Source organism: Tachypleus tridentatus, chromosome 2, assembly GCF_004210375.1.
Source record: "Tachypleus tridentatus isolate NWPU-2018 chromosome 2, ASM421037v1, whole genome shotgun sequence".
In the NCBI taxonomy this organism is placed as follows: Eukaryota; Metazoa; Arthropoda; class Merostomata; order Xiphosura; family Limulidae; genus Tachypleus; species Tachypleus tridentatus.
The window spans coordinates 124,327,781-124,471,959 of NC_134826.1; the positions used below are offsets into that span (position 1 = coordinate 124,327,781).

General features: G+C 33.3%; 2 protein-coding genes across 7 annotated transcripts; both read right to left on the bottom strand.

Moving 5' to 3' along the window:
• Nucleotides 1-9,123: 9,123 nt before the first annotated feature.
• Nucleotides 9,124-114,780, bottom strand: LOC143245014 (LIM domain transcription factor LMO4-like). 6 transcript variants are annotated; one of them, XM_076490759.1, is made up of 4 exons: nucleotides 114,440-114,780; nucleotides 82,862-83,048; nucleotides 70,750-71,082; nucleotides 9,124-11,764 (listed from the first exon to the last, which is right to left on the bottom strand). In XM_076490759.1, exons 3-4 carry the CDS (start codon nucleotides 71,064-71,066, stop codon nucleotides 11,488-11,490), a joined length of 594 nt encoding a protein of 197 aa, XP_076346874.1. In that variant the 5' UTR covers nucleotides 71,067-71,082; nucleotides 82,862-83,048; nucleotides 114,440-114,780; the 3' UTR covers nucleotides 9,124-11,487. The 6 variants fall into 6 exon arrangements, with proteins under 6 accessions (XP_076346874.1, XP_076346870.1, XP_076346868.1 ...); XM_076490755.1 differs by having other exon boundaries at nucleotides 70,750-71,126; XM_076490753.1 differs by having other exon boundaries at nucleotides 70,750-71,326.
• Nucleotides 20,128-21,364, bottom strand: LOC143236932 (uncharacterized). Its single transcript, XM_076475633.1, has 2 exons — nucleotides 20,758-21,364; nucleotides 20,128-20,537 (listed from the first exon to the last, which is right to left on the bottom strand). Exons 1-2 carry the CDS (start codon nucleotides 20,858-20,860, stop codon nucleotides 20,128-20,130), a joined length of 513 nt encoding a protein of 170 aa, XP_076331748.1. The 5' UTR covers nucleotides 20,861-21,364.
• Nucleotides 114,781-144,179: the final 29,399 nt, after the last annotated feature.

Sequence of the window (144,179 nt, forward strand, 5' to 3'; positions counted from 1 at the left end):
AGTGTAAGCCTAGAGGAAAGGCAGCTAGTCATCACTACCAACTTTCAACTCTTGAGCTACTTTTTCACCAACGAATGGTGAAATTGACCGTCACATTATAACGCCTCCACGGCTAAAAGAGGAGCATATTTGGTGTGACAGGGATTCGAATCCGCGACCCTAAGATTACGAGTCGAGTGCCTGCTCTCATGATAAGAACAAAAAGAATGTAATTTGCTAGAATAAGAAAGTTCATAAAAGATTAAACATACAGAAACAAACAAAAAACAATTTTCTTAAATGTCTATGAAACCAGATATATATAAATCATAACTAGTGTAAGATATTTATTATCATATATTTATTTTATTATCGATCTTTTGTTTTAGTTAAATACATTTAGAAATGCATGCGACTTATACTGTTAAGTGTGTATTGCGAAATTCCCGCCTATTTACTAATATTTTGAAGATTCTCAAGCGTAAGAACCAGCAGAGTATACATGTATTTAAATACCGATGATTGCTAGTATTATTGCCAACTAAATTTTCTAGAGCCTCGCAGTGGCGTAGCTAAAAGATGGGGGGTGCAAGGGGATGCATCTGTCCCAGGGCGTAGCATCGGGTGGAGGCGCCAAATTGATGTTACATAATTAGGAATTATGGCTTATATTTTGTCACGAGAGGGCGCGAAAACTGACTTTGTCCCCGGGCGCTGAAAACCCTATCTACGCCACTGGAGCCTCGCTTAAAGCTTATAAATTGACACGCCAAGAGACAGTTTTATATATTATTAGTTTGCTACAGTTAGTATACTATAAAACTCGGAAGCTATAACTGTGATGAACGCTTATTATTTGACAAGGAATATTTATAGATTTTGAGCATTACAAACCGCTTAAATTCGATGAATTAGCTCTTGGCATCAGTATTTCTACGAAGACATTGTACAATTTCAGCGGAAAAAGATCGCGTGTGAAGAAACTACGTAGCTTTCCCGTTAAGCGAACTGATATAAACTTGAAATTCGTTCGCTCGTCGTAAATCGTCAATGTTCAGTACCAGTCCAGATAGAAGATTTAGTATTGTTTGTAAGTTATATGATGTTTGCATATAAATAATTATTTGTAATAATCATTATTATAAACTGTATTATTGTTTGTGTATTAAAATATCTTTGTGATAAGAAATAAAATCATGTGTATCAATCTTGTTGGCAAATATAAATTTTATAAATATCGACATTCAATTAACTTCTAATTAAAATTACAGGCTATTTGAAATCGTAATACGCAATTTGATAAATCGGGATAGATTATGATACGTAACAGTAGTTATTGAAGTTACGTCATGTGGCGTGTGAAGCTCTAAGTTTGGTTTTTGGAATTTCGCACAAAGCTACTCGAGGGCTATCTGTGCTAGCCGACCCTAATTTAGCAGTGTAAGACTAGAGGGAATGCAGCTAGTCATCACCACCCACCGCCAACTCTTGGGCTACTCTTTTACCAACGAATAGTGGGATTGACCGTTACATTATAACGCCCCCATGGCTGGGAGGGCGAGCATGTTTGGCGCGGCTCGGGCGCGAACCCGCGACCCTCAGATTACGAAGCGCACGCCTTAACGCGCCAGGCCATGCCAGGCCCTGTGAAGCTCTAAGAGTAATTTTTTCATCTGTGCTCTTAGTATCAAATAAATTACAAATTTTCCTTTCTCCGTTAGGCCTGGCATGGCCAGGTGGCTAAGGTACTCGACTGATAATCCGAAGGTTGTAGGTTCGAGTCCCCGTCACACCAAACATGCTCGCCCTTTAAGCCATGGAGACGTTATATAGTGACGGTCAATTCCACTATTCGTTGGTAAAAGAGTAGCCCACGAGTTTGGCGGTGGGTGATGATGACTAGCTGCCTTTCCTCTAGTCTCACAGTGCTAAATTAGGGACGGCTAGCGCAGATAGCCCTCGTGTAGCTTTGCGCGAAATTCAAAACAAACCAAACCTTTCCCCATTCGTTTCATCGAAAATCTTTCAGGATGAAAAAAAAAAGTATATTTGACATTTCTGAAATTCTGATTTTGTTTTATGTTCAATATATATCCACCTGTGCAACACAAGTTGTATCGGAAGTTTCATTCAATTGCATGTTATTTTCATTTGATGATTATGCCACATCGAAATAACATTGTTGTACTTTTGTTTTTATCAGTTAGACCCTTTAGTTTCATTATTTCTTTCACCAAATAAATAAGATGTGAGACGGAGAAAAACAAACAAACGATACTGACCGTCACAGTTAACTGTCTGCATACAATAAATAATTTTCTATATATGCCCCCCAGCGGCACAGTGGTATATCTGTGGACAGAGAACTGATAGCCTTTTGTGTAGCTTTGTGCTTAATAACAAACAACAATCTATGTATAATAAAATATCACATAATGTATATATGTAGCTTATACAATTGTTTGATAGGTGGTTGATTATTTGTTTATATAGTCGAAACGCGAAACTATAAATAAAGTTTTTTATTTTATTTTAAAACATTGAAAAATACCAGTAATTTTGACACCTGCTATTTTAATAGACTTTGTGTGAAATACGTGTAATAGGCCAATATTTAATCAAATTTAACAAATTCTCAAGTTAGTTTGAAAGCGTCATACCAGTTGGGTGTAAGTAGTAAGCCTCACAATAGGGATGCCACTTCACGCTGATTACTTTTCTTGAGGGGGAGGGGTTGATGTCATTAAAAATGGCCAGGTAACAGTTCCAAAGTTGTATAATAAACATTTTATTGACATTGTAAATTATATAAAATTTTAATTATTGTCTGATATTGCTCTTTTTAGGGTGATTTAAGTCTACAGTCATGTATTGTATGCGTGGTAAAAAGTATATAATAGTGTTATATTAAATACTGTTTTTGATATAATAAAATGTCAAAAACAGTATTTAATATAACACTATTAATCACTTTTACGAGTAACATACAGCCATTTTATGACAGGAAATGTAATTAACTGATGAATTAGAGTAAAGTGTCCTTGTTATGCTGAATTAATTATAATTGACTTAATTATAAATGCATTAAGCGTCTCTTTAAGAACGAATTAATTAGCTAATGAATTAACTTTCACAGTCCTTTATATGACGATTTAATCATAAATAAATTAATGAGTAGTTATTGACATGTTGTGACATGCATTGTATGAGCCATGGCGGACAAGAAACAAGTTTTCTTGCTCGTGATTGGATTACTGGGTTATTAATTAACTAATGAATTAGAATTCACTGTCCTTTTTAGGGTGATTTCATTATAGACGAATAAACGATAAGCACCCTTTAAAGGATGAATTAATGAGTAAATTATCGATATGATGAGACATGTGTCGTATGAGTCATGGCGGCCTAGAAACATTTCTCTATTTCGTAGTAGAATGATCTAATTATTAATCAACTAATGAATTAGCATTTACTGTTCTTTTATAGGGTGATTTAATTATAAACGATTTAATTAACTAATGAATTAATGTTAAGTATCCCTTTTAGGCGATTTATTTAATTAATTATCTACTTGATGAGTCATAACCGCCAATCATGGCAACCTAGCAACATGCTCCTAACGACTAGCTCACTGGTGACAACTTTTGGAATTATGAATTTGTCATCTTTGGTTACATTAGCCCCTCCACCTCCTTTCTCTGAGGCAGTCAGTCAGCGTGCGGCAGCATTATTTGGACAGTAAAGTGCGGGAATTAGTACTGGTGTATGTATAATGAAGAAATATAAAAACATTTTTGAACACTACAAGCGAAATTATTTGAAACTTGGCTTTGAATTTCGCGCAAAGCTACACGAGGGCTATCTGCGCTAGACGTCCCTAATTTTGCTGTGTAAGACTAGAGGGAAGGCAGCTAGTCACCACCATCTACCTCTATTTCTTGGACTACTCTTATACCAAAAAATAGTGAGATTGGCCGTAACTTATACCCCCACGGGTGAAAGGGCGAGTATGCTTGGTGTGACGGTTATTTCAAGCTAATAAACATTAACATTAAGGTAGATCGTATAATAAAAAACACACATCATATGTAAAACTTTTATGTGAAAAAAGCAAAAGTTTGTACAATTATTTGGAATTTAAATCCTGAACGATATATGCAACGCATAAATTGAAAGGCCACATCATAGACCTCAAAGTTCAGGCATATCCATCATTAACTGGGAATTGTTGACCAGAAGGAGAGCAAACAATCAGAGGCATCCACCGCATATAGGGCTACTTTTAACAATACTATTATAACACCTCCACAAAAAAAAAAAAAAAAAAAAAAAATGTGGTGAGTGTTAAGCAGCATATAATGATTCAAACCTTGGACTTTAAGATTCTTAGCCCGGGCACTGATCACAAGGCCACCCCCAGTCTTTTCACAGCTAGATTTTTGTGAACAGTTTGACGTCTTAAGAAACTCCTGACAAACTTCTAATTTTAGTCGGTAACGCCTAAACAATATAAAATTGTAACATTTAGTAACATGCGATAGTTTTTCAAGAATATTCTGTTTTGTTTTAATGAGAATATGATATGGATTTTATCAGTATTCATGAAAACATTTACTTCTTCAAAAACAATAATACTGCAATTAGACTAGGAGCAAAAGTGTATTTCTTAAACTTAGATTTTTTCTGCAATTTTTTGTAACTCAAATCAGTAAAGCACGCCATCTGCAAACAAATAATGCATACTTTACAATTATCTCATAGAAAATTGATCTAAAATAATTATGTATCCTTTAGTTGTAAAAGTTGATTGTGTTTAGCATACTTGTAATCCAGATCCGACAGTTCATGGTTTGTGCCAAATACAGTGCACTCGCTACAATAATTGCGCTCAAATCCACTATTTTGTCAGACAGAAGTAGCTCAAGAGTTGGTGATATGTGTAGTTAACTAGATGTCTTTCTTTTCTCTCTCTGATATGTCAGTTCAAGATTGTGAAAGGCTATGTATGCTTTTCGCAAAATTATTAAACAATCATACAACATAATTCAAATTCATTTTCGACGGTGCCTCACAGATGGCGCTACAATATAGAGAACAAAAGAAATAATATTTTTTGGTGGTTCCATGACACAAGTTAATTTTAACAAAAATATTTTCCATGGGTATATTAACTTTGTTGAACGACTGATTTAATAGACAAACATAGTATACATTCATTATAACCTATCCACCTCACACACTTTAGCTCAGCGGTAAGTCTATACCCGAGAATGACAAAAACTCGTCGAAACTTCCGACATCTATTTATAAATTAAAGTTTTAGCATTACACAATTAAGCTGTCTCAAAACGTTTAGAGAAATGTGTGTCGTTAGTTACGCATACATGTGTGTGTGCCATTAGTCACAAAGGAGAATAATTTGTATCATTGTTGCAAGATAAAAAGAGGAAAAAAAAGACGAGAACGTTGGTTACTGCGGGAAAAGTTTCTCCCATTTAGAAAGGGTTAAAGGAATTTGTGTCATTACCTAACAGGTTAAGTAGTTTGCACCATTCTTAAAGGATTAAAAATTACGTCATTATTACAGGTTACAATAAAGAGGTTTTGCCAGTGGTTACGGGGAAAATTGCCATTATTATGAAGAAGTCTTTATTATTATTATTACAGGGTAAAAAGACATTTTTTGCTAATAGTTAAATAAACATTTTGTGTCACTATTGCAGGAAAAAGAAGTCGATGTCGTTAGTTATAGGGATTACACATAAACATATTTTAATGAACAATTCGACACTTTATTTATTAGCACGGTCCTTCATGAACAGATAATACAACATGACGTGAACTTGTTAAAAAGAGGCGTTATAAAATAGAACAATGATATTTTTTTAACCAAAGCTCCTTCTAATTGTTGATGTTGGTCATCGAAAACTGCTTCGAAGTTTGATTTCGAAGATTCATCAATGTTTTAATCTAGTGATGCCTCGTCTTCTTTGAATAAATGTTGAACTGTTTCATTAGTATATATTTGTGCTTTGTCATCATGAAACAGGTCAGCTGTATTTGGAAAAAAATGTTCATCATAAACTAAGCCTGGTCAGAAATAAAGTTTAAGTAACACTGTAAAACAAAGTTTTTGCTTCTGGAACACTGTTGGGTGTTCCTTATAGATTTTTGGCTGCTGATAACGAAAATCGCATCTAAATTTACCCATCACGTACCGTTTCACCGAAATCTTTTTCACCAGGACATTGCAACAATGGAAAAACGATATCAGGGCAACTGGAATCCGTCAATGCTTGCTGACTACTGCAACGTGATGCACCGGACATTGAATACAAACGAAAATCAGGAGCAAAACACTTTTGATTATGTTGAACTTAATAGCGTATTAGAAACATAAACACAATTAAATACGTCATTGCCATTAAACAGTTAACTATTTCTCAGAGTTGAAGCAAAACCAAAACTATATTTGTGCATACCCACCAGGTACCTGTCACAATCAGCAAAACTTTTCAGAAGCAAAACTTTTCTAAAAAATTGTTGTACAGTGTAATCCTTTGTTGTCACTTTACGTAAGATCCTTGCATCAGAAGTTGCTCATACCATCAGAAAGTCTCTACTATGCTTAACACGAGACATTTATAGTTATAAACGTTTTTCACTTTCTCTGCTCATAAACACCTCGATTTCACGAGAAAAGTATAAAAGGTCCATGTGATCAAACGACATTCTTACATGATCTCTGTTCGATTTTTTTACGTCTTCACATCGTTTTATTCTGGCTCTTGCATGTTTTGTTCGGTTTCTGAATGGCAGATCTACTATGGTAACCATCTCGTGCAAGTTTCTTTCTAGTTGTTTTGACAGAGAGAGGCTAACCTTAAACTTCTTCACATATTTGTGATGTATAGTCTTTTGTTTACCTCTCTCTATCCGTTTTAATTCTTATGTCACAATTAATAAACTTAACTTCTACGAAAACTGTTGTTTTTGATATTCTTTTACTCTTATATATCCCTCCCTGTTAAATTGGTTTTTACACGTTACAGAATACGATCATTATTTTAGGTTTCGTATCACCAAGAATCAGCTGTACGTTTACCTACAATCATGCTCCTTTGGAAATGATAGACAATTCTAGCTTAATATGTTTAGACTTTTTTCTAAGAAAAGTAGTGACATACTATTCGTACATAGATAAATCTAATGACATAGAAACGTTTAATGCACAGTTACATTATCGTATGCCATATTTTCCTCTCTTAAAAGTACAAAAACTTAAAAGGTGAAAAGGCTAGGTGTTTCCATTATTTTGTTCAACAGATTTGAATCGTCATCAGAAAATAAAAATATGTTTGTGTTGTCATTACAGGTTAAATATGTTGTGTCATTAGTTTCATATAAAATATATTTCTGAGTAATAAGTTACAAAACAAATTTATGTTATCATTATATGTGCAAGATGAAATTCTTGACATCGGTTACTGCGTAAAAAGAAAATTAAAAGATCGTTATTGGTAAAAGAGTAAAGCCACTTTGTGTGATTATTTATCGAGGTAAATAGCGTTTACCATTACTTTTTTAGTAAAGTAGTTTGTGTAAGTCAGTTATTGTTATCACCAGGTGAAGAAGTTTACCATTTTTTAGCGTCTAGAAACGTTTCTAAGTAGTTATTTGTGTGTGTGTGTGTTGTTTTTTTCTTACAGCAAAGCCACCTTGGGCTATTTACCGAGGTGACCGAACTCCTGATCTTAGAGTTGTAAATCCGTAGACTTGCTTCTGTACAAGCGGGGAACTAACCGTTTGGGTAATTTATTAAAATTGCATACCTGTACTCTTTTAATATTCTTTATATGACTTTGTTCTAGTAGTTCAACTTAATACATAACTGTTTTTTATTGTATATTTATGGTTTTACACGTTAAGTTTGATAATTATCTTCTAATTAATTCTATTCTGTTCGTTTTAATAATTCCATTCTGATTAGTTTTATCCTATTTTAGTTTTAATAATTCTTTTACTATTTTTTTTATCCTTAATAGTTTATTTTACTGGATACTAACATTATATAGTTTGTACAAAGTGGTGAAGTTATTTCTATATATCTCGTGATCGAAATCATTAGTTCTTGCACGCTAAATGATCATTCTGTTATCCGAATTGAAGAATTAGCCACTTAGCCAGTACTTGTAAGGTAGTTTTTCAATAACCCAAACTACCTTGTTACATCAGTTAACCGTTTTATTCTACTGGTTAATCTTTATGTTCTTTGTTTTAAAACTTTACTTTTATTGGCTGCTCTTTAGAATCCCTCATATGCTTTGTCTTAGTTTCTTTCATCTTATTGGTTACTCTTGAGAAAAAATTTCATTATTTTGGTTAGTCTTCACAATCGTTGCCTACAGAAGTGAATTTCAGTCACTACACAACGGCATGATTGTAACAACTAATGCAAGTTCAGGAATATTGTTATTTTGTACCAAATGATAAATATTAAATGTAGCACCAAAGTTTTAACGTTATGGTCCATCCAACTATTCACTGGTAAAGAGTAGCCCAATTAGGGATGCTTAATGCAAACATCCATCGATAATTTTCGTGCGACTTACTAACTTACTACATATAGGCTGTTGAACTATAAAAAAATTATAAAAATCACAGGAAGAAGGTGCTTATTCGTATATTTGGCTTACAACTATATCGAAATTCATTACTGTCTCAATTATCATCGTCACTATATTCATTGTAACGCTTGTTTTCCTTTTTCTTTTATATTCCTAGCATTTCGTGATTGCTGTTTCTATAGGCTTGTCCTGAATAATTATAGTTTATTTCTGTTCACTTAATATGTTGCTACATCTCTCATCGTTATAGCAACTTCTTGCAGTTACTTTGATGCCACGTCTTCAATTCTTACTTCCCTTTTCTCTTTTATTTTTCAAGTTTAAATTAAAATAAAATAAATATTTACTTCTACTTTCGACAACTATAGATAATTGTTCATTCAACTGACAGAAGTATAATTAAAAATGCGTGTCTGGCAGATCAAGAGATAAATATTCTTGGTGGACAGACAGGCTGATAAGACGGACACTCTGACAACTAAACAGAAAAATACATTGAATATAACTCAGATAAAGCTCTGAACAAACAGTTGTAGGTTTTATTTCTCTCTGGAATGTAAAGCTTACGATATGGGTCGCACACCGAAAAAATGTGCGTTATGTAGTCATGGTAACGGTAGAAGTGCACAGACAAGAACATTGCATCCTATTATTGGAAAGATGGCAAATAACATACAGATTATCGATACAGAAAGTAGATAACAATCAGTGGTCAATACTATGCAGCAGAGCTCGCAACATGAAATTCAGGTTTTCAGATTGTTCTAGTTGCTCTGTTTGAAGTTTAATATAATGTGTAGGCCTATTAACAAGTGTTGTCAAAATTGATAAAGACAACAACCACACTCAGGATGTCACAAAAATTCTTTAAGTCTTACATGTGTTGAAATAAAAGGAGAATTTAAAGGCGTTTTCCTTTAGCTAATGATTTAAGAGTGTTATTAATAAAGTATTCTTTGAAGGTTACATTAAATCGTTATATGATTGTTTTTAATGTTTAATTTACACTTATCATGCTTCAGACTTTTTAAGTTATTCAAAATATATCTTTCAAAACGTTATTATACAAGTGACCCTTCTCCTTTCCAAAAGAGAGATCTGAAATAACACTAATGCCCTTGGCTTTAAATACAGATGAGTAGTGAGATTCTACAGTACAAAGAAAATGAAAAAATTAGCTAAACGAACACTACTGTCAAGGGTATGAAAGAGGACGTAACATTGGTTTAGCATTACTGGTCGTCTTATCTTTATGAAATCAGGTTTTCCATATACAGCTCTCTCACCCGAACCTGATTTGATTATTTTGTGGAGCTTACTGAAATACCTGTGTTTTCAGGGGGTCTGTTCTGCTTGTGAAGACGTAAAAGGCAAACACTGAAGCTGTCACAACCTTATTTACCCGCGATACATCAGCAGGTTATCCATCAGCAATGCCATGACACAGGATAATGAATGTGGGTCATGCCATCTAACTGTACAGATTCACTGTCCTTTCAGTCCTGTTTTTTTTATTTGGTTCAATTGTAACATAGTTTATAAAATTATAAATATTCAGCTGTGAACCCTATACTCCACTGTCCTTTCACCTCTGTTTATTAGTTGGTTCGATTGTAATATAGCTTATAACACTATAAATATACGTTCCTCTGTTCAGTTTTCTCTCTTTCTTCCTTCTTCTTGAGGACGCCACTCTGTAGTACAACAAGCTAGATTCCAACACCAAACCATCAGCTATGTGCTTATAAAATGAAAACCCTAACTGAAGGTAATTTTTGCTTATTACTGTAAACTATAGGCTATTAATATATTCTTCACTGTTGTTCTTATTACCAAACTAAAATCGGGAACAAACAACTTTAAATGCAATCATTAAGAACTTAAAACAGTTACGAAATATTTTTGTCATATGAGACACTTTCTAAACACGTTATTTTTCTCATAATTTATCATTATAAATAATGTTTATACTTTACAGTTCTGCCACATTGAAACTGCTAACTTTGAACGATCAATATCTTACTTTCTACATCCAAACCACAAAGAACCAGTTGTCTTTACTTTGTACTTACGTTAATTTAACTGAAACTTTAAAAGAAAAAGTTGTTTAAAATTGATGGCACAGAAGTAAAGTCTTCAAAGTTTCTAACTCTGCAACGGAAAATTGTTCACATTTATTTTTTTATTTAATGAATTTTGCTCGCTGTATTAGTCTCCTCGATACAGTTCCTCGTTATGGAAAATTTACTCTCTGTGCAATACAGTTATTTTAAGAGGAATGTTTTATTAATTTTTAAACATTATTTTGAAAGTAATTGGACTTGAATATTTTTTTTATGTTAGCTTTGAGTTATCATATATAATTTGTACATTAGACGTACAATCTTTCAACTTAATAAGCTTCTATAGTCTGAGCTTTACTTCACTGGGCACTCTGTATATAACACATCAATAGCGATAACAGTCTTTCTATGCTGTAGTTACACTTGAGCGTAATACATGGTTGAATTAGTGTACACAACGCTAAGTCGTTATAACTGGACATAACAAGTTATATAGCAAAACACAGTTCTGTAAAAATACTACAACGGCTTTTGTTTTGGAAAACGAATTTTCAGTTATTTGTTATTCAACATTAATGAGGAGATGCTATTAGTATTAACTCCGTGGAAGTGAGATTAGGTGTAGATATGTGCATGTGATCTGAATACAACTAAGTATGTTGGGTCCTGGTCTAGTAGTCTTGGAGATCCAACTGGGTGAGTAAACAGTTACATTTTCACTTTCTTAAAATAGTAATTATGTAGTTTTTGAGCCAGAAAGATGGAACAGTGTTGAGCCATGTAGGTAACTGAGAAAGGTAAATTAGGTTTAACGTCACTCACACAGCTTTTATGGATGAATTAGCACGCGCCTTTCCCTTCCGTGTGGTTCCTCCTGTACCTGTTGACCCAACTTTCAAAATCTTAAGACAGTCTTGTTCACAAAGCACGTTACCGTTGACCAAATTGTAACGGTCACCCGGGTTTAACTGACTGTGGCACTTGACGCAGGCAAAACACTTCAAATGGTATGCATTTCCTTGCGTTTTCATGACAAACTCATTGGCTGGTATAACCTGACCACAGGCACTGCATGCTCCGCTGTTTCCAAACATTCTGAAATAAAACCGAGTTGTATATAATTAGAAATGAATATAAATAACAATTCCTGGTTTACAAATCAGTTTGAAAAAGAAATAAGTCGTGTTCTTATGTGATTTAGCGAGAAAAAAAATTTTGAGCTAATTATTGTAATTTGTTATCTCTACGTCATGATTATTTTACAGATAATTATTGTAATTTGTTATCTCTACGTCATGATTATTTTACAGATGATTATTGTAATTTGTTAACTCTACGTGATGATTATTTTACAGATGATTATTGTAATTTGTTATCTCTACGTCATGATTATTTTACAGATAATTATTGTAATTTGTTATCTCTACGTCATGATTATTTTACAGATAATTATTGTAATTTGTTATCTCTACGTCATGATTATTTTACAGAAAATAAAGTAATTGATCTTTGCAAACATTTCAGAAAATTCTTTACCAACCGACACAAGAAAGAACTCATAAGCATTTTTAAGATGTCAATTACAAAACTAGATATAAATTATTGAGAACGAATCTCTTTAATATTAAATCAACGATAACAACATTTATACAACAGCCTCTTGTAACTTTAACTGTTGTTTGACTAGGAGTTGCATTCTGAATATATGAAACTTAGCCATTTAATTTCGGCAACTAGTGATAAAGAGAATAGGATAACTATATAAGAAGGAATGTCTTCCTAAATCGATCTACCGATCAAAAACTTGAATATTAAACATCAGTGATGGAGTAGAATCCCACAAACGGAGGTGTGAAACTAATACTTGACAGAGAAGATGGGTTTTTTAAGATGAAGTGCAGACAATTTAAAGAGATCAAAGACATTAAACTAGAACAAAGTTTTGACACACACACTAACAAAACAACTAAACTCCTAGACCTGTACAAGCTGTCTTGTAAGCGAAAGATAGATTTTCCACAGCTTTCAAGAGAAATGAGTGATTGTGGCACTCACGTTTGTTTGGTTTTATTTCGAGGAATTTTTGAGATTTAGTAGAAATCTAATTATTTATTAGGTCTTTAAGGATCAAGTCTTGCATTTGAGAATGGTAACTATTTATACACATACTCGAAAATAATTAAGTCAGCGAGAGTTCATTTCCATAACTTCATAATTACTGCTCTAATAATTATATTATAGTTATTGAAATGGTTGTGAACTCACCCACTACTTTGTACAGCACAATATCGATTTAACATGAACTATAAAATAATAACTTATGATTTCGAAATAAATAATAGTGTTAAAAATCATTACCATAATTCCGATTTACTGCGGGATAAATAAAATTAATGAAAAATTACAGTTCACCGACTTAGTCTAGTTCATACAGCAACAGTTGTCGTCAAACAGTCGTCAAATATCTAATGTACTCGTGGAAATATAAACACCCGAAATTATTTCTCTGAAGTTAAACGGTTTGTAATGTTTGAAATCCTTAAACGTTTCTGGTCAAATATCTGTAGTTTTCCGACTAATAAGCCTTTATCATAATTATATTGTTCGAGGTATGTAGTATACTGACTGTAGCAAACCAACAATAATAAACTGTTTCTCCGCAGGTTGCGATTTATAACATTTACGGCGAAGTTTCAGAAAGTTCAGTTGGCCCAAAAATTCTGGCATTTAGGTTGTTGATTCTTACGCTCAAAAATCTTCTAGAAATTTGGAAAACAAACGGTACTTTCGGATTACACATTTAACAATATACGTTACATGCATTATAAATACATATTAAAATATATATATAAAATGAAATCTTTAACAAGTGTCTCAACCACTGTTGTGTCTGTAATAGCCAAGTCGGCTTAAAAGAACCTGGTGTTAAGTGAAAACCCTCGTCGACTAGCAAATATAGTAACTAAACAATCGGAACTCCTAAGCCTGTCCATTTATTCCATATGAGCATAATAAAAGCTAGTGTTTTAAATCAAATAATGTTATAAACGTCAGGATTAAAGTTCATACTCAATAACTCTGGCATCTCTATTTTTACCCAAGAAGTTTACATTCATGAGAGGTTCTAATTTATAATATCTAATATATACGGCTCTTAATTGTATTCACTTATGCTTATTTACACACAACGTGCTAGTCGTACTATTTAACTGATTTATATTTTTTATATACAATAATTATTACTAGAAATGGTTTACTATAATGATCAACTTATATTTTTTGGGGTGAAAGCAAATTAAGCTGCAGAGAAAAGCTGGTGGATGATCTGAACTCTTCTAATCTTCAATGGTAATGAACTGGGTTTTGGAACTATACTTTGAAAGTTGTGAGAAAATTCTACAATTGCCTTATATTAAATTACCCTATGGTTTTGCTATTTTCCCCCTTATTTATACATGATGGAAAGCAACGAAGATAAATTGAGGATAATGACGAATCATGATTACTGTAATGAGCTCGCTACATTGAAGAGCATAAATGACCTATCACGTTATTGGAAAAAAAAATAGTGCACATCAATATGCTAAGTATTAACATCCTTTTTGAAGATTGTCATTTTGATCCATTACATTTCTGGCCCGTTATTCGACAGGAAATAGTACATAGCAATATGCTAAGTATTAACATCCTTTTTGAAGATTGTCATTTTGATCCATTACATTTCTGGTCCGTTATTCGACAGGAAATAGTACATAGCAATATGCTAAGTATTAACATTCTTTTTGATATTTTTAATTTGATCCATTATACGTATGGACCAATAAGCAATCTTAAGTACGTGAGTTATGAAATGCCTTTCATAACAATCTTACGATAAGAACAACAGTAAACAACTTTATGTTGTGCTACTTATCACAATGAAAATATCAAATACCTCATCAAAAGTATATGTTAAAATGACAGATGTTTATTTTATTCAAGTTTTTTTTTGTTTAAAAACCTCATCACAGGGATGAAGCCTCGAATGTTTACGTTATAAGTTTCCAAGCTTACAGCTGAACCATCAAGCAGATAGATGTTTAACAGAGCAACAAAAGTTAAACTTTTAGTACTTAAAAACACAATTTATCTTTACTGAGTATACGATGTTCTTGTGTTCGTTGTATTTTTTTCTCTTTCAAAACATTAACATCTGATGTTTTGAAGTGATGCCATATACTTCAGTGTCAAAACTTAAATCTAATACACTGGCATCCCTATTTTTGCCCAGAAACTAAAGGTTTCACAGCTCATTTTGACCTTTTGTTCTGGAATCGTTCACTTAATCTCGAAAATTAATTCAAAAATTAGTAAAAGACGCGTTTCACACAGATACAAGTTATAAGTGGCGAGATCAGACATTGATAGTTACGCCGATGTACAATTAACACCTACACCAAAAGAATTATCAATAACAATGAAAATGATAAATCATCATGACTTTGAGTAAATCTCAAAGATCATCAGTTGTACAGAGCATTGAAATAGCTTTGGACATCATAGAAATGCTGCTGATAAATAAAGAGTTTTCGTTCAACTCTAGAACCAGACTGAAATTAAGACCATTTTTACAATTGTAATTAATTTATTTGAAAATTATCGTGGCGAGCAAATCTGAGATAGTATATGAGGAAATATATAAGTTAAAAAACATTTTATTCATTCCTGTCGGTATGATTACAGAATTAAATAAATAATTATTCATCACTTATGTATTCCTTTTCAAGGCAAATGCCGCTCTATTAGAAGAATAATGTGGATTTTAATTTAATCATCTCTAACTGAGGCCGAGAATATGTGTGTGATTTGCAAGTAAAATCATCTAGAAAGCAGATAATGGTTTTGGAGAGATTGACTTGAGAGTGTCTGTTATGGCACAGAACAAGATTACTCGTTAAAACTGCAAGCTGTTATTCACAATAATTTAAAAGTAAAAAAAAAAGAAATCAAAGCCAGTAATGTTTAGTTTAGTTTGTTTCCGACCGATATTAATAACACATATACTACTGAAATATGTTTACATGCAGTGTGAACATAACATCGACCAACTTGCATACTAATATAGGCCATATACACTTGCTTTACAATTCATATAACGTTTACCGTGTAATTACAGTCTGTTCGTTGTTGTTGTTTTTTTTTTATAGAAATTCTGTTAATAAATTGAGACCACTTGTCATGTAGGTTTTTTCCGACATTCGGGAGTGTATAAAAACTTATTTATTATTAATCTGTACAACAAAATATTAGCATATACAGATACATGCACACATACGTATTTATGTCAGTATCCATGCAGTCAAAAGTAAAGCACATACCCTTCTTGATGTAGAAATCAAGGCACAAATTAAATTGCCCATGTAAGATAAATATCGGCCAATGAAGGATCCACACAATAGGGCCCCGGCATTGCCAGGTGGTTAGGACGATCGACTCGTAATCTGAGATTCGCGGATTCGAATCCCTGTCACACCAAACATGCTCGCACTTTTAGCCTTGGGTACGTTATAAGGTTACGGTCAATCCCACGATATGTTGATAAAAGAGTAACTTAAGAGTTGACGGCAGATGGTGATGACAAGCTGCCTTCCATCTAGACTTACACTGCTAAATTAGAGACTGCTAGCGCAAATAGCCCTCGTGTAACTTTGCGCGAAATTGAAAAAAACAAACAAACAAATCCACACAATAATGAAGATACATATTCTATCAGATCTGACAACTTCCATCTTCAGTAGATAATAAATTATTTTTTTTAACAATAAGCAGGTAGGGATGGCTTGTCAACTGCAAAGAATAAGATTTACTGATACCCCAAGTGATCTCATCTTAATAGCCTGTAATATTGCTATCATTTTCTCATTTCTTGTATGAGCAAAGACCTTCCCATATGACTGCAGACAGTAGTGGTGTACGTTTCGGACGTCGTGGGTTTCTTTATTTTAACGCAAACCTACACGGTAGGTTATCTACACCCTATCCATCACTGGAAATCGAAACCCAGATTTTAGTGTTTAGTAAGTCCACAATTTTACCGCTGACCCGCTGGGGAGCATCATGGGTTCAAATTTGAATTTCTTTCCAACACAATGTATAAGTACAAAAATTTAATCTGAGAAACAGAGTATCTCTTCGACTGTGGATTCTACTTCTAAAGGATCCATTCCCGCTAGTACATATGTGTATATATAGTTTGGACGATATTTTAAATAAATATATGAAAAATACCACGTGAATTTTTGATATCAATGTTGGAGCTTTATGCTAAAATAAACGATATCTCACTTTTAAAAACCCGCCATTCACAATCTGGAGCCCGTTTAGGAAAGGTAATTGCAGTTAATGAAATAATAATAAACTTTAAAATAAAAATAAAACAAATTACTATAACTACATTATAAAGGATGTTAACTGACTCTTAGTTCTTGAAGTTGGCCTGCCACCAGCGGGAACAATAGCAACAATAGTATAGAGGCATAACGGTTGTAATTTTTCAACTCGCATCTTATATTTTATTATGTTGTTTATATAACTAACTTCCTATTATATTATAACTTAGGAAATAGTGATTACATATCTCTTTCAATAGTTCCATTATAGTTACATATTCTATTCATTTTATTTCTTTAACTAGTTATTTTGTTTTAAGAGAAGTTTCCCTCCATTACTAGCTACATAAAGCTAATGGTAGTTTTATATGTAAGACATTAGGCTTGTGCGCCCACACGTGTGTATATGCACACATTCACATGTTGGTATTGTTAACAGAAGTCAAACCTCATAGACGGTTTGACCCTACAGGTCTGTGGGTACTCAATATTCTGATGCTCTCTCTTAGTAAGATAAATTTTACCCTTCCCATAGTATAAATTGTAACTTAGTTTTATTTGGTTTTCACTTACGTGAGACTCTTAGTTGTTTGAAAGTTCCTGCACACACATACTCATATTTTAATTATTGTACTAGCTTTCTGCATGAATTCAATCCTTATTCATTTCCCCTATCATTCATCTTTATAGAGAATTATAAATTAATACTTAGCGCCTACTTATGTTCAAGGAAAAGTAATTACCTCTGTAATTACCGAGTTCAGCCTTTCGCCCGTCTCTTTTATAATCTTGGCAAGTCATATTTTATTAGCTTTTAACTCTTTATATTGGCGCGAGCCGAGCACGTGGTAATAAGCACGTTCTGCCTTTTTCGTATTCTGAGTATACCATATTTTAATCACTTCTGCACTTTGTTCTACCGCCTAATTTAGGACTGCTGTGGTAAGTCAGTCATGCGTAGACAATTAAAAGTCTTTTACGAGAGGTTGACTGCCGGTGTAACTGTTCTTTATAATAATACCTAGTGGCTTGTTTTATATCAATTTCAAGAAAATTCAATTCAATGTAAAAGATAGGTGTTAATAAAATTCTAAAATGATTCATGTCAGACTTGGATAATTATTTGCTCAAATATAACGATTAATATGACAAACAGCTTATAAAATGTTAAATAACTGCCATGTAATAGTTCCAAAAATGACTGCTACTAATGTGTAGATCTATGTGATAACCAGAGTACTTGTTTCCTGTTAATTACATCTAAAATACTTGCAGATAATGCATATCACTTTATGTTTCACAATGGAGACTCTATGATTACATGTACAAACAAAAGTATCCTCATGTATCGCTTGCAAAGTATACGATAGCTCCTTGAAACAAACCTTAACTTCATGTAATCTGTCCAACATGTTCATTTGTAAATTTCGTACAACTCTTGTCAGCAGAATCCTAATCTTGATCAGATACATTAAGTACATATGCCGCTCATTTGGTTTTAGAAGATACAGCAAGAATATGTTCGGGTAATGGTTAAATTGTAAGTACCACTAATTTTATGAATCATGAACATAGCATTCCACTATCCTTGTGCCTGCAATGTCAGCCACACCCCATATGAGAAAACGAAAATATGCCATATAATATCTACTGAAAATAAATTTTTGTTGCCACACCCCCTAATCCCTATCCTCGCAATGACATCCCCGCAATTTGTCTGCGGACTTACGGCGCTAGAAATAAGGTTTCGATATCCTTGATGAGCAGAATACAGATAGCCCACTGTATAGTTTTGCGCTTAACTACAAACAAACAGTATTTTAAGATAACTTACAGACCATAAATATTAGTTTCTAAAAATATCGATGAACAGATAATACAAGTCTTTATCTATATTTTTCAATTAAAAACAAACAAACAAGCCATATCCCCATTGTTGTATGTTTATGATGAAAAAAGGGTGAAATCACCAATGTTTGGGAGGTGTTACTTAGTATTCGAATTTTCCTGCTTAAATTTATAAATACCAACATAACATAACATTTGTTACATAACAAAGGTAGTTTTGGCAAATATTGGCAATGTATCAGAATTAATATTAGTCATACAACCTTTCTAAGTGTAAATAATGATAGAAAAAGTACCACATGTTTTCAAATTACAGCCGTCAATGAGAACTTTTATTATTACGTACCTTCCACATGCTTCGTTTTTTCGTACACATTTTACGCCTTCTATGTTTATAGCCCAATTCCACAAATGGTACATGCAGTGAAACATACAAAAACTACCGTTTCCATATGTAATTTCATGGTCAACAAATCCAAACTGTACAATATAATTTGCCTTATACATGTGTGAAAACACTAAGATGGTTCATGATAGAGATCGTGGGGAATTTTACAAAACCTTAATAGGACGTTCGGGCGAGAAGCGCCTTAAACAGTAAAGTTCAACGTTAAAAAACTCAGTTTTTATTAAACAACAGTTTTTGTATACAATTATAAAAATGGATCTGTTCCAAGTCTCAAACTTCCAATAAAATACTAAATAATTTACTGTACAGTATAAAAGGAAAAAACTCCGACGAGACTGGAAACAGTCACATATACTTTACATGTTTCGACGAGCTATGTATATTTGTGTTTGAATTTTGCGCAGAGCTACACAAGGACTATCTGCATCGACGTGTTTTACTGAATCATAATCAGATGCGCATTATTTTGCAAGAATCGCTTATTTATACCCTTACAAAATCACTATAGCACAATTTACATATTAATGAATTTTGCGCCATCTGCTGACAAACGTTTTCTCAGGTCCATTACACAATGCAACACAAATTTTGTTCCTGGATAGTATGTGTTATTTCTTAATTGCTTATGTTGTAAAAGTAGAGAAAATGGCCATTATTCCCTTCAAACTTTGCTTTTGTGACCTGAATAATGAAATTTAGAAATTAACCAATTTTCTGTGTAAAAACGGACAAATCTGCACGTTTTCGTTTACATAAGGTCTGAATAAAAGAACATATGAATCAAGATTTACATGTATTTATACTAAAGTTATACAAAAATGAACAAAAAATGTTTAGAAGTGAGTAGTTTTTCGAGATTTGCGACTGCAATGTAAATCACTTTCACGTATCAGCCCCCATATATTGTCTCTTTGGTTGGGGTAGTATGGGTTCCTCTCACCAGCTGCACCTCTGAAATTGTAATCTGGATCTTCAACGTCGACCTCCTCTTCTGATTTGCTGCTCTCTTCTGAGGATGGCTGCTTTCTCTCTGGCGAAGTGCGTACAGGGTGCTCAAGGCAGTGTGGCACTGAGGCGATGGATGATGGAAGGTCCGGATACATGATAGCAGATGCATTCTTGCCAGCCCGACGTTTGGAAGGGTCCGCCATGCAGAAGTAGCAACTGCTTGAGTGGTCAGTGGATTCACGCCAAATTCTTAGAATAGCGAACTTCATGGCTCTCTTTTCCCCTCTGTACCATTCTGCAAAAGAGCAAAATAAAATTGTTATTATGAAGAATAAGTTTATTTCATCCACAACTAATGTGTAAGAGGTTCATGCAAAATATTTTATTTGTAATATTTTTCTATATCATTGGAAATTTAAAAAAAATAAATAAAAATATATTTAAATTTTAAAAGGTCTAAAATTTGTATCATATAAAATCTTACTATTCAAGCAAGCAAAAATTGTCCATCTTACCTTCTAGAGTTTTTTTGCAGTGCTCACAGGTAAAACGAGGTGCCCAGGGTTTGTCTTGATCCCCGACAGACGTACGGAAATATACCTTGTAGGCTTCACACATTTTAGCAGATGCTGTCACAGAGTACTTTTTCGCTCTTGTCCTAATAAATTGGGCACATACATAGCAGAATGCGCCTGGAGAATGCTTGCAGCTTCTTGATGCTATCTCTGATAAAATAAGATAGGTCTATGTGTTCACTTAGGCAGCTAGAACTAAACTGAAGTGGTGAGTGGTGAGCCCTATATATATATATATATATATTACTATGGAAAGTTCTAGAAAATACTCGTAAGTTCTACAACATTCTAGAAAGTTCTTGAAAATTCTTGTAAGTTGGATAAAATTCTCTATCAGCTTCTCAACACTGTACCTACCTAGAATATTCTGGAAAATGGGTAAATTTGAAAATTTCATTACTCAGGTCACAAAAGCAAAGTTTGAAGAAAAAATTAGGTCTTTTCCATTTACTTGAGGCACAAGCAATTGTGAAATAACACTTTCTGTCCAGGAACAAGAAAAAGTAAAAATTTTGTTACATAGCTTTATCCTTATTCAATAACTTGAATACATATTTTCAAATATTTGATTATCTCAAGAGATTTAAGGATATTCACACAAATAACATTTTCAGAATGCGATGAAATAACATTATTTTCCCGCCGAATTATGTATTTAGTTTCATTTATATGTTTCGGAAAAGATGAAATAGTAATATTATTGTTTGAACATTTCTTTCGTGTTCATTCATTCTGGCCACCTGGCCCTGCCAGGCCTCACTGTCACAGTGGCGGCGCCAGGACATTTTCGTTGGGCTGAGGGGGGAGGGGAGAGGGGGCTGAGATAAACTGTGGAGGGGCTTCCCAAAATACCATCAATATGAAGTAAAGATGGTAAATTATAATAATGTAAATACCAAGGTACATTTCAGAAAGGTGTGCTATTTTGAACTGCGTTTTCAATGCAGTTTTCATTGGAAACTCATACTCTGATTAATAATTCATTATTGCAAATTAGAAATAATGTGTTTATGAAAATATGCATACATGTAAAAGAGGAAGCTCACCTAAATTCTACCCAGTTGATCTTCACAGAAAGGCTGGTTTCTTCATAAGTTCACATTATTCATACAGGCCAAACTGTGATTGTGATATTGCTCTTATTATCATAAGTGTGACAAGCAACTGTTAGAATAATGTAACTACTACATTACATTAAATTAGGCACTTCTAAATAGCCCAATGACAATTTCAAAATTCATTCTAGAATTGTTTAGAAATATTATTTGGTCAGTTAACATGTAAGGTTATTATCTAATGATAAGTATAACATTAATTGGATTGTAAGTCACAATTTTAAGTGTATGCCAATCATCAGTACAATTTTGGATGGCTGATACACAATGCAAAATGATCTCACAGAGGACACAACACCAGCTAAATGCTTCATAGTTTTGACCTATACACAATTCACTTATACATACATGCTATGTTTTACTTTTCAATAAAAGATAAATGAAATTAATGGGTAAATCCCTGTGGAACCTTTGGTTTATCAAGTAAAATCCCTGATGATCTGTTGTAACTTGAAATCAACGTTGTTGTCTAATCTTCGTCAAAACTCAAGATAGAATGGCATTACACAGGGAGCGGCAATGCAGCACATGCGTTTCAGTGCATTCAGTATGTTGCTATGGGACGCATGACACATACTTCCGTTTTAATGAAGACGTTGAGTTCTACAGATCTATGTCTCTTTGATGTTAATTGTTAAGCAACAACGACGATTGTGTTTTTCATATTTTATGAATATATGTAGGTAACAATATTGGGGGACTAAGGGGGACTTGGCTCAAGCCCTCCCTGGCGCCGCCACTGCACTGTCATACTTATTTTAATCATAATGCATTGACAAAACTATGCCACAAGAGTTAACGTCTGAAACTAAACATTCAGTTACTAATTCTTCTACTGGCAAATCGACAGATATACACGCACGTGAATGCATGTGCATTTTTTAAAATGAGGCAATCAAGGAAAAAAAAAGAGATAGAAAACTTGCACCTCATATAACAACTTCTAATATATAGATAAGCTAATGCGTTTTGATAACAATGCATTCTATAACAATCACTTTTATATCATGTTGCCTAGCTATAAAAGTATCAATATATATCAAAGCCAAATGTTGGTTGGTCACGCTCAATTTTTCCGAATTTCGAAGTCTGATTCCATATTTTCTTCTACAATCGTTACTCTTTTGATTGTCTGTTCCCATTTTAATGGAAATCAATCACTAACATGACATAAGTAACTCATACATTTTGGCACTTTTTATACCATCTAAAAACCTGTGAAGTAAAAAGTTCCCATAACACTCATGGTGTTATGTAGATGATATAACATCATCCGTATCGTTACGATGTCAAACTATGTTGGATCTCAGTAAGAAAGCCGGGAATACTCCTGTGATTGAAGACAGAAAAGCACCCCAAAAGAAGGCAAGAAACCATCGCTAAGACATCAAACAAGAATGTAAAGAAATTATTAAACGATTTATCTTCGTACTTCAATTGAGATAACTCTACACTAACTTTATAACGTTACAACATCAGTTTAAACCTTAGTCCATTTTATGTGTTTCTAGGCGGTGTGCGATGCCATCGCTTAATCGTAATAACTAGTAGTGACTAAAGAAAAATCATAATTCTAATATAAGCGATGTTATGATTACTCATTGAAGTTAGTTTTTTTACAGAAGTTCTCTGTTCCTTTCAAAAGCTTAAGAATAAGGCGAAACACAAATCACCAGTCAATAATAGATGAAGATTAGATTATTGTAACATTACAAATCATATGCTAACAAAATTAATATTGAAAAATGATGAAGCCGACAAATCAAATTTTGACAAGCGGGGTGAAGGACTTGTCACTACTGGGTGGGTTGTTCGTTTGATTTGAATTTCGCGCAAAGCTACACAAGGTCTAGCTGCACTAGTCGTCCCTAATTTAGAAGTGTAAGACTAGAGGGAATGCAGTTAGTTATCACCACCCACCACGAACTCTTGGACTTCTTTTCTACATAAGAATAGCGGGACTGACCACCACATTATAAGCCTCCCCCCCGGATGAAAGGGCGAGCATGTTTGGTGTGACAGGAATTCGAACCCGGAATAAGCGACCTTCAGATTACGAATTGAGCGCCCTAACGATCTGACCATGTCGGGCTTATTGGGTGGGTCACGGCTGTGAATTTTGAGTTTTGTTCTTAACGGATTATAGCACTGATGTATAAATGCATTTGAAATCAAGATAAAAAAAATAAAAATTGACCTTTTTGAGAAAAATAAATCTGTCCAAGAACTCTTAAAAATGGAGTAGATAAGTTCTAGGTAGTTTCTGAGTCATGTTTATGAGGAAATACAAAATAAGTTTACAAAAATTAAGTGTGAAATAATTTAGGAGCCATAGAAGACATCATATAGAATTATATGGTTTTGTGTGTATTAGATGAGAGAACTACATACAGAATAACTTAAGAGTTGCAGGACAAATGCAGGTTTATGTATGTTTGCGTATATGTTAGAAGAGTTATTGTTATTTTCGCACAAAACTACACAATCGGCTACTTGTTTTCTATCTATCATATGGAATTGAACCCCATATTTTAGCCTTAAACTTACCGTTGGTCCACAAGGGAACTATTAGAAGAGATAACTATACATGGAATTGCTCAAGAGCCACAGAAAATGATGATATATCTAATCGTTCATGAGAAAATCAATTAGTGGCGTCTCACATATAATAACTAGATATTCATATAACATTTCAGTGTATTCTTTAGTTAGCAATGCTACCAAACAAATAAACTAGAAAACATTTTTTTAGAGGTTTAAATAAAATTGTTTAAAAGTTTTAAGAAGTCGCTATTCTATTTCATTAAACTCCCTAACTGCAGTTACAGTATAGAACACGTTGTCACATTTTGTAGACATATATTTAGAAGTAAAACGAACCTCACTATTAGTGATTTGTGTAAATAAACGTAGTATGAAAATATAGATAGTAAATCCAAATTTTTATATTGGATAAGTTTTAATAAATTAATTTGCTAAGAAAATAGAGAAAAATATTAAACACACCGTACATAATAATAGTGCTGTAAGTTCTCTTTAATAACTTACCTACCATCCCTTTCTTCAATTACAGAATCTAACGTACATTCATAATACTATATTATGGATATACCCACGAGAAATTTAATTTTTTCAAGGCTTGTATCTTCTTCGTCTATTAATTATAAAGTGAGACGCACTTGCTACGCCCACCTATAACATACGCTATTTCAGAATTAAGTAGTTTTATATTTTACCTCATCTAATTTATACCTAATAAAAAAACAAAGTTGTCATATATGAACGGTGTATAATTTCTTTTTTTTTGTTTTTTTTCGATATCGTATAAGAGACATAACTTAATTTCAAAATGCCTGTGAAACAGTTTATATGAAATTCTAATGGATTTTGAGGGACTTATGTAACAGTTATAAAGCCAGTTAAAATCTAATGGTTATAGAATATAGCTGGCTTATTGATTGTTATTACTTTGTGGTTTTAGTTACATTTTTTAACAAATAAAAATATTTACAGTACCATAAAAATGACTGAAAAAGTTTAAACCTTACATTTTAGCGCTGAATGGCATTAAACTCGCGCAAGCCTGTGAATTACGTAATTAAATACGATAGATTGGGCTGAGCACACGTCAAGTTTTAGTTTTTCGTGGTTCAAAAGGGCACAAAACAATAATATTAAGCAGAAAAAATATGAATTGTTAAAAGCTGTAAACTATGCTGGAAAAACAAATGCAGCTTTGAGTAACGATCTGCAGTCACTCTAGAAAAATAGGGTAATTTGGAGTTATTTCTTATTTTTCATAGTGGTTACAAGGTCAATCAAATTCGAAGGGAATATTTTATGAGAAGTCTTTTGAAACTTAAGAAGTGTAACCCTCTCTCATGACTCTCATAACGACATAAAATTTTAAATTGGACAAATATCATAGCTACTTTACAATATAATGATCCGCCCTAATATTCTGTGTTAATATTGGACCAAAAGCAAGTTTTTATAGTTGAGAAGGTACGACGACGTGGGTCAGGCTACTTTACTTGGATCCGAGATGGATAGTGATATGGCAACCAACACATTTAAGGGTTTATTCAAATTAACTCTTCGTTGGGTTACGCACACTAAATTATCAAAAATGTACTGAAAACCTTCAAATTCGGGGACACGACATCGAAGTTACTCACGGTCAGCTTTCGATAATTATATAAGTAAATAACAAGTTTTTTCTCCTTCGGAAAGGATATATGGAGCGAATTAAATGACATAACACTGTAATGACGTAGTGTGGAAGTCATAGTATCTTCTCATACAGGCAGTGCATATTTTAGCTGTTGGCAACGTATGATAACATTCCTGATAACTATATGTGTTACTAAATCAATTACTTTATTATTATTTTAGCCCTCTTCTTTTTCTGGCCCCTTGGAGGACCGTGCTCCATAGATTATAACCCTGTATCCCTGCCTACTTGGTAGGCGTATTGACTATTTATTATTATGCCTATCGATTCCATTAAGGAACATAGGGCCGCAACCACTTGTGGATTCATTAATAATATAATAATAATAATAAATTTATTAAGCAATAAATTAGACACAAAAAATCAAATATCAATATAAACCATCAACAAAGAATTAACTCGTCCTGTGATGGTTAAACACATAATAAAGTAAAATCAAAACTTACAAAATCAATATAAAGTTCCCAGAATATTATCATCAGTATTTAAGATCCATTGTTTTAAGTATTTCTTTTGATTAACACGATTAATAGAAGATCTTATACTATAAGGAATAAAATTATGAATACGAGGTGCCAAATAAAAATATTGATGAAGTGTAACTGTTTTACGTGGTGTGGGTACATTAATTGGAAAAAAAGATTGAAGTCGTGTAAAATATGAAGTGACTTTAAAAGGCCTATTAAAAGAAACATGCATTGTAGATAAAGCTAAAAAATATAAATAAAGTTTATCATATGAAAGAGGGAGTTAAATTTACTGAAATCGGTATCAAGCCTATGAGTAAAAAATAAGAGAGAAAACACTTTTTTTGCAACTTGTGAATAGGAATTAAAAGTCTTATATGTGCCACCCCAAATTGAAATACAATATTGTAAGAAAGATTGAAAGAGAACATAATATACACTTAACAAAATATGATAAGGAGCACAATGACTAAGTTCAAAAATTAGCATAGAACTATATTTTAATTTATTAACTAAAGAATTAATATGAAATTGCCAATTTAATTTTCGATCTAAAATAATTCCTAAATATTTAACTGAGGAAACTTGAGTCAATTTGGGACACTTACAATTAGGGTATGTATAACAATCACTAAAACGATAAAAAATAGAAGTAAAAGCTGGAATGACACCATAAAGGTTAAACTGAAGAAGAAAAGATTTAGATATATTTAAGGATAAGCCATTACAGAAAAGCCAATTTTAATTTTATTAAGATCACTAGAAATAATGGCTTCATTAATTAGATTTGGCTTACTATAAACAACAGCAATATCATCGGCATAGGCTTGGATATCTCCAAAAACTGTTGGTAAAGAATATCATTTATATAAATGAGAAATAATAAAGGGCCCAGAACAGAACCTTGTGGTACTCAACATTAATTGTAAGCCAATCACTATAATTATTATGGATACAAACCGATTGCTTTCTATTGTGAAAGTAAGAAAAAACCAATCAAAAACAATGCCTCTAAAACCATAATAAGATAATTTATTTAACAATATTTTATGATTAACAGAATCAAAAGCTTTGGCTAAGTCAAGAAAAACAGCAATTGGATGAAGATCAGAATCCAAAGCTTCTGTAATACTTCCCACAAGTTTAGCAACAGCAACCTCCGTTCCAAGCCCAGGCCGAAAGCCAAATTGAGAAGGAGACAAAACTGAATGTCTATCAAGAAATGATAAAATTCTAATCTTCATAGATTTTTCAAATAGTTTAGAGAAATGTATTAATAAGGAAATAGGTCTATAATTCGTAAAATCAGAAATATTACCAGATTTATAAATAGGAATGACCAATGATAACTTTAAAGCATTAGGAAACTTCCTTGAGTAAAAGATAAATTAATTAAAAAAAGTCAAAATTGGTGCAAAAGATTAGCATTAGCTTTCAAAATCTTAACCGAAACACCATCTACACCATTAGAAGCTGAATTTGATAAGGAGAAAATATTATTCATAGTTTCAGATACAGTAACAGGATATAGGTAACAAGAAGAAGAAGGAGCAGGAGGCATGCCCTGAGAACAAAATTTAGGACTGGAGCAAGTAGTTTTAGCAACATTAACAAAAAAATAATTCAAATCAGATAAATCAGTAGTACCAAAATTACAAAATTTCTTTTTTTTTTTAACATCAATAATAGAGTTAACAATATTCCAATTCTGTTTAATAGTTTTAGCATTCTTAAACAGGTTATGATAATAAGTCCATTTAGTCTTACGGGTCAAGCTAACAACATAATTCCTTAAACACTTAAATCTAATCTTTAGATAAATATCATCAGGAACTTGATGTACTTTCTTTTTTAACTTATCTCTTTTAATCATTAACAAAACCAATTCACTGGTAATCCATGGCTTAATTTTTCTAAACTTTCGTGACACAGAAACAGTAGTAGTACAACTTTGAATACAATCAGTTAACACTTCAGCAAAATTATCATAAGCAACATTAACATCAGAACAATTCATAACACAGGACCAATCTGAAAAATTCAAACAAGAACTCAAATCATTATACTTAATCTTTTGAACATTTGAAACATGTTCTAGATCCGATAAAATGTCTATACATAAAACAATTGGAAAATGATCGGTCAAAAAAACTCTCAACAATATAAGAATAACAATTTTTAACAGTATTTCCACTAATTAAAAAATGATCAATACAAGAATTAGTAACATTGGTTATCCGTGTAGGAGAAGAAATAAACAGGCTGGTTTTTTAAGTGAGTAGATTGTAAGCCTACCGCACAATCCCCAACTGGGAGGAGAAACCTTAGCCGTCCCTAATTTTGCAGTGTAAGACTAGAGGGAAGGCAGCTAGTCATCACCACCCACCGCCAACTCTTGGGCTACTCTTTTACCAACGAATAGTGGGATTGACCGTAACATTATAACGCTCCCACGGCTGAAAGGGCGAGCATGTTTAGTGCGACTGGGATGCGAACCCGCGACCCTCGAATTACGAGTCGCACGCCTTAACGCGCTCGGCCATGCCGGGCACGTGTTTACTATTACACTTTATGAAGTGATTGCTTTGACGTTGAATCTTTTGCATGTTTCTGCTGTAATTAAAAGGAACGTAAACCTTAGTTAGAATTACGTGGCTCCTCTCAGTTATCTGCAGGCCCGGCATGGCCAGGTGATTAGCGTGCTCGACACGAATCCCCGTCTCACGAAACATGTTCGCCCTTTCAGCCGTGGGGGCCTTATAATATAACATTCAATTCCACTTTTCGTTGGTAAAAGAATAGCCAAAGAGTTGGCGATGAGTGGTGATGACTAGCTGCCTTTCCTCTAGTCTTACACTGCTAAATTAGGTACGGCTAGCGCAGATAGCCCTCATGTAGCTTTGAACGAAATAAAAAAAACAAAGTCATCTGAGCAGTTTCATTTTATTGTAAGAATTATATATAATAATATGTATGTTATGTATATCAAATTTTAATTACAATTTGCAAATCTAACAGTATAAACACAATGTTTGCCTTACGTTAACAGTTATCACTGGTTATATTAATTTCAAGCAGTAATGATTGAAGTTTGATGAAGAAACTTTTACCACAGTAAGGTTTCACTATAGAGAGACAAGGTTGGTTATGTTTGTTTTAAATTTCGAGCAAAGCGACACGAGGGCTATCTGCTCTAGCCGGGTCTAATTTAGTGGTGTAAGATTAGAAGGAAGACAGTCAGTCATCACCACGTACCGCCGACTCTTGGGCTACTCTTTTATCAACGAATAGTGGGATTGACCATCACATTACTAAGCCTCAACGGCTGAAAGGGCGAGCAAGTTTGGTGTGACGGGGATTCAAATCCGCAACCCTCATATTACGAGTCGATTGCCTTAACTACCTAGCCATGCCGGGCCTAAAAAGGTTGGTCAAACCATGTTTGTGAGAATTCTATTGGCCTCTTTAACACCATGATCCTATTATACTACATTTGCTGTACGCTTAAGGTAATTGTATCTGGGAGGGTTAATACTTGTCTGATGAGTCGTGTTGAATATACAAGACTGTTTAGTGTACGCGTTGTTATTCAATGCTTTTTTTTTTGTTAGTTAATATTTCATGACTGTTTGGTTTTCATAAAAAGAGTTTCAAGATAATTATTTTAAAGGCATTAGTTATGACAAGTTTGGTTGTTTAATTGCACAATTCCGTAAAAGTCGTACGTTGTGTTTTCAATTATATTGTTGTCTAGGCTTTATTAATATTACGGCGTCATATTACTCGAATCTTCGGTATTTTTCATGGCTTTAGAGAACAAGGCATAAATATAGGCGATCAAGTGAACGCAAGTTAAGAAGCAGATAAAAGTGAAGTCAAGCACATTTGAGTCAGAAAAAGAAAACGTGAAGTTCGCAGGCATATGACTGATTAGCTGTAACGGGCGATATTTTAAAGCGAGTTTCACAGTTTAATAGGGATAATAAGAATAATTTGTCTTGTCGAAAGGTTTTTTAAAGTAACTGAACTCGTCTGTGTGGACTTTGGCGAAAAATTTGGTTTGTTTTGAATTTCGTGCAAAGCTACACGAGGGTTATCTGTGCTAGTTGTCCCTAATTTAGCAGTTTAAGACTAGAGGGAAGGTAGCTAGTCATCACCACCCACCGCCAACTCTTAGGCTACTCTTTAACCAGCGAATAGTGGGGTTGACCATCACATTATAACGCTCCCACGGTTGAAATAGCGAGCATATTTAGTGTGACAGGGAATCGAACTCGCGACCCTCAGATTACAAGTCGAGTGCTTTAACCACCTTGATGAAAGGGAGATAAGTTTTTAAATTGAAGTTCAGTGTGTGTGTGTGTGTTTCTTATAGCAAAGCCACATCGGGCTATCTGCTGAGTCTACCGAGGGGAATCGAACCCCTATTTTTAGCGTTGTTGATGTTCAGGAAACAATTATTTTAATCCATTGATACTATTGTGACAAGAATAGAGAAAAAATAGTTGGTCTTATCAACTGGATTCTAAAGTAATTGAATCAGCCTCAGTGGGCTTTTGATAATAAAAGAGAATTGTTTTGAATATATTATTTTAAAACAAGTAAATTGTGTGCTGTCCGTTTATTGTCCAAATATATCGTCGACAAGTAGCAGACACCTACATACCTACATATATTCAAAACCTGATATGATGTTTCTGAGAAATCAGCATAACGAATCAAAATCAAAATGTACTAATTACAGTTAGGATCCCATCAATGTATACAAACTGATCTTCAACCACACAAGAAACATTGATTATGATACTGTTCGCTTCTCCGCTTTCTAATAGTGTTGATTGTATTCCGAACAACCCGAATTTAAATTTATCTCTAAAAATCCGGCTCTGTTCACTCTTCCACTGTTTGTGGTGCGATGCCTGTTTAAACACCACTCTACACCAGTTTCATCTTACTGTTCGTCTCTCCGCTTTCTAATAGTGTTGATTGTATTCCGAACAACCCGAATTTAAATTTATCTCTAAAAATCCGGCTCTGTTCACTCTTCCACTGTTTGTGGTGCGATGCCTGTTTAAACACCACTCTACACCAGTTTCATCTTACTGTTCGTCTCTCCGCTTTCTAATAGTGTTGATTGTATTCCGAACAACCCGAATTTAAATTTATCTCTAAAATCCGGCTCTGTTCACTCTTCCACTGTTTGTGGTGCGATGCCTGTTTAAACACCACTCTACACCAGTTTCATCTTACTGTTCGTCTCTCCGCTTTCTAATAGTGTTGATTGTATTCCGAACAATCCGAATTTAAATTTATCTCTAAAAATCCGGCTCTGTTCACTCTTCCACTGTTTGTGGTGCGATGCCTGTTTAAACACCACTCTACACCAGTTTCATCTTACTGTTCGTCTCTCCGCTTTCTAATAGTGTTGATTGTATTCCGAACAATCCGAATTTAAATTTATCTCTAAAAATCCGGCTCTGTTCACTCTTCCACTGTTTGTGGTGCGATGCCTGTTTAAACACCACTCTACACCAGTTTCATCGTACTGTTCTCGGAGTAACAATCAAATATATATTGTTGTCAACAAGCCTTTTGGTAGTATCTGTACTTGACCGTTGTCTACCTCGCAAAGAATGTACTCCAAGACTCAACATTACTTTTGGGTAGTTTTCGTTTTCTACCCCAACAACTTATTAACAGTTTCACGTATTCTCCAAGTAAAACATGAGTATCCTTTAGAAACTAAGGTTCTGATTCCTTTTGTCTTGCGATATTTCAGTTCAGTGAGCCATATATGAATATACATATACTACTGGTACTGCATAGTATGATTGCCTGTACTTTCATAGACTTTGTACTTGTATGGCATTTTCTCATTGATTATATGATAACTAATCACAGTATAAATATCAAGCTGGTAACCGTATTCTAGTGCAATTCATCTCAACACAATAAAAGGCTGGCATTCCCGTATTTTGTCTTTTATACATTTTTTTCACATTTTCATACATATATCATTAATTTACATTAATTTAGGACTCAAAGATCACTGTTATAATCAGTTTGAAAGTATATTTTATTCGTTATGAATAATATGTTTCGTAGTGCAGCTTCATTGGCGTGGCACACTGCTTCTCAACCATTTCTAATATAATTCATCCCTTTATCTTTTTCATGAAAGTTCACTCACTCAAGAGTAAAAAAGACAAAAAGTGCTAAATTAAAATGGAAATGCTTTATTATGGTATAAATATAAAAATACTAAAATTGGAATGAATACATCATATAATAAACAAAAATAAATGTATTTATGAAACTACAACTAGAATATATAATAATAACTAATGAATTATTTTCCCTTGAATTTGTTATATACTTAATAACAGCCATTCACCCTGCATTCACCCCTCTTATTCACCCTGATTCTGATCTCATCAACCCCTAGGTGAACCATTAGTTTAGTTGAGAAGCACTGGTGTAATGGACACTTTTTAGCCATTATCTATTTAAATGATTTGTAATGTATGTGTAATAACTAGGAAACTTAAAGCTATGTCTGTAACAGATAACTTACACGAAAAACTACAGTTTACGATAAAAAGAAGTTTCTTTTTCGCATGAGTGAAACGTCATAAAGTGAGCAGTGAGGAATGTTTCAACAGAAACTGACACCTAGACAAACAAAAAATTTGAAGGACGCTGAACGTAAGAAGTTCTCTTTAAGATTCGACTATGATATAAATTTTGACCTCACTCATATAGCATAGATTTATGTAAATTCTACACACTAAATTAGCCACCACTGAACAGCACTGCAATCAACTGGCAATTTCACGCAGTTCTCGCTTGTTGGATTTATCGCAGACAGGTAACATGACTAATAACAAATTAAATGTTCAGCAGACCGTAATAATATAAGCTTTATTTTATTGACATATTGGAACTAAAACTAAGAAATATTTGCCAATACAGAAACAATATACATGAAACTCCCACCATAAGACAAGTTTGGAAGACATTTTCAAACAACGTATTTGGAATTCCCCTTTCATTTGGTAAGTCTGGAAGCCTCATTTGAATTTAGGTGCAATTCCCCATTCAAGTGGTAAGCCTGGAAACTTTGCTTAAATAATTTATCTGGAATTTTCTGTTCATATTGTAAGTTTTGTAGAAATTTTTCTCAAATTCCTAATATACTTGCTCAAATGATAAGTCTGTAACGCTTCAAACAATGTACTTTAAATTTCTACAATATTTGCTCATAAATTAGTCTTACACAAAAATACGCATATGGTTCGTGTTCCACACGTTAATCGAACTAGGATATTTTTGAAAACTATAAAATATCAACATATACTTAAAAACCTGTCTGTTTCCAGACATAAACCAAGTGATATAGGTAAGCTGTCCAGTTTTTATTTATTTTTTGAATTTCGCACAAAGCTACACAAGGGCTACCTGCGCTAGCTGTCCCTAGTTTAGCAGTGTAAGACTAGAGGGAAGGCAGCTAGTCATCACCACCCACCGCCAACTTTTTGGCTTTTTTGGTATGAAAAGGATTCAAAACCGCGACCCTTAGATTACGAGGTGAGTGCCCTTACCATTTGGTCATGCCGGGCCGAAGCTGTACACTAAAGAAAGATTTGTTCAAAATTATCGTCAATCTTCTTATGAAGCAATATTAAAGAAACAGCCAATCTATAGATCACGCTTTGCCAGCCTAAAATTTGGTGGACCGTAATAACTGATACAGGTAGTTTTACCTAGCGTCTATCTTCCTAACGTCGCAAACGAATTTTACGAGAATCAGCAAACAACCGAAGGAACTCATTCTCCACATTTAAGTTGCAGAAACACAGGAAAGTTCATCCCAACGTTTTGCGAACAGATTGTTCAAAACAAAAGGGTACAGAAAAATATCATGAACTATTTACAGTATGTCGAAAGTACTTTCATCTTTTTTTTTTGTTTACCTAATGCAAAAATACTTTTCGTTCATCATTAAAGTTTATATTGTTCTTTCTAATAATCGTGACAGTACATAAAACATTACAGTTTTTGTAATGAAAGCTATGTTTGACTTTCTTTAGTTTCACTTAAATTGTAAGTTATATTGTTTTATAAATATATCGTTTGAAGATTATTCTGCATTATCGGATTAATATGTAGATTAAGGACTAATCTAAGCAGGCCGAACTCGTGAGATGTTAGAAAGCTTGAGATTGTAGCCCAAAACATTGATAACAAAAGGATTAACCAAACTGATGAATCTGTGCACAAGCCTCTGAAGGTTTTGTTGTCTTGCAATATGTACATCTTCTGCAGTAAATCCTGCACGCTGAATCCAAAGCGATATCCATTTTTTCCTACCACATGCAGATTTTCTTTTACAAAACGTCATATGTACTTTTACATAAGTGAATCATTTTCACTGAAATCAGGTCACATTTTGTTATGCTTACAGTTTTCGTAACCACTGGCTAGAGATTTCTCTAAACCAATAGCGACGTGAGAGTCTTTCTAATCGTTTTAAAACCCATGAGAAATACACAGATAAAATATAAACGATTAGCAGGGGGCATGATGTTTCGTTCCTGGTTTCTATTTGCTTTTGCGTGCACTTTTATATTATTTTTTCTTTTCTATTTGTTTGCTGCTATAGCGATAAGACGTTATGTAAATAACCCAAACATATTTTATTATATTTGTTGTTAATCTATTGTAAATTTCATCTAAGTAAGAGTTTGTTTTATTTTCTCGTTGATTGTAAAGAATCTTTACGTGATGGAAAACAATGAATATTATTTTCGGAACCTGTGTAGCTTAATTATGGAACATTCGTTACTAAAACTACAATAATTTTTATGAAGTTTGAATTTAAAGGCCTACGTAATTACCAGTTATTAAATTCCATATTCCATATTAGGCCAGTGAATAAAATTAGTTACATTATGTCTAATTATTTCTTAATTCTTATCTACATACTTGGTTAGAATGTCTGATTCGCAATTTGAGTGTCGCGGATTCATCAAACCGAAGATGTTTGTCCTTTCAGCAATGGGAGCGATATTTTGTAAAGGCCAATACCATTATTCGTTGACAAGCAAGTAACTCAAGAGTTGGCGGTAAGGAGTGGCGACTACCTGCTCGTCACTGCTAAATTACGGACGGCTAGCACAGATATCCCTCGTGTAGCTTTGCGCGAAATTCAAACCCAACTGAGAATAAAGAAGACCATGCTAATGAAAAAGTTACATGATTTAGTTATTTAACTAAACATTTATATTACGTGGTTATATAACTTTTTTATTTTCCTGAGAAATGTGTTTTTCAGTAACCTGTTTGTTTTTGAATTTTGCACAGAGCTGCACGAGGGCTATCTGCGCTAGCCATCCATAATTTAGCGGTGGAGGGAAGGCAGCTAATCATCACCACCCACCGCCAACTCTAGGGGCTGCTATTTTACCAACGAATAGTGGGATTGACAGTCACATTATAATGCCCCCACGGATGAATGGGCGAGCATATTTGGTGTGACGTGGATTCGAATCCGCGACTCTCATATTACGAGTTCAGGCCCTTAACCACCTGGCCACGCAGGGCTCAGGAAACTGTCGCACTTCAAATTCCATTTTGGTAGTGTTTTATATGAGATAAATAATTAACATTACCATTTGTTGTGAGAATGTTTATTTTTCATAAAACCTACTTTGCGTTCTCTTTCTTCGCAGGTTCTAAGAAGTATATATAATTTCCACCAGCAGATATTTATTTAACTTAATTCTGTGGTTAGAATACAGAAAATAATTTCTTGAAAGGCTGACTGAATTATCACTTCTATAAAAATATTTTTATAACAGCATTTGTCTACATGCAGTGTTTCACTATTTCGTTATAAGCTTTTAAGTAAAGACTACACTAAAGTGATTTGAGTGAATAAGTCACAAAAGACTCATGAAAACAGAACAGTTTTAATTAAGTAACATATTATTGCGGATTCAACTGTTCTTATTATCTGAGTTGTGCATTGTTATCACACTTCACGAAGGTAAACACAGGAAAGTTCATTTTGTTAGTCACGTAATATCTGAATTAAAATATCATGAAAATTAATCAAGATTAAGAAGAGGTAACTAGTGACCTTAGAACTGTAGGGATAAAACTTCGGGTATTAAAGGTTGTAGTAATGCTTTGAAGATCCAAAAACAACTTCAGTCACACAATCAAGAAAGTCTCCTTATAATAACGATTTACAACATATGCTGTTATTTACCTTTTAATTTACAACTGGAGTAACCCCTAACAACCTACTGAAGGAATGACAATAGAGAACGCCATTTACTAAGAAGTTTTTAGTCAGAGCATGACCTAATGTTTACCGTGTCCGGCGAATTCATGGTTCAGATCCGTTGCCAAAGAAGACGTTCTACATTTTGTAGCATTGGTGTAATACGAGATTAACATAAAAAAAATCAATAAAAAAAAGGAGACCGATAATTGGCGATGTGTGCTGGAGACTACCAGTCCTCCCTCTGGTTTATCAGTTCAAAATTAGGGACGGCTAGTGCAGATAGATCTTTTATACCTATGCGTGCGCAAAATTCTGAAACAAATAAAAACGTACTCAAAAGGTAGGTTAAACGAAATTTTATCATACAAAATCGTTGATATGAATAATAAGTTAAAACAGATTAGTATTAAACACTAGACCTTTCTTAAATGCATAAATGTATTCTGGAAGGTTATTTATGTAACAAACAGAATACACATTAGCATGTTCAGTAATCTTAGCATAATCACTTCTTAAACAAGAAAAATGTTTTTTTTATTTCGCACAAAACTACACGAGGGCTATCTGCGCTAACCATCCCTAATTTTGCAGTATAAGACTACAGGGAAAGTAAGTAGTCATTACCACCCACCGCCAACTCTTGGGCTACTGTTGTACCAACGAATAGTGGGATTGACCGTACATTATAACGCCTCTACGGCTATAAGGGGAGCATATTTGTGTAGCGGAGATTCGAACAACCTGGCCATGTTGGGTCTCAATTAAAATGAGAGATATAATTATGAATTATATGCCAGGCATTTTCATTAGTTTAGAGATAAAGTTAAACAGAAATTGTTCAATTTTTTATTGTCATCTTGCTGAACATCACATCTGAGTTAGTACCACACTGGGCCCGGCATGACCAGGTGGGTTAAGGCGTTCGACTCGTCATCTGAGGGTCGCGTGAGGGCGTTATAATGTGACAGTCAATCCCAGTATTCGTTGGTAAAATAGTAGCGGTAGGTGGTGATGACTAGCTGCCTTCCATCTAATCTTACACTGCTAAACTAGGAACGGCTAGCGCAGATAGCCCTTGATTAGCTTTGCGCGAAATTCAAAACAAACAAGCACCACATTGTTCACCACACGTGTGACAATGGTAAAGCCCTGAACTCTTTACTTTTGCAACGTCCAACTAAATTTAATTGTTTTTTGCAATAAATTAATGAATTTAAAAGTTAAAACATGCATATATATATATATATATGCTTGTAGCTAATATTAAAACCTGCTAACGTAAAGCTACTTGTGGATTTCTGTTATGTATTGGTTGTTAAATCGACAGACGCTTTTAAAAAAAGTTATGGCCAGGTGGCAATGCGTATAAAGTACAAACAACTGACAGTTTTACGCAGCTGGAAAACGTTGGTTTTATCAAACCTCCCATACTAGTTCTATACCTTGAGGTGCATAATAAAACAAGTTAAAATAATCTTATTTCTAAACATTTACAAAGATATTTTAACTGGAATTAAGTATAAGAAGTCAATGCACAGTTTACAACACATATCATAGAGTCGGTAGGCTCTATATGCAAGAATGTATAGTTAAATCCACTACATATGAAAATTAAACAATAGACTGAACAATGGCCAAGTGTTTTCATATTTTTATTTAAAGAAGAAAACGTTTGGAGGTAGCATACTTCGTCTTGGCGATTTTTCAACCTATTTCTATATGTAAAGATGGCCAATGTGCAGAATCAGTAGACTATATATATAAGGTTAAGGCACTCAGTGCGCATTTCACAAATATACACAATACAAAATCAACAATGATAAAGAGTTTTACTTTAAAAGATGATTGCCGCACACTTTCGTTTTTTTCTTTACCCAACAAGTCTAAAAACAATGCAAGAAATCATCGCTAAGATACGAAACAAGAAAGTAACCAACTTTAGAGAGCCAACTCCTACACTGTGTATGAAATGGAGCAAAAAAAGCAAACAAAAACAACACAATATTAAATTGTATTACACTATTCATTGTATTAACTTTTAGTCAGGGATATAAATGTCACAAAATAAATAACAAAAAAATGTAAATGTAAAATAATGTGTGGATGGTACTGCCGAAAATAATTCAAACAAAAACAGAAATATTATACAGGTATGCATTGATCATATCTATATGACTTTCAGGGTTAAAATTTAATGTTACACCGTAAAATGCATATTTTACTTTAAAATCACTGCAGCTGAAAGTTATATACGTTTGACTGTTAGTATGCAGTATGTTTATTATAATATCATGATCGTGTCAGGGTAGACGTCAATGTAACGTAACTATGAGTTTCGGACTTACATTACAAATTGAGTAAAACATGTTTTGATTATTACCTCATCTACCGAAAGTTGACGGAGGTTATGTTTTCACCTTTGTGTGTCTCTGTGTGGGTGTGTGTGTGTTTTTCAGCAGTATTTCTCAAAAACGGCTGAATGGTGGATTTAGGCTGTAACTAGAGGGCCACTCAGTAGAGCGCACACCACCGCCATGCAGTGCTCATTATATTTGGTTCTCAACATATATGAAAATTTGTCCGTATGTCCGTTATTACCAAAAGACAAGGACCATTTTTGGTGTGATAACAATGAATGATATTCTACATGTGTCCACCAACTTCCATCATTTTTGACTGAGTAAATAGAACAAAACTAGTTTTATAAATTGTGTCCCCATAATAACAGATTAGAATGTGTTGGATTTTCGTGATCTTACTCTGACCTTGATTCTTGAAATACTAATCACTTCTAAGTTTGGTCATAGTCCATGTGTTTGCCTATTTATTAATTTCGCGGAAATTTACACGAGGGTTATCTGCGCCAGCTGTCCCTAATTAAGCAGTGTTAAAATGAAGGCATCTAGTAATCACCACCCAGTGCCAACTCTTGAGCTACGTTTTACTAACTAATAGTATAATTGACCGTCACTTTATAACGTCACCAAGGCTAAAAGAGCGAGCATGTTTGGTGTGAAGATGGTTCGAACCCGCGACCCTAAGATTATGAGTTTAGCACCCTAAGAATCTGGCCATGTTGGGCCGAGTCCAAATGCATATAACTTTCTTCGAAATCCATTTAGCTGTTTCTATACAAACAGATACAATAAATAACTATACACACAGGGATGAAATCATAAAATTTCTGACACTCTCACTACGAAGTAGGTCAAAGTTACCGACCTCGTAACAATTTTATATGTGTTTATTTTACTGTGTGACATTAAATTTTAATATTGAAATTAATGTAATATCCCCATACTCTTGTTCGAATTGTAGTTGGTACTTCTATCCATAAATCATTTTACACTTACAAAATGTTTTTATTACTTGTATAATTTAAACATGGTGTTGTAAACTTAATGTATGCTTTATCAATTAAATTAAGTTCAGATTATAATTTCTTTGGAAGTATACTTTATAACTTCATTTTGTCTGTTTCTAGAGGTATCGAATAAAGTATCAAATCAGCAAAGTTACCGAAGCTTAACAGACTCATAAGCTGAGGAAGGTCAGACAGCGTTTTAGACAAAATAGAGGGCCTGTCATTAATAGATAGAAAAATTTAAAGATACTACAATCATACCAAATGTAAAGTGTATTTGTTCCCAGAACTTGGCTGACTCACAAAAAGTTGCTGGGACCAATTTTTTCATTCTTTGTTTTTTGCAATGTGTGATTGCTGGAACGTATAGGCTGGGTACATTATATTAAAACTTGTTTGTTTGTTTTTTGGAATTTCGCACAAAGCTACTCGAGGGCTATCTGTGCTAGCCGTCCCTAATTTAGCAGTGTAAGACTAAATTGGGAAGGCAGCTAGTCATCACCACCCACCGCCAACTCTTGGGCTACTCTTTTACCATGGGAGAGCGAGCATGTTTGGCGCGACACAGGCGCGAACCCGCTCCCCTCGGATTACGAGTCGCACGCCTTACGCGCTAGGCCATGCCAGGCCTTATATTAAAACTACTCTGAATATGCAAACAAGGAATTAATGTGACATTCACAGCCGATATACAGCTGTGGTGGAACTAAATATTTATAAGCTACATTTTGACAGTTTGACGTTCTAGGATATTGCTATGCCACCCAAAATTGATCGCTTTTTGGAAGAGTGTGTAACAGCCCATTACGACGCAAAATATTCGTAAATTCAGACCACAAAAGTGTGTTCGTATTACAAATCGAAAATTTCCAAAATAAAAATATACCATGTATTTAATGGAACTAGACACGTGAAGAATAAGAAACAATCCACAACAAGCCGTACCCCAGCCGTGGTAAGCAAAGTGTGACGTCTTTTATAAAATGAACACAAAAATCATTAGCAAAAGCCGTCCACAAGTCCCAGGTAATATTTTAAAAGGCGTTACAAAAGATTCCTGCAACGTATTTGGTAAAACATTGCATATCTGAAAAAGATAAAAAAATGAAACATATATAAAGACACACTAATCAAAGCATCATATTCAGAGGCTATGAACTTATGTGCGTACACACATTTGAAACGAGCATTGGGGAAGCATTGTTCTCGTGTACTAACTGGTTTATGAAAAACAAGCCAAAAATAGTGATATGCTTTTGACATAACATCCTTATGACGGCAGCTTTTACAATGAAAACTATTATACATTGCAAAGCTAATGTTAAGATCTATGATCGTCAGGTGTAGTATGATTGGACATGAACTGTAATAACGTAGCAAACCTCCAAAATAATTTTAATAAACATATTTTTGTACGAAAATACGGAATACTCAGAAATATGCCAATCTCAAAAAAAATTGATAAAATACTGGACGCTCTAATTTCCGAAACTACGTTCGACGTGATAAAAAAATAATGGCTGTTTTTGTGTCATACCAATTAGGCCAGTTAAATTCAGTTATTAGTAAAATAACCTGTCAACAAATGTGAGCTTTTAAAATGTGATGTTCGAAAAAGAAAAACAGGTCATTTATGTGTCAACTAAAATGCTTTTTTAATTTAGCTCAAAGCTACACGAGGGCTATCTGCTCTAGCCGTTCCTAATTTATCAGTGTAAGATTACAGGGAAGGCAGACAGTCATCACCACCTACCGTCAACTCTTGGACTACTCTTCTTATCAACGAATAGTGGGATTGACCATCAAATAAAATTTAAGGTCAATGCATCAAGCCTTTCATCTAGCCAAATGCTGCAATATTATAATTACTAACTAAGCTATTGTTTTTCATTCTTTTGTGCCTATGTATTTCAATACGCATATTTCAATTTCTATGTTATAATCAACCCGTGCTCTACCCACCACACATATTCAAGCCTGGTTTCTAGCAACAGAAGTCCTCAGATATGCCACTGTGCACTGAGGGGAGGGAGCATGATATTAGTCAAGAAATTATTCACTGTTTTTGTGTAGCGATTTTTAACCTCTGTTCATCGTTAAAATGTCTTGTTTAATACATTCACAATAATGTGCATTCAAAAAAAATTAAATGTTACTCTTTCTTGATTCCATTTCCATATCAGATCAATTCACTGGACTAATCACATTTTGTTTAAACAATGTTCGTATGCTAATACAATGGCGCGCCACCTCAGATACAAACCTTGGCTCACGGGTCACATATTGAGAACCTACACGTATGTGCATGTGTGGTATGTGAAACTTATCAGGTACTTATTTTCCCTTCAGTTTAATCAGGTAAACCTAACCAAAATTTCCGACAATGCGTTCTTATAATAAAAATAGGGTGGGTGAAAGATGAATAATTTTATGTTGCTGATCCTTAACTCAAAACTACAGTATTTAAATGACTTAAGTATTATTGATAATAATAACAATTAAATCGCTTGTTCTTCTAGTTCACACCATAAACACTCGTTTTTCAACAAAACTGATGATAGAAGTTGAACCTATGCCACTATTCTGTCGTTTCCTAGTCTGCCTGTTTATATGGCGACCCTCAGATTACGAGTCGAGCACCCTAACCTCTTGGCCATACCGGCCAACAGTATTGGTTAGAATTTTTGATTTATCTAGTTTGATTACCTTTTCCATCTTACTTATTTTTGTTGTTGTTTTTAAATATAAATATTTCTATTGTCCCCCGGTGGGGCAGCAGTAAATCACACCAAACATGATTATATTTTCATTCATGGGGGCGTTATAATAATATGGTCAATCCTACTATTCGTTAGTTAAAAAAAAGTAGCCCAAGATTTGGCAGTGGGTGGGATGACTAATTGCCTGCATTGCTAAATTAGGGACAGCTAGCGCAGATAGTTCTCGTGTAACTAGCTAGCTTTGCGCGATATTCAACACACAAACATACTAGCGATATATGATATTATTATGTATTTCGTCACGTACGCTATCAAATTGTGAGGTTGGACCATTTGTTTGTTTGTTTGTTTTGGAATTTCGCACAAAGCTACTCGAGGGCTATCTGTGCTAGCCGTCCCTAAGACTAGAGGGAAGGCAGCTAGTCATCACCACCCACCGCCAACTCTTGGGCTACTCTTTTACCAACGAAAGTGGGATTGACCGTTACATTATAACGTCCCCACGGCTGGGAAGGCGAGCACGTTTGGCGCGAACCCGCGACCCTCAGATTACGAAGCGCACGCCTTAACGCGCTATGCCATGCCAGGCCATAGAGGTTGGACCAAGCAAACGAGTTTTGATGTTTCATGTTATCTTCTCCAAATCAACTTTACTTCTCGCGACAGAAATAATCAGTTATTACAGTTAAAATGATTTAAACAAAATAAGAAACGCTATTAAAATAGAATTTTTCAGTGAACACACAAACAAAATGGAAATTTATTATTAAAAACACTAGAAGCAGAAATGTCATTTAATAATCTTCATTTTCGACAGGAAATTTTAAGAGCGTGTGAGAAAGTACATAGTACTTTCCCAACACTTGGCTCTGCAGTGGCACAACGGTACGTCTGTTGACATCCAATGTTAGAAACAGGCTTTCGATACCCGTGGTGACCAAAATACAGATAGCCCTTTGTGTAGATTTGTGCTTAATTTTAAGCAAGCAAACAAACCTAACACTTGAAAACAGATGGCGACAGCAGCACTACCGAAATGAAGTAATATAAGTATCTGTACTTAAAAGCGTATATTAACGAGTTCTTTAATAGAGAAAACAACAAATAATTACATAATATTACTGAGATATTACAATGATTACAAAAAGAAACAACACTATTTGGGGTTTTAAGTAAAGCCACTTAGAAAACTTCATGGCCATCGACTTTGTTCATAATCACTGTTCAGTGTGCACATTAAATAAACTAGATTTTTGTTTATAAACAAAAAGAAAAAAACCAAAATCACCTGATGGATTAAGTTATATGAACATATAACGGTGTGAACCAAGAAGGACAGTTTAGAAACATAACAGAGAGAAAAACACGATTCATTTGAAAGAAAAATATTAATACAATTTCAAAATGTACGCGAACATTTTTAGTGAAAATTACAAGAAAAAGCTTTATTGCGTTTTCTTTTCTCTTTTAATAATAAATTTTAACACCTAACTAATTTTGCTTAAAGATCATCATCACGGTTACACATCCTCACATTCATGAAATAAACTGTCAGTGGAGATCTCAACAATTAGGCCTAATTTTAACAAAATAGTTAAACGTAAAATGATAAATAATGTGAATTCGCACATTTCTAAGATAAAAACAGTTAATTCACATATATTTAACACTGTTTATGTGTATATATTAAAAAAACACAACATAAAACAATATAATTAAAACGGGCTATACCTGGTGTCAACACCTATAAGCAGAATATGCGATAAACAACAAAAACTATATTTTTCTAGAAAACTTTACTGTAAAGAATAAAAATGATGGACCCCTTTGGAAATCACTTTTGTAGTTTCCCAATCACTTATCATCGAAACTTAAATAAAGATAGAATATTCTGACAATGTGTTTTAAAATAAATTAGTTTTATTTCACAAAAAATTATATTTTAGCCTGCCCATTGCATAAGTTTACAGTTTCTATCATAAATTAAACCTTCATAGGTACAACACAAAGGAGCCGTACAGAAAATATATTATTGGTGTTTTTCTACGAAAATCAGAAATTTTCTCTCCAGAGCTAAATGCTGACTTCATGCTTTACATCTATATTATGGAACACATTTGGGCATTAAAACAGTTAGTGTTGGAGATAACTTTACTGCTCTTAGACTTTGATTATTAAAAGTGACTACGCTGCTCTTTGAACTCATGTTTACCCGATCAGTACAGTCATTAGTGATAGTTATGCTAATTAAGGAATAAAGAAAAATTGTTTAAGTTTATTTTTTGACTTCCTTTAAGTTTCTGCAATTTATGTGCCTACATCACTAATTCCACTAAAGAAAACTAATATGACAATAGCCTGTAATATCGTGATGGTATGGAGCAAAGCTTAATCAATGAATAAAAAATTTAATCACTTATATGAGCACAAGCAGATGTGGCAACTTGAAAACTCCTAATAATGAGGCCGCTAAAGCGATTGCTGCTTTCTGATAACCTGTAAAATATTTGATGGGAAACATTCTAAGAAAATATGAATAAAAATACCAAATTAAATGTACACGTAATTATTTATTAAAGTAAAATGAACAATCTATCTCGAAGAGAGATGCAAAGCTACACGATTAATAAACAAATTATAATTAACACTCCTACGAAAAGTGCGGCCTAATAGGCCCCAGAGCAACTTGAAAGGTTATTAATATTAGGCTAATAAATTTGTATTTAAATGAATATTTAAATGAATTTCGTAGGAGTGTTAAAGAGTTTGCTTGTTTGAAAGTTAGCAGGCATACATACAGCTGTGCCACTGGGGTACAATTAAATATACAAACATTCTCAAGCGGATGCAACACGTCTTCGCCACGCAATCTCAACATGGTCAAATTTGACACCAAACAAATCGTGAACAATATAGAAAAATTGAAAACTGTCTATGTCATTGCTTGGAGTCTGCAAAAAGATATATTTTCACTAAATTCTACGTAACTTGGTTGAAATACGCATGAATAGTTCACGAAAACCCCAAAATGTACTTTCTTCACTGAGAAATTGAGCAAAGGACAAAAACTTCAGAAAATGTCTATATTCTTTTTTGTGACATATCATATACAAGAAAAAAGTATTTTTGTACCAAATTCCATGTAAGTTCATCTAAACAATAACCTCTAAAAGTATGAGTTTCTTTAACCTTTTCACCTACCTGGAATGGCCAATCATGGTAAAATTTTACAATTCTGTATGAGTATAAATCCTGCAAAAAGTATTTTTGTACTAAATTTAATATAAATTAGTCAAATTATGGCAGAGTAATTGAAAACACACACCCTGAAATTATGATTTTATGTGGCCCCTGTAATTATTAAAAATGAGTCAGTTTATCATATTTATTTGTCAATATGTGGGGCCTGTAAAAAAGTATCTTTGTACCAATTCCCATGTAAAATACGGCATAGTAACTGATCAAAAACACCAAACTCTTCTTTTTGTGAGCTCTGACTTCTCCTGAAAAGAATGAAAATGGGCAAATCCAACTTTTCTATACGTCACTATTTCGAACGCACGAAAAATTATATTTGTATCAATTTTCACATTAATTGCTGTAAATATGACCGCACACAAGCCCAGATCTGCATTTGCGGCTGTTTTGCCTTTGATCCAATAAAATCCTTTAAAATACCCTAAATTAAAAACGAGTTCTGGGAGTATTGGACAAAGGTATAACCCTATCGAGTTTCAAGTCAACCCACGGAGTAATGAAAAAATTGCGGTCGATCGAAATACGTTTGAAAAAAGGAGAAAGAAAAAGAAGAAATAATAGAAAATGTAGAGACATAAGCTCATACTTTATTAAATAAAACAATCAGGCAGATGGAACACGAAAAAACTTAGGCTGTCTGTTCGAAACACGTACTTAGATAAAAAGAGGGCCTGGCATGGCCAAGCGCGTAAGGCGTGCGACTCGTAATCCGCGCCCGCGTCGCGCCAAACATGGTCGCCCTCCCAGCCGTTTTTTCATGCGACTCCCACACAACAAGTATACAAAGTTTCCCCTCAATTTCATGTATATGAGCTTTAAAAATTGAAAATTCCAACGATCCTAAATTGATGGAAAAAAATGCGTTTATTGGAGGTCCCTTTACTTTTATTCTTCCTACTTATTTCTAATTTATCCTTGAAAAGGAAGACCATGAAAGCATATTACTTTATAGATGTTTGGTTTATATTTCGCGTAAGGCTACTCAAGGGCTATCTGCGTTAACCGTCCCTAATTTAGGGGTATAAGACCAGAGGGAAGGCAGTTAGTTTTATCAAAGCTTTATTATCCAAATACCAAGTTCGTGCAGGATTAAGTTTCAGAATGTTTTCAACAACGTGCTTTTACTACATACTTCATATATTACATGTACACGTGTATATATTCAAAACGCTAAGAAAATTATATACGGATATTTCGTATTCATTATGAGAATAAAAGTTCATGATTTTTTAGCTTTCTCTTTCGCTAGGCTCTTATCACTTTTAAAGACTTATACTCTCGGTATACAAAAGTTTGCATGTATATACTGCGCACCCGTATTTTACGAGATATATTCGAGACGGATAACATTCATAACTAAAACGATTGTATATACACTGCTAGGCAAAATCTTAAGGCCAATGAAGATGAAGAAAAAAACACATTTTGCATTGTTAGACTCAACCACTTATTTGAGTAGAGAAAAGATGAAAATAAGAAAGGGGGGTTACTTTTTTAGCATTTAATAGGGAAAATGTGAACATTATGAAATTAGCCTAAATACTAGCTGGTCAGTAAACACGTAACGAAATTAAAAAGGGGAGAGAACTACAATTTAATTTGTTTGAACAAAAGAGAGGTTACGCTATTTTAGTATAGTATAGTATTGTTTGTTTGTTTTGGAATTTCGCACAAAGTTACTCGAGGGCTATCTGTGCTAGCCGTCCCTAATTTAGCAGTGTAAGACTAGAGGGAAGGCAGCTAGTCATCACCACCCACCGCCAACTCTTAGGGCTACTCTTTTACCAACGAATAGTGAAATTGACCGTAACATTATAACACCCCCACGGCTGGGAGGGCGAGCATGTCTGGCGCGACGCGGGCGCGAACCCCGGAATACGAGTCGCACGCCTTACGCGTTAGGCCATGTCAGGCCCTTTTGGTATAGTAAAAGTACTTAGATAAAGGATAAAGCAGATTAAGTACTAATTACATACGCATATCCCTTGCTTCGGTTAATGTGTGATCATGGTGGAAATATAATAATTAAGGTTCTACCAATGCATAAGCTAACCCGCCGAGATAAGTTTGAATTAATTTTGAACTTTTAGTTTGGTTAATGGTATTTACTAACCAGAATCGTTGCAACAAGTATAGGGAAATAGATGTAAGGAGCCCAATTAATTTTTATTCAATTAAAATCAGTTTATTCGACATGGAACAACAAAACCATTCAAAATATATATAAACCGGACAACTAATAACTACATACTTAAACACGTTCCCCTCTTTGTGCGGTTTGTCGTTCATATTCATATTTTCAACACATTTCTTTCAGTCAGACAGGACAAACTTTAGTCATTAAACATTTCGGAGCAAACATTGGTCATTATTTCACTGTGGGCTTTGGTCGCTAAATGTTACAGGGTGAATTTTCGTCACCAAACGTTTCATAGTGGAGATTGGTCAACAAACGTTTCAGAGCAAATCTTGATCACTAAATGTTTCATAAAGATCCAATATCAGTACACAGAATAACAACAATAATAGCAGGTCATACTTTTGTTGATGGGCCTGTCATAGCCAGGTGGTTAGGGTACTCGACTTCCAATCTGCGGATTGCGGGTTTGAATGCCCTGTATACCAAACATGCTCGCGCTTTTAGCCGTAGGAGCGTTATAATGTGATAATGAACACACTATTTGTTGCTGAAGGAGTAACCAAAGAGGTGATGGTAGGTGGCAAAGACAAGCTGTCTTCCTTTTAGTTTTTTCACTTATAAATTAGGAATGACTAGTAGAAACAGCATTCGTGTAGTTTTGCGCAAAATTCATACTAAACTAAAAATATATGTATGTTGTCAAAAAACATAAAGAAGCCATTGTTGGAAACAGCATTACTAAAAGACGCTGACTTATCTATACATATATGTCAGATGCCTTATAAAATATCAAGTATAAAATATAACTGTACGAGGTCTGTTCAAAAAATACGCGGACTGTTTGAATTGCGCGGCTCCAGTTGGTTCCAGGGGAATTCGCTTGGTGTCGCTAGGTTCGCACAGATCAGCTGATTACGACGCCATTTCCCGATAGCAGATATCTTCATTTGTGTATTAGCTACGCGGTTTTAAGTGAAGTGCGATTTTTTCGTTTGGCGGATTTCAGAATGAATGACCTGAAGGAGCAACGACTTGCTGTGAAATTTTGTGTTAAACTTGGAAAATCTGCGACTGAAACTTTTGCTATGCTTAACACGGCTTACGGTGATGTTGCTATGAAGCGTACAGCATGTTTCAAGTGGCATGAATGTTTTAAGAATGGTCGACAGTCCATTAAAGATGATGAGCGTCCTGGACGTCCTTCCACGTCAACTGATGACCCACACGTTGACAAAATCAACACCCTGGTGCGGGCAAATCGACGTCTGACTGTCAGGGAGCTTGCTGAAGAGTGTGGGATATCAGTTGGATCTTGTTACGAGATTTTGACCAAAATATTGAAGATGCACCGCGTTGTTGCGAAATTTGTGCCTCAGAACTCGTGAGTTTTTTGGCCAAACACTCGATCACTGTTCTTCCCCACACCCTTCTCACTTGACCTTGCTCCTTGCGATTTTTTCTTGTTCCCCAAACTCAAAAGACCCTTGAAAGGAAGAAGATTTGAGACGATTCCCGAGATTAAGGCAAATGCGACGAAGGAGCTGGAGGACATTATAAAAGAAGCGTACCAGGACTGTTTCAACAAGTGGAAACACCGTTGGGATAAGTGTGTGCGTTGGGGGGGAGAGTATTTTGAAGAGGTTTCAGACCTGTAACTTCTAAATAAAGTACATTTTGTTTTATGACGTCAGTCCGCGTATTTTTTGAACAGCTCTCGTATAACTGAAATTACAGTTATTACCAATTAACTTGCGTTTGCGTTAAGTGTTACAGAAGAATGAATAAATTATTTATATAATTAAATTTTTGAACCTCTGCTCAAATATAGACCAGTAATTAATTACTTACAATAGAATTCAAGTAAAGTAAAATAATTGAACATTAACAGTAATTTATTTAGGATGGTTATATGTATAAACAAGTCTTAATTACCAGGTGGGGTCATATTTCACTTTACCACCAGACAGCAATAAGTCTTATATTAAAATATTTTTTTTAGAAAATAAAATATTCATTGAGATGGGATTGAATATAATATACATTTGTGTTAGATATACACGACTGTTTTTTATCAAGTATAATGCGAGAGTAATGATTTATATATTGTTATTTAGTTCTAGCGTTAAATTTAGTTATTTTTTTAGGTGCGATAGTTTATCGCAAGTATGATTACGTAATTATTTATGAATCATACATTGTGTAGTACAATATTTATGCATTGGCGATTCTTATATTAATTATTTCTTTATTTTACTAGAACCTGAGCTTTTCTCTTTGTTTTAAATTTCGTATTATTACATTATAATACACTGTTGACCAAAATCTTAAGGCCAATGAACATAAAGAAAAAATATGCATTTTGCGTTGTTAGATTCAATCACTTATTTGAGTAGAGCTTTGAAAGATGAAAATAAGAAAAGGGAAAATAAAAATAAAAAACTTTTATAGCATTTAATAGGGAAAATGTTAACACTATGAAATACTAGCTGGTCAAAAGTTTAAGATTATACTGAAAGGAAGCGTTAATCAATAAACACGTAACGAAATGTAGTCATTTGTGTTCAAGCATTAGCGTTGTCAACATCTCCCACTGACATCTCCTGTGTTACATTGGGTAAAAACATGGCAAAGGCTAAAACGTTGACAGAGTTTGAACGTGTCAGAATTGTCGAGCTGCAAAGGCAAGGTATCTCTCAACGTGCCGTCTCTGGTGAGATTGGGTGTAGTAAAACTGCTGTTGCAAATTTCTTAAAAGTCCCTGAAAGATACGGAACGAGAATTTCAAGTGGTCGGCCCAAAAAAATTTTGCCGGCGTTGAGCAGAAGAATTCGAAAAGTTGTCCGGCAAGATACCAGTCGATCGTCGAACCAGATTAAGGCCCTTACGGACGCAGAATGCAGCTCAAGAACAATAAGCCGGCATTTACGAGAGAAAGACTTTAAAAACCGTAAACGTCTTCAAAGGCCACGCTTCCTTCCATACCACGAAACAGTTCGGTTAAACTTTGCTGAGAAGCACCAAACATGGGACGTAGAAAAATGGACAAAGGTTTTGTTCTCTGATTAGAAAAAATTTAACCTGGATGGTCCAGATGGCTTCCAACGTTACTGGAACGATAAGAATATCCCACCGGAGACATTTTCTACACGACACAGTGGAGGAGTTTCCATCATGATCTGGGGTGCTTTCTTCTTCCGTGAAACAATGGAGCTTCAAGTTATACAGGGGCGTCAACAACAGCTGGCTGGCTACATTGGCATGTTGGAGATAGCATCCTTATTGACTGAAGGCCCTCGCTTGTGTGTAAATGACTAGATCTTTCAGCAGGACAACACGGCAATCCACAATGCCCGCAGGATAAAGGACTTTTTCATGGCGAGTAACGTGATTCTTTTGCACCATCCAGGGTGTTCGCCCAAACTGAATCCCACTGAAAATGTTTGGGGGTGGATGGCAAGGGAAGTCTATAGAAATGGACGTCAATTCCAAACAGTGCATGATATTCACCACTTGGAATAACATTCCAGCCAGCCTTCTGCAAACGCTTATATCGACCATGCCAAAGTGAATGTTTGAAGTTATTTGCAATGAAGTCCGTGCAACTCATTACTAAGACCTCTTGTTGGGCATTTCCTACCCTGTTAAGACTTCTTTTTGGTATGGTCTTAAACTTTTGACCAGCTAGTATTTAGGCTAATTTCATAGTGTTTACATTTTCCCTATTAAATGCTAAAAGTTTTTTTTTTATTTTTCCTTTTCTTATTTTCATCTTTCGAAGCTCTACTCAAATAAGTGGTCGAGTCTAACACCGCAAAATGCATATTTTTTCTTTATGTCCATTGACCTTAAGATTTTGGTCAGCAGTGTACCATGCTAAGTATAATGTTTCGAACACTGGTCAACTTAAACAGATTTAAATAACTTCTACTACAAGCATTTATATCACTTTAGTAAAAATATCAAAGTTGCGACATTAACCTAGAATTCAACACCAAGATAGACGACCAATCAGAAATATTTGGAGATGTGTCAAAGATATTGCGTAAGAGTTATAACTTACAAATATATTATACAAAGTAGTATCTTATAACCAAATCTAAAAATGAGCACAACCATCTACAATGTTTTCTTCTCCCTGATATCAGGCTCACATGTATTCGGCTTGTGTGCATGTTTTATTTGTAAGATACACGTTTTTATGTCTATCTCTAAATTGATATTTCTTGCTGTCTGTTTATGGTATTTAATACAGTCTACATGCACACATATATATAATCATCACCGATTTTCCTTGTAAGTCATTTCTTTTATATCGACAGCCATTAAGACTGAAAAGCCAATAGCTACATTGCACACAATAACTGCTGAGTTTACTTTTATACGAAATATAATAACCGCATTGGCTTGCGTAGGATATATTTGTATATACGTCAGAGAACAAGTTATTGGCTGCGGGACTCTCTAAATAGTACGTGAATCCACCACATAGTACAAATGAAATCTGGCAAAATCCCAAATGTAACCATAAATACGGAAGCCATTTTTGTTATCTCGTCTTGGATACGGAAAAACCTTTAGACTGGATTAGTACTCTGTTCTCCACAGAAGTTATAAATTTAAACACAGTAATATATGAAACACCAAACTGCAGAGTATTATATATTTAAAACGGCTAGTATGAGTAGAGAAAGCACTAGTAGAGGGGCGAACAAAATTAGAGAAGCCTTACTTATACAACAACTCAAGCCCAAAATAAACCAATACAAAGGAACACCTTTATACCTATATTAATAAATATATCCAACATCTAAGCATACCCTCTACATTCCTACACTCAATTACACAACCGCCTTCAAACATGTGGTCAGCTACCAATCAGTAACCTTGTTTTTCTTTATGAACCTGACGATGACCAAAGAAGGTTGAAACGTTGTTTGCTCCTCTACTAGTGCTTTCCCTATCCATACCAGCCGTTTTTAAATACATAATTTTCTCCACAAGTAGGTTTTCTCGTCATCACGGAAATTGCAGACAGTTTTTATACGTATAACTTCTGATTTCCCACTACCAACACATATTCAAATGATATTCTTACTGGGTCTAAGCTTCTAAATTTTGCTAATAGCGTGCCTTATTTATTATTTCTATAGGTGTTCCTTCATGTATACACATACTGATGTATATATATATATATATATTGTCTCAATATTTCTAAACTGATAAATGAATTGTATCACTACTGAATTACGAATTCGACGAGATGTCATAATGTTATTCACATATCTAAATTAATTTCGGTTCTTATATGGTGAAATAAAAATAAAAAACTCAAAACCCCATAGAATTATACTACTATTTTATTTAAAACGATCTAACTGCAAGACAGAAACTTGGAATTTTCAATTGCACGGTATTATATCTGCACAGGTTAAGCACCTAGGTTAGTTATTCCAATATTATTTACATATATGATTCAGGTACATTTTACCCTAATTTTGAACTAACGATTAAAGAGAAGGCAGTCAGCTTGTAGCGCCTTCCGTTACAAAGTCTTTATCCGGCTCTCTGAGCAAAATAACGGAAGTGACTGTAATTTTTGAGCGGCACCTTGTTCTGATCTAAGAACTCGCAGCCAGGTATGCTGGTCCACAGTCTCCCTTGCCCACAATTCATTAAATAGGTGTGGTGTGATTTAATGAGTTTGTAATTACGGATACCTAGTAACGAGCTAATCTTTAACACAGTTTTTGTTGTCCAAACTATTCACAGAATAAGTACGACTATACGGACGTATAATAAACTTCACACAGGAAGAACTGCACTTTACACGCAGAGGTTACACTTTTATTAGCAGAGAATATACTTTGCTGGAATAGGTGACACTTTTACCAGCAGATATTACATTTTACTGGAAGAGATGACACTTTCTTGGTAAGAATTACATCTTACTGGGAAAGGTGACACTACTGACAGAGGTGACATTTTACTGAAAAAGGTTACACTTAACTGAAAGAGTTAAAACTCTACCGGATGAGATGACACTTTACCAGCAGATATTACATCTTACTGGAAAAGGTGACACTTTACTGGTAGAGATTACACTGTTTGTTTGTTTAGAATTAAGCACAAATCAGCACAATGGACTATCCGTGCTCTACCCACTACGGGTATCGAAATTCGGATTTTAGCGGTGTGAGTCCACTGTGGGGCAAAATTACACCTTACTGTAAGAAGATACACATTATTGACAGAAAAATCAATTTACTGATAAGAAAGATGACCACTCATTGCTTAAAAATTTAGTTGTCAACTGGACATAAGTATAGAATAAAGATTCAATTGGAACATCAAGAATGGTCCCAAATTATAAAGACAATGTCTTATTAAAATGAAGCAAAATTTTTAAACTTTCATATAAAAACTTCGAAGGATTTAAGTAATTCTCAAAGCTAGAAATACTTAAGAAAATCAATGTGGACACTAAACGACCAGAGGTTAACACAATATAAATAAATATGTGCAGATAGTAAGTGGACTAGTCACGAAATAAAAGTCTGCTGTGTAACGTCTAATACTTTAAGTCATAAAATCAAATTCCACTGATGAATAAAATAAAAATATAAAGTTATACCAATTGTAAATCTTACAAAGGGTGTAAGTTTAGAAGATTATATGATGTTAGTTCCCCAAAGGCGTTAAGGATAATTCATTTCTACAGTTTCAAATAGCAAGAGATAAAAATGAGTGGACTACATAGGAAATTCAAAATTTATGAATACGTAACGGTTCGAGAGTTCAAATCGAAAAAAAAAATCTGGACATGATAATTACCCCTTAATATAATACTTCTGAATCAAACAAACATAGAACATACAAAAAATCCACCCGAATATTCTATTGTAATAAAATTCATAGCTTCATCCTGATTTTCAAATGACTAGCTATAACACTGGATAAAACAGAAGTAACCGTCAAACCAATGGTTAGCATTCTTAAACTGTGAATCATAGGATTATCGAATGGCATTCTACCGCCATAAATCAGTACGCTCCGCACTTTGGAGACAGAGGTATGCTATACAAGTGACGATAAATTTCCAATATTCGGTCACATAACAGTATTTTAAAAGATGGCGATGATAATATTACTGTTGAATAGCTGTTTTTCCTATACTCTATCAGTTGAAGATTAGGAAATATTGAGCGCAGACAGTCCTTTGCTTAGGTTTGTATGAAAATTCTGAAAGACAAACAAACAAGAATCAAAGATTAACTAACTGTCATATAGTTTGAAAATACTAATTCTCCGTCACCGCCTTCACTAGTTGGTCTTCACTAGACCATAAAAACAATCTTTGAGTGTGCGTGTATACATATATATATTTATTTATTTATAAATGTGTGTGTGTGTATGTGTGTATTCATCAACAAAAGGTAAAAAGAACAGATTTTTAACATAACTAACAAAATGAAACAAAAGGTTTACTTTCAAGTGTTACAAAAGATAAAACCCTGAAATTTTAATACTTGAGTTGTTGGTCAGATATCAAGTTAAAACAGGTTATAAAGAGTTTACAGTTATACCTACGCTTATTTCAGTTTAGTATTCTTTTTTGCATGTGACATATATTCTTGACTATGTATTGCGCATATACTGCTTGTTCTAGAACTTTGTAGAGGATTCCTGAGAGTAAGAATCAACAATATTTATTTCACGAAAACACGCTAGAAAATTGTTGAAACTTGGAGAAACTCGCATGGTTCATATAAAAGCAGCTAAGCGATAGACAGTAATAAAAGAATATTCAGCTACAGTCAGTGTACTATGGGTCTCAGAAGCTATAACTGTAATTAACGTCTATTAATCGGAAAACTACAGAACTGGACCAAAAACGTTTTTAGATTCCGAACATTACAAACCTTTTAACTTCAGGGAATTAGCTTCGGATTTCTATAAAAATACTAAATATCTTCGTCGGATAAAAGTCAACTTGTAAGGGTTTGAGACCAATCAAGCTAGCTAGCTTAAGCGAGGTGTGAGAATATCAACACAGAATTAATTTTATTGTCGTGGACCTAGTTTGGTTTGTTTGTTTGTTTTGAATTTCGCGCAAACTATACGACGGCTATCTGCGCTAGTCGTCTCTAATTTAGCAGTGTAAGACTAGAGGGAAGGCAACTAGTCATCACCACCCACCGCCAACTCTTGAGCTACTCTTTTACCAGTGAATAGTGGGATTGACCGTAACATTATAACGCCCCCACGGCTGAAAGGGCGGGCATGTTTGGTGTGATGGGAATTCGAACCCGCGACCCTCAGATTACAAGTCAAGTACCTTAACCACCTGGCCATGCCCTCGTGGGCCTGGACCGTCGATAGAATATCGAGTTCTGGACTGGATATAAGTGTGTGTTTTTCGTATAGCAAAGCCACAAAGGGCTATCTGTTCAGCCCACCGAGGGGAATCGAACCCCTGATTGTAGCGTTGTAAATCCAGAGACATACCGCTGTACTAGCGGGGACCTGGTATTATTTGTAAGTTAGAGAAACTCTTGTATTTCAACAATCGTTTGTAATAACTATTAATCATAACCGTTAATATAAATTGTATTATTTTTGTTTGTATATTAAAATGTATTTTGGTAAAAAAAGAAAATCGTGTATATCAATCTTGTTGGGAAATATCATGACTTTGATACATAATAACATATAATTAATTTTTTAATTAAAATTAAAATTTCCAGCTATTTGAAATCTTAATACCTAATATATGAAACATAAAAAATCGGAGACTCGTCCGAGATAAATTATAATACGGAATATAATAAATTGGGTGCTCGTCTGGGATAAATTATAATATGTATCAAGGTTAACAACTTTCTTATTTTTGCACTGAAAATAATTGTAAGAAAATTTATATTTTAATTTTATTAAAGTTTGTTTCTCATTTCGCGTAAAGCTACGCGAGGAGTATTTTAGAGTAATTTAGCAGTGGAAAGCAGCTAGTCGTTATCACCAACCGCTAACTCTTGGGCTACTCTTTAACCTTTAACAACGATTGTGGGATTGACTGTAACTTTATAATGTCCCTAAAAGGCGAGCATGTTTTGTATGACGGGTTGCAAGTAGAGTGTCCTAGCCATTAAAGAAAAAAAAATATTTTGTATCTGAAAACAGATAAAGCACTTGTCCTCAGAAATGAAATATCAAACACGATACTCCACACTTCAATTGTTCCTTGTTGAACGCAGAGCTACACAAGAGGCTATCTTAATTTACCTAACCACAATTTATATAGTGTTGTGATGGGATACTTTCATATAACGTAGTGATTGGTATTAAAATAAACTTTACTGGCATCGTCACTAAAATTTATTTCTATGTGCAGGCAGAAACAACAGATTAAGCTGTCTTATTCAGATACAAACATGTCTGAACGTTTGTAAATAGAGATACTTAGTTCAGTTATAAAAAAATGGCACATACACATATCTATTATTTATGTATTGTCACATGATTGAAAACAGAAACAGTAACAGTTAAATAAAAAGATCAATATAAGATGTAATAAATGTAAACGAAGCTTTATCAACATACCTGTAGACTTACCATAGTGTATGGCACGCATCGCTGTAGGTATTGCATATTTTATTATCCGAAACTTAATCAAGACTTCAGGCACCGATCCATTTTCTTTTCAGAAATCAACAACTTTCTCCCATTGTATTATATTCAATACACCATTTTCATATAACTAAATAAAATATTGAAAACCCCATTCACGTATACTTTCCCTTTCCTCTATCGGTTTTCATAGAAGCTCATTTCATACTTTTCATTGCTACAGTACGAGAACTGACGCCCATTTTAGGTTAACAGTAGCAGGTGCGAATATCCCACGAGCTTACTGGAAATACAGGAGGATAGCCAATAAGCACAGCTTCTGTTACACTTCGTGTTCAAAATATTATTTTAAGCCCCAAAGTTACATTTTTATTCTGGCTCATTCCACAGAACAGAAATAGCTGAAAAGGACGTCTTTAAGAGCTTCCAGTCTGTGAGAAGTACAAAGCTGTTTATCTGGAACTATACAGTATAGAACACCGAAGTTGTACGTGGTTCTATTAAATATTTATGTGTCTTATAAATAGATGGAACAAGACACTGTTCCGAGTTTCATCGATTCGTCTTTAGAAACCGAGTACACCATATTCAATCCATATAAACTAGTACGTTTCTATCGCTCAAGGCACTCAGTGACTGTTATGCATACATAAGATTATTATTTTGATGCCACCCTCTGGTACAGCGGTAAGCCTACGGATTTACAACGCTAAAATCAGGGGTTCGATTCCCTTTGGTAGACTCAAAAGATAGCCCGATGTGGCTTTACTATAAGAAAAGACACAGACAAACACAAATTATTTTGACAAGTACTTGTCAAAATGACCCGGCATGGCCAGGTGGGTTAAGGCGTTCGACTCGTAATCCGAGGGTAAGAGGGTTGGAATCCCCGTCGCATCAAACATGCTCACCCTTTCAGCCGTGGGAGCGTTATATTGTGAAGATCAATCCCACTATTCGTTGGTAAAAGAGTAGCTCAAGAGTTGGCGGTGGGTGGTGATGATTAACTGCCTTTCCTCTAGGAATCAACAACATTGTTAATTTTGCCTAAACAAAATTAGGGACGGCTAGCGCAGATAGCCCTCGAGTAGCTTTACGCTAAATACAAAAACCAAATCAAACTTGTCAAGATAGTATGACTCTGCCCACTTCATAGTCCAATCCTGTCTGTACATTGACACTTTTAACATTAGCCCTTTAAGTCTAGCGATAAATTAACGCGTTTTATAATATTTTTCCCTATACCGTAAACAAACGAAATACATATCTAATAATCAGTTTAAAATATGATTCATAAACTCCAAAACAGACAGGATCCTCATCGGTGTCTAATTATATATAAATAAATATTTATGTGACTATAACGTCCTTTTCTTGAAATGATGTAAATGTATAATAATGTCATATATTAACCATCATCAACTCTTACTTTTTGTTTTTTTATTACTGAAAGTTCATTTCTATTGTGTGCATGGAAACTTGAAAATACGTGACGGTGAAATTATGGGATATGTTCTTTATAATATGCCAGCCATCCAATGTTAGTTCAAGTTTCTTTATTTCTGTTTACAGTGGTGTTCAATTATTGTCTATTTCAGCATATTTTATTTCGCTATTATGATTGCGTTTTCTGTTTTTGCTCAGTTCGCAAAGTTTAGAATATTTTCGTGTACTTATTCTTGTACGCCTTGTTTGTTTTCTTATCTTTTCGCCACGTATACTTTCCTATTCGCTCTTGTCCATTAAACACTACAATTCGCCAGATATTTTAAGGATTCTACCTGTGCGTCATTATTTTTTGATCAGAAAATCATACTGTACAGAATGTGATGTGAAGATATCTTGAAAAATATACTGAAATACTCAATATTTGCCTATGCAGAAGGTGGTATTTTACTTAACTGTTAATTGTGAATTATGAACGTAAGCTCTCAAACAGTATTCTAATTGGAGTGAGAAGATGTGTTATCTTACATTCACCAAGGCTGAGTACAGCAAAAACGATATTAAACTGGCAAATAACGTAATATTTAATACCGTACAGGAGATTAATGCTTCAAACACACACATATATACGCTTATACTTATGTACTGTGTAGTATTCTACGCATTGAAAACAACTTCAGATTACATTTAATGAGATTTTAATTAGGTTGAGAATGTAATTAGTGGCGTATGTGATGCACTATTCCGTTCGAAATAATTAATGTCGTCAGTTGCCGACACTGAGGTCCTCTCGTTCGACCCAATTAGTTCGAAAACGGCCATTTGGCACGCGATACAAACAAAACCCCTGAACATTGCTCGTTATACGACCAATGAGGAGTCGGGTGGGTTTCTCCATAGACATAACTGTAAATAAACAAAATTTTCTACAAGCGAAAATATTCAGTACATAATGTAGTAGAGATAAAAAGTTTCTTAAAAAATAATTTTATTGTTATTAGGCACATAGTTAAAGAGCCATGCCGTTCACTATGGACAAAGTACTTATACATTAGCTATTTATATGTATGTATATATATAAAGAATTTCAGAAGATAACTATTTGGTACGCATATAAAATGTGACGCTGATGAATGATTTTTTTTAAAAAGTTTTTATATCAGACGTTATAGTATTTTAGATTAAATGCAATGTCAAATACCACTGCCATATCACTGAAAAGACAAACATTTTACACGGAGTGAATCTAAAGGATGAACCACAGTAACCATAATACCGACACTTTCGAAACTCAGTGCGGTTATCGGGTACAACAATCATGGTTACGCAGTAAACAAATTACTTACAACTTTCTACGTGTATATGTAGAAAGTAATCGAAATTGTCTCTACCTTTGTCTTATATAAATATAGTAAATGTATACCCGTGGCCAATTGCTATCTTTACTGCAATAGTATATTTTTAAAATACAGGATTTCTATAATAATATCAAATAATTATAATCGCAGGCAACAAAGTATATAAGTCCATCCTCGTGTTTTGTGCCTAATATTAGTTAAGCCTTTATTAAATACGGGTTATATTCGATAAAGAGTTATCACTGTAACTTGTGTACGTGCTTTACCTTAGTTTAGCTAGGGCTAAACTTTACTGTACTTAATACTATCGACACATAAACTTATAATGTTATTTTACGAACTAACTATAGACATTTCTAAAAACTTTAATAAACCTGTAATACATTGTGGTACAAAGTGTTTAAAAAAGTATATTTACATCCGACTTTTGTTATTTAAGGCTGTTGACATGAGGTGAGCGTGCAATTTCAGGGCAGACGGAGACTGAGTATTATTATGATAAATTACATGTACATCACTTTCGGTACAAGTATTTTCCTGGGTATTTTACCTGTGAACAGATCTACTGAAATATGATATTTGTTCATATTTCTTCTACTACGTTGATAAATCACATTAAAGAAAACCCCGATAACCCAGGTAATATCAGTAACAGGCCCTCAAATCTAAGAACACCAATTCTAAAAACTTATGAGTGAAAGCAAAGAATAATCTGTAATAATACGTCAACTACGTTTTATCTGGCATATCCATTGCCGACGAGGCTTTTCGCCTAATGTCAAAACCAACAGAGCCGTAAGCAGTGAACAGCTTTGTTAGTGGTAGATATTGTGGTACTTTATGGTCTTTGTTTGACTTCTTAAGTTCTAAACACAGAATATTTTATTACAATTTATGTATATGCATTTTCTGGCATACTTAAGAAAAACACCATTCAGTAGAAAGTATCTTCACCATACGCATTTTATGTACAAAGTTACAGTTTTATGTATGCAACTTCAGACTGCTAGTCTCTTAGCAACGAGGAATGATGTACATTAAACTTAGCGTTTATTTCTAGAAATATTTCCCACTGTGAACGAAATATACGTATGTGTGTATATATATATATATATATATATTGTACATACTATTCATACAGGAGCACTCTACTAAGAGGCTGATATATATTAGTATTACGTCAATAGGCACGGAAATCTTAGCTTGCTGTTCAATCGAATGCATTACGAGGAATTTCAATTGAGTTTATTACAGTTAATGGGATTTTATGGAAAACGGCAATATATATATATATATATATATATTTTCCCCTTAACTTCACTACAACACTTGATGTGTAAAAATTGAATAAAATATAAAAGTAGGTGAGCAAGTAATGTTTTCTCTCTGTAGTTATCTCTCCCGCTGCTTGTTCTTTTGCTGTCTCTGCCTATCACATTTGCAGCTGTTTTAGTAACAATATTTTTACTGACACTATTTAGATGCGATCGAAACATTTAAATATTGTATTCATTTCTTCGAAAACTCAATTATAAATTTACCAAATATACTTTAAAAGTATCTATAGATAAAAGTGCCTAATCACGTACCCTTTAACCGGAACTACTAATACCATTATCTCACCAATAATGCACAGTTTCCTTAACAGCCAGGATGGGAAAAGTGGTTCACAGAATGTGCAGAATCCTAGAAAAACTAATTAGAACTGATAACTTGTTTTACGTGTAATAATATATGTATATATTTTCGCAGACTGGATTTCAATTTATTTTTATTTTAAATACATAGTGTAAAATTATATTGGTAGCTTCGAAGACGGAATACAGAAAACAGTAATAATATTAATATCTCATTCTGAAAAAACAAATTCTTGAGTAACTCCCCTCATTTTGTTGGCATCCCATGTTTAAAACTAAGAATGACAAAACGTTCAAATCCTAACAAAATGGGGTGTTTGATTTTTGTTTGCCGAATTTTGCGCAAAGCTACACTAAATCTAACCTACCAGGCATGTTTGTTTTGAATTTCGCGCAAAGCTATCTATGCTATCTCCGCTAGTCGTCCCTAATTTAGCAATGTAAGACCGGAGGGAAGGCAGCTAATTATTGTGTTACTCTTTCACCAACGAATAATGGGTTGACCGCCATATAGTAACGCAGGTTTGATGTAATGGATTCGAACCCGCCCTAACCACGTGGCCATGCTGGGCCAGGGGGGTGTTAGCTAAGAAACACATTCTTACAGTATATATGCAAAAACGGCTCGTTTGGGTTGAGAAAATATTTTACGTAGAAGAGCGAACAACGTTTCGACCTTCTTCGGTCATCGTCAGGTTCATAAAGAAAGAAGGAGGTAACTGACCGGAAGCTGACCACATGTTTGGAAGGGGTTGTGTAACTGAGTGTCGGAATGTAGAGGATGGTGTTAGATGTTTGAATATATAATTTTATTTTATTATATTTAATATAAGTATAAAGGCGTTCCTTTATATTGGTTTATTTTGGGTTTAAGTAGTTGTATAAGTAAGGCTTCTTTAATTTTGCGTTTGTTTCTATATTTAGTATTTGAGTGTTTTCTATGGTTATGTTGTGTTTATTTGATTTGCAGTGTTCGAAAACGTGTGAAGGTGACTTTTTATGTTCTTTGAATCTGGTTTCCATTTTTCTACTTGTTTCTCCAATATAGAAGTCGTGGCAGTTATCACATTGTATTTTATAAATAATGTTGGTGTGGTGTTTGTCAGTGTAGTTTTTACATAGTATAGACCTCAGTTTTGTGCCTGGTTTTTGAATAAATTTGGTATTAACTGGAATGTCATATTTTGTTACTAGTTTTTGTCAAATGTTGGTTATTTGTCTGCTGATGTCAGGAATATATGGTATACAGCAGTATATGGTTTCGTGATTTTTTGATTCGTGAGATAGATTTACTTTTGTTGGTTGATTTTGCTTTCTGTCTAGGTGTCTGCGTATAATGTTTTCTACGGTTTGTGGAGGAAACTTATTGATGTTGATAAAGTATTGTTTTATTTTGTCTAATTCTTCGTTAATTTTATCTGGTGAGCATAGTTTTATGGCTGTGTTTATTTGGTTTCTTAGTATGTTGAGTTTTTGTTTTGTTTCGTGTGCTGAGTGCCAAGGAATGTATAGTCCAGTATGGGTGATTTTTCAGTGGATTTCTGTTTTGAATTGTGTGTCGGTTCTTGTAATTTTGAGGTTAAGAAATGCTATTTGATTGCTTTCTTCCTGTTCACATGTGAAGTTAATGTTGGGATGTATAGAGTTAATGTGATTGAAAAAATTAAGTATGTGTTCTGCAGATCTGAATCCCGCAACCATGTCATCTACATATCTGTACCAGGATAGTGGTGGATGTAATGCTGTGCTAATTGCCTGTGTTTCAACTTGTGTCATAAAAATATTGGCTAGAACTGGTGATACTGAGTTGCCCATGCTTAGGCCATTTGTTTGTATATAGTTTTGGTTGTTGAACATGAAGTTTGTCTTTATCGTGGTGAATTCTAGGAGGGTTGCTAATTGGTTGCTGGGAATGTCTATAGTTGGGTTAGGGTCTCGGATATAGAGTTCTAAGGCTATCTTGCAGGCTTCAGTGGTTGGAACTTCTGTAAAGAGGGATATAACATCGAAACTGGCCATTAAGGCTTTATGATTAAGTTGATTTAGATTAGACTTGAAATTAAAAGAGTCTTTGATGAATGAGCTGGCTGATGTTACATATTTGGAGAATGCCCATGCTATGTATTTACCAAGATTGTAATTAAACGATTCATATGTGGACATTATTGGTCGTAATGGACAATCTGGTTTATGAGGTTTGGGGATGCCGTATATTTGTGGTGTGCGTGAGTCGGTTTTACGTAGGTAGGAATAAAGTGAAATTGTGTTGGCTTTTTTCATTTTTAGTAGTAATTTGTTCAGTTGCGTCTCGTGTGTCTTACATTCTTACAGTCTTCAAATTAAATGGAATGTATTTTAATGAGCTAATTAGATATTTTTGCATCTGCCAAGAAAACAGCAAATGATTTGCATAAAGCAAAGAATGGTGGTAGCAGGAAAGAGATAGAACCCCATAAACGATAAATGTATGAAATCCAAAGAATGGTGGTAGCAGGAAAGAGATAGAACCCCATAAACGATAAATGTATGAAATCCAAAGAATGGTGGTAGCAGGAAAGAGATAGAACCCCATAAACGATAAATGTATGAAATCCACCTCCAAGAAATATATTCTTACCCTACCCTTAGAGTTCTCCGAACAGATCAACAGTAGGTTTGTAGAATTAGGACGCTAAAATTCAGGTTTCAATAACCATAGTGAGTAGAGCACGAATATCTCATAGTGGAGCTTTGCGCTTAACAACAGCTAAGCCCAAGCAAAATTATCCCTAGCGATATGCTTGTACAACAGCATCAATGGCGATTTCAATATAAAATTTTAAACTTAAGCCTCGTATCAGAAGCTAAAATTTCAGTTTAAGTTTTCAAAACACTAATCTTACAATGTTAGTAACAAACTGACGAAACTAATAGCACAAAAAGGAATTTAAACACTTTCGACCGTTTCAAAATTACCACTTTCTGGCCTCTTTCTCTGAATAAACCCCCAATGACACAGCGGTATGTCTAAGTATTTACAACGCTAGAATCTGGGTTTCGATACCCGTGTTGGGCAGAGCACAGATAGCCCATTGTATATCTTTGTGCTTCACTTCAAGCATAGATTCTTTCTGAATATCATCATACAAGAGTAATACAGGGTGTTCGGAAAGTCACTGTGAGCTTATATATTTATTAACAGACAAAACTGCACAGTGACTTTCCGAACACCCTGTATATACAGACTAGTATCAGCCGTTACTAACACCGTATAATGAACAATGAAACCCTTCTCGATACTGCTGTATATACAACTACATAAGCCGTAATTATGGCAACATGTGTTACAAAAACTAGTTGACTCGTGTGTTTTTTATCACTAAATATTTTAGTAGACTTACAAATGTCATTTGCGCAGTTTTACAGATAGAAAGCCCTGTGTACTATAAAATAAAACATAATGACATAACTTCCATCACTCAAAGGAAATAAATTGACAGAAATATCACTAATTACGAGAACAAGCATATTGAGTATGATAATGGTAATCGTGTGAATAACAAAACAGATGTTATTAAAAATATACCTTATTACACTGTAATAGAATATATAGCTAATGCTTGTTTCAACAAAAAGCATATTTCAGCAATGACGAAATTGAACATTTTAAAACAAAGAATCCACATAAGCCACAAACCAATATGTATCCACTCCGTTTATTTCGGTCTTACGAGATTTACAAATTATTAACAAGGCTACACATCTGTATTGATTTTTCGAAGCACTCGCTTTAATTTTCTACCAATTACGTGCTCCCATTAACCCTCATCCAACAACCCTCACCCGTCTGGACAGCAGGTGAGAAGGACATAAAAGGGGAGGGCATAGTTAAACAGAAATGAATTTTCACGCATGTCAAACAGAAATCATTGAGAGGGATATAAAATGTCAATTGCTGAAAAATATAAAGAAAAAAGAAGTAATTATTCCGATGCAACGTTTGATATTGACACTCAAAGGAATGCTGGAAAATGAAGTATATTTTTTATGTTGAATATTCTTTATATCTTTGTATTTCTTTTTCATAACTCTGTACCGAATTGTACCTGATATCTAGAAAACATGCGCACATAAATAACTTTCTCTAACAGTAGTATTAAACTGGTCGTATTAAGTATTAGCTTGGCTGATGAGAGCTGATACAGCAGCACTCAGCTGATTGTGGTGAGGGTTAACTGGGCTGATGAGAGTTGATACAGCAGCACTCAGCTGATTGTGGTGAGGGTTAACTGGGCTGATGAGAGTTGATACAGCAGCACTCAGCTGATTGTGGTGAGGGTTAACTGGGCTGATGAGAGTTGATACAGCAGCACTCAGCTGATTTTGGTGAGGGTTAACTGGGCTGATGAGAGTTGATACAGCATCACTTAGCTGATCATGGTAAAGGTTAACTGGATTGATGACAGCTGATACAGCAGTATTCGAATTACCGTGGTAAGAGTTAGCTGGGTTGATGAAAGCTGGTACAAGTGCTCAAATGATCATGGTGAAAGTTTTGTTCTTCAATGTACCCAATGTTTCACCATAATAAGGACAATAAAATCCAAGTGCTTAATCTAAAAGCTCAAGCGTTCTTTATTAACAAAAGAGCGAAAAACTGTTCGTTTAAACAAAGTGTGCGACGAATACTCGAAGTTTCTATAGTTTTTCTTTACAGTTTTCGCTAGACTTCATAAAAACAATTATAATTTAATAAATATAAGTAAGTTTTATTTATTTTATAATAATTTATTTACCTACCAAACTCCTCTGCTCTCTATCAAAATGTCGATGAAATTGTTTAAAATCTTAACAATTGAAATAAAAACAAACATGAGTAAAAATCAGAGGTAAAGGAAAGAAATAATTATTTTAATCATTTGATTTTCATTATCGTTCTCAAATGAAACAAAATGCATACTTACCTTTCTTTTACACCAGATAATATATCCAAATCACATCATATCTAGTCATTCTATAAATTTTAAATACAAAACTTGGTTTCAACATGAACGTAACAGCGGTACAATCGTTTCTTGTTGTGTTTTTTTTTTTGCAGTCTAGTATGTTCATCAATAAACATATAGCACTGTATTATACTGCTAATGGAGAAAAAATACACTATCCTATACATGGCAAATAGAAGAAAAGATAATACGCTACCAGTTAAAGGAGACGGACATATATACATCGCTGTGTACTACTAATGGACACCGACAAACACACGCTACACCACAGATAAAGACCAATATACACAGTGCTTGGAGTTGGGTAAAATAGTGAGTTGGATGGTTTGTGAAAGTCTTAAAGCTGAGTACTATATTCTTATTTCTCATCTGTATTCTTTAGTTATTATTCTAAAAGTATTATTCAAATACTTTCATAACAAGTATGATACGTTCTTGGCTTAGTGTTGATTCAGGCCCACCTCAGAAAACAAATACAGTGGTACCTCGGTTCTCGAACTTAATCCGTTCCAGAAGGCTGTTCGAAAACCGAATCAATTTTTCGCATAAGAAATACTGTAAATTCAATTAATCCGTTACAGACCTCCAAAAATTACGCATTATGAAGCATTTTAAGTAAACATATTGCTTATTTATATCTGTATAATAATACTTACATGCATAAAGTCAACCACAAAACTACAAACACAATAAAAAACAATAAATGAAAATTTAACTGCACTTTACCTGTGCTGAGGAGAGCTGATGGCGTAAGTGAGAGGTGGTGAGGAACGTGGAGAGTAGGAGGGCTATTATTGTTTGGAAGGGAAGTCACCTTCGATAAAAATGTCAGGTAACTCTCCTTCTGGGGTTCTTTCTCTTTTTTGTCCCTTTTCACCGCTACAACCTGCTTGAGACTCACTGGACTTATTTCTCACTAAAAACTTGTCTAATGAGGTTTGTTTCTGCCTGGCACCCTCCCCATGTCTCACCACACTATGTATGCCACTTCTCTTCCTAAATTTTTCAAACCACCCCTTACTAGCCTTAAAGGCATCACTTGTATCAGCACTCGTTCCAGGGGTGTTTTTCAGGAGGTCAGCATGCAACTGCTTTGCTTTCTCACAAATGATGGTCTCAAAATGCTATCACCAGCTAACTGTTTTTCGTTTACCCAAATCAACAACAATTTTTCTACCTCTTCCATTGTCTATGATCTTTGTTTCCTAAGCACTGTCACTCCTTTTGCAATATCAGCTCCTTTGATGACCTCCTTTATTTTTCAGTATGGTGCAGACTGTAGACTTCACCATACCAAACTGTGTAGCAAGGGCAGATCTTTTTTCACGTCTGTTGTGGCTCTAACAACTTTTCTTTTTGCTTTGCTGCTTTCATTATCCTTTTTTTTGACCCCATGGTGGCTTATTTAATCAGAATATTTAGAAAAACAGCAAAAAAACAAAAAGGAAAACGAGAACGTTCACAGCAGATTTTAACGGGTGTGTGGACTGAGTGACAGGTGCGGGTAAAATGTTTTGGACAAGCTTGGCGTGGGCCGAAAATGGTCGAAGATCGTTCGGGTCATCAGTCAAGTTATTTCGAGGGTTCAGGCCACGACGGCTTGGTTCGGGAACCGAGTTTATGTTCGACAACCGAGACATTTTTTTTCTCAAACAATATGTTCGTAAACCGAATTGTTCGAGAAGGGAGTCGTTCGAAAACCAAGGTACCACTGTATATATATATATATATATATATGTAATTTGGTTTACGACCAAAAATATTTCTGAAACTGGAAGTACCCAACTGACGATTCATTGCAAGCTAATCCTTACACAATATCCAGAAGAAGAAAGATCCACTTTTTGAAAGCGCTAAGGTTATAGAGTATTGTATTTTTCTGTTAAACTGATTGCTTGAGCCTAAGTTTTCTAATATCATTAACCTAATCCCTATGAGATCCTTATAATTGATTCATACTGTACATAGTATTGTATTTTAACCATTGCTAACTTTTTTTTTCAAATTTGAAGATTCTCCTTTAAACTTATATAGAAAAACTAATGTATTATAAGTAATGAAAAGAAACTATTTTAAAAAAGGAAAAATATGTAGGATGGCTAATATCAATCCTTTAATCACAATGCAAGTTAGATAGTAGGGATATCATCCCTAATAACTTTTTGTGTTGTTTTTGATAGATTGATATTAGCCATCGTACGTTTACTTTCCTTTTTGAAAAGTTTTAATTTACTCGTTTGATTGTTGTTTTTATGCGATATTTCAGTATACATAGGATGGTTGTGTTTATAACCAAGTCCTAAATACAACAAAGTTCCAACTGTAATATTTGTTGGCAAACTGTTATTTGCTGATAATTCAAGTTTCATATTGTACTTAAGCTTTGTAAAGGATTACTAAATTTTAGTACGAAAAGTAACTTGAAGGGGTAATGATAACATTGTTTACACAATAATTACAATTTAAAACAAAACAAAACTACTTACTAGTTAACGACACTTACAAAAGTGGATACTCCTTTTGAAACTATATAACATCAGTGAAATTGATTGACATCAATTGTTTTGGTTTTTGAGTCATCACGTAATAAAAAAAAAGCAGAGGAAAGGAGAACATGAAATTTACAGACATTACCAGAACTTGTAACCTGATCATTACCTAGATGATGTTATAAAACATTTCATAGTAATTTAAAGTTTTGATGACCTATCAAGGAGATATTTAAAACACAATTCCTATGAACAATTCGAACCATCTTTACATAGACAGTGCTACTGCCTGTTTTATACCTGATTGACTGGAGAATAAAACAATTCTCTTTGCTAACAAGTTTGATTTCTACTTATTTTAGCACATTTATTTTCTGAAGTTATGAACAGCCAGCGTCTGTTACCACTAATACTGACTTTTCTACAAAGCATGTGCTTAATTGATTATAGGGAATAATGTATACACATACTGTGTTTCCTTTCTAACTTAGACATATAAACACAGAACATACTCGACTGTTGACAGAGACCACTTGTAGCAAAAGATGACCCATGATGTCTGTATGTTAGTATTCATCAACCAGAGTTGGTTGGCTCGATTTGCGTAATTTTTGGTGTGACGACTGGTAACTGTTCGACGATGTACACGAGCCTTTGATATAGGATTTTGATCAAGAAATGAGAAGAGGGTGATGTTAAGAAACAAACAAACATATATTCAGTTACATGTTTTGTTTTTCTTTCATTTCTAATGTTTTAATTTCACCAAAATAATTTTATAACATAATATTTATTTTAACTTACCTGATGTAGTCATTTTTGCACAATATCATTCCTGCTTTGGTGAAACAGGAACTACCGATATCTGCTAGCGTCGCTTGGCAGCACGAGCACTTCAAACATCCGGTATGCCAATACCTGTCTAGGGCGTGTAACAGGAAACGGTCCAAAATTTTACCTCCACATCCGGCACAGTTGCGTCCCCCAGTGGATCCTGAGGCTGGTAGTTGCTGATTATGGTGAGGACCACCATGATGAGGAGAGAGAATTTGTGACTGCATGTGGACCATAGGGCCCCCACTTCCTCCATGAGAAGCGTGAGGATTCATCATACCCAGCATCGAGGCTCCGGGATCTCTATTTTGACACCCATGATTCATTGTTAGGTTGATGAAATAAAACTGTGAAAATAAAATTTACTGGGGTTCTATTACGGAGACAAGTAGATTTTAGTTGAAAAGGTACAGTTTCACTCTTTACTTAGCTATAATTGAAACAGTTAAAGGTTCTTAATAACCAAACATTAATCACTGCTACTAGGATCACGTGGAGTAAAAACTAAGAGGTTCCATTTGTCATTACTCCCAGATAAACGCCGAGCCTATAACAGAGAAACAAAACAAAAAAAATACGACGTTAAATAATATAAAACCCTTTTAAAACAAAGAAATTATCAGACATATTGACTTTAAACAGAGCTTTACTTAAATTTCGGAACGGGATAAGGATCCTGATGACACATCATAAAGCCCTTTCGTCTAACAAAGCCAATAAATTATGAAACATCATTCTTCGTAATTTCATATTTATGAATATATGCGTACGCTATAAATATGCTATATACAACAAAACTTAAATACATTTTCGTGCCTAGCAAAGTTAATACTTCCGCCTCTAAGTACATTTGCAACAAGCAAACTACCAAACGTTTTCAAAGAATATAATTGAATTGTGAGATGGGTAAACCAAAATATATTGTGTTTTATTCATTACTTATGTGATCTAGACATACACAAAAAAGACTGGGTACTATTACTCATCAGTTATTTTAGTTACAAAGAGTAGTAACATTACACGAAGTAGTGTAAGTCAACTTAGTAATTCGATGTGACTAACGGTCGGTTTTTTACTTTTTTTTCTTACCCTTAACTAATTCTTTAGCGTAATTTATTTTATTAAATTCACAATATTTTTTAAACATTACCACAACTACAGAGAATTATTTTAATTGTGTAATTTATATATTCATCATTTTCTAAGCTACCATTACTTTTACCAGTTTATAACGCTGTATTTATGATAACAGTTTACTCATTGTTATTTTACATGTCTAAATTGCTTAAACATAAATGGCACCTGTCAGGTGGTTAGGGCGCTTGACTCGTAATCTGAGGGTCGTGGGTTCGAATCCCCGACACATCAAACAAGCTCGCCCTTTCAGCTGTGGGAACGTTATTGTGTTACAATCAATCCCATTATTCGTTAGTAAAACAGTAGCCCAAGAGTTGGCGTCAGGTGGTGAGGACTAGCTGCCTTCCCTGCAGTCTTACACTGCTAAATTAGAAACGGCTAACGCAGACAGTCTAGATAGCTTTGCGTGAAATTCAAAACCAACAAACAAACAAACGTATATTATCTGTTTGTTTTTCATACAAAAGTATATTTTACAACTAAGTTATTTATGCGTAAATTGCGGTGATTTATAAAAATGAATCATTTAGTATATAGAATAGAAAACAAGTTGAATAAACAATGTTGTCAACCTCCGTCAGGAACAAATTTTGAATAAAGAAGTCAAGTTTCATCTCACCTCATTATATTTCTCATGAACTCAGTTGACAGTTAAATGGTGGATTCAATCAAAAATGGGATTTTTTGTTTGTTTGTTTGTTTGATTGTACAGTACAAAGCTACTGAACGGGCTTTCAACGCTTTTCCCACCACGAGTATCAAAACGCAAATTTTTGCGTTATAAGCCTACAGACTTGCGGTTAGCCATCGGCAAGCCATTATTTTGGAATGTTTATATGTAAATTGTGGTCCATGTGCAACGTTTCTGGATAACCATAAAATCGTCTAAGGACACGTTGAGTGGTAATGACATAATTACCAATGAACAATTTCAAAAGTTAAATGTATCAACATACAAGGATTTAAAAACATTTTGTATTTTGAAATCGTAAAATATTTTATTTAATTTGTTTATTTTAGCGAAAGTCTACACCATCTAGACTTTGTATACAGTTCAGACTCGAACCTTGCATTTTAACTTTGAAAGCGAGTAACATTATCGCTGACCCATTGGGAAACAAAAATTTAATAGCCATTTAAGTTGCTTATTTTGAATAATCAATATACAATTAATCATTCAATAATTAAGGAGTTTAGACTACCAATAATTAAAGTTATTTTAATGATAGTTTTAGATTTCACCACTCCATAATTAAGCACTTTGATTATTTCTAAATTGACCGTCAATTACTGATAATACCTATTTATAATCAAGTTTCAAAGAAGCAAAATATTAACTCTGGATCAGAACTAGCATTATGGAGTTTCCGCGGACACGTGTTATTAAAGGTTTTACTTATTATTAATTGTACAGTCTCTCTTCACTCTACTTCATTAGGATAAGAACAACTTAACAAACAGTTTACAATTCCACAATCTATAATTATACACATTTCTGAACAAAGCTACAAAGAGAAGCTACAAGTGACAAATCTCATCTCAGTTAATGATATCACACATAATGTATCAGCTATTGCACATGTACTTACACGTGTACTTTTAGTGCTAACAAAAAGTCCCCCGATGAGAAGGGGTAAGTTTATGGATTTACAATGGTGAAATCCGCTGGTTATATTCCCCCAAACATACACACACACTGCACGAGTAAACACAGCAGATAACCAAGTGAGGCTATGTTCTAAAACCAATCAACAAGCCAATAAAAAAAAAGGTTCCATGACTTAGTTAATACTAACTTTCGAACAAAGCAAGCTATCAACGTATTTAGTTTAAAAAACAACAACGCTAATCCATCTGCTAATGATTATAGTAAATTAAACAAAATTTTCTTACGTTCCTATTTATACAGACCACTGATGGCACAACAGTATATCTGCTGATTTACAACGCCAGAATCTGGGTTTCGATACCAGTGGTGGCCAGAGCACAGATACCCCATTCTCTAGCTTTGTGCTTTAACTTCAACCAAAACTCAAGACATCTGGGGTTGTCTTATACAACGGCAAATACGGAGAGTTACAATTATTACAAACATGGTAAAGAAACTTAATTAATGAGATAATTTTACACTATGTAAGGAATTACTTCATAACTAGTATTAACGATACATATCAATGCTGAGTAAACAGCGGGTGAAACCAGTGATGGGTCAATATACTAAATCGTTACTATATTATATGACCATTCGTTTGCATACATTTAATTAAATGTGTAAGAACCTCAACTTTTAAAAAAATGCACAATACTATATTGTATAAAGTTAAAAGCAATATACATACAATTTAAACAAAGACTATATACAATTAGAACTCTACATTTTCGGTTTAACAAATTCAATAATTTTACTGTGGTCTCCTAAAGATGGTTGAATTTTTCAACTGAAAAATGTAGTTTTAGTTGCATAGACTTTAAACTGTATACATTACTTGCAAGTTTTATAATAATTTGTTGTGCAATTTTAAAAAAAAGGAGTTATTACTTATTTTATGACACTTAAATCATTTACAAAGGAATTAAAACGTATTTCATGACACTTAAATCATTCACAAACGAATTAAAGTTTATTTTATGACACTTAAACCATTTACAAACGAATTAAAGTGTATTTTATGACACTTAAACAAATTAAAAAAAGAATTAAAATGTATTTTATGACACTTAAACAAATTGACAAAGGAATTAATGTGTATTTTATGACACTTAAATCATTCACAAACGAATTAAAGTGTATTTTATGACACTTAAATTGACAAAGGAATTAATGTGTATTTTATGACACTTAAATCATTCACAAACGAATTAAAGTGTATTTTATGACACTTAAACCATTTACAAAGGAATTAAAGTGTATTTTATAACACTTAAACCATTTACAAACGAGTTAAAGTGTATTTTATGACACTTAAGCAAATTGACAAAAAAATTAATGTGTACTTTATTACACTTAAACCATTTACAAACGAATTAAAGTGTATTTTATGACACTTAAACCATTTACAAAAAAATTAAAGTGTATTTTATGACACTTAAACCATTTACAAAGGAATTAAAGTGTATTTTATGACACTTAAATCATTTACAAACGAATCAAAGTGTATTTTATGACACTTAAACAAATTGACAAAGGAATTAATGTGTATTTTATGACACTTAAACAAATTGACAAAGGAATTAATGTGTACTTTATTACACTTAAACCATTTACAAACGAATTAAAGTGTATTTTATGACACTTAAACCATTTACAAAGGAATTAAAGTGTATTTTATGACACTTAAACCATTTACAAACGAGTTAAAGTGTATTTTATGACACTTAAACAAATTGACAAAGGAATTAATGTGTATTTTATGACACTTAAACAAATTGACAAAGGAATTAATGTGTACTTTATTACACTTAAACTATTTACAAACGAATTAAAGTGTATTTTATGACACTTAAACCATTTACAAAGGAATTAAAGTGTATTTTATAACACTTAAACCATTTACAAAGGAATTAAAAAGTATTTTATGACACCTTAGCCATCTACAAACGAGTTAAAGTGTATTTTATGACACTTAAACCATTTACAAAGGAATTAAAGTGTATTTTATGACACTTAAACCATTTACAAACGAGTTAAAGTGTATTTTATGACACTTAAACAAATTGACAAAGGAATTAATGTGTATTTTATGACACTTAAACAAATTGACAAAGGAATTAATGTGTACTTTATTACACTTAAACTATTTACAAACGAATTAAAGTGTATTTTATGACACTTAAACCATTTACAAAGGAATTAAAGTGTATTTTATAACACTTAAACCATTTACAAACGAATTAAAGTGTATTTTATGACACTTAAATCATTCACAAACGAATTAAAGTGTATTTTATGACACTTAAATCATTCACAAACGAATTAAAGTGTATTTTATGACACTTAAATCATTCACAAACGAATTAAAGTGTATTTTATGACACTTAAACAAATTGACAAAGGAATTAATGTGTATTTTATTACATTTAAACCATTTACAAACGAATTAAAGTGTATTTTATGACACTTAAACCATTTACAAACGAATTAAAGTGTATTTTATGACACTTAAACCATTTACAAAGGAATTAAAAAGTATTTTATGACATCTTAGCCATCTACAAACGAGTTAAAGTGTATTTTATGACACTTAAACAAATTGACAAAGGAATTAATGTGTATTTTATGACACTTAAATCATTCACAAACGAATTAAAGTGTATTTTATGACACTTAAACAAATTGACAAAGGAATTAATGTGTATTTTATGACACTTAAATCATTCACAAACAAATTAAAGTGTATTTATGACACTTAAATCATTCACAAACGAATTAAAGTGTATTTTATGACACTTAAATCATTCACAAACGAATCAAAGTGTATTTTATGACACTTAAACAAATTGACAAAGGAATTAATGTGTATTTTATGACACTTAAACAAATTGACAAAGGAATTAATGTGTATTTTATGACACTTAAATCATTCACAAACAAATTAAAGTGTATTTATGACACTTAACTCATTCACAAACGAATTAAAGTGTATTTTATGACACTTAAATCATTCACAAACGATTCAAAGTGTATTTTATGACACTTAAACAAATTGACAAAGGACTTAATGTGTATTTTATTACACTTAAACCATTTACAAACGAATTAAAGTGTATTTTATGACACTTAAACCATTTACAAACGAATTAAAGTGTATTTTATGACACTTTAACCATTTACAAAGGAATTAAAGTGTATTTTATAACACTTAAACCATTTACAAACGAGTTAAAGTGTATTTTATGACACTTAAACAAATTGACAAAGGAATTAATGTGTATTTTATTACATTTAAACCATTTACAAACGAATTAAAGTGTATTTTATGACACTTAAACCATTTACAAACGAATTAAAGTGTATTTTATGACACTTAAACCATTTACAAACGAGTTAAAGTGTATTTTATGACACTTAAACCATTTACAAAGGAATTAAAAAGTATTTTATGACACCATAGCCATCTACAAACGAGTTAAAGTGTATTTTATGACACTTAAACAAATTGACAAAGGAATTAATGTGTATTTTATGACACTTAAATCATTCACAAACAAATTAAAGTGTATTTATGACACTTAAATCATTCACAAACGAATTAAAGTGTATTTTATGACACTTAAATCATTCACAAACGAATCAAAGTGTATTTTATGACACTTAAACAAATTGACAAAGGAATTAATGTGTATTTTATGACACTTAAACAAATTGACAAAGGAATTAATGTGTATTTTATGACACTTAAATCATTCACAAACAAATTAAAGTGTATTTATGACACTTAACTCATTCACAAACGAATTAAAGTGTATTTTATGACACTTAAATCATTCACAAACGATTCAAAGTGTATTTTATGACACTTAAACAAATTGACAAAGGAATTAATGTGTATTTTATTACACTTAAACCATTTACAAACGAATTAAAGTGTATTTTATGACACTTAAACCATTTACAAACGAATTAAAGTGTATTTTATGACACTTAAACCATTTACAAAGGAATTAAAGTGTATTTTATAACACTTAAACCATTTACAAACGAGTTAAAGTGTATTTTATGACACTTAAGCAAATTGACAAAAAAATTAATGTGTACTTTATTACACTTAAACCATTTACAAACGAATTAAAGTGTATTTTATGACACTTAAACCATTTACAAAAAAATTAAAGTGTATTTTATGACACTTAAATCATTCACAAACGAATTAAAGTGTATTTTATGACACTTAAACAAATTGACAAAGGAATTAATGTGTACTTTATTACACTTAAACCATTTACAAACGAATTAAAGTGTATTTTATGACACTTAAACCATTTACAAACGAATTAAAGTGTATTTTATGACACTTAAACCATTTACAAAGGAATTAAAAAGTATTTTATGACACCTTAGCCATCTACAAACGAGTTAAAGTGTATTTTATGACACTTAAACAACTTGACAAAGGAATTAATGTGTATTTTATGACACTTAAATCATTCACAAACGAATTAAAGTGTATTTTATGACACTTAAACAAATTGACAAAGGAATTAATGTGTATTTTATGACACTTAAATCATTCACAAACAAATTAAAGTGTATTTATGACACTTAAATCATTCACAAACGAATTAAAGTGTATTTTATGACACTTAAATCATTCACAAACGAATCAAAGTGTATTTTATGACACTTAAACAAATTGACAAAGGAATTAATGTGTATTTTATGACACTTAAATCATTCACAAACAAATTAAAGTGTATTTATGACACTTAAATCATTCACACGAATTAAAGTGTATTTTATGACACTTAAATCATTCACAAACGAATCAAAGTGTATTTTATGACACTTAAACAAATTGACAAAGGAATTAATGTGTATTTTATGACACTTAAACAAATTGACAAAGGAATTAATGTGTACTTTATTACACTTAAACCATTTACAAACGAATTAAAGTGTATTTTATGACACTTAAACCATTTACAAAGGAATTAAAGTGTATTTTATGACACTTAAACCATTTACAAACGAGTTAAAGTGTATTTTATGACACTTAAACAAATTGACAAAGGAATTAATGTGTATTTTATGACACTTAAACAAATTGACAAAGGAATTAATGTGTACTTTATTACACTTAAACTATTTACAAACGAATTAAAGTGTATTTTATGACACTTAAACCATTTACAAAGGAATTAAAGTGTATTTTATAACACTTAAACCATTTACAAACGAGTTAAAGTGTATTTTATGGCACTTAAACCATTTACAAACGAATTAAAGTGTATTTTATAACACTTAAACCATTTACAAAGGAATTAAAAAGTATTTTATGACACCTTAGCCATCTACAAACGAGTTAAAGTGTATTTTATGACACTTAAACCATTTACAAAGGAATTAAAGTGTATTTTATAACACTTAAACCATTTACAAACGAGTTAAAGTGTATTTTATGACACTTAAGCAAATTGACAAAAAAATTAATGTGTACTTTATTACACTTAAACCATTTACAAAGGAATTAAAAAGTATTTTATGACACCTTAGCCATCTACAAACGAGTTAATGTGTATTTTATGACACTTAAATCATTCACAAACGAATTAAAGTGTATTTTATGACACTTAAATCATTCACAAACGAATTAAAGTGTATTTTATGACACTTAAATCATTCACAAACGAATTAAAGTGTATTTTATGACACTTAAATTATTCACAAACGAATTAAAGTGTATTTTATGACATTTAAATTATTCACAAACGAATTAAAATGTATTTTATGACACTTAAATCATTCAGAAACGAATTAAAGTGTATTTTATGACACTTAAATCATTCACAAACGAATTAAAGTGTATTTTATGACACTTAAACAAAATGACAAAGAAATTAATGTGTACTTTATTACACTTAAACCATTTTCAAACGAATTAAAGTGTATTTTATGACACTTAAACCATTTACAAACGAATTAAAGTGTATTTTATGACACTTAAACCATTTTCAAACGAGTTAAAGTGTATTTTATGACACTTAAACCATTTACAAAGGAATTAAAGTGTATTTTATAACACTTAAACCATTTACAAACGAATTAATGTGTATTTTATGACACTTAAATCATTCACAAACGAATTAAAGTGTATTTTATTACACTTAAACAAATTGACAAAGGAATTAATGTGCATTTTATGACACTTAAACAAATTGACAAAGGAATTAATGTGTATTTTATGACACTTAAATCATTCACAAACGAATTAAAGTGTATTTTATGACACTTAAATTATTCACAAACGAATTAAAGTGTATTTTATGACACTTAAATCATTCACAAACGAATTAAAGTGTATTTTATGACACTTAAATTATTCACAAACGAATTAAAGTGTATTTTATGACACTTAAATCATTCACAAACGAATTAAAGTGTATTTTATGACACTTAAATCATTCACAAACGAATTAAAGTGTATTTTATGACACTTTAACAAAATGACAAAGGAATTAATGTGTATTTTATGACACTTAAATCATTCACAAACGAATTAAAGTGTATTTTATGACACTTAAACAAATTGACAAAGGAATTAATGTCTATTTTATGACACTTAAACAAACTGACAAAGGAATTAATGTCTATTTTATGACACTTAAACAAATTGATAAAGGAATTAATGTGTATTTTATGACACTTAAACCATTCACAAACGAATTAAAGTGTATTTTATGACACTTAAATCATTCACAAACGAATTAAAGTGTATTTTATGACACTTAAATCATTCACAAACGTATTAAAGTGTATTTTATGACACTTAAAAACAAAGGAATTAATGTGTATTTTTGACAAAGGAATTAATGTGTATTTTATGACACTTAAATCATTCACAAACGAATTAAAGTGTATTTTATGACACTTAAATCATTCACAAACGAATTAAAGTGTATTTTATGACACTTAAATCATTCACAAACGAATTAAAGTGTATTTTATGACACTTAAATCATTCACAAACGAATTAAAGTGTATTTTATGACACTTAAATCATTCACAAACGAATTAAAGTGTATTTTATGACACTTAAACCATTCACAAAGGAATTAAATCATTTACAAACGAATAAAATGTAAGTCTTGATGTTATGTAAAACTTCTATACCCATAATCTGTAGCAAGAATATTGGTGAATTTCACATGGAACTGAATGAAAAATGTGCTTAAAATTCAATAGGGAAAACTTCGTTTGTGAAAAAGGCAAGTAATTTATGAGCTGTAGTAAAAATTTCTTATAATGTTTAACAAGTTTTATAGTATCTAATAAGCTGTCAGTAATAAACATTGTAACATAGCATATTTTAAATATTTGTCTAAAGTGATGCAATGTTTATACAGCTTCAAAGTTAACAGTGTTTATTTTACTGAAAATGCTCCCCAGTAATATAGCGGTATGTCTGCGGACTTACATCGTTAAAACCTAGTTTTCACAACCGTGACGGGCAGAGCGCAGATAGTCCATTGTGTGTCTTTGTGCTTAACTACAAATAATCATATTTACTAAAAACTTTGAATTTGAATATTTGGTCACTAATGGTGATATCCACGTGTAAGTATTGTTCTTCGTTTTTAGTGAAAAAGTTTATTTGTTTTATTTTTTGTTCTTTTTCCAAGATGAGCCCCAGTGCATAAGTTTGACTGTTTCTGGAAAACATTTATATATAAATATAAGAATAACTTTAATATGTTTAGAGGCGTGACTGATGTGAAACGCTTTAACATAATTTTCTTACTAAGATTTGTAATGTATGAAAATTTCAGTTCGAATAAGTATAAGGCCCGGCATGGCCAGGTGGTACGAATCCTCGTTAGACTAAACATGCTCGCCCTTTCAGCCGTAGGGACGTTATAATGTGACGATCAATCCCACTATTCATTGGTAAAAAAGAAGCCCAAGAGTTGGCGGTGGATGGTGATGACGATCTGCCTTCCCTCTAGTCTTGTATCCCGCTGGTACAGCGGTAAGTCTACGGATTTACAAGGCTAAAATCAGCAGTTAGATTCCCCTCGGTGGACTCAGTAGATAGCCAGATGTGGCTTTGATATAACAAAACACACTCTCCAGTCTTACACTGCTAAATTGGGGACGGCTAGTGCAGATATCCCTCGTGTAACTTTGCGCGAAATTCAAACCAAACCAATCGAATAAGTATGAACGTGCGATTAGGAATTCCTTGTACTTCTTGAAATATATTATGGTCAAATTGTACAAATATGCTGTTCAGTAAAATATAACACGTGGCTTGCAATCAATCATTCCTTTAATGAGAAACAGTCGTAATTTCTACCAGTGCCATTGCAATAAAAACACGTATTTACTAACACAGAGAGAGTTAGTTTACCAGAATTATTAAAAACCTAGATATCGTGAATGAAATACATTATAAATTTCATCATCTGAAAGGCTTCTGTAAAGATTACTGAAATTACATGTTTCTATCCTTACAGCTTTAGTCTTTAATTTTGTAGTTATATTCAACAGAAGTAACCATAATAATGAACAGATCAAAAAAGTTTTCTATTTGATAACTTTAACAATATTAATTCTTTAAATGCTCTTTAATGCATTTCAAAAAATTATCGACTATAACTGCCTTTTGTTTTTTTCTTTTAGATCAAAGCCACACTAGACTATCCGCCGCATCCGCCGCAGAGAACCGAGACCCAGATTCTAGCATTGAGTCTGTAGGCCTTCTCAGCAGGGGACTACAACTGACAAATCCTTCACCGTAACTACTTTAACCTCGCATTAAATATGTATTTGCACAATATTTTATTTAATTTTGAAATCCAGAATAATGTACGTATCGCATCAAAAGATTTAACAGAGTTTACACAAAAAGGTAATAAAACTTTAATGCTTTTACATATGATACTTGGTATACCTATTTTAACGTTTGTATATACTTCATTATCTGAATGGTTTAATATTTTTAATTTAAACCTTAGTTCCTTACATAAAGTTTTAATACAAAATACTATAAATGGAAAAAAACGATGTTAGTAGTTTTATCGACGGATGCGATGATAAATAATCTAAGTACTCAATAATTTATTTCTTACCTATAATACATTAATTATTGTTAGTAATGAATTTCTTTATGTAAAATATACATTTATGAAGTATGTTTTAACTTTATTCATTTATTTTCTAAAGAGGTTTGCTTTTACTTCTTTATGTAAAGTTTACTGAATGCTTTCTCTTTGATGCATTTAAACTTACTTTTTGACCTGGGTTAGCCTGATGGTTAGGGCACTCGACTCACAATTTATAAGTCTCGAGTCCGCATCCTATCACTTAAAGTGCTTGCCCTTTCAGCCGTGATTGTGTTATAACCCAATTTTCGTCCGTAAAAGAATAGTCCAAGACTTGGTGGTAGATGGTATTAAGTAGCTGCCTTACCTCGAAACTAAGGGATAAATAAAAAGAACACCCTTTGATTAGCTTTGCGCGAAATTTGAAAAACGAACACATTAATTTTTTTGGCATTCTTTGAATTTAGGATTTGTACTTATTAAATATCGTAAACATTCTTTAGTGACATCAAGGTTACTGGTAAATCTGTGATGAATAAGGGAACAAATGTAAGGAGATGAGCTACATTCGCACTTACAAGGGTAAAATGCGCAACTTCTCAACAGTCGTTGCACCTATAAAACTACAGGATAATTAAAGATTATTCTGCCATGATTCTCTTGCAAGAACAGCTGATGATTAGGTTTTTAAGATTGCAAGTGTTAGGTGATAAATGGTCTATAAAAATGTCTTTGGCTACAGATTCTAATTCAATTACTTCTTTAATTCTGTCAACAACTAAAATCTTAAAACTTTATTTTTACGTTTAATGGATGATAAATAGCAAATAATAACTAGTGTTAATTGCTTACACTTATTGACAATTATTTATGCTCGAAAGGGCAAGTCTTATAAAATTTAGTGACAAACAGTTTAAAGCTTTCATTTTATTTTAATATTTCTTCTCATTTTTGCAGCATTTGACTATATGCAAATACATATTCTACGTCAAGGGTACAGCATCCTAGATTACAAAATGAACATATATATATATACTGATGAAGGTAAACGACAACTTGCCGCGTAGGCCACCTATAAACAACCCGTGCGACGTTGCAATAGTAATAGCACGTGACGCACTTGATCAAGAGTGTACGAGATGCAATACCTGACATGCTGTGCTACAGACATAACGGACGTATTGAAACAAACAGCCCTGAATTTTGTCACGCAAAACTCTATTCAGTGAACAGCTTTTACAGGTAATTTTAAAGTCGAAGAACAGTACAAGATTAGAACAGGAATACATCACCGTTACTGACTAAACAAGCGTTTCAAATTGATCATTTTTTAACTTGTTCGTATTTTCTGATTTTGTTTGGGGGGAGGCTATTAAAGCTTTCTGTTTTGACTCTTGTCTTACTCTTATTATATTTTTAATCCTATAGTATTTCTATAACTTTTCTTGCGGGTCTATAGCTTTTTCACAACCTGTTTACTTACATAGATATAATTTCAGTAATTTTAGCCTCGGCATAGCGGTTAGTAGTACGGATCCGAGTTTTTTTAAACTATTATCTTATAACTCCATCTCTTGTCCGATTTGAGAGTTAATTACAGCTGTGGCTACTGAGAATTCCCGCCTGTTAAAAAACTAAATTTTGTATTTTCTGAAAGTTATCCTCCCATTACTTTTTATCTAATTTCAACTTGGTTTACATTTATTTCATCCGTTGTCTTTCTTCTTCTAACTATAACTCTTTCTTCTTCCCATTTAAATGTCTGTTTATGCAATGGTTTTTGAATATTTCCTTACTTTATTATTTGGTCTGTCTTCAATTGCACTCTTTTAAATTATATTTTAAATTTGACAATTCATTTGCTAGCTAGAAAGGCGCATGACTTGGAACCAAGAAAGTTCTAAACTTGACATCAAAACTCTAGTGAATCTCAGGAGCATCGAGAGATGAGAGCAGACGATAAACATGGGTGAGTAGTCAAACAAGCTTGCAGTGAATCATAGAACCACTAGATCTGTACTGTTACGGCGAACCAGTCGGTATCCTGTTTTCAGTGAAGCATTTGAATATATGTGACTTATTTCGCCTTTTAGCAGTTTGACCTATCACCCGTGAAACTATACAAAGTAAGTTTATATTTACATTTGTCGAATACAGTTAATAGTGTTATTTCCGTTGCTTGGAACATCATTTATAACCATAGAAGAATTAATGTTACAAAAATTGATGTCATAGTAGGGATTACTTTGGCGAAAATAAACTAGAACATCAACTATACTTAAAGTTGAACTTTAACTGCTGAAGACGACAACCACGAGGTCAAAGAGTTAAAAGTCTTACTTAAAATGACGAAACTATTGAAACAAGATTAAGAACAAATTAAAAGAAGAACATGAAACGAATAGAAAATTTGAAGACTTGTTACAGGGAATTAAACGATGAACAGGGTATAAGAGACAGTAACATATAAGAGGAATTAATATGAAGAGACGGATTAGTTAAAGAACAATTAAAAACAAAAATATATCTTACTCAAGACAACATTGACGATCCCACAGGGTCGTACAGAGGGATTGCAGAAAGTTTAAAAAAATGCACAAGGATATCAAACAAGTACAAGGAAGGCTGTAGTGACAAAACTGAGAAAGTACAAAAACACAACAAAGCATAGAGAGGTATCGGTGAAATACAGAAAATTACTTATGAAGAACAAAACCAATTACAAAGAAAAGAGCATCGGTTACAGAATACAATGTATGGAAAAGAAAATGATAACTGCAAAAGTGCACATATAAAAAAAAATATTATAACAGTTTATAGATCTCATCAATATAGTTACAATATCACATCAAACAACTGAAACAGTTTGACAGAAAATAAAATGAAATAAATATAAATATTAAATTTGAAAAGAATGAAGTAAAATAATATAAAATTATTTCTGATGAAGAGAAACCCACTTGAAGTAAAAATGTATTTTCAAGACGGCTTGTATGGGTATTAAAAGTTTAACTGAAACAAAGCACAAAATAACGTTTCGACCTTATTAGGGCATCTTCAGGTTAACAAAGAAAGTTTGCATCTGACCGTTGCCGGACACGTCTTAGGGACGAGAGTATAACAGGTACAGGATTGTATGTAGTGTTGCAGTTGGATGTTAGGTTATTAATTAGTATAGGTACAAACGTGTTCCTTTATATTGGTTTTAGTTGCTGTATAGGTAAGGTTTCTTTGATTTTGCGTCTATCTATATTTGTTTCCCTACTTAGTATCTGGAAGTTTTCTATGGTTATACTGTGTTTATTTAATTTGCAGTGTTCAAAACCGTGTGAAGTTTTTTTTTGTTGTTGTTCTTTGAATCTAGTTTCCATTTTTCAGTTTGTTTGTCCAATATAAAAGTCGTGGCAGTTGTTGCATTGCATTTTATAAATAATGTTGGTATTGTGTTTGTCAGTGTAGTTTTTATATAGTATGAACTTTAGTTTTGTACCTTGTTTTTGAATAAATTTGTTGTTTATTGGAATGTTGCGTTCTAAGTTTTCTTTCAAATGTTGGTTATTTTTTCGCAGATATTGAAAATGAATAAAATTCCAGAAATTATTTACGTAGGTTAATTAAACAACCAAAATAAAGAATTATATACAAAAATAATCTATAGTAAAACGACTATTAAAAACAATAGCACGTAATTAATGATGTTATAGGGAAACACAAAACACTGAAACATTTAAAAGCGTTATAGTAATGAATAAGCATATTAAGTTTTATGAACAACCAACATTATATGTAAATAAAATTAATGAATTTCTGTAAATATTGCAAAGGGGCTTATAAGTAAACATTTATTGTAACTATTTTAATATAGATGAATTTGGTGAAACAAGATATAAAAGTAATATATTTGCTATTTCAGTGTATCTTCTACCAACCGATGAATAAGAAATAAAAAAATAATAAACTTGTTAAAAAATTGAAAAGTTGCAGGAAAAGATCAAGTTCCACATAAATTATTAAAAATAATACTGACAAACTAACATAGTAGCAACTTATTTATTTAATATGTCAAAGTAAAAGGGAGTTTTCCTTATTTTAATTTATTTGGTGTAATTTTCATTATATCAAAATTAAGAGGAGGAAATAAAGATGATTTAAATAATTACAGGTGGTTGAGGAACTTGCAATCAGAAATCACGAGTTCAAATCCCTGTCACATTGAACATGCTCACTCTTTCAGCCATGGAGCATTATAATGTGACGGAAAAATCTCACAATTCGTTGGTAAAATAATAGGCCAATAATTGGCGGGGGTGGTGATGACTAGCTTCCTCCACTCTATAATGTTTCACTGAAAAATTAAGGATGGCTAGAGCAGTTGTGCACTTCTGCCTGCAATTCCACAGAAATAATTACAGAACGATTATTTTGTTATCAGTTATTTGAAGGAAGCCTCACAGGATTGTTAAATAAATAATAAATTTTTTAGATTCAATACATTAATGACTCCTTAAGCCTAATCCACGTCATCACTTCATTATTAGCACGTAATTGTGAGCACACCTGCAAGAGATCGTCAACTCAGTCATGATATCACTATATTAAATAAAGTTGATTGGTTGTTGCAAAGCTCAAAGTTACACAATGGACTGTTGTTTCTTTGCCCACCACGGATATTGAAACCTTACAGCTGAGCCACCAGTTTACTTATTTATTGTTTAAGTGATTATCAAATTCGTGAAATTTATCATACAGTGCATAAAAATTTGCTTTTGCTTAACTACTGTAAAGGCATGAGACATTTAAGTATGTTTTTAACACTGAAGCTAAGATTATCTAATCAAAACCAAAAAAGGTGCAGAATAAAACAAATTGTGACAGAAAGAAGTGAAATCAAAGTTTGCGGCCAAACTGAGAAAACACTGATAATTAAAATGTTGTGCACACTCTTGTGACTAAACATACAAAGTTTTACAAAAAAATCTGTAAACTACGCATACTTACTAAAAGGAGTTACATGGACTGCTGTTTTATGTTTAGATACGCACTGAAAAAATAAGCAGTCCATGTGATTACTCAGACCTAGTTTGGAAAAATTAGCATCCAGCACCTAATAAATTTGAAGACACTACAATTGCATGTGGATTTATTCAATACTTCAATAAGTTTGAGTTTATATCTCTAAGTTGCTTCATTTTTCTTCACACCTTTTTCAAACAAATTGTTTTCCAATAGATGTTATGTTCATTGTTTAGTTTTATATAATACATAAAGCGATATTATAAAAAAACCAAAAAAAAACAAACGTGCTAGCTATATGCAAGAAACGAAGGCAATCACGTACCGGATAGCGTTGTTATTAGTTTGAAGTGTTATGCAAAATAGTACGCAAAAATCGAGTGGAAAATTTTACACGATAGCGATTTTGAGCTCATAACTTTCAATTTTTTATAATATTTAAAAATGTTCACTGCAAGAATACTTTTCAAATTTCATCGCGGTTGAATTGACCAATTTTTTTACCCAAGCGAGTGCAAAAATATACAATATTTCAGCGTAATTTGTGCTTATTTTTGCCGATATTTCCGACAATACTTTAGCTACTACATCCAAATTTGCTGTAAAGCTAGAAGAGCATATATGCCAACTACTTACCTAATGTGAAAGAAATCAATTATAGGAAAGTTTATTTTCATTGGTGTGAAAAAAAAATAAGGAGGAGACAACGACAAATTTTAGGCTAAGCTTGGCCTGCTGTATAATAAAGATTTCTCTGAAATTTGGTATGTGAGGAAAAGAGTCTGTGAGACCTACCATAAAAATGGGAGAGTTGTGATTAACCAACATAAGTTACAATGCTGTTAATTAATAACACATTGAGTGTCGTGCAGTTTAGTTTTTATTTTAGCAGTATGACACACTACTGTGTGTCTTGGTAATAACAGTACACATAATAAAAACACTCTTATTAACTTATTAACAAAAGAGTTTCAACGTGAAGCGGTATTTGATGTTATTACAATCTGTTATACACCACAGAGTTCGTTTTTGTTGTCTTTCAAAATTTGTAGTGCATACTGGAGGGATTTTAACATTTTGAAAAAAAGTTAAGAAAAAAATGACCTTTACACTCCAGATAAATATAAATGAATATATTATTAGTTAATATGCACAGTTGGGCGAAACGTTGGTTCAAATCAAAATGTATTCCTTGATATTTATCTGAGCTGTAAAGATATTTTTTCTTATCTTTTATCAAAACAGAATACGTTTACAGTGAATCTAACAAAGGCTGAGAAAACTTGTGTAATGTAATTCGTAGTTCATTAGTATTACGAATTGTACTCAGTTAGTACGACAGCCGTAAACCCTCTTACGTTTTACGACGTCAAGGAAGTATACAACAAAAAATTACCGAAAGGCCTACATCTTAATTTTCACAGAAATGAAAGAAAAACCTATAACCCGAGCGCTTTCGAAAGGTTGGCATTTCTTCTTCAGAGGCAAAAGAAAGGTCTACCTTTCGAAAACTCTTGGATTATAAGGTTTTTAATCATTTCTATCAAGACTCCTTGAACCCACGTGTTTTTCTATTATCTTAATTTTCACGGTCACTGAATACAAATATTTATGTAGTGATAGTTAAGTATATCAAACACCTTTCTTGTCCAGGGCACATGATTATGAATATTCGTATTCGATCGGTGATTTATTTGAACAATATATAACATCGGGATATAATGGAACAAATACATATAATAAGGGTCACATTGTTGAATAGACACCAACAATAAAAGATCTTTCAAACAACTACACAAAATTGTTAACCTGCAACACCAACAATAAAAAATTTATTCGTAATACAGGAAAACAAAACTGTCTTCAAACTTTCGAAGGGTTACAAAAATAATTGTGTGAACATCATCAAGTTCCCACACAAACTAATCTCTGCTCAAATAGAGTTTTGAATAAAATCTGGATTACCAAAATATTTAAATGTTTTTGAATATATTTAACCCCTCTACAGGCCTCAATTCCTCAAACGTTTGTTTCTTTACTTTGAATTTCGCGCAAAGTTACATTAAGGCTATTTGCACTATTCATTCCTACTTTAACAGTGTAAGACTACAGGGAGGGTAGCTAGTCATCACCACACACCACCAACTCTTGGGCTACTCTTTTACCAAAGAATAGTGGGATTGACCATCACATTATAACGCTCCCACTGCTGAAATAGAAGGCATATTTGATGCGACTGGGATTCGATCCCTCGGCCCTCAGGTTGCGAGTCAAGCGCCTTAACCACCTGGCCATGGCGGATCATTTCCACAACCGTATAAATGTATGAACTACTTTTCACAAGAGGAAAACACTCACCTGTTCTTGAACAAAGTTAATGATACCAAACTGTTCTACGTAAGTTCAGTAATATCGTGTAATATTTGGAAAACTTCAAACTGAAAAGGAAACAAAAGCTTTAACAGAGTTTTTAGTTACTGTTTAATAACCATTGCCACAGGATAAAGAGATCCTTCGACAATGTCCAATTATAAGTAAATTATATGTAATATTCTATACGAACCAAATAAAGAGGTATGACTCTTTATCTCGAGATGTTTAATTAAACTGTTTTTAAGACCAATCATGAAAAGAAAATCCCAGTAGGAATAAAGTAAAACGAGTAAAACATTACAGAGTTCTGTAATTTTCCTTTTGGGCACGGTTGACCCTATCATAAAGTTTTTAGAATTTGTAGTTCGTAAGATCTATTTGGATCCTTATGATACCAGAAATATTCCATCCATCTTAAGCTGGGCGTACGTTATAAGACAGCGAGTCACTCCATTTGTATAAATTGTGAGTATTAGGTTATTGCTTAGTAGTTGCCTTTTCCCAGCGGCAGGTCTTCGGATTTACAACGCTAAAATTGAAGGTTCGATTCCACTCGGTTAACACAGAAGATTGCCCAATGTGGCTTTGCTATAAGAAAAACACACACCCCTTCCTAGTTACAAAATATAAATACAATATTTTTCAATTAAGCTTTATTGTACCATAACGATCTACAACGTATATATTGTTGTTTTTAACTATTGATAAAGCCGTTGTAAAATGAACATTCTAAAAACATTACGTGGTGTCTGTTTCATAACATTAGCAATTAGTTCATATTAATCTTTATTGTCAGTATCTGCTAACAAAATTATTTATTTATTAGCTTCACTTATATAGGTAAAAAGAGGTTTTCGCTCTTACAGTGACGTACCTATAATTTGCAGTTATAGGTTAAAGAAAATAGAAATATTTAATTTCTTTAACTTTATGTTTCTGATAACATACGATGCAAAAAATGCTGTAGAAAAAACCTTACATTATAATAGAGTTAAGTACTCTCTTGCACTCCATATTTTTGTAAATGGTTCATAATTATTATTGATGTTTAGCACTATGATGCAGTTCTGAAATACTTTATAACTATTCTAGTGATCGGGTCTCGAAAACCTGTACACGACATTTTGCATATTTGCTGAGAAAAAAGAAAAAAAGACACTTTGAAGAAACATTCTTCACCAAGATGTAAACGAATTGAAGGAAAGTAATGGTAACGTACGCATGTATAATAGAATTACTGCACAATAAAAATCGTGCCGGGTCTCCTGGAATCAGGATTGCATTTTGGAGTTAAAAAAACATGACGAGGACAGTATATGTACTCGTAAGCTAACTGTGCGTATGGCATGATAAGAAAACTAGATAAAAACTACTTTAAACAAACTACTACTTTTAAAATAACTAATTATAATAGTTTAGCCAATCTTACAAGAACTTCAACTTGGGAGGTAGGCTAAGCAAAGAATAAGAGCATTAGTTTCTAAACATTTCCACTATGAAATGCACGATATCTAATGTTACTCTTATATTACGGATTCCCAAATGTACTAAGCATACGATTCCCAGAGCATTCAGCATCCTAATTGAGACCTTCAACCAATGAAACTATAGATACTGAGTACCTGAGTAGTTTTGCGTATTTGCTACAGCCACCTAACACTTTTCTATGACTCCCCAGGGGCTCGCGTATCACAGTTTGAGACATGTGCAAATGAAATTTTTCTCTCAAATTAACACGTACCTCCGGAGCAAAGGGGTGCCTTTATACTACAGTGTGTTGAATATCAAAAGTAAATTCAATCCGGAATTTCCCAAAGAGGGTGGTTGTGGACATATGTTTTAGAAAACAACTTCGAGGCAAGTTTCCATTTGCTAAATGATAAGTGGCATATAACATCCTCGAATCTCTAAACTAGCTAGTACTTAGGTCTACAAGCTGAGAGTACATTCAGTATATATCAATAAAGCCACATTCTAAGCATCATTACTAAAGTAATTACCAAACTCTTATTCTTCTACTATCACCTTTTTCTGTTTAAGATAAGAACGATTTCACCTGCGATTCGGTAAGGAAGGTCGAAGCTTCACGATAGTCAGCAGTAGGATGAGCAGAAAGGAACACTTTAAAAGCAGCTACAAGCATAATATTTTACTTGGCTTGCTGTACAATATATACCGAGGTGGTTCTGAACGGTTCCTGAATACCTCTGCGTATCATTTGGAGACTTCCGTGTTTTTTTGTGCTTGGCCATTAAGCTCCTGATGCGCTGACGTATTTCAGTTAACTTACAACTTTAAATCACTTTCGCAGCCTGGACGCTAAAAAACGTGCGAAAAATGCTTTCTTTTCACCCAATAACAATTTCCAAAATGTTTCAGTTCAAATTAAGAAAAACCGGATTGGGTAGCTTTGTTGTTGTTTTTTTTAACAAAAATGCCGACCACTGACTCGTGAGGGGCCTGTTAAAATAATCAGAGGCAGTTAAGAAATTAGTGGATTACAGATTCGTTATTTTTTTTTCAGGCCTTACGCATGTGCTTTAATAATTTGAATTAGATGTTGGACACCTCAAGCAATATTTAACATTAGCCTAAAATATTGTAACGTAAGTGGATAAAGTGGAAATAAGCCGAGGAATTATAATATTTGAGTAAAACAACTGAAAGAAAAACAAAACAAAACCTCAGACGAATTTCTACAAATGTTTCGGGTAGTATTTCCACTAGTCTTTCAACGTTACTACATCTGAACAAAGTACATCTTTATTTAGTTATATCAAGCGTATACATGGAAATATAAGACACATCAGCTGAACATAACGCCATTCGAAGAACTACTGTTGACAGAAACGGTGTATGGATGAAACTTATAAAAAGATTTTTCTGCTTTATGTTTGATAAATATAATTGCTATTACATGCAACAAACACGAATAAGAAAAGTGTTGTTACGTATTATAATTTATCCCGGAAGAGTCTCCGACTTATTAAGAAAATTAATTTTAAGTCTTCAAGGAGCCGGAAATTTTAATTTAGAAGATAATTGAATATCAATACGTATCAAATTTATGATATTTGCCAACAAAATTGATACACACAATTTTTTCTTTCTTAACACAAATACATTTTAATATACCAACAAGATTACAGTTCTTAATAACGGTTATTACAAATATTGGTTTATATACAAAAGTTTTTACATATTTACAAAATATACTCAGTCTTCTATCTGATCTAGAATTGAATATTATATCGACGGTCCATATCCACGACGTCCCCCGCTAGTACAGCGGTAAGTCTACGGATGCACAACGCTAAAATCAGAGGTTCGATTCCCCTCGGTGGGCTAAGTAGATAGCCTGCTGTGGCTTTGCTATAAGAAAACACACACACACGTCCACAACGAGGAAATTAATTCTGAGTTGATACTGTTACACTTCGCTTAAGCCAGATACCTATCTTTTCTTGGATGGCCTCACACCCCTTACAAGCCGACTTTTTTACCACCATTGAGGATATCTAATGTCCTTGTAGAAATACTAACGTCCGAAGTTACTTCACTCAAGTTGAATGTTTTCTAATGTTCGAAATAAATAAACGTTCCTAGTCAAATATCTATAGTTTTCGAGTAATAAGCGTTTATCACAATTATAGCTTCCAAGGTTTATAGTAGAGTGACTGTAGCGACAAAACAGTATTATTAAATTCCCTCTTGTCTGTCGATTTATAATCTTTAGGCAAATTTCTCGAAAGTTAAGCTGGCCCAACAATACTTGTATATACGTAGTTATATACATTGTTGGTTCTTACGTTCGAGAATCTTCTACAAATTTAGAGAATAGGCGGGACTTTCGCAATACTCATAAGCATTACTAAATATATATTGAACTGAAACATATTTAGTAAAATAAAGGCATAATAGCAAATCACACTTTGATACAGTTACTAAATATTAGGGAAGGCTGATACGAATTCAGGTTCTACTTTACAGTTGGGCAACCATGAGAAGAAATATATATACTGTGCAAACGTTTCTAAATCCATTTATACGTCGACTTCTCTTTCATACTTGTCGTAATAGACGTTCACTACAGTTACTCGTCTCACTACAGTTATGCAATAGATCGAAGAAATCTTCTACTTTCTTTTGAAAGAGGCAATTACATTTCAAAAGTGTCATATTTGACAACCAAAAGGTATCAATCAGTAAGAAATTTTAAATTTCGACTTGTACAGATTGCTCCATCAGTTAGGTACGCTTTCTGTGAACTATATGTTTCGTAATACCAACAATATTTCACGAGGTTCAGCCCCCTTACGAGGTTTAGATCAGTCCTAACTGCATATATTAAGCCTAAAATAAAAAACAACAACACCCAAAAAACTTTACAATAAAAGTATAATAATGTACAATAAATCGAAAGTAATGACAATCGATATATTAAATAGTATAATAGATATGGTCAATGAAAGCAATAATAACCAAACATAGTATACCCAGCTTATGTTAGACAGGTGTATATGTTCGCACTAGCGGATAGTCTAAACTAGACATCTTGATTAAAGATCAACAAATTAATGATCTGCCAATTTCTTTTTGTATTCACCTCGTCAATTTCTGGAGGGATTCACTCACACAAAAAAAAACAACTTAAAAATACAAAAATAGTACTTTATAAAAATGACACACCGATATTTCACAAAGCCTTGACATTTTATTAATACAGTAAGTTAAATTATTGGTTTTCATAGACGACTACTTGTAATCTTAAGCTGCAAGGCATCACAGTCTCACAAACCTACCTGTTTACTTCAAGACTCTTAAACAGCTCTTCAAAAATCTATTCTACGTACATAAGAACCGTGTTACTCTTTTGCTCATTTATTTTGTGCTTACATAAACATACATTGCTGACTAAAAACCGGAATTTTCTGCAAATGATTTAATTGATACAACGATAATGCTACAACATAATATACAAATCAAATAAATTTTTATGTTATAAATACGCAAAGAGCTCAGATTTCAGTTAAACCAACAAATCCACGTGTTTGTTGTACGCGTGTACCAAGTGTAGTACTTACACTGCACAACAACGTTTTTGCTTCTTGAACACTGTTTGGTGTTCCTTATTGATTTTTAGCTGCTGATCAGGAAAATTACATTTAAATTTGCCCATCAAGTACCGTTTCATCAAAATCTTGGTTTCACCAGGACATTGCTACAATGAATAAACGATATCAGGGCAACTGAAATCCGCCAATGCTTGCTGACTACTGTTGGACACTGCAACGTGATGCACCGGACATTAAATATAAACGAAAATCAGGAGCAAAACACTTTTAACTATGTTGAACTTAGTAACGTATTAGAAATACAAACGCAATTAAATACGTTATTGCCGGTAAACAGTTAACTGTCTATTTCTCAGAGTTCCTAAGTGACGAAGCAAAACTAAAACTACATTTGTGCATACCCACCAGGTACCTGTCACAATCAGTAAACACTTTTCAGGAAGCGAAACTTTTCAAAAAAATTGTTGTTCACTGTTATCAGAATGTTAACTAGCAACTCTCTCGGCATGCCAGAGTGATTACGGCACTTGACTCGCGGATTCAAATCCCAGTTACACTAACATGTTCATCCTTTCGCCTGTGGAGGCATAATAATGTTACTGTCAGTCCCATATTCTTTGGTAAGATATTATCCCAAGAGTTGTCGGTGGGTGGTGATGACTAGCTGTAATCTTTCACTGCTAAGTTAGGGACAGCTACTTCAAATATCCCTCATGTAGCTTTGGGCGAAACTCAAACCAAACATTCTCCCTCCAAGGCAAACAAATAGTAAAATACAAAACTGAGAGAAAAAATCATAGTTCATTATATTTAACCTCAAATTCGTTTCGTAGTTTAAAAAGACCAAATTTTCTAAAATGTGACGATAATGCTTCACGTCAAAAAGATCCTTTACCACTAATATTTCATTTTGAATATTTAATTTTTTTAGACTTGGATCAAAGTAATTCAAAATCAGCATAAAAATTGAAATTGATTATTTGTTGTTAAGCGAAATGCTACATGATAGGCTATCAATGCTCTGCCCAAGTGTATATCTAAATCCAAATTTTACCTTTATAAGCCATCAAACGTGTCACTGAGCCAGAGGATGAAGAGGGGACGGTCAGTGAAACCGTTTTCGTTAGGTTTTCCAAACTTGTTGTCAAAAGATACCTGTGATCTGCCACCATTGGTATCGAAACCGGGTTTCTAGCGTTATACTTCCGCAAATTTAGTGCTATGCTACTGAGGGGGGAGTGAATGCTTTAAGCAAATTAAGTGTATTTCTCTGAGGCATAAATATGGCCGCAAAAGTAGATATTTCAAAGCAAACAATAACCGGGTGTAACTGAATATATAAACAAGATGGCCTTTACAAAATGATTTAGCAAAGGGAACAATAGATAAGTTTCATTAATATTTAAATATATTATCATCAAAACTCAATACAACAGCAGCCTTCGCTTTCAAAGAAGAGGCATTCTACTTTTTCCTTTTAGTAAGTTTTTAATAAATTTCTTTACTCTTTTTTCCTCGATCAATTTCTTTTGCTTATTTTGTTTTGTTGTTTTTAGCGCAAAGCTACGTAACGTACTACATCTAAATTGTCCATTGCGAGAAGTTTGAACCTTGGATTTTAGCGTTGTAAGTCCGTAACAAATACCGTTGAACCATCAATTGAACTTGAAAAGGAAGGAAAAACAATGTTGAATATTTCTCCTGTAGAAAAAAATTACTAACATTGGTCTTAACACAATGGTCTGAGGGTTGCGAGTTCGAATCCACGTCGCACCAAACATGCTCGCTCTTTCAGCCGTGGGGGCGTGATAATGTAATGGTCAATCTCACTATTCGTTGGTAAAAGAGTAGCCCAAGAGTTGGCGGAGGGTGGTGATGACTAGCTGCCTTCCCTCTAGTCTTACGCTGCTAAATTAGGGACGTCTTGTAGCTTTGTGCGAAATTAAAAGAAACAAAACAAACTTAACAGAACGGAATCCTCACCCACAGCTATCGTTCCAGCTTACATTTTTGACAATTTTTGAAAATATTTTTAAATATTACATACTCTAGATTTATTATTAATCTGTCTTTGGTAAATCATGAATTTAGCGTTAAAAACCAAACTTAACGTACCCCCAGTTACATTAACAACGGCATTTACATGACAAATTTATAGGTAAAGTATATCGAAAACAAAACGAATGATACAATACAGTATTTAGCGTTCCCAACGGTTAAACAACATATAGAAGAGTACTTACACGATCTGAGGTGGCATAATTGAGAGATTATATACATTAAAATATAAAATACGACATATCAATATTTAATACATGAAAAGTACTCACTAATGAACAGACACGTATATTCATGTGTACGTCCATTTCCGCACCGTACAACGTTTTTTTCTTTTAACCTTTCACCATACAGTGTCCTATCATTCCTAACCAAACTAAATACTAGCAGATATACTTGCAACGTAATGCGATGTTTTGGCGAGTGTTTACCTAAAATAGAGCACGTAAATTAAAGATCTATTATAGTAAAACAAATGCCTCATCATGTTCATGTTTAAACCTTACACACAGTTCGCAGCCCTAAACAAATACCTACTCGTAGGTGAACTCTCCCTGAGTGTTTATTATCTTGAGGAAGCGTATCTCAATCCTGCAAGAAAATCTTACAGAGTTCGTACATCGAACATAGTAACAAAAGTCACAATTTCATAATTTATGTTTATAATTTTTTTTAACTTTGAAGTTAAACTATTGAAACACTCATTCAACTAATGATTGACATCACAGTTGCCACAAATGTCTACTTGACTCTGCATTATATATAATTATACTTGCTAAGTTAACAGACTGTATCATTGAATATTCATGTAATTCCATGTTGTTATGTAAGTTGTGCTATTAATGTATTTATGTTAAGTACTTTTCATATAATGTTACGTATCATGCATCATGCTATTATTACAATAAATAAATAACGTTAGTGTTTTTGTTGTATTACTTTATATTGTGTTTGAGTATTTGAAAACGTCTGACTTTTATTCATGTGACTATTTCCGGTCAATGGTATATCTTGTGTTCAAGTGTACTAAGAATATTAGTCATTCTTTCGATATTCATCAAGTAAACCCGAACTGCACGCTGCTAAACAGATCACGTGAATCTAACCATCATATGTTTCCTTGATTTTTTAACATCTCTCCCTCTCAAATGGTCGTACTAAACTTACTCCTGGACATTCCCTTAAATAATGCCACGTGTTTACTGTAAGGAAATATCCATAAAAACTGTATTATGTGTTCTTTAAAGGAAACCCTACCAACTGACAATAACCCACAATAATAATATTTTCTTACCCCGCAGTTTCTAAACTATATATCGGTTCTACCCTTTGTGGTACGCCAATATTGTCAAGTTTCAAAAACAGGAAAAGACAGCGGATTAATCTGAATGTCTTAGAAAAAATTATTTAAAAATCGCCTTCTCACGTTTCTGGAAATTAATAAAATATTACCCGAAACTGAAATTGGTTTAAGAATATTCGAGCAAGAAAAAGACCACCAAATAAGTCTTCCATAGCATATAATAGAATGATTTAATAATTATTACAGTACAGTAACCTATTTTCCGAAAGTGCAAATAGCCTTTGACAGTGTTACACAATAAACTACGGTCTCACTGTATTACAGCTTGAACTTTCGCAGGTTGTTATTATCCGCTGACCCTACCACTTTCTGGATGACAGGAAAGCAGATGGTAAAGGCACCCGAGTATTCCACACAACAGGCAAGTGTCAAGAAAAGAGGAGGGGATAGCCCCATATTGTTAATTATAGGTACTCTGCCATTAACTTATAAATATATATAAATGGATTTTTAATAATTAAAAACAATATGTTAAACGAATACATTACGTAACACGTTTAGTGGATAACAGTAGAGGTATCTTAGGTGATAACACTCAACTCATTTAAAAATATTCTCTTAGATCAGTCACAGAAAATGCACGTCTTGCGTGGTGAAATATCGCTAAATATACCGTTTCAAAACTATAAGGCCCAGCGTGGTCATGTGGTTAAAGCACTCGCCTCATAATCTGAGTGTCGCGGGTTCGAATGCCCGTCACACCAAACATGCTCGTCCTTTTAGCCGTGTGGACGTTATAATTTTATGGTCAGTCCTACTATTCGTTGGTAAAAGAGTATCCCAAGAGTTGGCGGTGGGTGGTGATGACTAGCTGCCTTCCCTCTAGTCTTACACTGCTAAATTAGGGACTGCTAGTACAGATAGCTCTCGAGTAGCTTTTTGCGAAATTCAAAAAACAAACAAAACAAACAAACTTTCAACTGAAATGTAGGTTGTTATTCAAGATTTCTTGGTGTGAAAGCAAATAATGGGCTTTCCACATTATGTCCACTGTACAATCTAGATTACTTTTTAGCGTTATTAATCCGTAAAATTACGTCTGATACACAATAGGAATAAAGCGCTGAAAATACATACTAACGAGAGAAAATATATATCATTGAATTTTAAAGTTGAGGATACAATCCAGACAACTTTTTTTGTTAGTACTTCACTACTTTTTAACCTTGCTCCCATTGTTCATTTCTAATATATTAGTAATTAAAACGTTCTAGTGCTTTAGATCCTAATAATGTGAAAAATGACATTTCTACAAGAAGAAATATCGGCTGTTATACGAATCACCCGAGACTCGAAACATTCAACAAAGTTCGAACACGTTGGCGTTTTCGTAAAACAACTACTGTTGATTTTTACTCCCAAAAACCCTTTATAAATTTCGAGAACAGGTGGAACTTGCACAATACATAGTCAACAATATACATCACATGAAAAAAAAAACTATAATGAAACAAGCTATGTACTAAAATAAACGTCCGACGGTAAATCCGTTATATATTTTAGATTGTTATTTTAGCTAACGTGGACTTCCAACGTAATATAAGTAGAATTTTATTGTATTACAATCTAGTTGCTTAACCTTTAATACTGCTAGCAGCAAGTGGCTATTGGTTACTTGCATGTTTACGCTTGAATACAATCACAGAGTCGGTAGACTCTATGTGTAGAGCAGGCCATGGTACTCAATATATACGTTAAAAAATTAACAATGACAGATATTTTGCCTTTAAAAAATGACTGCCACTCATTTTCATTTGTTTCTCTACCAAATAATCCTAAAAAAACATGCAAGAAATAACTGCTATGATACCAAACCAGAAAGATACCAACCCATCAAACTGTTCACCTTTGTTGTTGTTTCACTTCAGATACTTATACAACTACTTTTTCACTAACGTCAGTTTAAACCTAAATCCACTAGCATTTTTGAGCAGTGCACAATGTCTCAAAATAACAAGTAGAAATAAAAAATATCATAATTCTAATGTAAACCTATAAGGTGAAGGACGAAGAAAAAAATCGATATATATAATAATAAGTTTTACTTCATATTAATACAATACACTATTGATGAAACTTTGTAGAATGGACGGCAACTACCTGTTGTAGAGACACAAATGTAGAGAACGACGTTTCGAAAGTCTTCTGCCTTTCGTCTTCAGGTCAGTGTGTTTGTATTTTCTTATAGCAAAGCCACCTCGGGCTATCTGCTGAGCCCACCGAGGGGAATCGAACCCCTGATTTTAGCGTTGTAAATCCTGAGACATACCGCTGTACTAGCGGGAGGGGGGGGGGTAGGTCAGTGTGTGTGTAGGTGTTGTCAGTCTTTTATAGTATCCTTGTGGATTATGGAGAGCGTGTTATGATTGGTTAAGTTATCCCTGTTTCTGATTGGAGGAGAGATTTCCTGTATCCAATGATTTCCAATGGTAGCCACAGATTACTCACCTTTAATCCGGAATCTCTGTTTAGTGAAGGTTTAATAGTATTAATATAAAATGATTCTTTGATTTTTCTTGTTTTCCAGATTTTGTCTGCTTCGATGATTCTAGTTTTCTCCCAGTTTATTCTGTGTCCAGTTGACGTGGTGTGCTCTGCAATGGCTGAATTTTGTGTTTTCATGAGTCTTGTACTATCTTTATGTTCTTTCATTCTTGTCGCGAGTTTTCTTCCCGTTTCTCCAATATATGTATCGTTGCAGAAACACGAAATTTCATAGATGACGTTTTTAGTGGAATCCACAAAAGAATCCACTTCACTGTGGAAATGGAGGAACAAAACAGTCTACCGTTTCTTGACATACTCATCAGCAAACAAACAAGACAAATAACCACAACTGCATACAAAAAACCCACCCACTTCCTACCTACACTTCCAGTCCTATCATCCAACCTCGATAAAACGTGGTATAATCCAATGCCTAAACAAGAGAGCAGAAAACATTTGCGATAAGACATCCATCGAAGCAGAACGCCAAAAGATCATAGAGAGTTTAAACAGAATGGTTACACCTTCTCCTTCCTCAAAAACGTCTTGAAGAAGACGATGACAGAAAGAAAAATCAGAAAGTTACCACCACCATTTACCTACCATACCTACAACATTTCAGTGAAAAACTGACACGCATAGCCAAAAACTTTCAACATAGAAGTCCGGTGGAAATCCTACAATACTTTAAGGTCAATTTTGGTAAAAAAACAAACAGCGACCTACCAAAGAGAATCTTAAAAACGCCATCTATGAAATTCCTTGTTCCTAAATTTAGAAGTTAATTGAATGTAGATATGTATCAAATTTATTATATTTACAAACAATATTGATACACACGATTTTCTTTCTTAACACAAATATATTTTGATATACAAAAAACAATACAGTTTATAATAACGATTGTTAAAAGTGATTTATACAAGTGTATATTGTTGATTCTTACACTCGAAAATCTATAAATTTAGAGAATAGGCGGGAATTTCGCAACACATATTTAACAGCTAAATTTACATGAATTTCTAAATGTATATTTAATTAAAACAAACATCGATATTGAAACAAATATATAATAGTAAATCAAATACAGACAATACACTACAGATAAATAGCAAGCAACTGAATACGTAATTATAATCATTATTAACTATCACTACTATGAAAAATTACTTAATTAAAAAAATATTGATAATATAGCGAGTTTGGGTTTAGACAGGATCGCGTGAGTTCATATCAGAAAATTAACTTATCAATTTTTATAAGTGGGCGAAGATAGGTAGGGACAAGTAGTATAATTGGAAAAAGCAATGTCAGAGATTTAAAATGGACACATGTTTTATGCGTTACATGCCATCATTTAAAAACAGAAACCTTAAAACAGCGAAACCAGAGAATCTTTTTGTCTTCCACTCCTACCTCAATCCCTGGATTTGTTTAATTTTTTTTTATATGAATAACTTAAAATCCAATATGTTAAACCTCAAAATCTTTGATGTATTTTATTCAAGTAAACTGAATTTATATTCTCATATATATGACATAGAAGATATATAAATAAGTTGAAGCTTTTAATATTTGATAAACTGAAAATTTCTTTCCAAATTTTTCATTTGAAATAGCCACCCAACATACGATACTTAAAATAAATTTCATTTTCAAACACACTAATGCAGAAGTAACATACAAACAAACGCACTTTAAGAGCGCAGTTGTAAATATGTATGCTTCACCGATCACGTACACATAAATATGCAAAAGTATGAGGAACGTATTTATGTCGAGATACTTGGCTAAGCCTAAAGGCCAGACAGGAAGTAATTAACGTCGGTATCATACGTTGGCAATCTACCAGGACAGAAATACAGCAGTGAAGTAGGGGAATAGAGGGTTAAGCTTCCATGATGAGTAATCCCAGATAGCATGTGGGGTATACGTATTGCATGGAAACAATACAGCTCTTTCAGTAATGAACTATTTTTCACCCCCAGATGTTGTTCGTGCAAGGTCAACTTCAAATTATTATTTATTACTACATTATTTTGTTAATGAGTTATTCATTTTTAATTGGATATTATTTCCAAAGTTTTAAAGTTTAATAAACATTATTGTACTTCATACTTGCTATACGCGAGTGTGTGAAGAATCCAAACACATTAGGCAAAACATGAAAAAAAATCATATTATATATAGAAAGACAGACAAGAAGTTATGTTGACATCTGATATACAGAAGACATCATTAAAGTGCTCTAACAGACAGACAATTACATATAAGCAGATATACAGCTAGCTAGCTAATGATTGACGACTAGGAGATATAGATAATGCATAATTAAAATTAAAACATATAAATACAGACATTAAAATAAGAATATAGGCAATTAGAAGAAGAGGTAACTGGTAGACTGAAGACTAAATTAGGCAAACAACAAGAGTCATTTAGATAAATAGGCTATTGTTTGTAAATACAAATATGTACCGAATAAGAATTAAACTGTAATTTTAAATATAACATGGCAAACGCCCAAGTCTAAGCTAAAACCTACACCCTTTAGATCATTTTAAGTTAAACAAGTATCTGAGCATTTGACTGGTCATCAAACTTACACTCTTAAATGAACGTTTGATAGAAACGGCATGATTACAGTTCAAAACATTTCACCTCAATATGAAGTATAAACAACAAGGACAGCCTGGCATCAACATTGCAAACTTTAAGTAAAAATGTCAACAAATACTTAAATATTTTCATCCACCTCTATAAAAGAAATTTTGCTGCGCTATCTTTAAAGTTGAAAATCATTTGACAGAATACAATTGACAATCCAAGAATCTCGCATACACACTCAATTGGATTGAAGTTCAGTCTATCCTCTCTTTTTCAAGTTAAAAATAATGTTGAAAAGAAAATAATATGTTTAAGAATGGTTCTGTTGTTTTGCCAAGTTTGTGAGTAGTTTGAAGGGTGGTTATATTCTTCTTACATAAAGAAAATGTCTCAAATTATTCAATGGTAATAAGAGTAAAGAAAAATGTTTACGTTATTTTAAAAGTGGAGGTGAATGTTATTACTGTCCATTAAGCGAAAATTAAAGATGACTGTGCCATCGTATCACAGCACAAAGGGTCTTAGAGTGTGGTTTTATTCTACAATATTAACGACACCATTCTGCAGGATAAAGAGTTTGATACGTCCACCAATTCTTATTGGTAATCACATTAGACTTCAGCCATGGACACATGCTTCACCGTTTATACCAAAATGAGATTGGATCTAAGTATACATCTGTTGTCTGCCTGCAGAATACATCAAACCATTTGTGAAAATAACACTTCTTCACGTATTATTAATCCAGTATTGTAGGCGAACTGTTTTGCGCCTTACTTTGATCAGGATGTTTGTTGCTAATAATCTGAAAACTGGTATGCCGTCCAATTGCGGCTACGAAATTATAATTTACTCTTGTTAGAGGAATTCCACAATGAAGCGAGTAAAAATCGACAAATAGGGTTCATCGCTTTTGCTAAGCAGTTTAGTGCACTTTAAAGTCTGCGATTCATTTGAAAATGACAACTGAGAAAAATTATATAGCGTAGTCTATGTAAATAATTCGCATTTTAGGTCACACGATTGACCGTTAAATTCCTTGTTTCCATAACATTGAGTTGAAATGCTATTTGACATTTATAAAAAGTGGTTTTGCCTTGTCATTTTGCTGCAATATCACAAACTTCGATCATCTGTGCCAATCGAGTAAAGAAAACAAAAATGTTAGAGATATATAATTACTGACAAAATATGTTCAAAGTTTACATATATTACAAAATTAAATTCAAAATACTGATATTTCTACTTCAAATAAACACAGCATAGCCACAGAAAACACCCAGGTGCTAAGTAGGGAAACAAACGCAAAATAAAGAGTCCCTACTTATACAAGAACTAAAATCAAAATTCAACCAATATAAAGGATCACCTTTATATACCTATAATACTTAATAACCTAACACCTAGCTGAAACGCCACCTATAAACCCATATCCGTTATACTCTCGTCCCTAAGACATGTGCCCGGCAATGGTCAGTTGCAAACTCTCTCTTTATTAACCTGAAGATGACCAAGGAAGGTCGAAATTTGTTCTTTGCCTAATTAGTAAAAATGTTAACACCTATACCAGCCGTTCTAAGATACATTTTTATTTCAAGTGGGTTTCTCGTCATTAAGAACTTCTATGTACCATTAAGAAGATAAAACATAAACAGACACTAAGCGATGACTACTATTATATAGCTAACTGATGAACAGAATATTATCAAAAGAGATAATCAGACAGTGAACGTAACAGGCATAAATATAAAAATACCGAGAGACATACAAACACATTTATTTTCAATATGTAACCACTCATCATCAGCTTTACAATACATGTCCAGAGGTTAGTTACATTATAACATAAAATTCAAAATATTTCTATGTATCATACAGAAAGAACTGCAGAGATTCATGACAAAATTTAAATTTTAACGACATTCTCACAATCCTCTGAGCCTGAAATTCCTAACTTAAATACATTAAAAATACACTTTAAAGTGTTAAAACACTTTTTAAATATTTATGGAGTTATTATGTGTAGCAGTAACTGATGAACCGAAATTAGAAGTACTATAAATTAGTCAGAAATGTCTACGTAAAACGAAATTAGAAGTACCATAAATGTGTCAGAAATGTATACGTAAAAATAAAAAAAATTACTACACGTAAAACACTCTCATGTGTAAATGTATTGATGCACACAATGGGGTTTTCTTTCTAGCATATATATATCCACGTGCCCTTAGCGTTTGAGCCTCTTTTTCTGCACGTGCCAAGTAATCAAAGAGAGTAGTAGAGTGGTAGTCTTATTTTCCTTTAAAGAGTGAAGAAATTATTAGTTATGACAAGGCTATGTGGCGGTAACTTGAACGCTCGTGCGACACAGAAATTATGGTGAAATACCCTGGAACGTTCATGAAATTCCCCTCTCTTCTTTAAAATATAAATACGTAACATATATTTTATACCTATATTACTTTTTCAAAAAACACTCGACCAAATTCATTAAATTGTTGTATCAACTGCGAGGAAAGCGGTCTTTTGTTCTAAATCATTTATCATCCATGTTTTCAGCCCAATTGTGACGCACACTCTCAGACACTGCATATGAAATAGACACATACGTAAACGTTGTAACTGAAACATGATACTATGGTATTTTGTATTCGTAAAATAAAAACAATTATTTTCATATAGTAAATACATAAGTAATGCTTTGTAAGACATCATTATCTGTTAAGATTCAAATTATTTAGTTTAGTTTAAGATATATACATATATATACACATATATTCAATAAAAACCAACCCAGCATGGCCAGGTGGTTAGGGCGCTCCACTTCTAATTTTAGGGTTTACGGGTTCAAATCCACGTCACACCCAATATGTCGAGGGGGTGTTATAAAATTACGATCAATCCCACTGTTCGTTGGTAAAAAGAGTGGTCCAGGAGTTCGTGGTGGGCGCGTGGCCTTCCTTCTAGTTTTATATAAATTATGGTCGGATAGCCCTCGTGTAGCGTTGCGCAAATTTAAAAAAAGAAATTGAATATAAACACCACTTTTTCCAGCAGAGGACCATTTCTAGTTCAAATTGCGCCAAACTTACAGGAAAATAAATATTATAACATAAACAATATTTATGTAAAAATACCTTCTAGCACTTAACGAAAGCATGTGACAGTCTCAGATAGACCGCTTCTCTATGATAAAGTATGCACTTGCACTACCCTATCGTTTTACGATGCACGTGTTCAGTTTGTTACAGCCCACGCATATACCCTGGGCCTGGCATGGCCTAGCGCGTAAGGCGTGCGACTCGTAATCCGCGAGTTCGCGCCCGCGTCGCGCCAAACATGCTCGCCCTCCCAGCCGTGGGGGCGTTATAATGTTACGATCAATCCCACTATTCGTTGGTAAAAGAGTAGCCCAAGAGTTGGCGGTGGGTGGTGATGACTAGCTGCCTTCCCTCTAGTCTTACACTGCCAAATTAGGGACGGCTAACACAGATAGCCCTCGAGTAGCTTTGTGCGAAATTCTAAAACAAACAAACAAGGATATACCCTTTCCATTTCGTTAATTTTGATTTTTTTACATACCACTTATTAGAGTATTTCCTTCGAAAAGTATCAATTTACTTTTTATTAACAAACTCTTCTTGAAGTTCGACCAGTACACCTTCCCCCACAATCCGAAGAAAAGAAACTGACTGACCACATGCAAATAACGAAAAAATATCATTATTTTCGAAATGAGAAATTCGTTGTGTGAGAATGAACCTAACAAAGATTACGCTACTTTCTAAATCAAAATAGCAGATAACTTTCACTAACACTATGCCCTAATTTGTTACATAATGAAATGTTTTATATTAGATAACAACTGAAGTTCTTATCCAATTGGTTACGTAATGGCACGTTTTGACATTTAATAAGTGTTGGAAATGTAAAGGTGGAAAGTTCTGTGGTTTTATTTGAAAAATTAAAACAGCTAACCAGTTTTATATATTTTAAAACTCTACGTGTTCGATTGAAGTTACTCAACGTGGTTGTTTTCTTTCATAAATGTATTTATTTTTACATGTTCACATGCACTTGTGTTAGCTCTTTTTGTATATTGATAATCGCTTGGTAACGTATTTCTCATTTCGCCAAGAACATAAGACTATTTTAAATGCGTACATCACCGGAATAAGACAAATATTAGTTTGTTTTGAATTTCGTGCAAAGCTACACGAGGGCTATCTGCGCTAGCCGTTCCTAATTTAGTAGTGTGAGACTAAAGGGAAGGCAGCTAGTCATCGCCACCCACCACCAGCTCTTGGGCTACTCTTTTACCAACGGATAGTGGGACTGATCGCACTTTCTAACGCCCTTACGGCTGAAAGGGCGAGCATGTTTGATGTCACGGAAATATAAGACAAAGAACTAGGTAAAAAATAAATAAAGATATGTATATATATATATATATATATATATATATATATAACATTTTGGGATAAAATTTCCACACTAACCTGGTAAAACTTACAACTGTTAAAATATCGTTATTATTCTGTGTGTTGTTTTTTTTTCTTATAGCAAAGCCACATCGGGCTATCTGCGGAGCCCACCGAGGGGAATCTAACCCCTAATTTTAGCGTTGTAAATCCGGAGACAAACAGCTGTACTAGCGGGGGGCGTTATTATTCTAATTGGAAACCTAAGTTGTTGGTAGTTATATTTTCTGAAAGAGAGATTTTCTAGAAAATATGTAATTACGAACTTCCTACTAATTTCTAGAATTTCAAAAGTTAATGAGCTAGTCCCCTAGTGGCACAACGGTATGTTTGCAGACTTATAGCGCTAGAAACCGGGTTTCAATACCCGTGGTGTGCAGACAACTGACAGACCATCGTGTAACTTTGCACTTAACTACAAACAAACAAATAAAAATACAATAAACCTTGCGATTCCACTTGTGTAATAACAAAACTACTGAAACAGTGAGTGTTTAAAACCCCACCAACAGTGGCACAATGGTATGTTTGCAGAGTTACAATGCCAGCAACCGGGTTTCGATACCTCTGGTGGGCAGAGTACAGATAAACCCTCGTGTAGCTTTGTGCTAAACGAGAAAGAAACAAGCAAAAAGTCAATAAGCCCAAATCATACAAGCAATATATTGATTTAAATGAGAAAAAAAATGCCACAGCAAAACATAGAAAAAAGAACATTCAATCTTTGCACATAATGTTTATAATTAGTGGGTGAAAATGAAGTAGAGAAAAAAAGACGTTTCAGATATATTATTATTATTGCAAAAATTAGTAGAATTATTACATTTAGAGCAAAAAGAGCTGAAAAGAACTGAAGTTAAAGGATGAGTGTTAATTTTGAAATCAATCTGGTTTCTTTGAGCAGACGTATGCAGTTTGATCATCTGTGAGTTTGTATTTGAATTGCGCTCGAAGCTACGTGAGGACTATCTGCGCTAGTCGTCCCTAATTTAGCAGTGTAAGACTAGAGGGAAGGCAGCTAGCAATCACCACCTACCGCCAACTTTTTGGCTACTCTTTTATCAATGAAGAGTGAGATTGAATGTCACATTATAACACCCTCCACGACTGAAAGGAGGAGCACGTTTGGTACGACGGGGAATCGAATCCGCGACCCTCAGATTGCGAATCAAACGCCGTAACCATCCGGCCCTGTAGGGCCCGTTTAGGAGTTATAATTCGCAAAACTGTCTATGGTTATTATTTCTGCTACATATATAAATTGGAGAAGAGGTACACGGATTCGGAATTTTATTACCTGTCTTATTAAAACTTCTATATGTTTGTAGGTGTTTATATGTAACTGATGTCTTATCAAAATCGGCAAAGTCACCACAGGTGTATTTGTATGTGACCCATAAAACGGAAAAGTAGCAGGTCTTCGATTTTAAACATGTCTTAAATTCGAAAGGAAGATCTGAAAACCATTCATAACTTAATTTGTGAATAAAAGGTTTGTTTACTTATGGAATTTGTGTTCGGCTTATAATATTCTATTTTCATAAGATAAGTAAAGAAAAGGATATGACTAGAACTAAGGAATTCATTAAATAGCGTGCCATTTGTTAGTTGTCCAGCATGGCCACGTGATTAGGGCGATCCACTCTCAAACTGAGAGTTGCGGGTTCGAATCCCTATCCAACCAAACATCCTCTTTCTTTCAGCCATCGAGGCATTATAATGTGTCGTTCAATCCCATTATTCGTTGGTAAAATAATAGCCCAAGAGTTGGCGGTGAGTGGTTATGACTATCTCCCTTTCTTCTAGTTTTACATTGCTAGATCAGAGATGGATAACACAGATAGCCGTTGCTTCGATTTTCGCAAAATTGAAATCAAATATTCAAAATATCCTTTCTAACAAATAACACTGGCTAAGAAAAGTGTGTTATTACGTCCTAAAAAATGAAAGGCAACAACTTTTTTTCAAAATGTTTAGTAAGAAAAACATTCGGGATGAACGTAGATAAACTAGAACTTGTGTTACACGTTTAGCACGGGTGAAATTTGAAAGAATCTGGTACAAAATGGACAAAAACGGTGCACGGACAAGTAAACGTTTTATCGCAGTTGACGAACGATTCACTTAAACAGATTGTTTACATTTTCAATTTTGTAGTTTCATTTTCTGGGCGGTTGTTGGAAGTTTATCAAATCGTGAAAGTGTTCGTTGCTGCAAAAACACATCTTCTTAAATCTAATAATGGTTACTGGTATTACCTAAATACTACACTAATTAAAAATGAGCGTCTATAAACATGGAGGCTTTAAGTAGAAATTTCCAAAAATATCGAATTATTTGCCCTTCTTTCATTTATTCATAAGTCAAGTGATAATTCCTGAATTTAACCTCCGGGTCGTCGAACTAAATATCTTTTATTCAAAAACAAAATCATCGATATCAATCGAACGTCCAATACTGAATAACAACAGAACTTCTTTCCTGCTCTCCTTATTTCAAAAGCGAGTGTCACACTAATTATCTTTGTAAATACCAGTTAGTATAGCTCAATACTTCTTTTGTTCTGTATAATTATTTATCTTGTGTTTAACACCCTATACTTTGCGCATTTTTTGTATAATAAATTACACAATCTTGATGTGTGTTATTTCAGATCGGCCATAATGGAACCTGTAAATACGTTTTCATGTTGTACACTTCCTGTTCCCTCTCAATTAGTCCTTCTTTTTCTGCATGATGTATTTAGCTTAATTGGTATTTTGGGTTTAATAAGTGGTTTTTATTCAACGGTTAATATAAAACTCTTTTGCTCCTTTGCTGTTTTCCTCTCACATTACAAGGTAAATTACTATTAAACAGCTGTCATATTATTGACCTTAAAACGCTGAATAAATCTCCATAAATGTACCGGCGTTACGGAGACGGGGTGTGTGAAAAGGTACACTGCATCGGGGCTCACAACAGTTCTGATAACCGTATTTTAATTATTACGTGATTTCCATTTTTAATAAATTCTGTCTGTCCTTATTTTTAATTAAATTGCCCATTTTATATTATCTATAAAACAGAACTAATATTTGAGAAGCCCAATAAATGAGACTGCACCAAGGCCACAAAAAACACTAGAGTTTCGTCTGTCGTCATAATATTATTGTTTGTATTTCAGAAAACCACTTATTTATTGAAATATGCAAAACAGAATACACGCGAAAGCTTAATAAGCGAAGAATCCTTAGAAAAGGAAAAATAAATAAATGTAAATTTCATGACTTTTTTCCCATATTCAGCGATCCTTGAGGTGATGATGTCATATCTTCGGATGTTTTATTTTTCCAGTGATTCATTATTCAATAGCTTTTGAAAAGATTAATTTTTACATTCCACAAGTTTTTTTCTTGGATTTTAAAATATTACTTAGTACATTAATTTCAAACCAAACGTAAGAAACGTATTTGTTTTTTGGAACGCTTGTTGCAATGAAACAGAGACGGCTGTATTAATGACCAGCTGCTGTTTTGTAACAGACAGGAAATGCATTTACACCTAACATAAACAGAAAGCCATTAGCGCTTGAATCGAATGTCAGTAGGGGGTTGTGGTGAAAGAAATGACGAAAACCTGCTTGCCCTTCATGGGAAACTCCATTCAGAATAAACGGGACACCGTAATTTCCGCCCTACTAACCCTTCACATATACGGGAGGACTTACAGTGGACGTTCCCTGAACCTGCTAATTTTTGAACTGTAGTGGAGGCCTTCCGTCACTTGTGTTACGCGACTTTGCCGTTGTGTGCGTGCTTGGTCCAATTGTAATTTTTAAAAAAATCCAATTAACCGCACAGGCGACAAATATATCGAAATAAAAAAAAAACAGCTTTAAAAAATCGCAAAAAGTTTAAAGTTTATTTTAAGAGGATGACGTTTCGAGCTAGCACTATTCCTCAAATTGTAAAGCTTATAAATGCAAAAAGCAACGGAATTAGTGGCATTGGTAGTTACCACACTCTCTCAAAGAAACAGATTAGAGTAACAATTTAAATTATGATAAGATACCAGTGCATGAAAATTTTGGATAAATCACAATGTATTTCTGCATCATATTCGAACCAGATTAATTTCAGTAAATACACCCACAAATCTCAAATAGCCAAAACACCGACACTTGTTACACTACCTGTCCTTTTAGATAAATTACTGAATATTCTTTAAACGGCTTAACCGTACTATATAAACTGCATTTCTCTTACATGAATTGGGTATCTATTAGCAACTTTGTGTGTGTATGCATATACATCCTTATTATACACAGCCCTTCTTGATATGAAATGGGAGGTCCATCAACCAACCTTTCGTATATCTACAGCTTGACTCTTCTATATACATCGTGTTCCTTATACAAAATGATAATCTATTAGCAATCTTGTTTGTATATCTACAGCTTATCTATATAAAATACGGCGTTTCCCGATATGAAATGGTTGTCCATGAACCACTCTCGTTGTATATGCACAGTATGACTATACTACATATATGGTGTTGCTCTCATGTTTGCATACGTATATGTGCATTTTTGCCCAATTGGGAAAGTATCAACATACGAAGTCAAAAACATGAAGTACACGAAAAGCGTCTTTGTAAGTTTTTTTATTATTATTTTATTACTTAATACTAGGTAAATCTACACATCACAAGAAAATTAAAAGACTTAAGTATGTTGTTTAAATATATCCTCTGTAGTATAAATGATTTACGATTAAGAGTAAATCTCGTTACGAAAACAAGTTATTGTCCGAACAAAGTAAGCTGGCGATGCTAAATCCATTAGTATGTAATTAATGTTGCATTACATCACATGAAGCCTAAAAAGGCCAGATGATCAGGGCGCTCGACACGTAATCTGAGGGTTGCGGGTTTGAATCCCCTTCACACCAAACACACTCGCCCTTTCAGCCGTTATGCTCAATCCAACTATTCATTGGTGAAAGAGTAGGGTAATACTTGGCGATGAGTGGTGTTATTAGCTGCCTTCCCTCTAGTCGTACACTTCTTAACTAGGAACGCCTAGCGCAGATAGCCCGCGCGTAGCTGTGCATGAAATTCGAAAACAAACAAACACATACATCACACAAAAGTGGTCATTGACGTAACAGTGACGTACAACCGTATTGTTAAGTTACAGAGTATTTGTATTAAACCCCAAAATAAACCAATAAACAACGTAATTATAGCTACCATCAGTCTCATTGTGATATCATACCGATTTATTGTACAGAAAAATCATTTTACAATATTTCTAAAATATTTAAATTCGCTTTACGTTATCGTTTCAGAAATCACAGCCACTCCTGAGTTAGGCGGAAACGAGTCACTTGACTAACACAACTACTGAAATGTTATATGATTTACATGTCCCTAAAATGTAAAAATACGCTTCTATTACTCCCCCTTGCAATATATCATACTAATAATATATAAATGATATTACTATCTGCATTGGTGCAAATTCAAGACATAGGCGAGACGAAAGCATTTTTTGAGATTGTTGAAATGTCCACGTTTTTGTTTTATTTTTTGTTCCGCATAACACTCTGGCTACTCCGTAGTTATTAAACTATTGATATATGATGGACTTCGAAATATGCTACGCCACTAAAAATTAATATATTTTGCAGAAATTAAGATTCAACTTTAACCCCCACCATAATTTTCATTTTTAAAATTTTTAATCTGTATGAGGTTGGAGCTTAAAAAATTAACTTATTCTGTGTGTATAACCAAAATAAAACTGTACTACAGGGAAGTTACTTCTGTGAGGTTAATTTATAAACTCAACTGATACTTTAGAAAGCTGTCAAAGTTTAACCTTCTGATTCCTCGTTCTGTCTATAACACAGTTTTAAACTTACAATTTTGAAAATAACTTACCTCATAGTTCCAATCCTAAACTAATACGTTGACTTCAAACTACCACAAGTAATATTACACACCTAAATTTTCCCCTGAATTCGTTACATCATGTCTATATGGATTATGAAAAAAGCCGTAAGGTGAACTAACGTGTCACAAGCCTGCCTACATTACGATACTATCAAAAATATGACATGAAAAGTATTTGAAACTGAAAAGGCATTTATTACAAACGTTTTAAATCAAGCAGTTTATTTACATATAACAAAATCTCATTGTTCAATTATAATCCTTAGTGATAATATTTACAATAATCAAGATAAGTAATCCTTTAGCGTAGTCGTTACAACAAATAAGACAAATTTAAAACCAAACGAACAAGACACTCGCTCTGTACTTACACGACACCAGGTTTAACTACGTGGACGACGATCAACCACCACACACGCTCTTGGTACTGCTTAGATTAAAGCTTCTTTTTAATCTCGTCAATTGGGAAACAGGTTTTGTATGTTGACACTAAGTTTAGCTCGATTACCTTATATAAGAAGTCGTAAGGGCTTACGATTTTATATCTGTATAGTAGCGGTCGTCACAGTTGTATCATTCAAACCACAAACATTGCACTCAATCAACTGTTTTCAACTTTTAATTACTCAATACTCAATAACAATGTAATGAACACGTAACGACAGACGCGAACCTTTCTTGCTGGAGAGTATAAACGCGTTCGCTTGGGAACGAGATCGCATACAGGAAATTAGACATACGTCACTAAAAGGAAGTGCGATGTTATCTCGTTTGTAAGCGCCATCTGTTGAAATTTTATGAAGACTTTTGCTTAAGTAGAATATATTGTTCCATAAGATGAGTTACATATTTTTATTTATTAACATTTTCAAATAATTATACGTTTGTTTATCAGCTACAAGAAAGCTGGCAATTTATAGTTTACGGCATAGAAATACAATGACATGTTATTAATCATTTAGAATTTTACTTACCTATGCATTACAAAGACAGCTGGAATGGGTATTAAAAGTTTCTTAGGTTATTTTCAGGTTAACCGTCTTTCTTCAAGCCGTCTTTATAATGCATTTTTTCTTCAAATGAGTTTCTCGTGATCATGATTTACTAAAACGTCTTTGCAGTGAAAATCACAATGAGCTATAAAACAATCTGCATCATTTAACTTCAGGAACTAACTTTATCTGTTTATCTTTGAGTATAAAAGATTAATGACAAATAACAGTTTTATTTGTCTGTGTTCTTTTCTTTTTGTCACAATGTGTTTATCTGAAAAATCATTATTTCGAGGTGGTTAAATGTTACGTGAAACTACAGGTAGTGCGATGTAAATTTCATGCTTGAATTTATATGTTAACTTAATCATATAAGTTTTTAAAGTTGAGTGTTTAAGTGTTTATTGTAGGGAGAATCAAACTTTAGTAGACAAACTTAACTGCTAACCTTTCCGTACTTTGACTTTCCTAACTTGTTGAATATTAGGTTTAGTAATTACATCTATTCTGTTCAATTTAGAGCAACTGAATACCTCTTCCCGACTGGTTACAGGCTGTGAATGGTAATTTAGATGTAGGTTGTGGAAACAGTCTCTGTATCTGCTCAGAATTTCTAATTGAATGTATAATAGTATTTCACACGTGGAATTCCAAAATGAGGATTAAATCTGGCAGACAACGGGTCACTACAGCTGCGTGTATATACAACTTTTGGGTATATCTCTTTCATTGATATATATTCTACGATTCCCATTCTATAGTTGAAATCCTAAATTAATCGACCTATCTTTTGAGATTTTATAATTGTATAAATAAATTGAGCTCAACAAAAATATTAAAAAATGCGGTTATTTGATATCTCATTATGTTTACACAGTTACGAAATACAATTTTGGTTTCTTATTAATTTATAAAGAGTTACAATAATCATCTTGCAAAAATAGCTAAACTGATAAAAAAAATAGTACAACAGATTCATGCAAATAAATGTGTGTGTGTTTTCGTATAGCAAAACCACATCGGGCTATTTGCTGAGTCCACCGAGGGTAATCAAACCCCTGATTTTAGCGTTGTAAATCCGTAGACTTACCATTGTACCAGCGTGGGACTGCAAATAAATAACACCAATTGAAATGCAATTTAACATACTTATTTTATTTGTAAAATTAAACATATGAACATTTAACCTCAAAGATATCCATAATTTAAAGAACAACTTTAATTGTGAGTCATAACTTTTAAAGCATACTTTCCACAAATGAAACATTATGTAAAAAAAAGAAAAAACGAATTTCAAGTTCCTTGTATTTGAGAATACAAAGAGGCTATTAAATTTTTTACAGTACATTTTCTAAATGAACACCAGTTGTTTTGCTGATATTTATTCTTTCTCCCGTTCTGTTAAGAAACACACACATATATGTGAGTTAAGGACGTACGTCACCGAAGAGGTGGGGTGAATTAGGGTGTGTGAACTAGCTTTCCTTCGGACCACAGGTAAATATTTATTCCACAAGCTGCCATATCTTTTTGCAGTTTTATAGCGAAACTAAAATCCTGAGCATAGCCATAACGTAATAAAATGTACTGAACGATCAATCGTTTTTCAGTTCAATGTGAATAAGTTCTGTGCCGTTGTACATCGTACTAACCAATTAAATTATGTTTTGATTGGGATAAATCTTTCTAATTTTAGTTTACTCTAGAGCAGCTGAATACGTTTCAAAAGGTTGCGCCTGTTTGTTTACGCCTACGCCCTCATCTCCTGTGCCTTGCAGTGTTCAAACCGAAGAATACAAATTACAGAATGTCTACCTTATATCATATAACAGGGGGCAAAAAAGTTATTAGAAATGGACATGCGTAGGCATAATTGTGACGTACACATAAAATGCTATTTAATCTGTGGTACCTAGTTTATTTTTTAAACTTATATGAATATTTATTTCAATATAACTCATTCATCATCAAGTTCTTTTCATAACATACACACAGAGATACGTCTACATGTATCTAGGACCTATCATTAACAGAACTTCCCCTTCTAAAAATCATAGTCATGCATCGTGTGTGAGTGAATTGTGTCAAACGAGCAACTACATCTAAAACAAAGAGTCACAATAGAGTCACATACTTGTTTTATATATGTATACATTGCGTGTGTATTCATGCAACGTATGGAATATTTTATATTTTCTCGTAAAGTTACACAAGGGCTAACTGCTCATAACTATTCGTAATTTTCAACTAAAAGACTAGAAAGAAGGCAGCTAGTTAACAGTAGCCATCACCAGTTCTTGGGCTATTCTTAATGGGAGTTGATTTTCATTTGTATATCACAACCATGCCCCCAAAGTATGGGGATAGTTTATACGACAACAGAACTGAAACTACAAATATTCCGATTCATATTGCAAGTATGCTAACCACAAGTTCATGCCCAGTCTTACATTTAATTAGATAAATGCAGCTAATATACACGTAGAAATTACTGTAACCCTCTCAGAACAGAGTATTAGTGTGATCATACAAGTAACTATAACAGCTATCAATAGTTAAGGAAATCTGCCATTCAAATTATCAATCTCTACTTATTGAATAGTGGATTTTGATTCACTTACACGTTTTGTTCATTCTAACAACAACCTTAAAATGTTTGTAAAGCATTCATAAACCTTTTAAACAAAGGAAGAGCACTTGAGCCTGATGTATAAAACTAATAAATCAAAAAAAAAAAAAAAAGACTGAGTTATGTCAGTGATGAGGACTGAGAGGAATATTACAAGGGGATAAGGATTTATAATTTCCAGGGGGATTTGTGAATTAACAAGAATATTTTGTACTAAAACGTACCCAATGATGTTAGTATTGAATTGCAAATAACATACAATATTTTGTAAAAAAACGTCATGTAATTTAAAACATAAAGTTAACCTAAAGCCTATCGGTTTATAACGCTGGAAATCGCGTTTCGATATTCGTTGTGGGCAGAGCGCATATAATTCATTGTGCGTCTTCTTTGTGATTCGCAATGAAACGGACAAACAAAATTTTGTGTAAGCACTAGCCAATACTCTCAATGCGCAACTTCAATGTGTACATATTAAACTTAAAAAGTATTATGTCAAAATCTTGATTTTAATTAAAATACATGACTCATACTACCCACATTCTTTGCTGTCAAACAATTTCTAACATTTCTTTTTTTTTTTTGAAACGCAACTATTTGTTTTTCATTTTATTAATAGCAGACTGTTTTGATGATGTATTTTTTCATAGTAAACTTCGTACTGGGTCCCATATGTGTCGTTTGATCTCTAGTCAGATCTCTGATAAATATGTCTTCAAAAATATCCTTCCCTGTTGATATATTTGTAGCTATTGTATGTATATTTGATACATTTTCGTTACGTTTACAAAACAGCTTTGATATATTTTAGTTTTACACTTTTTTCTTGTGATTATCATTATGGTTTAAAAATAACAAAAAGTACTAAAAATAAATTCATTCACATTGTTTTTACCATGTTTAACACTTACTGACAGCTTTTATACGAAGAATTTTGATACAATGGCAAAATAAGAAGAAAAAGGAGCAGATACTTGTTGTTGTTTTTTTTTAATTTCGCGCAAAGCTACTCGAGGGCTGTCTGCGCTAGCCGTCCCTAATTCAGCAGTGTAAGATTAGAGGGAAGGCAGTTAGTCATCACCACCCACCGCCAACTCTTGGGCTACTCTTTTACCAACGAATAGTAGGATTTATCATCACATTATAATGCCCCCACGGCTGAAAGGGCGAGCATGTTTGGTGCGACCGGGATTCGAACCCGCGACCCTCGGAGCAAATACTGAATGCAAAACTTCCGTCAGAATAAATAGAACTATTTTATTTTTAATTTGATTTAACAGATGGCATTGCAATCTCTGCATTTCGAGCTAAAATCGAATCTAAAATTGTTATTTATTTTTACCTCTTCATTCCTATTCATTTTTTTTCAAAGCACTATTTAACTATTTAAAACATTATGTTGCACTATTTTTTACGAATGTCCACTGTACAACTTATTTTAATGTATTATGATAAAGATTGAATCTCACCTGAATGGTTCGTAATTTCAGATACCTTGTTGCATTAGTATCTATCTCCCTGTTTACGGACTTACAACGCTAAATTTGGGGCTCATTTCCCCGCTGAACACAGCAAACAGCCCAATGTGACTCTTCTTTAATACAAACAAACAAAACAAAAGCCTTAACACCTGGTTCTTCAAAGCCTAATGACCAGAATAAAATAGCATACTTATCTTTCATGATATTTTCTTTAACAAATATTTGCTAACAGTTCCTTTAACTTTAGTCATTTTAGATATTTATGTAAAAAAAAAATCTTGACGAGTTTCTTGACGACTTCCTTTTTTGTTATCACCGTAACTACACATGGAAAAAGTCTTATTAACTCTGGTCCACGGTTTACAATTTGTGTGACTTGTAAAAAATACTTCGGTTTATGACACAACAATTAAAAACTAAAAACTACTTCTTGACTTGTTTTGAGATTATTCACAATTATCATACATTATAACTGTCAGTTTACTCTTGATGTACCGTTGGATTTATTCAAAGTAATTGTTTGCTAGAATTTATACTATTATCTGATACAACTTGATGGTTGGTTTTAGATGTGTGTGATAATCCTCTATGTGAGTATTAACAGCGGTTACTTGATATCATTGACAGTTACTGTCCATGGTGATTACAGCTTGTAGTATGCCATTAAAACTAGTTTTTATGATTATAAATTTCATAATGAACAAATAATAAAATTACTGGGATATGAGAAACTGTAATAGAAGGAGAAGAGTAAGTAGTGTGATAACAATATATATATTTATTTATTTAATTCAAGATATTCATCAAAAATATTTATATTCGCTGGGGTGTATTGCGACATTTTAAATAAACTAATTGCATTGTTGATTTCAATCACTCTGCTCAGTTTGTTTGGGTATATTTCTTATTAATATCTTTATAATAATTTTAGCTATATATAAAGATATTAAGTTACAGTAGTTTTACTTTCTTGTCTGTACCGGTATGGCCATGTAGTTAAGGCGCTCGACTCCTAATTTGAGGGTTGAGGGTCCGAATCCCCGTTACTCTAAACATAGTCAATCTATTAGCTTTCGGGACTTTATAAAGTATGATCAATACCATCATTCGTTGGTAAAAGAGTAGCTCAACAGTTGAAGATAGGAGGTGATAACTAAATGCTTCATCTAGTTTTATTTTGCTAAATTAGGGACGGCTATCGTAGATAGCCCTCGTTTATCTTTGTGCGAAATTTAAAACAAGCTAACAAATTCTTTATCGTCTAATTTTACCATACATTTGTAATTTTGCTCTAATCTGTTGCTTGCTTCTCCCTGTAAGTATGGTCACTTGCAACCTAATTTGGGTTGTCCGTTCAGAAAACTTTGATATTGAGGTACACTTATAGAATATTAGTTGCTGGTTTATTTCTAAAATATTTTCTTTCCTTTTGTTTTCGCCGATAAAACGAGCAAAGTTACGTCCATTCTTTTACACTCGCAATCGATTGCATTGTACGAACTAATCGGTTTACTGTAATTTTGTTCAAATTGGTGGAAAGTAAACTGAATTCAATATCTCAGTGGATTAGCTAAAAAGAAGAAAAAGAAATGCGAATTCGCTAACTTGTAGTCTTTGTTTCTTTCTGAATTTCGCGCAAAGCTACACGAGAGCTATCTGCGTTAGCCGTCCTTAGTTTAGCAATGTAAGACTAGAGGAAAGGCAGTTAGTCATCACCACCCACCGCCAACTTTGGGTTACTCTTTTACAAACGAATAGTAAAATTGATTGTTAAATTATAACGCCCCCACTGCTGAAAGGGCGAGCATGTTAACTTGTTGTCATTTATGATTTTACTGTAAACTAGCGTTTAATGTTACAGCGATGTCTATAGATTTTGCGCAGAGCAAAATATTAAGTTTGCTTCGCAAATCATTTAGCAACAAGCGGGTTCAGCCAGGTAGAAGCGAATCATTATTTGAAAAGATCTATCAACCGAAGAGCTAGTGTACATAAAACCAGATAATCTCTAATTATTACGAAATTGAAATTATGTTTGAGTTCTCAGTTATTGGACATTTTTTCTTCTATTTAAATTAACAGATATTTATTAGTTAAAAATGATATTGTTATATTATAATTAATTGTCCGTATTAATTTCTTTGTTTGTTGTTAAACGTAAAATTACACAGCAGGCTATAAATGCTCTGCTCGATTTTTAGCTGTATTAATCCGTAGAATTTTCGCGGAGTCTTTGAAGGATTTAGCGTGGGCAAGCTATTATTATTTTATCGCAAAACTAAACAATGGGACATCATCGCTGTATCTACTGTGGGTAATCGAACCCGTAAAGAACATCCAGATGAGAAAATAGTGGGCTAAAAACCTTGTTACCTGTTTACAGTTTTACTAAACAGCTAAAAAACTGTATTATATTAAATTGATTTGATATGGTTTTAACTTACTGAGATTTTTAAAATTCACGTGAAATATCTGCTTTGTAAAAGAGGGTGCATTTTCTTAGTCAGATCTTATTGTAGGTTAATCAGATTAATTTGTATAGTTATAATTTAGTTTTATAGTAAAATATCAGGACTAGAAGTAAATATTCATTTTCTAGTTTAAAGTTTTATAAGGTTGTATTTAGCTACTGATGCCATAATAAACAGAGAATTGAGAACGTTATATTAAAAATATTTTGAATATTCATATAAGCAAGTCACTTGACAATCACAGCCGATACAAAATTGTTGTGAAACGGGATGTATGAGAACTACATTTTCACATTATTTGGGGTTTCACAGGCAGGTGTAGTGATACCACCGAAAATCGACCACTTTTGGGAAGGGTATGTAACAGCCTTTCCTAATGCAAAATACTCATATACTTGAATCAGCAGATGTGTTAAGATCAGGTATTTGTAATTTTCACGACAAATACATACCTTATATATTATGACATTGGAAAACTAAGGAATATGGAGCAGCTTGGGGTACCAAAATTACACAGATATAGAGCCTGCAACAAGTCATACTTCAACTTTGGTAACTAAAGTGAGGCGTGCTGTGACTGGATGAGAATCTACGAACAAAGAAATTGGTGACAAAAGCCATCCTCATACCAAAAACAACAATAGGTTATATAATCAAGATGAATCTCGGTCTGAATAGGCAACATAACTCAAGCAATCAGAGTTGTTATTACGACGTATATCCTCATTTGTCGCATACTTCAAACAACTGGAGAATGAAATGAACATTCATGCTATTGCATAAGAAGGCATACTGGTAAAACACTTAATGTACGCCTCACTTACTGACTTCTACTCATCAGACACAAGAAAATCATCCTTGTATGTGAAGCAATCAAGAAGGTGATGTGTGCTTTGAACATAAAAGCCTAGCGACGTAGCGTTTTTATATTGAGAACGATCGAATGTCACAACACAGACTGTAACGACGTTTTGAAGCTCCGAATTCGTTTTAGTATAAAGTATATACAACGTCTCCATTAAAATTTAATTCTTCTACCTTGAATTAGATTTTGCTTCTCATAGCAATACACTTTGGAAACTAGAGTAATAATCTTGTATTATTATGCATTAAAAAGCCTAAATTTAATTTAGTAACTGAAATATGCTTATTTATCAACTATTCAAAAGAAATTCGCCGTCAAAGTACTTTTCATCCTATTTGTTAATTGTTTTCTATAACAAACAGATGGGAGAAAGTTCATATATTTTCTTCCCTTACGCCTTCAACAAACACGTGTCCTGCTCTTTTTTATCTACAAAAAACTTAGTTAATTCTTGGCATCAAAAATATATAGAGAAAAAAATTCTAAAGTTTACTTCATAGATAAATTTGAAACATCTCTTTTATTGTTTGCTATACATCATGATGAGGTAAATAAGTAATTTAAACTCTGTGTTCATGGATGCAGGAAACATTTGGACAAACTCTGTCCCCGAGAATGTTCAAGTGCCTAGAGTATATATATATACATATACACTGCTGGCCAAAATCTTAAGGCCATTTAACATAAAGAAAAAAGTACGTTGCCATATATCTTTTAAATTTAGCTTTATGAGGTAATCTTTAAATCAGAGGTCAGACAGGAAGGTCTTAGTTATTGTTTTAGGCAGCATACACTGCTGGACAAAATTTTAAGGCCAATGAACATAAAGAAAAAATATGCATTTTGCGTTGTTAGATTCAATCACTTATTTGAGTAAAGCTTTGAAAGATGAAAATAAGAAAAGGGAAAATAAAAAATAAAAACTTTTATAGCATTTAATAGGGAAAATGCTAACACTATGAAATACTAGCTGGTCAAAAGTTTAAGATTATACTGAAAGGAAGCGTTAATCAGTAAACACGTAACGAAATGTAGTCATTTGTGTTCAAGCATTAGCGTTGTCAACATCTCCCACTGACATCTCCTGTGTTACATTGGGTAAAAGCATGGCAAAAGCTAAAACGTTGACAGAGTTTGAACGTGTCAGAATTGTCGAGCTGCAAAGGCAAGGTATCTCTCAACGTACCATCGCTTTTTAGTATTTAATAGGAAAAATGTAAACACGATAAAATTAGCCTAAATACTAGCTGGTCAAAAGTTTAAGACCATACCAAAAAGAAGTCTTAACAGGGTAGGAAATGCCCAACAAGAGGTCTCGATAGTGAGTTGCACGGCCGTCAATGCGAATAACTGCAAATATTTGCTTTGGCATGATCGATATAAGCGTTTGCAGAAGGTTGGCTGGAATGTTATTCCAAGTGGTGAAGATGGCTTTACAAAGACCATGCACTGTTTGGAATTGACTCCATTTCTATAGACTTTCCTTGCCATTCACCCTCAAACATTTTCAATGGGGTTTAGTTCGGGCGAACACGCTGGATGGTCCAAAAGAATCACGTTATTCGCCATGAAAAAGTCCTTTGACCTGCGGGCATTGTTGATTACATCGTTTTTCCGCTGAAAAATCCAATCATTTCCACACAAGCGAGGGTCTTCAGTCAATAATGATGCTCTCTCCAACATGCCAACGTAGCCAACTAATGATTGACGCCCCTGTATAACCTGAAGCTCCATTGTTTCATGGAAGGAGAAAGCACCCCAGATCATGATGGAACCTCCTCCACTGTGCCGTGTAGAAAATATCTCCTGTGGGATATTCTTATCGTGTCAGTAACGTTTGAAGCCATCTAGACCATTCAGGCTAAATTTTTTCTCATAAGAGAACAAAACCTGTGTCCACTTTTCTACGTCCAATGTTTGGTGCTTTTCAGCAAAGTTTTACCGAGCTGTTTCGTGGTATGAAATGAGACGTGGCCTTTGAAGACGTTAACGGTTTTTAAAGACTTTCTCTCGTAGATGCCGTCTTATTGTTCTTGAGCTGCATTCTGCGTCCATAAGGGCCTTAATCTGGTTCGACGATCTACTGGTGTCTTGCCGAACAACCCGTCGAATCCTCCTGCTCAACGCCGGCGAAATGTTCTTGGGCCGACCACTTGAAATTCTCGTTCCGTATCCCTCAGGGACTTTTAAGAAATTTACAACAGCAGTTTTACTACGCCCAATCTCACCAGCGATGGCACGTTGAGAGATACCTTGCCTTTGCAGCTCGACAATTTTGACACGTTCAAACTCTGTCAACGTTTTAGCCTTTGACATGTTTTTACACAATGTAACACAGGAGATGTCAGTGGGAGATGTTGACAACGCTAATGCTTTAACATAAATGACTACATTTCGTTACGTGTTTACTGATTAACGCTTCCTTTCAGTATGGTCTTAAACTTTTTAACAGCTAGTATTTAGACTAATTTCATAGTGTTCACATTTTTTCTATTAAATGCTAAAAAACGTTTTTTATTTTTATTTTCTCTTTTCTTATTTTCACCTTTCGAAGCTCTACTCAAATAAATGGTTGAGTCTAACAACGCAAAATGCGTATTTTTTCTTTGTGTCACTAGTCTTAAGATTTTGGTCAGCAGTGTATATATATACTGGTTCATATTACTTTAGAAAGTAGATCCACAAACTAGATATTAGGCACAAAAATCTCTTAACAGCTCTCGATATTTCAATGTGTAAACAACTGGGTTGCTTTTATGAAGAAAAAAAAATCCGGCATGGCACAGCGTGTTAAGGCGTGCGACTCCTATTTTGAGGGTCGCGGGTTCGCATCTCAGTCGCGCCAAACATGCTCGCCCTTTCAGCCGTGGTGGCGTTATAATATTACGATCAATCCCACTATTCGTTGGTAAAAGAGTAGCCCAAGAGTTGGCGATGGGTGGTGTTACTAGATGCCTTCCCTCTAGTCTTACACTGCTAAATTAGGGACGGCTGACACAAATAACCCTCGTGTAGCTTTGTGCGAAATTCAAAAACAAAACAAACTTATGAAGAAAAAAAAATCCAAGGTCTATTTCTTCTGCTTCAAGGATTATCAGAGAATTAGTGAATGGTTTGAAGCAATACTAGAGAAGCTTGCAGTATTTTATCTTTGTGGAGTAGGGTTAGATGTAATTTAATGAATTAAGTAATTTTCGTAACATTTATTTAAAACAAGCAAACTGCGTTTAATATCAAAACTTGGTGTGTTACTTCAAAAGAAAAGCGAAAAGTGAAACTTTTCAGATCTCCCTCACTATCGCCATCTATTGAATATCTTTCTACTTTTATCTTTTCGTATAACAAATAATATTGTTTAGTTGCTTCTACTTCCTCTATGAATCAATATATTTTTTAACATTTTGTTGTTTTGTAAAGTTCTCCTTAGTTCACTTTGCTGTGTAACTATTTCGTAGCGGCTAAGAACCTGGTAAAACTTATAATACCTGTATTCAAATTATAATATCGAAGTTAGCAAATTATTAGAGTACAATGAATTTTACAAGTCTTAGCTCTTTTTAGCATTAAAATGCTTGTTAAAGTATTATTTTATTTTGATGCTATAATTATCATTTAATATGTTTTCTTAATTTAAGTTTCAAAGTGGCAGATGCTTTATATGAAAATGATGTGTTTACTTGTGATTGAAAGTCAGAACTAATTGTAAAAAATAAAATAAATAATAAAAACTAAATAAGAAAACAATGGCTTTGATAGCTGTTGTTACATTTTAGAAATTGTGCAAATTTATATCTAGCTTTCGTGATCTAATCACGCTTAAACTTCAGTTATATATTTATTTATTCATATTGGCATGGCAAAGCCTGCTTTGTAGTGTTATCGTCTCGCGGGTTTAAATTCTAACACTGAACATGTTCGCCTTTTCAACTGTAGGAGCGTTGTAATGTGATCTTAAATCTCATTTCTCGTTAGCAAAGAACAGTCTAAGAACTAGCTTGAGTTTTCTCCAGTTTATACCTTCTAAATTAGGGACCGCAAGTGAATGATTTTGAATGAAATTCAGCAAATAAACAAATCATGCCATATAACTTGCTTATTTGTTTCTTGCCAAAGTCCAACAGTTGTGTGCGAATGAAAGCTTTCTAGGCTTTGTTTGGACAAATAAATTCAAAGGAAGTGTCTGAAAAAGATATGCAATGAATCTTCTTTTGTAATTTAATCTTCTGTAGAAAGTATCATGTTTACCTGAAAGTGTGATGGAGGGAGTGGCCGCTTTGTTTTGATGGAGACATATCTTATTGACATCCAATCCATACAGGGGTTAAATTTCAATGGTACCCTTTATGATGTTACCCTGATAGCATGTGAAGCTCATCTTGGAATTTTCTATAATTTTCGAATTTTTAACTTATCATTATAGCTGGAACGTTCAATTACAATAAATCCCTTGTTAAAAGTTTCGTGGCGTTTTCTGTGCCATTTATGATATGTTTTAAATATACACGACTGATCATTTTAAGTTTAATAAGAGAGTATTATTTAGTTTATGTAGTGCAAACCTTGAAAGAAGTTAATTTTAGAAGCAATAGCTATGGCAGATTTACTTACGTAACTGTCGACGAATCATTTGTTATGCAATTCAGTAGTTGTCAACTGACGTCATGTTACTCGAACCTTCTGAATTTTTCTCGTTGCTTTAAGTGAGATTGTTACATCATATCTTCTCATAGTTTGTAGAAAGTTTTAAGCTTCAGCTAGGCAATATATATATATATATTTACTGCAAGTAAGTTAGTTAACAAAAGTGAAAGTTAGCAAAGTAGGTTAGCAAAAGGAAAAGTATAAAAGACCAAGATAGATATAAACTGGATGATCGTGAATTTAGCTATAGAGAGTGTGTAGTGGCGAGTTTTAATGTGTAGTAATTGCAGATTGTATTGTAACAACAAAGAAAAAAAAAATTCTTCTTGTCAAATGATTTCTAGAATAGCTGAATCAAACTGTGTAGACTCTTGATGAAAATAAATGATTATTTAAAGCTATGGATACAACTGAGGTGGTTAGTTGCAAAACGAACATTTGTATATTCGTTTGACTTGTTTTAAATGTATTTATTGTTGAAATCTAATGTCAACAAAGCACAAACAGCTGCTGTAAAGAATCTTGAAAAACCATATACATAAAACCTAACAAAATGCTTTATCAACAGTAGGACAATAATTCATTATTTAGGTTGTTCTAGACATTTAAATAAACCCATATTTTGTTAAATGTGATGGCATGGTTCGATTTTTCGATAGCTGGTATTTTATTTGCATATTTTTTCCAGGAAAAGCTTATGAACACCACTCTTGTGTCGTTTATGTACATCTTAGTCAATGTAAATTATCTCGTATGCCATTCAAAAGGAGATTTTTATTTTAGGTGTATAGACTGTTGTATTCTTTGGTTAGATTTAACAGCAATCTCTTTACCTTTCTTCATCATTTGTGATCAGTCTGACAACCAAATCATGGAGTAGTATATATTTCACTGTTGGAATTAGTTTTCCTTTACAACTTCTTAATTTATATCAAACATTTTCAGATGATACTGAGACTTTTTACTTTAAATTACTCAATAAAAGAAGTTGGAAATCTATCAACTAATTTTCCTATCCAGCACACAAACGTCTTATACTGAATAGGCTAATAAGTTTCAAGAATCGGAAATGATGCAAACTTTGTAGTTAGCCTGAAAAAGAAGGGAGACATTTGTAAGACCTAATTCGCCTTCTGATGTTATTAATAACTATTGGTCAAGAAAGACAAGCTTCGTTGAATTCAACCTACCTTTTACAGGATAGAAAGAACGGTTTAGAGTAATCAACTAACTTTGATTCACCTAGTGCTATTGGATGACTTGAGCAGAAAACCAAAAGATCTGTTCATGGTTCCACTGCCCGACTGACATGGTTAATCGCAGAAGTGGATGTTTCAATATAACGGCAAAGCGAAGAGCTAAGAAAAAAATTGCTGATAGTAATGCCTCAGCGATGAAGTGACAAAACGAAGAGGAGTTAGCTAGTCTCTGTCTTTACCACATAGCAGTTACTTTAGACAAATCAGTAAATTGATTTTCCAAGAAACAGTTAAGGAGTATTTAGTTGTTTTTTCAAATAGATGTCATTCTAGTTTGCTTAGACTCTGGAACAGGTTGTACGGTATCTGTTTTTCAAACTTTAGGCAGGAAACTGATTGTCAGTGAATAATATATGGTGGTCAAAGAACTACAGCACGAGTTTGAATTAAAGTGCATATTACAGAAAAGCAGTTATGTGATGATGTAATATACATTCATGACAGATGCCGTTTCGATTCAATTGTAACAGATCAGAAAGATATCATGATAAACAAATTTGTCAAGAATTTTCTCAATGAAGTCTTATGTCATTACATAGATGTCAGAAGTTTGGAATCTCTGATATAGGCGACCCCCACCATAATATGTTTCGATGGTTACAACCAGCTGACTTTGCAGCAAATAGATGCTAAATGTAAGGACCATTTAAAATATTTAATTGCATGAATTGTTAGAGTGACTTTACATTAAAAAATAAAACAATGAAACTGTTAAAAAGCAGATTTTTCAACAACCTTATAAACACTGCCGAGTTTGAATGGAAATCCAAATTCAGAATTTCTCAAGGAAACAGCCAAAAATTCGATTCATACTACACCAACTTTATGAACCTGAAACAAGCAATGAAGAGTAGGATATCTTCCCAGCTGGGACAACAGTGAGTTTACGGATTCACAACACTAACATTCAGGATTCGATTCCATGTGATTGACACAACAGATGATCCAATCTGGCAAACCAATACACGAATATTAGAACATCTACTGCAATTACAGCAACTTTAGGCTCTGAGGAAAACATTAATTATATTTGATGTACCCAAAAAAGAGACCAATCCCTCTAGTAACAACTCAGTCAAAGTCAACAAGGAAAGAAAAAAAAAACCTGACTGCTGTGACTTAGTATGTTTTAATGAACATATTTTTGGTCAGGTATAACAGATGATCCAATATATACAACTCACAGATTTGTAGATGTTTAAATTGATATATTGCTTAAGTAAACTAATAGAGAACGGTTGCATTACAATCCTGTGTAGGTTCTAACCATTTAAATACTATACAGTTCCTGATAGATAACTTCTTACATAAACTGTCGTTACCAGATATCTATTGTAATTTTTAACAGTTATCTGACTACGAAATATAACAATAGCAGTTCTCCAGATTAATCACTTTTTCTTAGTTTTATTAGGGTATACCAAAATATAAATTGTTCCGTCACCAGTACACGATTATCTACCAGTAATTTCACTAAAAGTATAATTAAGGTATGTGACAAATGAAAGTGTATCATCACATTGGACAAACTATATGTTTAAGTGTTTTCGATAAAGTCCAAGCAATTTATTTTCGTCTTTCCTGTGGTATACATTTCGCAAGTGCAAGCCATAATTATTTTTTCAAATGATTCATGGAAGTTCTTAGTTATAGTTATAACAAGATATATAATAAGTCAAAAATCCCCAAATCAAGAAAAATGTCAAAATTAACTTTAAAAAAAAAATTAGCAAGCTAGGAGTTGACATCAACATAGCTCTAGGATATATCATCTTTGCTAGGGCGGAATACCAATAATATCTGTCACGTCCAAATCCATGTGCTCTTTTATGAACAAGACCTAAATATAAAAGAATATCCCTTCCTCATATGCCATATAAAGAAATAACTTATGGACTTTCATGCTTTTTGGTTGCTCAAACATGTTCTAGAAAGTGTGAAATATATGAGTTTAGATGAATGTAAAAAGGAGGTTGACAACACTAAAATAAAGGCACTCTGCAATAAACATTCTGACGCCGAACAATAGTCCATAACCATAGCCAATCACAAAGAACTTTATAGCGGTAAAGCAACAGAGTTTAGAGATTGCACACTCATCCTTAAATCGTGACACCCTTTTCGATATAGATGAAGAAACGACCTATCCAAAATCGTAGAAAGGCTTAATAAGACATCTACAGAAATCCTTGTCACATTTCTTATTCATTTAATATTTTCTAACATTTTCAAGGTAATCAAAGGACTTTATTTTGTACTTTTATACAAAAATATGTCAAATAGTGTCTTCTATTATGCTTTTGTCTACGTTACAAAATATTGATTTGTTTTATTTTCATATCTTCAAGTTTTTCTAAAGCGTTTAGGAAATTGATAAATATTCTATTGTAGAATAAATATTTTTAAAGGAAAATCTCCAAAGTGTCACAGTATACACTACATTTTCTAAAATTATAACTTTTGAAATACATTATTTAAATAAAAAATGAACCTTTACTTTACTTTAAATTTAAAATTTAAATTATTGTTCTTGTCATCCAATCGTCTGTGACACGCGGTAAAAATTGCAGCTTATTTATGCTGCCGAGATGAGGATTCGAATGTACCTAAAGTGTTAAATCGGTTACTTGAAGGTGCTGTCGCAGTTGTAACATTTGTGCGTGACGTCAAAAGGTAATTTTGAGTCGGTCTGTTTTCATCTATCTCTTTTTTTCTTTTTCTCTAGCTGGGAGAATAACTACTTATCATGCTCCTTAATCTAATATATACATAAACATCACCTATTTTACAATACTATAATAACTACTTATCATCCTTCATGTGTCTTATATCAATTTAAATAAGATCAAGATTAGAAACGAAAGTCTTGATTATTATTATTATTTTTCATTTAAAATAAGAGCAACTTTGCAAAAATGCACTAAGAGATGGCGTTTAGGTAATCTATTTCTGAAAATGTTTATAGAAATATAAGATTATATTGCTTGTTTGTTTTGAATTTCGCGCAAAGCTACACGAGGGCTATCTGCGTCAGCCATCCCTAATTTAGCAGTGTAAGACTAGAGGGAAAGCAGCTCGTTATGACCACACATCGCCAACTCTTTGGCTACTCTTTTAACAACGAATAGTGGAATTGACCGTCACATTACAGCGATAAGAATATATGATCAACTACATTGAACATTAGTAAATTTGCATATTATAAACATATTAATTTCTAAATGCATGAAGTTTAACTGGTACTTTATCATGCATACTTTCAAATGAGTCAGTGAGTAAAATACGTCTGTTAAATATACTCTAGAATTTGGTTAAATGTGTCTGAAAAACTTGAACATAAACTGATATATTTTTTAGAAAATGGGCTGTTGATGAAAGAGCTCAGAGTTGGATACATAATATCTCTGAATACGTTCCACACTTCAACTGTAGGCACATTATAAAAGTGAGAGTTAACTCTATTATTTTGTTAAAAAAATGGCCAATGAAAACTCTTGTGAAAGAGAGTGCACCTGGCTGCTGCGTTCCCTCTGACCAGCAGTTCAAACTCAAGCTTTGATATAGTTGAACCCTACAGAAATCTCTGATCTGACTTTTTATAATCCGTTTGCATATAAAGTGTATTCATGTTGAAAGTTCCAATAAATTCAATGGTACTTTTCTCCTACAGTTTTACTACAGAATACGTGTTTTTTATCTCGAAAAAACAACTGCATAAATTATAATCTCTACTTTTATAAACATAAGATTTTTATATTTTACATAGAAGAGGATTGCGAGAAAACCATTGGCACTCAGAAACTTGAGTTGTTTTTTTCAGCCCTGCACGCGGAGTTAATTTTATTGTAATGAGCGAAGAAGGTCGAAACGTTGTTCGCTCTTCTATGTAAAATATGTTCTCAACCCAAACGAGCCGTTTTTGCATATAAATTTCTCAACAAGTGGGAAAATACTGGTTTATTGAGGTAGCCCCTCGGTGGATTCAGCAGATAGCCCGATGTGGCTTTGATATAATAAAAAACACAGATATTATTGAGGTAGCTCTTGAAAATCATTAAAATTAAAAGAGGAAGTAGGGAATGCTGGAGATGGGACGGAATGAGAGAAGGAAAGGAGAACTATATTTTTAAGAAAGATAACTATGAGGGGTAATGATAATATTCTATACACAATAATAATAATGTTTTTTAGTTTATTTAAAATATAGAAGAAATAAATAGTCTTCTCAATACCCCTACGACCTTCATAGTACCATATCTAGTTTTCTAAGGAAGATTTGAATGCAATATATCAAGCTGTTTTTTGTTGTGGGCTGGTAAGATAATAAGAATAAGAATTACAAACGGGTTGTTTTGAATGGATTTTCTTTTCCTTGTAAGTCTAGCATTTGTATATGTATACAGCTTGAGCAGGTAATAGTAAAATTTTAAAGTGTTGTTTGAACTGAATCTTTATTGTTTAAGACGCCTTATTTGCCCGAAAGTTCTATCAGAGCTTTGTGCAATTCCTTGCAATCCTTGTTATGAATCACTATCGTGGTTCATGGTAAACTGTAAATACAATAAAGTTTCATTAATTTATTGCTTAAGGCCTTTAGTTGAAATTGATTTTGTTTCATAACATAAAACGTGTGTTGAATTTATTTCAGGAATAAGCTTTTCTCTAAAATTTTAATAATAATAAAAGTTTATATGTAAAAATATGATAAGTATATTGCTCTCACCTATGCAGGTTTTGAGTGTGAGATGTAAGTTTTGGCATTAATTTCGCACATGCTTAAAAATAATATTATTAATTTATTAAGACTACTATTATAATATGTAATATATTTACTTAACAAGGAGCTAACTTTCTACCACCAGTATTTGTCTTTTAATAGGCCTCAACATACTTTGTTTTAATGTAAAATCTTCTCATCTGTAAAGGGCCTTCAACAGGCGTAGACCTTAAATTATTGTTAGTTTACAATATATTCATTTACATAGGGTCTTTAAGAGACTTAGACCGTATTTGATTTTAGTTTATATTCGCGTAGGTTCTTTAGCAAGTTTAAACCATAAGTTGATTTTAGTGTACAAACTGTTCATTACGACGAGCATTCAGTTGGCTTAGAACGTAAATTGTCTTCAGTGTACCATTTATTCGATCGTATAGGGCTTGGGGCTTCGACAGGCTTAGACCGTAAATTGTTTTAGTATTTAATACATTCATCCACGTAGGGCTTTCAGCAGTTTTAGATGGTACCTTGTTTTAAATGTGTAAATATATTTCGGGTCTTCATAAGACTTAAACCTTAAGTCGTTGTAAACTAATCTTTTCATCTACGTAGTTGTCAACATGCTTGATTTAGGGTATAATCTGTTTATTAACGTAGTGCTTTCAACAAACTTGTACCGTAACTTGTTTTTGGCATACAATTTATTTATAAATATTGACAGAAGCATGTGTACACTTGTCGGTAAGAAAGAAATATGAGCAATAAAAGTTTGCACCAAACTGGTAATTTTTAATCTGTTATTCATTGTGCTTTTAATTCAATTAAACAAACCAATTAGTTAAAATGAAGCTTTGTAACTATATTTTTTTCTAAATACTGTACAGTTTCTGATGTTTAGAGGTAAATCACTGTTATCTAAACAAAAGTTTGTGAGATCGGAAAACAAAATTACGTTTATCTTCAATCCAGTTCTTACTGAAAACTATATAATTGTCTTAGAAACTAATGTACTCTCCTTCTGAGCAAAGTATTGGGGTCAGTTTTTGTGTGTTCAAGTTACTAAAACCATATTTCGCTATTTGATATAATTTACCGACTGTTGTCTCTTTGCAAATAATATAACCATCATATGAAAGAAATCGTAACCAGTTAAATAATATGGTCAAGTATGAATGATTTTATTATCAAGTGGTGTATAGTTCTGTGCATTTTAAGAAAAGTCTAAAAAATACACTGAATAGTTCCATTTTATATTTATTAGATTCTTAGAGCAGCAAACATGTTTGTAATAACAGAATAAAAATCTACGAATTTGTATTCAACTTCCTATCAAACACGCCTAAAATGTTTTGTAATTTCTTGATCAAGTAACATAATTTAGATAAAGGTAACTGTAGAATAAGAGAGAGAGAGAGAGCAGTATAATACATGTTATTATCGAATAGCACCTACTATGTACTCTACATTTCACAGTCAGTGTTGCTATTTTAGTGTTTTCACAAAATAAAGAGCTTTTATGGATCAAGTAAATTGGTATACTTGTCTTTAAAAGCTATCATACAATAGTGAAGAAAGCGTGATTATACTGCATATATAGATAGTTTTCCACAAGATCTTGTTTATCATTGTCCATCTCGACTGATGAATTCTTGTACTGAACGAAAAGCTTTTTTGGAGCATTGACTTGTGAAGACAAAATATATATCTGAAATGCTATTTTCACATTTCTTGGTTTCTGAACAAATTAAAATAAATATGGAAGAAGAAAAACTCATCTACAATTAAACTGATTTGAAAAACAATTTTTAGTAAATTGATACCAAGTTACAATTCAACAATAGTTTAAAATGTAAAAAGTTGTTAAATTATTGTTGGATGATTTTATATTCTTTAAAAGATTAGTTTGTAATGAACTTTATATGGATGTTTAGCACAAATCTTTTAGTTTTACCTGTTTTGCGAAGAAATGTTGAAAGTAATAAATATGCCATTATTCTACAATCTGAGCATTTTGTCTTGCAAATTATTTTTTCAGATCTATTGCATTCCTTTTACTAATTTTTTTACTATTTTCTGTGTGAGAATAGTTGCTAAGTATCGTGTTGTAATGCTGAGCCACGATTTTTCAAAAGGCAAGAATAATTTCAAATCTAGAAAAAATTAAGTAATTTATAGAATAAAATTGTTTGAATGCATTAGAGAGGAACGTAAAAAAATATTAATTGTGATTGTGTAATTTTTTTATTTTGTTTGTCGTTGTTAAGACTTTGTTGCTCTGTTGAATGTCATGAAAAGTCGAGAGCTACCTGTTATAGCTGTCCCTAATTTTGTAGTGGTAGACTAGAGCGAAGGCGCCATATATTGTCAAATCGTGAGTAACTCTTTTACATAGCTGAAGGGATGAGCATGTTCAGAGGTTGGTTTGAAATCCAACACATAGTTTTCTGGATGAGCGTCCTAATCACTAACCATCATTACAACATTGTTTGTATTAGTTTGACACAATATGTATGACCTTAGAAGGTTGTTCACTTCTGTGTGAAAAAGTTATTTAGGCAAGTAAAACTATGTATTTCCCCGCCATCTCGATAAATAGCTAAGAATTTATAACGTTAAAATCCGGGAAGTGATTATCTGCTGTGGACAAAACTCTTGTGACCCATTGTGTCTCGCCCCCCAGTGGCTCAGCGGTATATCTGCGGACTTACAAAGCTAAAAACCGGATTTTGATACCCGTGGTGGGCAGAGCACAGATAGCTCATTGTGTAGCTTTATGCTTAATTCAAAACAACAACAACCACTGTATCTCTTTGCGCTAACACAAACAAGAAATTATGGTTACTTGGAATTGTGATTCTAATAAAAATAAATAACCTGCGTCTATAAATCCTTATCACTGTAAGAATTTTATTTTAATAAATACAACATGACAGTGCTTTTAGAATTAAAAACATCTGTTGAATAAATAATAAGACGTTCTCAGTACATGATATTCATTTATGAACAATCGACCTGCAAAGTTAAAAACACACAAAAACGAGTTTAAGGAACTTTGTATTTTTTTACCTGCGGCATTGCGGATTATAAAACAGCTCTGAATTTTTTTTTTTCAAGCACAAACTTTTAGCTCGCAGCTCTGTCATCTCTTCACCCATTTGAGATCTAATTACAGTTTTGGACTCAGATGGTCAATTCCTATTGATTGATCTACTTTACCACACCTAATATCTCATAGATTAATTTACTCTAATCCTGTCTACAAGAATTTTAATTTGAGAGTAGGCTAGTAGAGATCCTGACGAGTAATAAAATCGACCTGGGATTACTCGCGCCCCATTCTTGGTATTGCTAGAGAATAAAAATACAGCTAATAAAAAGAAAACAAAGTATCATACATAACTTCCTTTGATCCTGTCTAAAAGAATTTCAAGTGCCGCGGCTCTTGAGGGTTTCCTCTTGTATATTTAAACATTTCATAATTTTAACTAAATAAAAGTAAATTCGAACCGAAACAAATGTTTTATAGTATCAAATCAGACTTTGACATAATTTAGGAAAAGAGGAATATTTAAAACCACACTTCACTCACTAAAACAAAGTGATGATAAAAGTTTACTTCAAAGATTAAGGACTTACTAAGTGAATAACTTCATGAAGGTAAATTATCATTAAAATACACTTATCTTACGTATTTTTATAAAAACTATGAATATTTCTTCTTTTCTAATTTCAATAGAATACAATAAATAGAAACGCATTTGATATAAAAAACTTAAACTAACTATCACATGCTTATTTGTTGAGTAAAAACACATTATTCCAGTTAAAAGTGGTGACAGATTTTATAAAATAATGACAAAGTAACAGTTCTTTTTAGCCAAATACGAGAATTTGATCTTAATTCATCAAACATAAGAGATTACATACACTGCACTTTACTTTTGCTAGAGTTTCTATATTTTTTTTACAATAATGCATTTGATTAATAACTAAAATGTTTTAAATAGCCATATCAACGGATTTTTATAAAGAAAGTATTACTGCAACTCAAATCTAAACGCTTAGGCCTGTTTGTTTCTATTATGACGAACCTAATATACTTTAATGGTAGTAAACACACGTATATTTAAAGTGATGTGTTGTTGCTCTCAGATATTTTAAGTTAAAGAAAATAGTGCTCCTAATTCAGGTAATTAGTCTTGTTCTGGTCACAGTATAAACCTTATAAGAACATTGATTTATAATATTTTTGCCTTTCGAAGACATCACAGTTTCCATCTTATTTTTAAATAACGGAATTTAACTAAAGAAATATAGAATAAATACTGAAGTAATTTAACAAGATAATGTGGATAATTATAACATGTAAGTCATTGAAATAACCAAAACGCTGAACTTTTAAGACAATTGTCATATTGATTTGAACAAGTAGCTTCTGGTGCTAAACTTGTAGAGAGTATAGATTGGCGGGTGTAACAAAAACGATCACTCTTTTCCTTAACTGACCCAGTGCAAAGCAAATGTTCATCACTAATTAATATATTCCGCTTCTCTGTATATGGTTGAATTCTTCTGTGACTGACTTCACCTAGATTAGTATAGATTTGATCTGAGCTGTTAACTAGTGCTTCTGTGCCACAGCAGATGGCACCTAAATTACGACCTGCTTTCACCAACTCCTTGCAGGACTGGCCAACTGAATGATTTATTTCTTCCGACCCATTATTCGTCTGGATAGCCTCACAAGACATGTCTTCTTGTCGACTGTACGTTTGAACTGCCTCTTCACCCGATCCTTGGTTTGATTCTCCTGGTTTTTCGTTGAATGATTGAAATGCCTCTTGGATCGCTTCTTTTTGCCAGCTGTGAGATTGTTCTGCGATGTGATCCAGAACATTGGGTGCAAAACTGGATTCACCAGTGCCATGAATTACATCATACTTCTGGCCACATTCCTTCGCCGCGGTCGTTGGACATATTTCTAACTCCAAACAGTCATTAGCGTCCTCTGTATATTAGAAAAATCAAATAATTTGAAATATCTAAAATATATTCCTTAAGTAGTATATAGCGTACAATTCAATGGTTACTTTGACATATTTTATTTTTATTATTGGGTAGGCTGAACGCAGATAGTAAGCTAATGTAAAATAGTACACGCAATTTTGAAAGTAATATAAATGACGTTAGATATTGGAGGTAATACAACTGAGATTAATTTCTCTAGAACAGATAGTACGATACGTAGAAAAAGGTAAGGTACATTAAATTACTGTAAACTTTCATTTAATGATAATGTTTTTTCTCGCTTCCATTTATTATCTGAGATGTGTTCTATATTAACAAAAGTAGTAACTAGTTGTTTTTATTTATATAATTCTGTTTAGTTATTGTTAAGTGTAAAGCTATACAATGCGCTATTTGTTGTATGCCCATCGAATTATCGAAATCCGATTTTTAATATTATATGCCTTTAGACTTTCTGTTGAGCTATATGGGAGGTCTTCTTTTATCTAAATAACTTCATTTGTATTGATAGAATATTTACCGATATTATTTAAACATTTCTTATTTTGTATTAATTGAATAGTAGGTCACTGGTGGTTTCCTAAATTGCCTTTTGTACTACTTTTGGGGCCTGGCATGGCCTAGCGCGTTAAGGCGTGCGCTTCGTAATCTGAGGGTCGCGGGTTCGCGCCTGAGTCGCGCCAAACATGCTCGCCCTCCCAGCCGTGGGGGCGTTATAATGTGACGGTCAATCCCACTATTCGTTGGTAAAAGAGTAGCACAAGAGTTGGCGGTGGGTGGTGATGACTAGCTGCCTTCCCTCTAGTCTTACACTGCTAAATTAGGGACGGCTAGCACAGATAGCCCTCGAGTAGCTTTGTGCGAAATTCCAAACAAACAAACAAAGTACTACTTTTAATAACACAACATAACGTTTTATGACATGGGCCCTATTAGTCCGTCTTGGCTGTTCCATACTCTAAACCGGCCTGGCATGGCCTAGCGCGTTAAGGCGTGCGCTTCGTACTCTGAGGGTCGTGGGTTCGCGCCCGAGTCGCGCCAAACATGCTCGCCCTCCCAGCCGTGGGGGCGTTATAATGTGACGGTCAATCCCACTATTCGTTGGTAAAAGAGTAGCCCCCGTGTAGCTTTGCGCAAAATTCAAAACAAACTAAAATAATTTTATTTTTTAATATAAATATACAAATAAAAACAGTGCAATTGATAAGAATGTTTATTAATAATAGTTATTACAAATAATGGTTTATATACAACTGTTTTACAAACTTACAGACAATGTTAATTCTCGTATCCTGTCTAGAACTGAATATTTTATCAATGATTCATATCCACAAAGATCACTTTAATTCTGAGTTGATATTGCCATACTTCGCCTAAGCTAGCTAGCTGTCGTTTCTTGATTGGTCTAACACCGCTTACAACTTCACTTCTTACTGGGGAAGATATTTAATGTCCTCCTAAATATGTGTGTGTGCGTTTTCTTACAGCAAAGCCGCATTGGGCTATCTGTTGAGCTCACCGAGGGGAAGCGAACCTCTGATTTTAGCGTTATAAATCCGTAGACTTACCGCTTTACAAGCGGGAAGTCTTGGTCAAATTCTGTGTTCTTCTGATTAATAAACGTTAATCACAATTATAGCTTCCAAGGCCTATTGGAGACTGACTGTAGCTGACGAATAATAATATTTGTCTCTCTGCGCGTCGATTTCTATATACCAATCATGCGAGTTTATAGGATTTTTAACAAAGATCTAGCGCATTTTCGTAAACAAATATTGTTTATTCTCGCTTTCAAGAATTCCCTACAAGTCCAGAGAACAAGCGGGACTTTCGCAATACAGAGCCAAGAATATACGTCACATGCAAAAACGAAACTATACAGAAACAAGAGTAGGCACTAATATAAATGTAGAACGGTAAATCTGTTACTCTTTGATCACCATTTACTCAAAGATCATACTAGAGACAAAGCTGTTTTATATTTATTGTTAACTTCAAATAGAAAAATTATTAGAAATTGGGAAACATTTGAGTGCAATCGAATATTGCTCTATTAGGTTTGATGTTGTACTGCATATGAAGATAGCAAATTATGATATTTCGGTTACAAATTTCAAACAAGCAAATTTTGAAAGGGTGCGACAAGAATTATCTGTTGTGAATTGTCCAGCTGAGCTATTTGGAGACACTTATCAGAAGTTGAAAATATTTAAAGATAAATTTTTAAATGTTCAAGTTAAATATGTTTCTTATAGAAAGAAAATAGTAGCTGCAAGTAAAAAATCAAATTGGCTCACAAAGAGTTTAAGAGATAAAATGAAAAAAAGTAAATTAACGACAGGAGAAGATTATAGATTATTACAAAATTTGGTTAAATAGGAAATAAGACATTAAAACGATGTATCAGAAAATGTTGGCTGAAAGTGTAAAAAATTAATAGTAAGGATTTCTTTTAGTACATTGAGGGTAAACAAAATGTAAGAATGGGGGAAGGACCCATGAGACATGATAAAGGAATCTCATAGTTATGAGAATATTAAGTTATTAACTTTAGCTTTTTGTTTGGTTTTTACTGATGAAGATATAAACAGTATTCCACATTTTGAACAGTTGATAAATAGATCGAACAAGACGACTGCATTCATTTGGAACTAGTTAAGAGAAAATTAGGAATTTTACAAAACGATAAGGCTCCTAGGCCATATAATATTTCCTCGAAAGTTTTAAAGGAGGTCAAGGATTGGATATGTGAGCCACTTTCTACTATGTTTTTGTCAGTCCCTTGAATAATGGGTAGGTACAAGAAGATTGCTACTGTAACTCCTCTTTTCGAGGAAGGTGATAAAAATTGTCCCAGAAAAGTTTTGGAAAGTTTGTTTAAAATGTTTTGCAAAGTCATTTAACAAAGTTTAGAATTTTATTAGATAGTTAACATTGCTTCACAAAGGGAAAATATTGCCTTACAAATCTTTTGACATTTTTTTAAAAGATTACCGTATATGTAGATAAGAGTAATGGTGTGGAGTTGGTGTATCTCGATTTTCAAAAAGCATTTTAAAAGGTGCCACACAAAAGGCTAGTAAAAATTATCTCTATAGGTGTGGAAAATAAGTTAGCAACTTGGATACAATAATGGCTAGATGGAAGAAAGCAGAGGGTTGTGAAAATGGAGTTCAGTCAAACTGGATTAATGTTGCAAGTGAGGTATCTCATAAAACTCTTAGGACTTTTTCTCGTTTTGATTTATATCAATGACATAGATGAAGGAATAGTCAATAAATTATTTAAATGTGCAGATGATATTAATGTCAAAATGGCAAATGAGTTTTAATTATAATAAATGCAAGATAATATACGTGGGTTATCATAATTTAAATGATAAATATGATTTGGATGGCAATAGCCTTGCTTTAAAAGTGTCATGAAAGAAATGGATCTTGATGTAATAGTCAACCAGTTTCTAAAGTCATTCAAGTAGTCTTTTGTTGCTAATGGTATGGCAAATAGGATTTTAGGTTACATCTACAGAAACATTGAATAAAAGTTTAAATAATTTATAATTTTATTCTTTAAGACACTGGTTAGGCTGCATTTAAATATTGTGTTTAGTCTTGGGCTTCTTACTTTAGGAAAACCATTCAATTTTAGAAAATGGTTTAGAGAAGGGTCACTAGAATGGTGCCTGGGATGGATGGGTTGTTATAAGAGAGGTCGGAATATCTCAAATTGTCTTTTCTTTAAAAAAGAAGATTTAGATGGATCTAATTGTGGTGTTTAATATTTTAAAGGGAATTGATAGCGTTAATATATTACCTTTATCTTACCTAACAGTGAGAATGGTAGAACTAGTAGAAACAAGTATAAATGTTGGCAGGGCAGGGGTCATCTTCAGCTAAGACAGTTCTATTTTTCTAACAGGACGGTTAGCCTTTGGAATAGGATGCCTTCAGACATTGTAAAGGCAATAAATTTATACATACGTTTAAGGGTTTGTTTGAAGTTAAGCAAAAAACAACACAATGGGCTATCTGTACTCTGTCCTCTACGGAAACTGAAACCCAGATTCTAGCGTTCTAAGTCCATAGACATACCACTGAACCACTGAGAGGCATAAGTTTAATAAAAAGCTCGATAAGTATATGAATGAAAAAGGTTGTCTTTAAGTTTGTTCTTTAAGTTAATAGGGTTTAGAGTATGTTTGTTTTTGTTTGTTTGTTTGTTTTTGGAATTTCGCACAAAGCTACTCGAGGACTATCTGCGCTAGCCGTCCCTAATTTTTCAGTGTATGACTAGAGGGAAGGGAGTTAGTCATCACCACCCACCGCCAACTCTTGGGCTACTCTTTTAACAACGAAGAGTGGGATTGTTGTCACATTATAACGCCTCCACGGCTGAAAGAGAGAGCATATTTGGTGTGACAGAGATTTGAACCCGCGACCCTAAGATTACGAGTCGAGTGCCTTAACCACGTGGCCATGCCGGGCCGAAAGAAAATTGTGTGTGCCAGTCTTGTTCGCAAATAGCATAAATTTAATACATATTGACATTTAATTAACTATTAAGTTCAGATTAAAATTCTGGTTATTTGAAAGAGTAATACATAACATACGTATTATAATAAACCGGAGACTCGTCCGAAATAAATTATAATACGTAACAAAACCCGTCCTGAACAGTTTGAAACGTCTCCCTCATGGTTTGACTCTAGCATTTTTCAATCTATACGCCTGAAATGAAACTAATTCATAATTAGGACTTCATTAACAGCTTAAATCTTAATATCATTGTAAAGATTTTCACTAATTTCATCAGTATCGTTTGATGGTCTGTAATAAATTCCCACTAAAAGTTTTCTCTTTATGTTAACTAATAGTGACCAAAATGAGTTCAATCTCATAGATATTATATATAATATCTTCAACTTTAACATGATGTAACTCACATTTTACATATAAAGCCACTCCTCCCTCCCTCTTTAATATTCTATGTTTATTAAATAGCCACTAATCCTGTATTTTAAACCAACTTTTGTCATCAAACATATCATTATAACTAATTCATTACTTTTACTCTATTAGTATTCTTTCTAGCTTCCTAAATGTAATTGTAAACAGGAGTAGTTCTTGCATGTATTTTTAAGTTCCTCTTGAAATCCTGCTGCCATTTCCCACAGTTTACACTTCTTTTCATCTATTGTCTTTCTTTTTATTAGGATAGCCTCCATCTTCTCCTCCAACGCACAAGGTCTGCATAAAAATTGCACATCTTCATTACTAGCTTCCGTAAATATACATGCCAGTCCAGAGTTTCCAAATAAAGCCCACTCTTTGCACTCATTACACCCAACAGACTGTGAACACCTAACTCATACAATATGTATTTATACTTATAGCCTGAAAATAAAAACTTAATACCGAATACCAGTAACATATTATTAACATAATTACTGTTAAGCCAACGTTAAAAAACTGATATTATTTGTTGATCACTACTATGTTTTCAGAGTAAAGTTTGTCCTTAATCATATAGAACTTAGAAACAGAACTTAACAATTTATTAGGATAATATACGTAATGTTAATAATAATAAAATATATTTAGTCTGATTTATAACCTATTTATAAGTTATTACACTACAAACTTAATTTGAAACACCAAAATACAGTAAATTAGTTTTTAGATTGTTTTATTAAATAAACACAATATACCTATCCTGTTTCACGATTTACTTGTTGAAATATACCTAAGCCTAAAGTTCAGTTGCACGTACTAAGCCTATTTTAACGTAAGAGTCAATTTTACCCCAAAAGGTACAGCAGCATGTCAGTGGACTTACAATACTAGAGAGGAATTCGAACCCTCGACCCTCGAATTACGAGTTAAGTGCTCTAACTACCTGGTCATGCAGGGCCTTTCCTTTTATGAATGAGGAATTGAAAGACGGCACACTGTTATTAACAGTAATGTGGATCACGTAACTGATTGAAAAATGCATACTTTAAAAAATATATTTTAGGGGAAAAAACGAT

Excerpts from the sequence above, each read along its gene's own strand:
- LOC143245014 (XM_076490756.1), bottom strand. The coding sequence starts at position 71,105 with ATGAATCATGGGTGTCAAAATAGAGATCCCGGAGCCTCGATGCTGGGT. Across the intron at positions 11,765-70,749 it reads TGCAAAAATGACTACATCAG|AATGTTTGGAAACAGCGGAG; the intron begins GTAAGTTAAAAT and ends GTTTTATTTCAG.
- LOC143236932 (XM_076475633.1), bottom strand. The coding sequence starts at position 20,860 with ATGTGTGAAGCCTACAAGGTATATTTCCGTACGTCTGTCGGGGATCAA. Across the intron at positions 20,538-20,757 it reads CTGCAAAAAAACTCTAGAAG|AATGGTACAGAGGGGAAAAG; the intron begins GTAAGATGGACA and ends GCTCTTTTGCAG.